Source organism: Pungitius pungitius, chromosome 15 (genome assembly GCF_949316345.1).
Source record: "Pungitius pungitius chromosome 15, fPunPun2.1, whole genome shotgun sequence".
Taxonomy (NCBI): domain Eukaryota; kingdom Metazoa; phylum Chordata; class Actinopteri; order Perciformes; family Gasterosteidae; genus Pungitius; species Pungitius pungitius.
The window spans coordinates 11606525-11743997 of NC_084914.1; the positions used below are offsets into that span (position 1 = coordinate 11606525).

Consider the following 137473-nt stretch of genomic DNA (forward strand, 5'->3'; position numbering starts at 1 on the left):
AACCGCTGCAAGTCCTTCCGCGTGCCCGGGATCGGCCAGTCTGCCACCGCTCGAATCTTATCAGGATCCGGTTCCACCTGCCCCCGCGCAATCACAAACCCGAGGAAACGAACCGACGCCACGTGAAATTCGCACTTCTCGGGTTTAACGTATAGCCTGTTTTCCAAAAGTCGCCGCAGCACCAGTCGCACCTGTTGCTGGTGCTCGGCGAGGGACCGGGAGAAAATCAGGATATCGTCCAGATAAATGAAAGCGAAGCTACTGGTGATATCCCGAAACAGATTATTCATTAATGACTGGAAGACGGCCGGGGCATTTGTCAACCCAAACGGCATGACCCGATACTCGAATTGCCCCATGGGCGTGTTAAAGGCCGTCTTCCATTCATCACCTTCGCGGATACGAACCAAATGATAGGCGTTTCGGAGATCCAGCTTGGTAAAAAACTGCGCCTGAGAGAGAGGTTCGAATGACGGGTCGATTAACGGCAATGGAGTCTTATTCTTTATCGTGATTTGATTCAAGCCCCGATAGTCAATGCACGGACGCAGTGAGTGGTCCTTTTTCTCAACGAAAAAGAACCCCGCGCCTAACGGGGCGGACGAAGGACGGATGAGACCCGCGTCCAGGCACTCCCGAACGTATTTTTCCATTGCTAACCGTTCCGGGCGGGAGATGTTGAAAAGACGGCTAGTGGGCAGCGGAGCCCCCGGGAGCAAGTCTATCGCACAATCGAAAGGTCGGTGCGGTGGCAGAGTACAAGCCTTGTCCTTACTAAACACCTGCGCAAGGTCATGGTAGACTGATGGAACCGTGGATAAGTCTGGAGGAAGTGATGGTACCACTGGCGTCGCTGGTGTTCCCCCCGCAGCCCGCAGACACCAGGCATGACACCCCACGCTCCAGCCCGCGATGGCCATAGTTGTCCAATCCACCATGGGGTTATGAAGTTTTAACCACGGGAGACCCAGCACGATCGGACTCGCCGGAGACGGAATAATTAGCAACTGAATGGTTTCTGAATGGTTTCCCGATATACGGAGCGTGAGGGGGCCTGTGCGATGCGTGACCCGGCTGATCAGTCGACCATCTAGCGCGTTAACTGCCCTGGCGCCCTCGAGCGTCTCTAACGGTACTCGCAACCGGGCGGCTAGTCCCTCGTCCATAAAATTAGCATCAGAACCGGAGTCCACGAGGGCGGTGGTCGAGTGATTATGGGAATGAAACAGTAGAATGGCCGGAATGGAAATACGGGATGGGATAGTAGAGGACGCCGCGTTACTCACCAGGAGGTCCTCTCCGCCTGGTGAGGAGCCCCGTTTGGGGACTCCGGACAGTTCCTAGCATAATGTCCCGCGCGTCCGCAATACAAACACAGTCGACGACTAAACCGCCGTTCGCGTTCGGACGGAGTCAACCGAGCCCGCCCCAACTGCATCGGCTCGCCCGCGCCTCCCGAAAACTCCCCCCCCGACCCAACCGGGCTCGAAACCTCCCCCCCCGTGAACTGCGGACGCGACGGCCGCCTCCCCCCGGCTTCCCCTGCATACGGTTCTGGCAGTGGAACCCGCGGCTCCCGGTCGTTAGCGGCGTTGGTCGGACCCTGGTCCTCCTCTCTCCCTGGAAGATCCGGACCTCCCGATGCCGCAGCCCCCGACGTCCCAGGCCGGTCCATCCGTTGATTCAGCCTCTCCAAGGACTCCATCATCAGCACCAGCATCTGCTCGTGCCTCCCCACCATCGCTCCCTGGGCGCTGAGAGCCTCCTGCACGGATGCCGGGTTTGCTGGATCCATGTTGTCTGGCCGAGGGATTGTGTCACGGCTCGTGAGAGGGATCCAGAAGCAAACGCCGGAAACAGGTAAAGTATAAGCACAAAATGCGTATTTATTGTCTCTCTTTCCAAACGACAACTGAAATACTCTGGCCTTCCGGCAATCCTCCGCACCGAACGTAGAACTGAATGTCTCTCAAAAACAACTCAAATACTCAGGCCTTCCGGCAATGCACCGCCGTCGTCGGCGGCGTCCCGTGTCTCCCTCGTGACGTAGGGATGGAAGCCGCTGAAGTCTCCGGACCCAGGAAAACGCGTGTCTGGAAGGCTGTACCCGGCAATCCCTCGGCGCCGAACCTCTGAAAGATGTCCCTCTTTAACTGCTCCCTGAAGACTTGCAGCAGCTGCCAGCGATGAGTGCACTCCTCCCAGCTGCCCTGCATCAAACTGATTAGACCACAGAAGAGAGAACAAGAGTCCCACCAGCTACCTCCTGAATTACTGTGGCTCCCCCTTGTGACCCTGTCCCGTAACCCCACAAAAGCAGGTTAGATTGGATAGAGATTAGGACTGTGAGAAAATAGAAGTAGGCAGGAAAAGAGAGGTAAAAACTGAATGAGTGTGGGGACGAGAGAGACATTAAAGGAGCAGTGTTGGAGCATAACTGCAGCTTGGCACCTCCCCCCAAACATGAACCATTGCTCATACTGCAGAGATTCTTCAATAAAGTGGAAGTGTGTGAGTGGGGTGTGTGAGCGAGTATCTGTAAGAATGTTCACCTGCAGTATACCTCGCAGTAGTCTACAGCTGCGAATTCATCACTGAGTCAGACAGGCATTTTCCCGGAAGAAAATCTTTTAGAAACCATTATCAAATACTTTTGCCAACTCCGAGCAGTTGATTTGGATGTGAAAAAAAAACAGAACGAACAAAATCAAAGCAGTGTCACAGAGCCTTAAATGAACAGAGACCAATTATTTTTAATGAGAAGAACGGCCTACTTCTGAAGCAGGAGTTCCCTCATTCTTCCTCTGAGCGGATGAGAAAAGTGTAACAAGCAGAGTCCCAGAGGTTCAGGCCCATATCAAAACAACAGGATGAAAACAGGTACCCAGGGAGCGAGGAAAGATGCCTGGGATCAAGAAGAATCTAGAAAAGACAAACAACGTCATGAACAGGTCTGTATAGAAAAAACTGTACGGGCCACAAATAAGACAGAGGAGTTCTCTATTAGCTTTGCCTTATGGATGCCAGTATGGGGTTATACACGGCCCGAAGCAAAAGTGTAAAACATTTACAATTTGACATTCTGGATGAGCTGCAGAGGTCGAATGGCGGCAGCAGGAAGACCTGCCAGGAGAGAGTTACAATAGTCGAGGCGGGAGATGACAAGAGCCTGAATCAGTACCACCGCCTTCTGAGTGCGAAGGGGTCGTATTCTCCTGATGTTGTAGAGCGTGTATCTACAGGATCGTGTTGTCGCTGTGATGTTGGCAGTCAGGGAGAGTTGGCTGTCCAGTGTCACTCCGAGGTGCCCAGCAGTCAGAGTGGGGGTTAACACGGAGTTGCCAAAGTTAACAGTCAGGTCCTGGGTCAGAGTCTTTCCCCGGAAAAATACAGCCCTGATATTTAGAACTAAGGTGTGGGGCGAATGATGATGCAGAATCTGCCTGAGAATGTCATGGGAGCCCTCAGGAGGACTTGTAATGGAGACCCACCACCATCCCATCCAACACCAGGACCAAAATACTGGGCAGAGATGATACCCTGTAAAAGAAACTAGTAAAAGGACTTTCATTGGTCCAGTTTCTCATTGTGAAGTAGCTCACAGTTTGGATAAACAGCACAACGTTAATCACTGTTGTTATGCACCACCGCAGGTGAGGTGCATGCTGGTCCCGGGTCGAGCGAAACTCCTAAACGCTCCAATTCTTCAGCGTTGTCTGTGGCATGTGCGAGTCAGAGATATGTGAGGCATTTGTGCTTTTTGTCACAGTGATCTATCTTGCATTCAGTCAGAAAATCTTATTGGATTTGAGAAGCCAATGAACGAGCAGAGAGGTTCAACCTGGAGCAGAACGAGAAGAAGCACGTCGCTGGAAGACGTTCAGACAGGGGAGAACAACAAAACCATTCACCGAGAGTTGAAGAACTGTGGAGGTTTTCTTCTTCTAAAGCGCTGCAGCTGCTGTTGAGTGTGTGTTGTCTCTATTATTATGTGAAATGCTTTTGCAATGCTTCTTTCTGCAGTTTTCTTTTTCATCTGCCGGGGTATAGGTGCTACTGATCCTACTTTATTTTTCTTATATATTAGAATATAATATATGATAACATATTCCATATCCCATCATCTGCAAAGAAAGGTTTCCATCTAAAATCCGTGTTGGCGGAGGAGAGGGTGATTTGAGAGCATCGGAGTAAAGAGCCACAACTGAAGCCAACACGAGAGTTGGGAGCGTCCTTCAAGCTGTTTGCTTCCCTTGCCCTCCGTATGTGTGTATAAACAGAAGACCCTGTTTAGACTGCCAGCTCCCATGGGCGTCTGAGGAGCTGACCTTGACTCGAATCTGCCTGGTGAACAAGACGGCACATCTATTGCAATAAGACGTGATCTCCTTTTTACTTGTGTTTGGGTGGTTACTCACATTTGAAATATCAAAAACATGCTGTGGGATTTGGTTCAGACGCTCGAGTTGCCTTCCCGATGAATTTGGTCATTTCATGGCACAAAAATACAATTTCCCCAACTTTGGTTGCTTTTAAAACGTAGTGTCAGCTGTGCTTTGTGTTTACTGCTTAGCAAGCTTACACACGGGGGTGGTATTATATGTGCTAACGTCAGCATGTGGATGTTGTTGGCAGGGCGCCATGCTACCGTTAGCATTTAGCTCAAAGCTAAACCCTCCTGTGCCCAGATATGACAAACCTGCTTTCATGGGATTAGAGTTGCACTCAATTATGTGTTATACTTGAAGTGAGGAGAAGACTAGTGTGACATAAATTTGAACCAACCAACACAGCAGATCAATTGCAATCAGGAGAGTGCATGTGAGAAGACATGTTTTTGCTGCAGCCCTCATGCAGGAGAGATGACAAGCCACGTCCTGAAAGTCGGGGGAGCCTTCATCCTCCTCCTCCTCATTCTCCTTGCAGACAGCACGGAGGGTCTGTTTCCATGACAACCGCCAGAATTAAGCACAAAAGAGCGTCATCCCAAAATGACATGTCGGATTTAGGGCTAAGTGACACCCGGTAAAATTATATATTGAGCGGATTGGATTTTCTGAATTTGAATCGCATAATATCAACACGTTGATGGATTTAATCGGAGAGTGACTTATTAGAACAAGAAAAACAGCACACAGCACATAGCTGACTATGGGCAACACAATCAGTCATTGCTTACAGGGGATAGTTTTTGATAACATAGTCTTTATTCTTAAACAGTCACTAACTTCATTCAGATTTTTAATGCATATTTTTTTTATTTAATCTCACAATTCATAATGCATATATGGGTTTGTTCCAATGCAGAGAAATCGTCTTCAAACATGAAAATAATAATTTCTACTTAATATCACAAACAACCAAAGCCTTTGGTTACCCTTTCATAAATCAATAAACCTCTTGAAAAGTGCTTTCGTTTAGCGCTCTCTTACACCAGTTATTTTTACCTCTTTGTCCTTTTTGTCCTACTTAAATCCTCTCATTTTGCTGTCAACAGTTGACGTCAAGTACATTCAATTGCATGCGTTACTTTAGGTCTCCATGTATGTAGGTATCTCATTTGCACCAATATAAACCTCAATAAAAAGATACTTTCATATGCTGGTCTTGCCTGTTGACTTTCAGTTTCCTTTCTATTATGCTGCATGTATAACTGTTAGGTAGGTGCTGTGGAAGTTGAACTAATCTACCGTTACTTGCACCATCTATGGACCCAGGCACATGGTAGAACACCAGATCAATGATATCTCTGCAGTTTGCTCTTTGCAGCTGAATGTGTGCTATTGACTGTACATACAACCAAATTGGCATACAATTTCCAAGAGCAGAGTTGAGAAACTCTTGCATCAAAACGTTGCATAAAAATGTTGGACTTTCTCTCTCCAAATTTGAAACAATGTTTTTTTTATTTTTTTTTATGCTCTCACCTAGAAATCGCCTCTTACAGTCATGCATGTCCATGCTCATCTCGGCTCCTGTAATCCCTTTTCTGACCTTCCTTACCTAGCTAATCTTAACTGTACACTGCTTTTTAATGATAAAAACACCACCGCCCCGGTCCTGACCTCCTTGAACACCACACCGGTGGCCAGGCTTTGTGCAACGGGTGCTGGACAACGAGCGGCCAGGCTTCATGTCTGGCCCCATTCGTGGAACAATTGTAGGGCTTCCTGAGTTAGACAAACTAATTGGGGATTGAGAATGAGCTATGTAGCGTACACGCCAAATGAACCATTCAATTCACCTGTCAGCATGTTGATTTATGAAAGAGAAGCTTCCCACCACAATGGAGCAAATGCCTCATTTCATGGGTCACAAAACCAGGGGGTGTGGGGGGGGGTGGAGACTTTATGGATTACCAGAGAGGAGATAAAATCACCGGCATGGTAGAACATCCTCCCCTAAACCTGGCTTAGTCCAGACCAACTGGTTCCTCAATGAGACATCCTGCTTCCATTGTGATGGTTTTAATGATTGCAACCTAGTCAGGTCAGTCAGGCACCCTGTCCACCACGTTTGAGAAATCTCTAATACTTTCACAATAAAACCGAACAGAAATCGTCTTAGAAACTAGTCAACACATATCCTCCCTGCTGCGCCCGCCAAATCTTTCTCCTGCTCAGAAAGAAACAGCAGGAGTCTTTCATCCATATAGTTCGAAGGCATGAATACTGTTTAATGGTTATATTTTAAGCCGAGCTAACAGCAGAGAAAGGGGTCTGTGTTTCTTGAGGTGTAAATGTAAAGTGACCATTTTTTTTGGCCATGGCTCATTTTGCTGATGCTGGTTGTTACTGTCCCCTTAGCTTTTGGTGAGAATACTTTTACCTACCAAGTTTGGATTTCTCTTTACTTAAATAAAAATCTAACAATCTTTGCAAATGTTAAAGAGGTTATGGAAGTGATATCAAAAGAAGTTTTACTTGACTTTGACCTCCTTTCCAACTTTCTGTGTCACTTTGTTTTGACTATGATCTAAAGACATGCTCGACTGCTCTCTATCACATTGCTTGAGTCAGTCTTGTCCCGCCATATGCAAACAATATAGGGGAGTACTCTGTACTCATTTTGGAGTACTTGAAACAACCCTATCTGTATCTATTAGTCACACTTCCAGTACACACCTGAGTAAATTACATCCCACCCAAAGCACTCTGTTTCCATTGGAGTCCAACGCAGAAAACTATCAAATACATTCAGTCTCACCCTCACATAAGAGCAGTTAGTGCATTCATGGTCAAACGATGAGAGAAAGAAATTACTTATTAAAAAAAAAACAGCGACACTTTCTTTAAAAAATGAAAATAAAGCTAGGATAACGATGATAGTAATTAGAATGATAAGATACAACAGATTGTTAATGATGCGGATGGTATAGTTATTACTGACAACAATAACACAGTTAAGTATATGCAACAGCATTTAGAAAAGAAACCAATAAATTAAAATTAACATGTATTAAAGCTTGTTTTTCACAGCACAATTTAGAAATGATATATATTTGTGTGACGAGAGACCACCATTCCTTGTTAATCACAGCTTTTTCTCTTTTTTTTTGCATAAAAGGTTAGGGTTAGGGTCAAGTCCTGATTGAAAACATTTTTTAAATCCTCTGGTTTGATATTAATTCATCTAAAAGGTTTTCACAGGCAAGAGTTCAGTTCCGTTTTTGTTGTCTTGGGTGTACACTAATAGCTCCTCGTCGTTGCAACACCCTGTTTTCTTTTTTTCTGCAGCAGGGATGGTGGTGCGTATTCTTTTTGGGGGGCTTTCCTATGGCCTCTCCCCCTGAGTTAGGATGAGGTCACTCCCCCTGCCAGAAGACCCTCCCCCGCTGCTATGTCGAGTCGTGATTGACAGCTTTTCCTCCGTTCATGGTGGGAGTCCCTGAGCTCTTCCTGGAGCGGTGCTTGTCCTCTATCTCATGCATTGACGGCTCCCTGTACATACACACTGTAGTGGGGAGGAGGAGAAGACAGGAAAAGAGAGGAGGAGCTCAAAAAGGGGACAATAGAGAGCAGATGGAAAGGATGGATGTGGAGATAGAGACAAAGTCAAGTGTGAAGCTGGGGGGGGGACACTTTCACAAGGCAGGCAATTTGGGCCTTGTAAGCACTATTTTGTCTCATTGTTTGAGAAGTCACATGGGATCAAAAGGAGAAGGTTAGAGGGGATGTTGTAAGAAAAATGAACCAACACCAGCTAAAGAGATGCATGGAAATGAATCAATGAGGGTATTCTTCTTGATCCTGACATAAAAACAATCAAATTTAAAAAGTGGATCAGCATTTTGGGTAATACAATTTGCATAGAGCTATGACAGGATCAATAGCACTGTGTGTGGTCGCCACTAGCAGCCACGCTTAACTGAGCACCTTAAAGGCTGCAGATGGGGAGCCGCCTGTGTGGCTCTTTTAAAAAAAGGGACAATGCGCAACCACTGACTTAAGACTTGAATTGTTTGTAACGGCCGGCAGGGATTGTAAAAAAGAAGTCCAATTTAATAGAGGTCTGTAAGAAAATAATGCTACTGCTCACCTGATTTATTACCTCAGTAAACATTGTAAACGTGGGTTTATGGTCTCAAACGCTTTGAGTGTTCTTCAATACAGCATGATGTTTATTTGTAAATGATGGCACCATTGCGAGTAAAATGCCAAAATCAAATATTAAAAACCATAGTAAACAAATCAATAGGTGACTTCATTATGACTCCATCCACGTCTGTGGTTTTATTATTATTTAGCATACAGACATGAGTACTGACCATATTATTGTGAATTAGCAAATTCCTACGACTATTTAGAAATACCTTTTAGCTTCAAATGTGTACATTTGACATCATGCGCCAACCCTAATCCATAAATCTGTCCTTTATCTTCAGAGCACTCATTTCAATGATGGAACTTTTTGGAGGTTTAAGAAAAAGAAAGACAACAAATCACAGTAAATGCAAAGGACTGTCATATCTATAGACCATTCCTTCCTAGATAGTCGTCTGCTTTTTAGTGTCCTTTGCAGGGCTTGGTCGGATGAAAACAATACTTGATAAAGCAACACTTTGTATCCCCTTTGAAGGCAAGTGAGTTTTAACCACTGAAATACTTAGTTAGCCTGGATTAAATGGTAACTCGTTTTCATCCAAGATGTCATGTAGAATATAAAGTTCTTTGGGTACCTTCTAAAGTAATTACCATCATGGTACACTCGAAGCGCATGCGTAAACCAAAATAAGAACACTTATTGTTGTTTACCGTTCCAAAACATCTCATACCTTCAATGGGCCTCGGCACAAAGTGTGACGAGGGCTTGGTTTTCTTGACCCGGTTTCCTTTCATGACTTGTCCCTCCTTGGTGAGGCCGAGGAACCAGGCCCGGCCCGACTCCTGCTGACGGTACACAGTGGACGAGTAGATCACATAGTAGTTCTCGAAAACAGACTCCTTGAACTTGCACTCAGGTGTGAACATCTCCTGCAGAAAAAGAAAAGAGAGACAAAAGGTTGTATGAATCAATGTATATACAAACAAAATACAAAATATTGTGTTTATATCCGCATGAATGCAGACATAACCAGCAACAAAACAGAAGGATGATTATAATTCATTCTCATTTAAGGGTGGAAAAAAAAAGGAAGGCTGTTGCCGTTTCACTCTGCCAATATTGGCTCTCATCACTAGCACGTGTACACTGCCAAGGTCAGTAAACATACTGTATTCACACACATACAAACACACACACACACACAAAGCTATCCTCGGAATCTAGGAATTGATAGTCTTATTAGACTAAAGTTGGATAACAATGAAATATTGTTATCTCTCTGCTTCACTATCAGAACAGCAAGACAGGGAGAAAGTCACAGGGGACACACAAGAGGTGGAGAGGACGAGGAAGTTGGGAAGAAGCCAGTTGTTTGATACACTGTCACTGACACCCCTAGCAGATTTCAGATGCCTTCATCTGTGAACAACTCCCACTGTGAAGCTTTGAAAAGGCTGTCACTCAAACTAGAAGAAAAAAGTGTCCAAGCATGCAAACATGTTTTTTACTTTTTCTCATGCTTGCACTCCGATACAACTTTCCAAGGTGGTTGAACCACGAAATGCAGTACACTTGCCTCAAGAACTTACAAACATCCACTAGTGACCAGGGCCTTAACTTAAATGAACCAACTATAAAGTCAAAATGAACGGGCCACGGTAGCTCTTTGAAGACAAAGGAGAACTATATTACTGGCGACTATATTACTAAACATAACTAGACATGAACTACATTTAACCTTTAACCTTTGTCTATCAATGTCATTTCACTAATTGTTTATTGTAAAAATGTTGATTTTGGCAGTCCTCGCCCAACAGGAAGGAGCACCCCAGTGTATCCGAGTGGTTCCCAAACTGGCACACACAGGCAGAGGCATTTGACAAATACACACCAGTAAAACAACACAAATGCACTTTTAACAAATACAACTGCAGACAAGGTGTAAAAATAGGGCACAAAATAAGGTGGACAGATTTGTGACTGCTGTAAAGCGCAAATCAGATGACTACTGTTACAGCTGAAAACAGACGACGATGCCCAAGGACATATAAATAAATATAACAGGGCACATCTGTACAAGCACCATGGTCGGCCAAGAGGGGAGACCCCAGCAACAGTGTTTGCACTTGTTGTTTGCACAGAAATAGTGTGAAAGTGAGGCATATGTATGAATATTCAGTTGAGTTTGTATATACTGTATATATTATGCAATTAAGAGAAGAAAAGAAGGAACAATCCCCTTGTAGGTGATCCTATATCCTCGAAGGGGAACTCGACAGAAAAAGTTTGGTTAGCTAAAGGACTCTGTGTTTGACCGCTCGTTTACAGGACACGGCAGTGTAAAGGACTCTGGGAAGGTGAGGGCACATGGTCGGCTGGTCGGGCTGTGTCGGCCCACAGACGTCTCTGGCTCTGTGCGCGGCACTGGGGGTCACAACGGCCCTGTCTGGCTGCCTGTGTGTTTATGTGTGAACGTATGTGTTTGGGTGGGTAGGGGGCAGACAGTGATACATTACACACTAGAGGGCTTCGTCCCGGGCCTCATCTGTTTGGAGCTGAAATCAGGCCCGGTGCTCTAGAATCTAAGCCTTCCCAATCATCCACTTGGCTTTGCTGACACGCAGCAGAATCCCCATCAAGGACAGTACTCTGTCACTGTCCATGGAGCGGCTCGGAGCAGTTTAGGAAGCACCCTGGCTGTGGCTCGGCAATGATTAGGGGTGGAATGTAAGTGACTTTGAAGCATTTGACAGAGTACCTTGTTTGAGGATGACAGAGTGGAAATATGAGGTGAAGAGACACGTTCTGGGTCTGCTGATTAATGGGCTCCTCTCAATGGAAACGCGTGATCCACGGAAACACATGCGCACACGTACACAGAAAAACCTCCCCCAGAAAAGACACAATCAACCAAAGTTTGAGCCGCTGTTGTTGGAAAGACGTGGCGCATTACACTTATTTACATTCTGTGGTGATCTGAAGGAGAGGAGGGGGGTGGAGGTGGAGGGGGAGCGACTTGGTGGTGATCCTGAGCACAGGAGAGTGCCGACTCTCAGGTATGAGGGAGCCAAGGATAAGTACAGTGAACAAACACTGTAGAGCTGGGGACATATTATAAATGTTTTAACCGTTTCAGCCCACAACTATTTCAACAGTGTTTTGCCAAATACTCCCACTCACCGCCAGTGTTACCATTGTGGCAATGACTTGATGAGCAGGTCCCCACTTTATGTCGGAAGATTTAAAAATCAGCTTAAGTCCCGTTACACACACGCACCTGTTGAGCGCTTACAAATGAATCTTTAAGAGCACCGTGACGGACACTTCACGTCACCTTTTGGACAAGCCCAATAAAACAAACGCAATCATATTAATAGCATTGATTATTTGACCTCTACATTTTAAGGAATATAAACAGTGTGTAGTCAATTTTAAGACAAACCTTAAATCAAGGATTCAAGGATATCAAAAGATTGTCTTTACAAAAACTGCTATGTGGATTTGATGCAGTGATGAGCCCTGATCAACCCACACGGGGGATTCATCGGAGAAACACTGTGGGCGGGTGTCATCTCTTTCTCTGGTAGTCTGGAGCTTGTTGCCACACAATGTCGAACGCATCAAGAACCGACAAAATCCAAGACGATGCAGCACGCTCACACACATACGAGTGAGGTGACCCTTGTGTTTGTGCCTCGTGTGCTTTAGGGGTTGTGCAGGATGTAGAATGAAGCACACAGTGAGAGAGCGTGAAAGCTGGCTTGCCAACACATCTGGGTTGAACGGAAAAGCCAATACCTCTGTGGGAGGAGGGAGGCAGCTCTCTGGCTCCACGTGAAGGAGCTCTGCTGCGGGCCGACAGGCATCCATTTGACTTTGGAACATAAGCAGGGGATACGCCTCCACCTGAACATGAGCCGCAGAGCCTGGTGTGTCAGAGAGGTCCGTCCTCAGTGAGAACTCACAGTCTGCCGTTGAACTCCCGGGGAGCTCATTATTATTCTGGGGGGGGGGGGAGGCTCATGTCGGGGCTTGTACTGACGTTACTTGAGCTGAAAAACTGTCTCCCTTTTCTAGACGACCCCCCCCTCCTCGCCGTTCCCCCGTTCATTTGTTTGTCGTACTCTGAAAGTCAATCACTTCCGGTGAAGGTTCTGTTCTGTCCTTCCCTAAACTTCCCCTGGAGAGGACATTCATCACGTATCATTTCCTGATGCTCTTTACTTATTATACTTTGTTTCTCACTTCACCTTGGGAGCTCTGCGTTTAGCAGCACCTCTGCATACACATAGTCTTATAATGTGTATGTACACTACACTAAAATTTCCCCCCCAAAAATAATCAATTAGTTTTCCCTTAATCCAAAATGTCTTATTCGGATTACACTTTTGTCAACTGGTTCTGTGATTACAAGATGTAAAACAGTGAGTGTGTCCATGAAGAATCACACCACCTTCAAATGTTGTGTTTAATATGCTGATCAGCGTTATGATATTATCATACACATTTATGTATTATATATTATCATTCAGCTTTAAAAAGTTATCTAAACTACCATATAAATCTTAAATCTTAATAACTAATCGGGGGAAGCTCTATTATTTATTTCATTTAATAGACCAGACAGTAAGGCGACAAAGTGATAAAAAAATCCACAAAAATACCCCATAATAAAAATGTTAGTTGCAGACAAAAACTCCCACTTCACACAGCCTTAACTCAAGTTTTACTTCAACGCTCCAAACTTCTCCGCGTCGTCTTTGTTCCAGACGGAAGGATGAAGAAGTGCGATTATCATTTGTCACCCAAACAAAATCGTAAATCTCCCATTGACCTTCCGGACTAACTCCCTCTCAGTCGTCCCTCTGTGCCTTAAGTGAAGTTTTTACTGCATCGCATTATTTATTTTTTCCCGTGACACGAATAAGAAGCAGTGAAATTAGTAGCCAATTGACCAGTTGAGCTGTGTGTGTGTGTGTGTGTGTGTGTGTGTGTGTGTGTGTGTGTGTGTGTGTGTGACCATGGACAGAAAAGCCTCGGTGTGTTGAATAGATAAGACAGGTGGGTGGATGCATAGCACAGAGAACAGTAGTTACAACTGTGCAGCAAACTAGGTCATATTGAGAAGTTATAAATAATGGAAGGGAGCTCTTCATTGTAGATGCTCAGCCCCCGCTCACTTCATCGGCCCAACACTCCACACAGGCGTTATCACCCTGCTCACCCATTGGCCGTATCAGCTTCCAACCTGCAACGGCCTCAACGGTGAGCTCTGCCCTCCCAGCTAGGAAAGCCAAGCATCATGTGATACCTGACACCGAGATGAAAGACTGAGAGAAAGGCTTCCCAAAGGTGCGACACTGAAACAGTTCAGAATTATCTCCCATTTTCTCCCCAACAAGTCAATGCAAAGCAGCAGGGAAGAGAAGGATACAACAACAAAAAAAACCAAGGGAGTGTTTGAGGGTTAGGAGGACATCTGCTTGGGGGAACGGCATCAAGACACATCTCGGCTGTCAAATGTGCGACGGACAAAAAAAAAACAAGCAGCGACAAACCTTGAGGGGAAGAAGAGTCTAACAGAGACCTTCAAGGAGAGAGAGGATATGGCATAAGGGAGGGATGAGTAAGGGAGAAGAGATAAATAACAGTAAAAGTAAATGTGTAAGTCATGACGACGATGAAAGTGAAGGACTTTCGAAAGGAGAACATTCCTCATTTCAAGTCCTCTGGCAGCACGCCGTCCATCACAAATATGCTCTCTTATTGGTAAATGAATGCTGCGTTCTGCCCACGGCCCGTGCTTCACATGGGAGGAGCCGGACCTCCTCCACGTGGACCGAGTTCATTCAAAAATGGACTTTCACATCTGACCGCCCACATGTTGTGCCTTCTGACCAACAGTGTATAGAAAGTCAAGTCAGACTGAAGAGGGATGAATAATTATCATAAAAAATGATGCTTTCATCCAAGGGGTGTTTGGGAGGTTATGCAGCATCCCTCACTCAAACTATGTGTAATAAGTTCAGACTTTCCTTTGACGTAGCTGGGTGGGTGGAGGGTTATTATACGCCTCAGTGCAGAGCTGGTGCAAATTGTTTTTGCATTTGTTTATGAGCCCCTAGTCGTGAATGAATCCGTCCTTCTTGGTGAGTCATAACAGCCTGCGCATCTATCGCACGTCCTTCTCTCAACTTTTGAGTTAGCGCACATCAGTGGAGAGCTTGTGCTCAAGTAAATACTGAGCAAGAGACTCTCGCTCTCGTTTGACTTCTTAAAAATGTGCAGCACACTCTCCTCGTCTGCTTCAGAGTGCTGTCTTATCTCTCTCTCTCTCTCTCTCTCTCTCTCTCGGCGGATATGACAGGCTCTGGCTTCACTGTGTGTCCTTCACGGATTCTTTCGCCACCAACCTGCGTCGGCCGAGGTCGGTGGGTAACGCAGCCCTGCCGTTCTTTTCCATTTTCCGGGGCCCATGAGACTGACGGTTATATAACCATGCCAACTAGGGATATATCCTATGCCCCCCCGCCTCCCCCCCATAGCCGTCCCAATATATCTCCCACTCTCTCAGGCACAAACACACACACACACTCTATTGTCTTCACAATATTTGCTCCCCCGCTGAGTCTTGAAATTAGTTTTGCTGCCCGTGTGGTAAGGTAATTCCAATCTTTTATAGCCATGCAGTATATTTGACATATATATAAAATGAGTGGTTACATAACGACTCTCGGTTAGTTGCCGGTAAAAGAAGAAGAGGCCATTTTTGTGCTGAGCACTGAACTTGATGTCAAGTTTAATGTGCAACATGCACGCTGGTGCTTTGACAACAACGAGAGGGGAAGAAGCGCTCTACAGCAACACAAAGGCGCATCCTAAGAGCTCTTGAATAGAGGCGAGATGAAAGCGATAAGAGTCTTTCCTGCAGCGGGATATTAAACGAGACAAGCAACACAACAAAACCCGACACGTATAAATGAACAAACCCACACGCTGGTGACGCACACGGCCGTATCTTACCGATCTGTAGAGCATGCCCTCTCCATTCATGGCAATGTAGAAGCCACTCTTCACTCCCTGGATGGCCACCACTCTCAGACCCACAGGAATAAGATTAAACAGGGCTGCAGGACGGCCAGAGTGGGGTTAAGGGAGGGACGGACACACACAAGAGGGGCAAAAGAGAGACATCAGACGTTAACAAGTACCCACCTACCTGAACAGAAATTCATGCAACGTTTTTCAAAAGAGATGAAATTACATACGAGGTTACCACAGATTCATATGGATTCATAATTTTGCTAAATTAAGTGATTGTTTAATTAATTATACATACCCATGTAACTTTTTATGAAACTGCCGTGGTCTGATTGGACGTGGCATCGAACATGGTAACGAGCTGATCCCTTTCCAGCACTTGTCAAATAATACCATGCACATGACCCACAAGTCAGATTTTATTTGATTCATTTATTATTTGACTCTTCTTTTCTATCGCCGGTGAGGACTGTGACTTCCATCTGCTGAAAGTGTGAGGACACTCTTTAGCCCCTGTAATGGCGGGATGATTGTTCTGCAAGTGGCGATGGGGACTCTCGGATAAAGCTGGCTGGGACGAGGGGGGGACGTTGACAACACGGGTCTGTCCCCCGCGCGGATTCAATTTCACTCGATAAATATCGACTCGCTGCTTTGGCCTGCCAATGGTTTAACTCCGCCATTAGCCCCCGAGTACATGTGATACACACCGGCCACTCTTGCAGTTTTGTATACCCTTGAGGGAACAGATCTTCGGGATAGGCCGACTCGGGCAGAATGTGACTCCATTGGCCCCTTCAATTTTTTTTTCTATCTTTCTTTTCTGTCATAAGTCTCTTCTTACCCTTATTTTCTGAGCGGCCATACTTGCAGTAAGGGCCTGAACGGTGGAAGGGAAAAGAGGCATATATTATGGCATGCTAGTCCACCATTTTGCTATAATTATAATGTACCCTGCTCTCATTTGCCAGGCATAACAACTGATAAAGGGCTGTTGTTAAGCCGCACTCTCTTCTTTTTACAGCTCCCGCGGTTGATGGATTTTATAATTACTACTGTTAGAGTTCCAGATTGCTATTCCTCTTCCTTGTTATCCTCAATCTTATCTCTCGGCGAGAAAAGAGAGCGACTGGCATGGTGCAGAGTCGAGAGAAAGGAAGTGCATTGGATGTGAGGAATACTGCCGCAGCGGGATAATAAATCCTGCAGGAAAGGTTTAGAGAAACACTGAGCCAAACTACATGGGCCAATGGCACGTCTCCAAAACCAGAGGGAAATGAAGATCTGAAGATAGGAAAGCTGGTCTATACACAGATCAGTTGTTTGAGGAATTTGTTCTCATGGAACAGTCCAATTAGTGTCTTTGATCTCCTCCTTCATGCCCGGGTTGATACTTGAAACTAGTCACAAGGTTTTCAACAACCACAAACAGACCTGGAGCATCAGAGCACAAGTGTGAACTCCGGATCCCGCAGGCATTTTATAAAGAGCAATATATTTCTGGAGCTGCAGCGTGCGCAGGTAATTAAGGCCGGCGATCATCTGATGACAGTCAGATTAATACCTATTTAGATTTGAACATGGGTGTTAGTTAATTGAATGGTGTTACACAGGCCCTGCAGTTAGTCAAGCAAAGCACTGCCAGTCATGCTCACCACTAAAGCGGTTTTTGCACAGTGACAAATCGATTTTATTACTCTTCACAGTGCACTGAAACGTTCAGGTCGAAGAAGTTTTAGGATTTAAGCAAGGCAGAATTCCTTTCCCTTTTTGTGCATTTCTCCAGATAAATTGGCTATTGGCTGTGCAGGTGTGACCTTGTTTCATCACTTGGTGTCCTCCAGCGCAAGTACTGTCATGTCTCCTCAATCCCATCAGTTCCCCTAAACCTTAACCTGAAAATAAATGACTGTGTTGCATCTGCAGTTGTGGAAGATGCTGCGGGTCAGAGAGTGGAGTGGTTCAAGGGTGAGGGTGATCTATTATTCAAAAAATCCAGTGGGGCAATCAATAGCTCAGTGCAGGACCTGAATTCTGAATCTTCTCCGACCGTCTCTTGGTCACTGTTTTAGTTACTATTGTCTGCATGTTTCCTCTCAAAACACATTCCTCCTCCTGCACCTCTGGATCCCGCCTGCTCCCTTTCCGTGTCTTGTTTCGGAGCATCTCTGAGCCGTTGGTATCTCACATAGAGAATTATTCATTAGGTAGAAACAGGGAAGGTGGTATTTTTAGTTTCTTCTGGCTGAATTATTCACTGCATTCCTCCATCCCGGGGACCGCGGGACTGCTCGACAAGAGGATTGCCTCCAGGTGAGACAATCCTCACATACAACAAAAAGCCAGAAACCCTTAGAACACAATGGAGGCTCCAAAAAACTACTTTGTGCTAAAGGTGCACGGGGGAAATGCATTACATACATGTTTTTCACTTTTATTTGGTTCTGGAGTACCAGAGATTTATCCCATTGTAAAAAATAAAGACACGATAAAGCCATCAGTGACAAGAGTAGATCTTTCTTTTCACCGCATGACTGCAACGGTCCAGCAGCTTTAGCTCCAGCTTCCTTTAGGATTGGCAGCTTGTTTTGGAGAAGGTCATGAGATGTTGCCTGTCTGGCTGCACTCCAGACTGGAAGTGTTGTCATTATTTGTCGACCGTTCTCCGCCGACACACATCCCTTTCCTAGGAAGCTGTTACAAAAGCCGGTGTGTAATGTTTTAATACATACAATTTGGCTTTTGTTTCTGTGAGAGTGGAAGGTGGTGTTAGATCTTTAGGGGGTCGATTCCTTAGAGACTATTTATCCACGAGAGGTCTAATACGGAAAGTCGATGGGTGGTGAAATATTGCAAAGACGTGAATATGGGGAGGATCTGTGTCACTACGAGTGAAGCTGTGGGGCCACAGTGGGTGTGTTTTTCCCGGAAGGAATTTCTGCTGTGTTAATCGAAGAAGCTTCTGAGCCAAATCAATCCAAACAACGTGCCGCTTAAAATCATGCAACGTTTGGTTTGGAAGCTTTTTACTTAAAGAGACAACACAAATGTAGATTTTTCAAGATTTTTCTATGACAAAATGTATTTACTTACCATGAAAGGCATACTTTTGGCTATAAACTACTCTATACATTATTACATTATGTCATTGCATAACAGAAGAAGCTGCAAGAGAGCATTCTACCTTGTTGTGGAATATAGTAATCTGTAATAATACTCATTTTAAATGGATTTTGGAGTGCTTTGTTGTGTATAAATGTAAAATGATAAGGCCCAGCTTTATTAAAAGAGGTAATAGATTAAATAACCAAGTGACTCATTGTCTTTGAGTGTTTCACTCACTGTTGTCGCTGTTCTCGTCCTTGCTGCCGTCGATGGTTCCATCCGGCTGCATCTGCAGGTAGAAGCCCTGCTGGCTGAACAGTCGGGTCACGATGCCTTTCAGCTGCGGCTCTGGAACAGACACACACGCAAACACACACGCACACACACACACACACGCACACGCACACACACACACACACGCATACACACGTACCGTCGGCCGAGCCACAGCCCCATCCCCACCAAGAATATGTCAGAACAGCATCCTCAACATTGTGACAGAAACACCTCTGCTTTTAGCTAAGTGTTTGCCCTCTCACTGCTCTTCACATCAAGAGGCTCAAAAACGCTGACATGTTTTACCGACACACGTTTCACTGAATCAAAAGGTAGAGTGTTTGATTAACTAAAGATGGAGAGTACCAGCAGAACGATAACAGACATTTCACCCTTTAGATTTCTAAATGCATTTACCTTGGCATATTTCATGTTGGATTATTTAAAGCGTTTAGACAGGTAGGATTCAAACACCGTAATTCAAATAGAAATGTAATAAAAATGTAACAATTACACAAATCGTATTGTTCTTATGGCAGAGTCCAGCCTCAGGAGTTGCCTGCTAACTAAAAACACTTAGAGCAAGATCTGTTGAATACCAATAGGACTCTGATGGACAGTTTGTAATGAATCATCTGTCGTACTACTTAATCCCTAAAAATGGCTGTTTGATGGGAAGGCCTTAAGAATGACAACACCAACAGAAAATCAATGAGATACCTTCTCACAATGTCTTATTGTATCCATTCCAGTAAAAATACGTAATAATATGTGGAAACTATTAATTTCATAACGTGTGTACTAACATGCCAATGGTTTCTTTATTTGGTATGAAGCAACTGTGCATTTTGGAGTTGATATCGCTGGCATTCAATGCAAGTTTTTAAAAAGAACATGTTTACCCACAGGATACTGGCTCTAATTCCTGAACATCAAGAAACTGACCTAAAAGGGTTTTTTTTCATCGCAATAACCCTAAAATGACCTACAGTTTGAGGCTGTGACATCTGGCTGCTGACCAGGGTTCACCTCAAAGCTCTCCCAACTTCAAGGGAATGGGAGTAAACGAGGACTCTCTGCCCCAATGCCAGGAAAAAGGTGTGAAATGACTTCATGATGGGAAATGTACGTGCACTCAGGGAGGTCTTTTGATTCCGTGGAAAGGCAAAAGTCAAAGTCAAAGGACAGCATTAGCAGAACAGGACTTGGGTTGCGGCCTTTGACAGGGGGACTCAGGGTGTAGTAAAAGACGAGCTAGACAGTAGGAATGTGTGACCATGTTCAGGATTTTTCTTACGGTATTGGAATCATGAATCACTGAACTGTTTTCAGTTTCAGTTTTCAAAATCTCTTCAAAAAATTAGTGATCATGCAGTCCAGTTGGGCAAAAAAAAAAAGAAGACATTTTGTTCATTCGTCTTTAACAGTAACAGCAGATCAGGTCTTTACTTGAAAGCGGATCACTGTGGTAATTATCGCGGCATATGCCCTTATTTATATTTCACAGAGGAAAAGTGAGAGCCGGGTTCACCTCAACAGTACATCATCCTGACCATCAGTCCCTGATTCACCTACTCCTGGGATGGGGCCATCAATTCCTGAGACAGGCCCTTCATCATCCATCACAGGCGTGAGGAGTGTGTGCGTGCGTGTGTATTTGTGTGTGTGTGTGTGTGCGCGCAATTACATAGAAGTGTACACATCAGTAAATCACACGTGATAACTACACTTCCATAAATTAGGACTTCGACGTGGGCACGAGCCTTCGCTGACGGCTCATCAGATACAATCATTTAGCAGAGAGCTTGTGTGTGTGTGCAGGTGTAAACAGACGTCAGAATTTACAACATGTGTTTGTGGTAAAATAAATGTTTTTAGAGAAAGTTTTTCAGTGGCAACATACAGCAAATCATGTGTGTGTGTGTGAGTGTGTGTGTAAGCCATTAACATGTCAATAAATTTACTTCATACCAATACAGAAGGACAAAAACATTTATGTATGTCGACAAATGGCGTCATGACCATGAAATGCATAATGATCATCGCCGGATCATCCATGGATCATCACATCCATGGACACCGAAATACACTGTTAAAACCTCTACTACATTTACACAGCTGCACTTAACACACATTTACAGACACAGAACAAGTAGCGAGGATAGAAAGGACAGAAAGACTGACCCGACATTGACTGACGGACAGAATGAGGCAGAAACCAAATGAGAAGTGGCAGAGCCCAAGACAAAGATAGAGAGGAGACAGAGGAGCGACAAACAACTGGAGGAGAGCTTTAGCTACGAGAAAAGCAAACGAGCACGAAATTAAGCTATAAAAATTCCAACAAAGCCACACAGAAGGAAGGGTGAAAGAAGAAAGAACAGATCAGCGAGGGAGAGGGTCCTCGCCTATCACGCAAGAGTTGAAGCCCCCCCCCCCCCCAACAAACCACCCTCTCGCTCTGTCACCCCCACCCCCCCACCCCCAAACCACCCTTTTCCCCACCTCCCCCCGCTCCCTGGCCCGAGGGGAGTCGAACATGGGCGCGAGATGGGGTGGAGACGAGAGGAAACACAGCACACACGGATGGAGGCTGAGCTACTGACCTAGCCTGCAGCCCTTATGGGACACCTGTGGAGGTTTCGAGGGTGCATCTTAAGAAGTAGGGGGGGGGGGTGAAAGCGGGTTGGGGGGTGGGGGGGATAGAAGGAAAAACAACAGTCTTTTAAACAGGCAGAATTCATTAATTCTCTCAGCGTCTCGGCTGTTTAAATGCAAATATACGGCAAGGCATCGGTGTAAAGATAAGGACCATCAGATAGAGTGAACACAGCATCGGCTCGGTTTGGGCCGTATATATGAGTCCGGTGAAAGGAGGCACCTACCTGCACAACACTGTCTGGGGGCCTGACTGCTTATGTTGTTATTCTGACTTTCTATTTTTCTCACTGGGACTGTTTTGTCTGTCTGATAAGACTGTGCGACATGGTTTCAATTGAGTCTGGCTGGCTGGGTGGGTGTCTGTCTCCCTTCCTGCCATAAAGAAATGATGTCGCCCTGTCTGTCCTCCTGCCTCAGTCCCGCCGTTCACCACAGGCAGAATTATCTGGATTCGGGGAGGGCTGGCGGGTGTGTGCAGCAGGATAGAGCCGAGGGAATTAAAAAAAAGGAGAGGGTCTATGCCATGGTAGTAAGCACGGCGCCTATGTCTATCAATACAGCCTTAATCACTGAGGCTGTTCCTCCCGTCACTGCAGTGAAGCTCTTTGGTGGCAAGAAACATTTACCATTAAAACCTTTAATCTCAAAAGAGCCTTGGTGCACTGCGGTGCCATTTACCTCCCCTCTGTACCACAATCTGCAGTCATACGGAATTATGAGATTTTAAGCGGCATTTATACGTGTATTCAAGTTACATGAGTGGTTTCAAGGAGAGGGGGGGGGGGCAGCTAAAAAAGTGTGACAAATCAAAGGCTTAGAATTAGTATAATTAAATACAGCTGTGGCAACCCAGCAGCATTTTTATATTTTATTTTTATTTTATTCTCCAAGGTAACTAACCTTCCAATACACACAGTTTGGGGGGTAGGGGAGGGGGGGGGGGGGGTGCGGTTGGTCTACAGACAACAAGAACACCTAAAGGAACAGGTGGATATTTTGCACCGCGCAGAAAATCCACCTTCTCCTCCCGGTTCAAATGGAAGTCCTTGACTGCAGTATAACTGTCCAAAGGAACGGGAGGGGGGGGTGTGGGTCGATGGGGGGGGGGGGAACCAACTGCCTCGCCGAGTCCTACATCACACCTAAGTAAGAGATAAAAAAAAAGCTAAAGCACTGACCTGGTCGCCGCCGAACGGGTCTCTTCTTGCCGCTGCAGAAACGGACTTTGCTGAAGACCCCCAAGAAATGCCTCTCGCAGATCGAGCGGGGGTCTTTGCTGGGGCTGGGTCGACGTTTCGAAGTAGAGACCCGGTCGCTGTTCGACTCCCTCGCCTGGCGTTTCTGCCGGATCAGGGAGCTGGCGATCGCGGCCATCTCCCCGAACCGAGTCTGACAACCGAGAGCCTATCGTTCGGCGGCGGTCGGATCTTGGTGCAGCTACTTGGCGAGGAAAAAAAAACAAACAAAAAAAACGATTGAGACGATTCTGTGTTTGGCGTCCACGCGCGTTTCAGCCAAATGTCATCCTCCCGAGCGTCAACGCGCCTCCGACGGCCACCTCATGGGAGGACGGTGCAGGGAAGGGGGGCGGGGGGGGGGGGGGGGGTCCACTCAGGGCTTCGAATCAATGAGCGATCGGATATGAGGCATAAATGGCCACATGGGCCAACACGTGAGCCGCGGAGAGATGCAACAGAGTTGTTAAGTGTATTTATAGTTTGTCATTGAGGGCGGGAGGGAGGGGGGGGGGCGTCTTCAGGTATTCCAGGTAAGAAACGCTGCGTGTGACTTGGTAACCTCCATCTGCACAACCAGCCTCTCCTCGGGTTTCACGACGCCTGTTTAAACAATTCACGATAACCCAAATCCATGCACGTGACGCTCATGCGTGATAGGAGAAACGATCCGAACTTTTTTTTTTCTCCCCCCTTTTCTTCAACAAATGAGTTTCCTCCCCTTAATTCATGACTCCGTTCACGTCGATGAATGACACCGTCAGCCGCCGGTCCAGAGACGAGGTGGAGGGGGAGGACGGGGGGCCGGGGGGCCGGTGCATGAAGTCAGATGCGTGAACCCAGTCGCACAGTCGGTTCCGTCGAATCGGCAGCAGAGGCTGCGCTGCGCGGATGCTGCAGAGGTGTGATTTAAGGCTGCGTGGAGGGATTCTCGTCTGCAGCCCAACAATGAGTTGCCGGAGGGATTTTGGATGTATATCGCACAAGAAGAGCCGGAGCAAAGAGGATCAAATTAAAGATTACTCCCAGTGCGTCCTGGTTGCTGTCGGTGTGTTACATCGCCAAGTGAGAGTGGACGGTCGCGGCCAGCTCCCCTCTCTCCCTCTCTTATTCTTTCTCCCCCTCACACTCTCTCTTCCTATCTCTTTCTCTCCCTTTTTCACACACTCTATAGCCCCCCCCGCCCCCTTTCTCAACTCTTTCAAGGTTTGTATTTGGAATTTTGTTGGACAAGATCAAAGATCCATTGAAAATCATTTGAAAATATAGAAAATGGAGGTAAAGCAAATGGGAGTTTTTGTCCTTAGTGTGCACATCCAAAATGGGGCGGATGATCTCACAACTGTCTCACAAAAATCGGAAAATTGGAGCTAATTATTTTATTTTGTGAATGGGACGGCGGGGAGGTCACGTGAAACTGTAATGAATGCAGTTTGCATAATCAGCTTGGGCTTAATCTATACGTAGGGAACGCGAGCACGCAGGAAAGGATTAGCATCGACAGGTCTCAGCACAAACCCCCAAAGCGAATGAAGACCCAGCCAGTGACACAACACATGGATATGATTTATGGTTTATCGACACAACATGGGCTAAAACTAAATACCATTTTCAACCATGGCACAATGGTCTTCATAAACCATATCAATTCTTAGAAAACTACCCAAGAGTCAGGAGAGAGTTCGGGCATGCACGGGCATAAGCATGATGGAGAGTTCTGCTTGTGTTTCTTTCATGAATCAGTTGTTGGAGACAGATACCAACCAATCGATTGTTAAATTCATTAAATGGTTCTGTTTGCATTGGAATGCAGCAAATGGCTATACGTTATGGTTAACAATGAGATAAATGCAAAACTCCTGAAATAATGTCTCTGTGCACTTGAGCATATATGGTTCATGTCTACTATGGGCTCGAGAACACAACACACAAACTCTGAGAGGAAGAACATGTGAGTCTTCGGCAGCAGAGCAAAGCTCTCTCTTCCCTGTGATGAAGCTGCATGAAACATTTAAAGGCCTTATTTCTGGGACTGTGTTTGACATTCTCTCTCCAAACTGAACCCTCAGAGAGAGAGAGAGAGACTTTTCTTTTGACTGCGCTGTCTGACCATCCCTTACATAAGATTTGAATATAATGGATAAAAGTGTTGGATGTGAAGCACTGGAACCTTTGTGTGTTTCTACGTGTGTGTGTGTGTGTGTGTGTGTGTGTGTGTCCTGAGAGAGAGATGGAGGGAGAGAAGAGAGAGATCCATTGTGAGAAGAAAGAAAGCCAGATAAATAGAGATCCATGGCAAAATACAAGTTTATGAATCTAAATCTTATTGAACTGCCAGTGCAGAGTAAAAGCGAAAATGCCACTCCAGCATAAAGAAATATCAATAACAACTTCAATATTTCATTCATCCTTCAAACGTCTGGGACGTGTCTACTTTCTGTTCCCAGAGTCAGAACTAAACACTGAGAAGCAGTGTTCAGTTTTTCTGCTCCTGGAAATTGCCTTGTCGTTGAAATGTGCTATGCCAAAAAATTGCCTTGCCTTTAAACGGACATTCAGTAGCTTGATATACTCCATCATTTGAATTGTCAATTCAATTATTTGACACCATAAAGGTTTGCTAGTTCTTCAAAAGGCAAAGTGTTTTTTGATTTTGTCATTTGAAATGCAAAAAGCCCCAGCATCCCCTGTCGCCCTCCATCAGGGGCCACCACTGGAGTAGCATCATGCTCAGAGTATTTCCTACACAGCTGCTGCCCTCTAGTGGGAAATGAATGAACCACAAGTAGAGTTAGAAAAAGAGAGAGAGAAAGAGAGAGAGAGAGAGACCTGCGGTCATATCCATTCTCTTCAAGATCATCACTCCAGCACGTCCTTGAGCTACCACACAGATCCTGTTTACTCACAATAGCTGGGGCTAGTTTTCATCGTATAATGTGTGGTAAACAGTGTTGCCAAGTCTGCAGGAGGCAAAGAGGAGAGCTGTGAGAGATTAAGTGTGATGCTGTGGCTCACAATGCTAAGTAGCACTTACAGCACCAACACAACCCTCATAGTTAGTGTGATATGTGCTGGAACAATACAGATCAGAGGCAAATATTTCTAATTGTACATCAATGAAGAAGATAAAGAGATCTCATAATCAGTAGCTAATCTTCCTATTTGTGAGCATCAAGCCACAAAACTTGTCAAACACAAGCTGATGACAAAGAACCGGTAATTAAGACTTTAAAGAAAATATTCAATCGATCATACAAAATAAAAAAACGTGTGATTTAACTAAAAAGGTTGCGTGCACATCGCTCTACAAAGACATCTGCATTGATCTAGTTTCAAAGATGTTCACACTATATAAAAAAAGTTCCTCCCAAAGTTGATTTAATAAAACCCCGTTATTATAATCTGAACAAACACACAGAAAGTGACAAACATTACCACTCAGGAGGAGAAGGCTTTGTTTCCCTCCCACCAGACATCCAGAATAATGTATTTAACTTTAACATAAGACAGGCCAGGTGCAGACATGACACTACAGAGGAAAGCAGGTGCAAACATTTAAGCCAGCTGAGAAACATCTTTCGCCTAAAATCCCTATGGGGGATTTGGGCACAGTGCCTGGAGAGCGATAGAACACCTTTCTGCTCTTCCCGCTTTGCATGATCTTTTGGTGACTGATGCAATCAGGTTTCCAGCCGAGATTAAGCCAAGGGTGTCATCATCCATCTTTGTCTGTTGACTGAGTCAATAATCAATAATGTATAACCGATGTATTATAGAAAAAGTCAATTCAATCCTCAGGCACTTTTTAAAAAAAATCTACAAAGGACGCTGGCATCGCGAATGTGGCTCTATTCTGAAATAACGTGTCATAGTTTTGAGCGTACTGCAGCAACACAGTGGAACCCCTCGTTAGGAGCTCTCTCAAAAACCTCAAGTGAAAGCCGAATCAAAATAGAAAACAAAGAAAACTTGTGAATGATTTGGCAAGTTGAAAAACATAGAACAAACCTCAGACGAAGCCTGAATCACAATGTTTGGAATGAGGTCATGAGGTTCATCGCCACGAGCAGATCTGCAAGTTAAGGACTGCTTCATAACTGAGCCCTCCAGACCCCAGTGTGCTTGCTGCTTTTGGTCCAAGTTCCTCAGAGGAGTCAACTGTGCTTAATGGAGTTTCTAATTTTCTAATTGTCTGCCCTGAATGTGCCAGCTGCTCCAGGTGAAGCTACTATAGATTCTACAAACTACACGTGACAACGGGAATGGGAGAAGGTGGTGCATTTGTCTAATATCAGAGGGATGTTTCTTTATATTTAATGACTTTGGAGGTGAAGTGTTTTATGAGTGAACAACAGCAGCATTGCAGTGAATTGCGGAGACATGAATAGAGGACATGGCAGGCCTATTAGGCGTTTTGCCAAAGTGTGTGAGTGCAAATGCGTGCATGTGTGTGTGTGTGTGTGTGTGTGTGTGTGTGTGTGTGTGTGTGTGTGTGTGTGTGTGTGTGTGTGTGTGTGTGTGTGTTATCGACACTCTCTGGATGTGTGGCAAAGTGAGTCACTTTCAAAAGTATAGTCGGACTTCCCTGGTGAGGGTAAATGCAGCTCCTATTACGCCAGGTTTAGTAGCATTGCATTAAAGAAGTTGAAACCTAAGAGTACTGACAGTTGGGTAGAGTTTTAACTTAATATTTAACTCTGTCTTTTCAGAGGAATCCTCAGACAAATCATAAATCATATAAGCTAATTTGCTCTGACATTAAAAGTTTGCCAGCCCCTGCACCCGGAGTACTTCTGGCATCGCGCTATCCATGGTGCTGAACTGTGCCGTTCGTCTTCGGGCTCTAAAACCAAGCTGGCTCTCCAGGGCCCCCTGAAGTTTCATGACTTGATGCTGAAAGCCAGCAGCCATATCCCCCCTAAACACACACACACACACACACACACACACACACACACACAACCGGGGACAGACGCGAGGGCACAATGAGAGGTTCTATCCACTGCAGAGTCGAAAGATAAAACTCCAATTTAGCCCCCACCCATTTCTTTCTTCGTTTCATCACTCAAGAGAGAAAGCATGCAAAGCGAATGTAGCTCGTGAAGCTATGGTGCTAAACGTGTTGTCTCTCACCGTCGGGGATAGTGGTCGACTTCGATCGTTGTCCACAGAAACACTGCAGCATATGCGCTCCTTTCTGAAGGAATGGCCTCAGAATCCTCATTGATTTGGGTTGGTGGGAGCCTTCCTCAATCCAAACAATCGGACAACGCTATGACAACCACGGCAGGGTCAGGCAGCATAGCGTAGCCGGCCGGCCAGCTACAGGCTCACGGTAGCCCTCCAAAAGCCGGAAGGGCACAGTCTGCAGGACAAATTACGCTAAAACCAGGCATCTTGAGTGCTCCCTCCCGCCCCGCCCCCCACCCCTCCTCTCTCTTTTTCTCTCAGGCTCCCCCCCCCCTCTCTCTCTGGCTAGCCTCTTCTCGTCCACCGGCGGTCCTTCGCGCTCTGCACGGAACACTCTTCTTCCGCCACGGAACGCAACGCACGGACGTTACAATGTGCTGTCAAAGGGTACACCCCTCCCCTCCTCCTCGGCCCCTCTCCTCTCCTTGCCGGCAGCGGACGTATTAGGAGGAAAGTAGATAGGAACGGGAGAGAGAGATAGAGGGGGAGAGAGAGTGAACGCATGCCAAAGTTGAACTGCAGAGGTTAAGTGACGTGCCGGCCACGCGCGAGGTAACGCGGAGCGGACAGTTGGAGCGACGAGCTGATGGCTGCACAGATGTTTAAGTCCAGGAGCCAATTTTTTTTTCTTCAGTTTTTTTGTCCTATTTTTAACCCCAGATCCTTAGGGAACACGCGGGTAACGCAGTGCGTTACGTCAGCTACGAATGACGTAGCGAATACTACGCGATGATAGTCAACAGCGTTCACCTCTGTGTCCGACCAGTGCGGCAGATGCGCGTTCACCACGAGGGCATTACCAGCAAAGTGAAACAAAATGTCTCTCCTGATAGGTCTCCTTGGTGCATCAGTAACCGCTATGCACGGGATTTAAAGGGTTAATGTGTGAGATGAAGTGGATCAGAAACGTATCCCAATGAAGTAGGCAAAAAAATAGTTTTCACTTGTTGACATTCAACATAAGTAAAAGTAGCAGTAAGACACGGTAATATGGGGCGCCGTTTGTCAAATGTTACACGTTCGGACGCGGAAGGTCGCGCAACACCCCGATGCCCGATGGTTTCACTGGTCATCAAAGTGGACTGTATGTGGCCCCGTACCTAAAATTAGTTTGATACCCCTGACAAGAGCTAATTGATACGGACTTGCCATCTTGGCTTACTGCATGAATTACCGTAAATATTGTATTGTTCAGTTGTCATGTCTAACATTTGAACTCAACATTTAGATTTAACATTTAGATTCAACATTTACATTTAACATATACATTTAACATTTAGATTTAGATTTAACATTCATACATAACATTTAACATTTATACATAACATTTAACATTTACATTCATATTTAACATTTATATTTATATTTAACATTTACATTCATATTCAACAACTTTGTGTTACTGCCAAACATTGTACTTGGAAAAATTGTTGCATGTATTTACATGATTTTGTCTCTAAATGTTTGAAAAAGCGACATATAAATATTGTCCTGCTTTTTATTTTCATATGATAATGCTAAATGTACCAAAACTGCGCAGGATTTTAGAAACTTTAGATTTTAGAAGGGAAAATGTTATGTAAAAGTGCATTAAAATATCATAAGCACAAAAGAAAACGTTGGATTATTATTACTGATATTTAATAACAAATGCTGCACATATGCCTATAGCATTTCAGTGGAGTATAGTCAAGGTGGAGATCATTTTACTTTTTAAAATAAATTATTAATCATGTATTTAATGTTGGGACATAATCGAAACAACATCATTTTTTAACATATTTCTTTCAATTAAAGAACTTGATCTTTTTTCGATGGTTAAAGCTCAATAAATTAAGCAAAGTATTAATCAAATATTAATGATGAGACAATTTATTTGCACTTTAAACTGTATTCAAAGGAACTTTACACGTGGTAAAAAATGAAATAATAAAATCTGGTATTTGATGTTTGGTACAAACTATACACATCTATAAGTATATAAAGGACGGTAAAATTGCTTTATAATTTCAAAGGGGATAGTATCATGTACAAGAACAATGAAATAGAATGAAAACAAAAATATAAATGCTTTATTTTACCACAGACCATGCACCTTCTAAAATTAAAAATCATTCTACTTTTGAGAAAGAAACAAGTGAATTTGATCTCACAACATTACCCTTTTAAAGCTATTGTTCGATACTTGAGATCGGCAATAAGACTAAATTGTTACGCCATCACATAAAAACAACCCTTTGGAACTAAACTTAGATTAATGCGTTCAGATAAGAAAAACATGACTCTATTTATACTGTGGGCCATCTACACAGAGAAATCCTTAGCGTTCTCCGGTGTTAAAAGTGTGTGAAGTGCAGAGTTAAAATCACACTGCAAAAAGAGTCATTTTCAAGTGTCAAGATCAGATTCATTTGCAACACTTAGTAGAGTTAAATTAACTCTTTGATAGGATTGAAATGTAACTGTATAGTGTCACTGTTCTTGGTATAAGGCTTAACTCCATGTAATATGGCGCATGGATTGGTGAGGGTGCACTAGAAATCACAGGGTTGTTGGTTCAAACCCTGTCTTATCCATGTTCCATGTCAAAGTGTCCCTGAGCAATACACCCAACACTGAATTACTCCCTGGGCTAAAATGTAAACACCATGTGTTAAAAATGCAACATAAGTTGCTTTTGATAAAAGAGTCAATTTAACTCTCTGAAATTTGCTGTGTACAGTTTAAGGTCTTCTAAAGACATGTTTTTGTTTACTAATCAAGATCAACATTTTGGCCCAGCAAACGACACAAAGCAAAACTATGTGCGACTGTACTCTGGGGGGTGCCATTACATAAAGCTCTCAGATTACAATAACAAGCAGAGAAACTGAGATTTGACCATGAGGTAAAGAGAGAGGATGTGAAGAACCACTCGTCCTAAAGTATTCAGAGTCACAAGAGAAAGCACGACTGTCTGGATGTAATGTGTGGAACATTGCTGTGTGTGGGACAAACAAAGATCATCGTGCACAACCTTCTCTGCAGTGTTCATTTAACACATCACTGCACTTAAAGTACAGATGTCTTATGTTTTCTTGCCCTCATGTCACCTTGCACCTAATACCATGGGAACATATACCCTCACTATGTGTTGTATACAGTACAAAGTATACATGAAGGGATATTTCAGGTCAGCAAAATGCTTTGACAACAGCTTTCATGCAAATAAGGAAAGGTCAGAGAGGTGTAAAGAGAGAATAGGTGGAAGGAGGGTTTGAGGAGGGAGGGAGGGAGCTGGCATCCGACCCAGAGTCACAGATATCACTCCCCTTAAAGAGAGAAAGAGGATAAAGAAAAAAAGGTGGCATAGAGGGCACTAAAATGCTTAAAATAAATGCTAAAATGCAATTCATGCACAAATTCTACTTTATTTTACTTAAACTCAGACATGAACTGAAGATGATGAAAATGATATAAATCTTTATATGTAAGAGTTCTATATATAAAATAAAATAAATCAAAATAAATATAGATATAAAGAGTTTAAAGGGACAGCACCCCCTGTTGTTTTTTTGTAAGAAATCAACCGCATCCCCAAAAATACAGCTTTGGAATAGTTTAGATTTCAGTTGTAAATTATCCCCTCATCCAATCACACATATCTCTTAGTTTCAGACCCCATGAGACACCTCGTAAGTGACCTGTCTTCATTCACTCAGCGTGTTTTCATAATGTCTTGCATTTATTTGAGCAAACTCAGATCTGTCTGTGATGACACTGGGGAAAGATGCGAGACAAGCCAGCTCTCATTTCACCTTCCTATGTATTGTCTGTCAACAGAAGCAAGGTTAAAATGTTCACCTTGTAAAGAGATACCGGCTTTGAGTCGTACTGCAGTATGACATGTATTGTGTAGAAATGCATCGCGATTGTGCTGATCAAAGGTTACGAGAAGAAGAACACATAAAATTCCATGTCTGCGGATGTATACATTGTCAATTAAAACCACATTTTAAATTAGATGTTTAACTCAGTTTAATATAACTTATAGAATAAGTTAATTTTTTTTAAAAGAAGCAGAAATACAATCTACATTATGTACAGAACAGTGATGTTGACCAACCTTTTTAAACATCATATAAATACATTTAAAATACAGCGTATTGATAACTACTTGTTAAATAAGTGCATATGTTACATTACTGTGTGGATGACTCAGTTTTTTAAAGTGTTTACAGCAGAGCTGCCCACAGTAGAACTGATCATTACAAAACACGTGAAAAAGGCACTCGATCATTTAAAAGCTGAAGTATAAAGAGTAATGTTATGAAAAAGTATTTTGGTGTACAACACTACACCCAGTGTGTTGTTTACTGTTCACCATTAAATTCTTAAGTACCTTGTGTGTGTTACTGACCTGTTTGTGGGTCTGTTTTGTCAAAAGTACATAATTGTGGTTCTGTGATGTTATGATAGACACTACACTCAGATTTACACAAAAATGCACTAAGAATCTGAAACATCGCCAGGATTTTGGCGGAGTCAGAAGTAAGTTAGATGTTTCGCACATAGGCAGAAGAGATATTGTATATTTATAAGAGCTTTCTAGTTTTTCACATACGGAAAAAGGTTTTATTATTGTTATTGTTTCGTTTTTTTCAGTCCTGAGTGTTAAGGCAAAGAGAAAAGCGGAACTTTGAGAAAGGAGAAACCATAAAATTCATGTAAGAGCCATGAATGTGAAATATGTGGAGATGTGAGAGGTGATGAGGAGACTGTGGGAAGGTAGAAATGAATCAGCAGCGCTGAACAACTGTGTGCGGCAGCTTAAAGTGCGCACGAAGGATGTCACATACGACAGACCACTAACTCTGTGAGAAATGTGCTTTGTCCACTTTATCTTCTGTGCATACAGTGTGATGGGCACTGTGATTGAAACAAGCTTTTGAGACAGGGGAACTCTTCAAGAAGAGGCATCAAGATCAGGACCCATGTTAGGCCCTCGTTAGGCAGTTGCTGTAATGCATGATTCCGTATTCCCAGACCGGTTGGACAAATGCATCAAAACAACAGGAAAGGGGAAATAAATGGTTTAGTATCCTTACAAGATACAAGATACACTGAGAGACAAATACAGAGTGCAGGCTCTTGGTCTAAAGGATACAAGGTCACATGGATGTAATATATCAAGTGATCATTGGCTTTCTTTCGATTGTGAATATCAACCCTGATTTGATTCACCTGAATTGTATTGTCATAATTGGCCTGGAATTATTCATGTTTTCATTTATTTTTCCATTGCTTGAATGCACATCTGGCATGAAAAACGGATTTGCCAAACGAAGGCTAAAAGCCTAATTCTATTCGGATTAGACCAATCTATAGATGCTCCTATATGAAACCAGTATGCAAACACAGGGATCTGGTGGCAGGCGTAAAGAATACAGTGGAATCAATGGACGAGGCCGTAAACTCTGTGTATATAAGAAGGGGTGGTGGGATTTACAGAGACGTGAGCCGCCCCCGACCCCAAGACTTCCAGATCACGCTTGACTGCAGCATTTCTGCTCTTACTTTAAACTCTGGGTAAAATAGATGAGGGTGACTATGAGGGAGGAGGTTACCCTACTTAAAGGAGGGCACTGTGTAAAAAGGGTGACATCCTTGCCAGTGCAACATTATACGATGCTGCCAACACAAACACACACACACACCAACATTTACTATGTGTAAACATGCAGAAAACTACACCCTCTAAATAACAGCCTCTACAGCCTTTTAGTTGGAAAGCTTTGTCAACAACACGCATGCTGATCGCCGAGGCCACGCAGCGTGGAGTAGCACCATTTATACAGCCGACCAAAAAGTGGAGTCAGCTGTTTTTGTCTAAATCAGCTGACAGCACCGATAGCAACCGATAGAAACAGTGAGACGTTTATACCTCGCGCGAGGCTGGGAGCGAGGACCAATGTTTGCGTAAGTTGCATATCATAAGCATTTTTTAATGTCTTTTTTTTTTAATGGGTCAGCATTGTGGACTGATATCTGCCCGGCCGGTACGATTGGCCGAGCGGAGAAACCTCACTACTAAAGCCGGGGTCCAGCAGCATCAGCATCGCGCTGCGGCACCGGAGCATGTGCGGATGCGGTCGGTTTAACGGCATCGGGAACATTTATCGCCACGGCGTGTTGGACATGTGTAACATGCATATAGGGATTTGATAATACGCGGTGTGACGCGCGGCACACGACGGATAACGCCGCGCATCTAAGTGCAGAGCAACTCCGTCCCATATGGTGCGCTGCTGCACACATACTAACAAAGTTGAGGCTGTTTCGCGTTCCGCAGTCTGCCACACAGACAAAAAAAAGCAACGATGACAAGCTCATAACTTATTCATATACAAGTTCCTTACCGGCGTTTTTATCCCCCATGTCCCCTTGCGGTGCAGAAGTTGACGGTGTTGCCGATGCGCTTGGAGGAGGTGCGCGCTCGCTTCTTCAGTCGGGACGGCAGAGCCAGGAGGGAGGCAAGTTCAAGTGAGAGATAACAGGATGAGCTCCTTCTGGGACCCCCTCCTCCCTAAAAAAAAAAAAAGCGACACGGGATGCAGAGCCCTTCGTGTTCGCAAGAGTTTCTGAGTAAGGTGCACTGAGGGCTCAGGTAAATAACGAGGGAGGGCTGGGAGTGTGTGTGCGTGCGTGCGTGCGTGCGCGTGTGCGTTTGCAGGGGTGTTCATTGATGCAGGAGTCCAGTAGATGTTTTTGTCACTGTTGGGCTGAAACATTGCCAGTTTTTCATTTCCACAACCAGCGTTGTGAATTATCATCACGTGTAAAGCCCGATCCATGTTGGGTTTTTCCAAATGTATTCTAATTTTTATTCCAATTTGTAAAATACATTTTTTACATTTTTTTTTTGCATGATGGTCATTCAAGACACACATACATACAATCCTGCGTACACATTTCAGGTTACGATACCTTCATGTCTTAAAAAGAAGCCACACCAATCACTCATTAAACACTTTAAAATGATACAAAAACCACAATAATCGGTAGTCCATCCCACCCTCTTGTCTGAGATTTTGAAACTAAATTGGCAAACTTATAGGTCTAGAAAATTGTACAACTATTGCCATTTTTAGCATTGGGGAGTCCGGTCCATTTCTTGGAAAATATCTATTACAATTAGCACCTGTGCCATGAAAGCTTACTTGGGAATTATCAACAACCAGTTTCCAGTCTTCACACACTGTCGCAAAGTCACTTCACCATCCTGTAAAGGTAGAGGATGTTTTGCTGAGGGACATTAACGCATGAATCACAAATCAATATTTCTGTCCTAAATTCTAGAAACAAGGCAGTGTGCATTCTGAATGAGCTGACTCTCCTTTGTAATACTTTTGGGTAGCTGTGGCAGGGAAGTTGTGTAATCAACTCGGTGTGAACTGCCTGGGCACATATGTTGACAAACGTATTTAGTGCACATAAGAGTGTGCCGCTCTCATGTTTGTTTCAGTGGCCCTCTCTGATTTTGTGATGTATTTTTTTAAACCAGCAATTAAAAAACAACCTTTGCACCGAACAGTGGGAGGCTTGTGTTGTTGTGTGCTGTGTTCTTTTCCTCTCTGGTGTTTGGGTCAAATAAACATCAGGAATTTGAAGTGGGGCAGCTATCTGAAGTCCCACTCAGTGACAACTTCACACAGGTTATATAGTGCAAATCAGCTGCTTCCCAAAGAATAACACAATCACAGACCACTGAGTCTCAACATGCACGCAAGAACACAACACAAAACAAGTCACAGTGTGGTGTCATCCGACCGGGCCCATTGATCAGCATCAGTGGAGAGCTCACCGTCAGCATTCTGATGGGACTCTATGATAACAGCTAGAATTTCCTCTGGGGGTATAAAAAGACTGCTGCTCACATAGGATGCGTCTATCCATTGTGCTGAAATAGAAGCCTCAAGGCCGAATGACGCCCAGCAGTGCGTGCGTCTGCCCGTGGATCCGAATCGGAACAGCAGAGCGTCCTTATTATTCTCTCTTTATAGACATACTGTAATGTTAGAACAATAAATGAGTGTCCTACATGAATGACAAGTCGTTCTCAATCCAAATGCCTCATGTCACATGACCGAGACCCTGTTGCCGACACAGGCGAATCCTGGCTGGCGTCGATTCACAGCGAATCGATGAGGTGACGTGAAAGAAGACACTTCTGGTTGGGGAAAAAAAAATGCACTGCAATGGTAGAAAATAACCTATAGGGAGACACGTGTGTGTGTTTGTGAGAGGGTTGTGTTGTTGCATGGCAGGGCTCTACATCTTTTCCCTGAATTACCTTATGAAGTCATTTAAATGTTTTGTGATTCTCATCCTCTCTTTCTTGTCGTCTTTTTGGCCTCCACACCTGACTCGGCCGTGTGCTCACTTCAATCACTGTCATCCCTCCCTTCACCTCTCTGCTCTCTTCCTGCTCCCCTTCCTGCCTAACCCTAAATCCCCCTGTCCTCCCCTGCCACAGCCTTGCACCCATAGGATATCACGTAACTTGGGCGCGTGTCCTTGGGTTCCTACAGTGAAAAGTGAAAAGGCGTAGTGCTCTTCTCTCTTTATCTTCACCCTGAAAACCCCACACTTTTTGCAGAAGGGATATTTTATTACAGCCTGTCCACTGGATGCATTGTCTGCCTCAGTTAAGATGAATTACCTCCCCCATGGTTGTTTTATTCTTGTCTATCTCTATTAAGGAGTTCTGCAGCTTAAAAGGCCGAGCAGGTCCAGTGCAGATATTGTCCTGGAGGAGAGCCCTGTGGTTGCTCTGCAGATACTGCAGTGCAGCCTTCTTACTGTGAAGTCTACCTTCTTCACCTATTTATGGAATCACTGGCAAGTGAGTTTGTCGAACTTGTACAGATGCCAATAGCAGTACAATCAATACTGTTTGTTTGCATTCCCTCTTGCTTTGAGAACTAATTTTAGTGCGGCCACAAGGTTTTAATACTAATGATAATAATAATAAGAGAAATTTATTTGATTTTAGTATTTTGTTATTTAGTGTTCTCTTTTTGTTTTCCTTATACTTCTATGCTTAAAGCTTTTACATTAATTTTAAAAGCATTATTGGTGCATTAATGTGTCATTTGAGTTGCTCTATACACTGTTTGGAAGTTAAATCTATAACACAAAAAAGGCACTGTTGTTACTTATGAAGGCTCTCGCTCATTTTAGCCAACACAGATCTTTATTTTCACTATTTATTCATGTGTTTGCGGTTGTGTTAACATGTGTACAAAGTTCTGAATGGCCACGAGCTGTTGTATGTAGTAAAAAATACATTATTTCCCTCTGAAATTAAGTCAAATGGAGGTTTAAACCACGTTCAACCGCTTCATTGGCGTCTGAAGAAATCCGTACTTTGATACACCACTAGAGGGAAGTGAAGTGTTTCCAAAGGAAACTTGATATACTTAAATATACAATGCATGCATTACTCGTTCGTTTTCCGTAGCTATAAGTATATGTATATATATTCCATAATTATGAATGTTTATTTTCATAGTGACAAGTATGTCAGATAAAACGATGGAACGCACCACAGCATTGATAGGCTAAGCTAATTTGCACTGCGCATTTTTAAATGGGCCTTTGAAATAGGTTAAGCCCAACGAAAAAGTTAAATACAAAAAACTCAATATTACACCCCAAAAAGAAAATACGCCTATAACTACGGAACCAAAGGAGATACAAACCAGCATAATAAATCACAGTAAAAGAATATGAAAGACACATTTCTAATATCACATTGTTATTATTGTTCATGTACATGAATGTACACTGGGTACAACCTGCTCTTATCATTATATTATTAAGCATACATTGCATTGAGGTCCCCTAAAATGTAGTCCTGCATAATCTTTGCTACACGAAGAACTCTCAAATGGCACTCAGACGTCGGAGGTTTTAGAAGAGTCCTTGAACGCAACATTCGTTCCCCGTGTTTGTGGGAGGGGCTTCGGGCAGGAGGTCATCACAAACATGGCGTGGCGAGGATGCGTAATCAAATGGGCTAAAACAGAGTTCCTCAGGTCCACCAACAGTACTCCACGAGCGACCAGGTGAGAGGTGTTGGCCGCAGGGGGTTGTGTTGATCTAGAATGACGTTAACAGGACGTGCATGTGTGTGTGTCTGTCGTTTAGCAGTGTGTGGTTAGCTAACCGTCCCCACTGTCATCGTGAAGGGATCAACGGGGCGGCACCGTAAAGCAAACGTATTTCATCTGTTTTATTGTGGGAAAACACAAGGCGTCATCTGTGTTTATCTTTAGCAGAACGAGCAGCAGAACTTCTGCCCACGTTGAGCTTCTTCTTGTACGAAGGGATTCTACTTGTGGCCATTAGCTCGACCCGGAACAGCTAAAGTTACATCACACCTCATCCTATTAACCTCAACGCTGTTTAGTGCATAGTACGGAAAATAATTAGTTTAACGTTATATTTTGATTCTTGTCAGTGTTGTTCTTCACAAAAATGCCAAATATCTTAGTTATGGAGGTGTGATTATTTTTCTTATCCTGATGTGAAGTAAAATAAACAAGTTATAGTTCCAGACTGTCCGACTAAAAGCCGCTGTGGGCCACAGGAAACTGTACAATCTGCGTTTGGCACAAATTATAACTTTGGAAATCCAAACATATAGTCAATGTTTTTGATAAGAATAGGTTCCAGCTTTACATATATATATTATCTCGCTTAGACACAGCACAGAAATATTGCAAGTGTTTTTCACAGCGTTTAGTTTGCCTCTGTGGATCTGTACATTCGCTTGTGACGCTGTGTTTACTGGCAGACTGAATCCCCATCACCAACAGAGGTGTGGTTTCCGTCGAGATGCCAAAAGGCCAGATACAAATAAAGGAAATGTCACCAGAGAAACCAAGCCCACCCCCTCTGAGGCTGGCATACCGGGACCCCCACCGCCCCTCAAGGTCCCCAGGCCCCCGCTCTTCAAACCGCTGATGTTCACAGTTGGGGTAGGGCCTCTTAATTATTCCACCAGGATGAGGACGATTCACTCTTTGGGGTCGTTTGGTTTTTGCGATCTGACTCCCATGTCAGTTTACAGGTTTCTCCTTTGGTGCGGCGGCCATTCTGCAGTATGAGACGTTGAAGTCGAGAGTTCAGAACGCGACGGACGCGGAGGAGTCGGAAAAGCTCGTGCAGGTGAGCTGCCAACGACACACGCTCACCGCGGCCGACGCGTTCGCCAGGAACGATTCAACGAACCCTCCGTGTGCCGCAGGGGTCTCAGGACATGGCGTACTGGCACGACTGGTGGAACCAGTTGTCGGGCTTCCAGCAGCAGCTTCTCCTCCTGTTGTCCATGGTGGACGACTTCTGGAGCAGCCTCACAGAGGGGCAGAGGACCGTTACCGGTGACCTATCTTGCACACACACACACACACACACACACATACACATGTTGTCACCGTGTTCCTTAACATTGCACGGCCAGCGTCAACATGGTGGCGCATGGAGGAGTGTGATGTGCTGGGAGCCACAAAGTTGGTGGTTCGAATCCCAGCTGCCCCATGTGCCTCATAGAAGTGTCCCTGAGAAAGCCACTTAACCCCTAATTGCTCCCCTGGCAAAATGTAACGCAAGGGTTATAATGCATTGTAAGTCGCTTTGGATAAAAGCGTCAGCTAAATGACATGTAATAAATGATGTAATAACATGTTTACACGTGTTGTGATACAGTCGCACATTTCTTCATTGTCCCGAGCTTTCCTCATTCATGTTTTCCAGGCATCATCGCTGTGAATGCTGTTGTACTGTGCTGCTGGCGGATCCCGTCCATGCAAAGAACCATGATTAAGTACTTCACGTCCAACCCAGCCTCCAGTGAGTACACGTGGTCTTTTTTATTTTTATATTGCGCAAATATATTAAGGTACTTTGACAAGGACATAAAGGAATAATGATTTTTCTTGCATGGCTAAAAAAAGAAAAGAACATTTTCGGCTGGATCCAGTGACCATGACCCATTTTGTCAGCTTCTGTTTGTTTTTCTCTCGTGCTCCAGAAACACGGTGCCTTCCCATGATCCTGTCCTCCTTCAGCCATTACTCCTTCATCCACATGGTGGCCAACATGTACGTCCTGTGGACGTTCTCATCAGGACTTGTCTCTCTCTTAGGCAGGGAGCAGTTCCTTGCAGTCTACCTGTCTGCTGGTGAGTTGAATAAAGAATAAGGTCTGTACTGTGTATTATTGAATATGAATCCAGTGCTCAAACAGCATCGACTGTATCAAACACACAAACATCCCTTATTAATAATACATATTTAGGTTCAGCTTATGTTTAAAGCAGTACACATTATAAATAATTGAAATGAATTGAATGAACGCATCTATTACTGTAAACATGATGTATTTTCTATTTAGCTAATGACTTCCCGAATAGCATCATTAGTCTTGCTATTAAACACATTTGGGTTTTTTAAAAGTTGGAACCAGTTGGAAGTATTGATTAATCCTATTGTGTGTTTTCAGGTGTGATTTCCACTATGCTCAGCTACATTTGTAAAACCGCATCGGGACGTCTCCATCCATCCTTAGGAGCAGTAAGGCTTCTGGTCACATCCTGCGACCGCTCAACACAGACGTGCAGCAGTCTTGATGTTTTCTCCTGTGCTTTGTCTGATCTTTAGTCGGGTGCCGTCATGGCGGTGCTGGCTGCAGTGTGTGCAAAAATGCCAGAGGCTAAACTGGGCATAATCTTCCTTCCCATGATCACTTTCACTGCAGGAAATGTAAGGGAATGAAAGCGTGTGCCTGCCTGTGCTTTTACAAAAGAAATTAGTTCTCTTGTTATTACTCTATTACTCTAAAGTGTAATGTGAATATAATTGTTTGTTAATTTATTCATTTAATACGTTGAGATTCCCATGTTCCCAAGTCCTGTAAATGTGTGTGTGTGTCTGATTCCGTGCCTCATGGTGATTGGCCGGCACTTTTCGTGTAACTTCAGGTTCCTGTCTTTTTTTCTTCCTTTAGGCTCTTAAAGCTCTTGTTGCCATAGATACAGCCGGGCTCCTACTGGGATGGCGGCTGTTTGACCACGCAGCTCACCTCGGCGGTGCCCTCTTTGGAATGTGAGTGGCCAATGCGCCTTTAACATTGAAAAAAAGAAAATAATTCAACTTTAAATAACGTGTAAATTTTGACCATTGAGATGAAACCATTTTGTTAGCAATTTTTTATATTGAAGAGTGAAATGGCCCTCATTTCAAGTCCAACAGAGGCCGTTAAGTTTGGGTTTGGTCTAAATTGTAAGAAGTATACTTGAAGCTGAGGTTTTGGGATTTTAATTTATTTAATAGCCGATTAAGTCATACAACTCATAAGTTGTCACATGAAAGTTACTGTAAAGATATCTATAGTCTGTTATTCACACTCAACTATTTTATTTTGCTTTTGAACATATTCTTGTAGCTGGAACTTTAGCTTTATGCAACTTAATGGCATGAATCCTCTCAAATTAAGTTATTGCGTAAAAATATTTCACTGTTGTTGTATCCTGTCCTGCGGTCAGTACATTTGAACAGTTTCTGTGAATCTTGTCCTACAGATGGTACGTGTCCTATGGTCACAAGCTGATTTGGAGGAAGAGGGAGCCCCTGGTGAAGCTGTGGCATGAAATGCGTTCTCCAGCTGCCGGTGGATCGAGGCCCGGGGGTTGATGGTAGTGGACCTGGAACCCAATGAGACACTGAGAGGTTTCCTGACTCCTCCGTCAAAGAACTGGAGTACAACGTTACCCCAGAACATGCAGGGACACCAAGAGTGACTCGGGTGTTATTGTTTATTGATAAATATAGCTTTTGGTTCAAGGTGATTGAGACATGTCAGGACATTGTGACAGGTCAGGTCTCTCAATCCAGATGTTTAATGCGAGGACTGAAAACATCTGCTTCCATACAGGTGTATCCGTTACACTACAAAATGAAAAGGATCCCCGCTGTTCTAGCTGTAAACAATCTGACGATGTTTAACCTTCAAGCCTTCATGTTGGATGTCACCTTTCCACATTGTGGAAAACATTTGCAGGAGCCTGAGCAGACAAACCCGAACAGTTCAGTGATTCAACGTAATATACAGTCCTGTGGGCTGGTCTTATGTTGCCATTAAAACTGGAGTTTTTAACAGAGTTCAATTTGGTATTTACCTTTTAACTTAACTCATTTTTATCAAGTAGGAACATATATTTCTATGCTGTTGGAAAGAGGGGGCAATGATGTAATTTCACTTTGGAGCCTTAAACTCAAAATGCCCTCGCACTCACTCCTCAGGATCTTCACTCCGTTCACCTGTTGTCAGGAATTCAACCACAATTTATATTCACAACAAAAAAGTCTTTATTTAACAGTCATGGGATAGTCTTACAAGGTTGATATATTTCCTCACATAAATAACAATTGTCTGTGCATACATAGTAGTGTACATTAAGACTGTCGGAATGTGTACAATAACCCTGAAATAATTTGGTTATTCACCAATTCACACATTTGGTGAGGAAATGACTTAGGAATACCAACATCTTCCAACAATTATCTTAAACTTGTGGCGGCTCGAGCTCAAAGAGGCAACCCTTTCCTTCAACAACTAGAAATGTAACAACAGTTTCAACGCTGTAAATCCTGGTTAAAAAATGAGGCGAACTGTCAAACCACATCTCACGCTAACGCCTACTGGCTAGGGAGGGAGGGGGGGGGGGATGCTAGCAGCTATGATAAGGCAGCTTTGGTAACATACTGATTACCTTCACGTTTCATCAGATTTGGCCATGTGTAGGACATTGTGATTGTCAGTGATACTCCTGTAGATGCAATAGTTTAACTGATCAGTACTAAGAAATACAAAAAAAGAGCAACACAACTCAGCAGGTCAACTTTAGGAAGACAAATTATCCATGTGAAAACCATTTCAATCTGTGCTCAAACGCTGCAATATCAATGCTTTATTGTCATCAAAACATGAGAAGAATTGGCCTGTGAAATTAGGAATTGAGCTCCCTACACATGCTGGGATCAGCTGGCAACCTGAACCTGGACAGTTGTTATTAATCAAACACACTTACCAGAATCTCACTCGAGCCCCTTCTTCTTTCAATCCAAATCGCTTCGCGGCGTCCGTTTCACCTCCTCAAGCTCGACCCTTGTGGTTGGCGTAGCTTGGGAAGCCGAACTGGGAGACCATCAGGTTGGAGAAGCAGAGTGGCATGAAGCCGTAAATCTGCGTGAGCCTGTTCAGGCAGTAGGATCTCTGCAGGAGGTGTTCCGGGCGGTGCCACATCCCCTGGTACCCGCTGCTGGCGTCCTTCTCCAGGTTGCGGAGGTCCACGGGTTTGACGAAGACCCCGGAGGGTTTGGCAACGCTGCCCACGGAGTGCTCCCTCAAATACAGCGCCACGGCGAAGTTAACGGCGATGTCATCGCAATTCTGGGTCTCGTCCACCAGCGCGTGAACGGCCCGAGGTTGGTCCCGGAACAGCTGGAGGTAGCGGCGGTGGAAGAAGGCGGCACCAATCAACACCATGGAGTACCTGCAGCAAGTGGACCAAGATAGGACGTATAAGAATAGGATGTAAGAACAAACCACGCAAGAGAGGCCAATAAGATGCATTTGGTGAGGAGTTTGGGGAATTGTCTTACTTGTCGCCTCCAGATGTTTCTGGGTCCTGCAGTTCAAAGCTGCCATAACTGTAAACTCCTCCTGGCGTCGAGACGTGTTTACGCGGTACGAACCCAACAATTTGGTCGGAAAATTGCTTGTGGGTCCAAAGACAAGAGAGCTCGTGTCAATCACATTGACAAAATGTGAAGCAATTTAAATCACCGTCATGTACCTTCCAGACAGAGAACGCAAAACTGATGTCAGGAACACTGACCAGGGTGTCGTCATCCAGCATCAGCACGGCTAGGGGACCAAAGCGACAAGAAAAACAACAAACGACACTGAAAAAAATGTTAAAACGGAGCCAACATTAAAAGGTCTATCCACATTGAATAGTGCGGACTCAAGCGGAAGGTGAAATACACACTGACCATCAGTATCAATCTCAGGGAACGGTTGTAGTCTGTTGCGCATCAGATTGCTAGTCTGCTCCTTGAAGATCACAGGGACCGGATGAGGCTGCAAAGACTTCCACAGCTTCAGGGGCGTCTGCGCCCCGACGTTGTTCCACACGATGACGATGCGCTGAAGGCGAGGCACCGCCTGGTAATGGTTCAGGAGCTTGAGCAAAATGTCCGTGCGGTTGTACGTTTGGATGACAATGGTGAACCCCTGCTCGCCGTCTGCGCCGTCACGGCGGGGCCCCCCTGCAGGACTGTCCCTCTGCGGCCTCGTCCTGCTCAGCACTCCGAGGACATCGATGCCTCCGTGGTCCTCGGCAGGGGGCAGCAGAGCCGTCAGGGCTGCACCGACCAGGAGCAGCAGGAGGATCGGCCAAACCAGGTAGGCTCGCCTGAGCCCCGTGAAGCATCGGGGGAACCTGCATCATCCCACCACGTCACACGAGACAGGGAGTTAGGAGTCGCGTCCTCGTTGCGCGTGACCGAGTCTTTGACAAGCCGCCAACTCAAATAGTGCAAAAAAACTGAATTGACTTAAAATAAACAGGTTGTTACTTCTGACATTCATTTTTTACGTTTATAGCGCGATATTTGGGAAAGCGACTTAGGGACGGACCGGACTAGACGAGCTGTCGTTGCGGATTGATTCAACTTTTTTGAGCCGATGCTGCTGTCTGGCGTTAGACGTTGTCATTGGAAAAGAGTTGGGAATATGAGATTAAATTGTTGTTTTTTAAGATTACCAACCCTGCGTTTAATCAATAAGTAGGCATACACGCATATCCATACCGTAACCGTTTCTTTGCATTAAACCCAATGTTAGAAGTGATGCTATATTACTATATAGAACTCACCTCATCGTGTTGAAGCTGCACACGGCGCGCTCGCTTTACGTTGCCGCCATCATGGCTGACTTTACACCAAAGAGCCTGAGAGAAAAGATGTCTGGCAAACTAACGTTAGCCCCAGTAACCAAAGTGCGCGTCTGCTAAATTGTTGGGGCGGAAGGGCGAAAATGTCCTTGGCGAAAATAACCTTACCCGAACAACGAGATTTTGTTCTGTATGTCTACATTCGCTCTGTTTTAGTACTATGTTTGACTTTCACTCATTTGAGCATATTTCGTGCCCTTTGGACACCGACGCCATCTTTGTTGAACTAACTGACTGATTACCCACTGGCGTTTGATTTGTTTTCCCGTGGAGACACAGCTCCGCCCACAGAGATGGTAACGCTAGTGGCGAGGAGGAAGAAAGAGAAAAGCCCTTCCAAGGTTACGCGTACAAAGGTTGTTCCGGACTATGATAATCACATTAACTCAAACTTTTAAAGTTTTCATAGCGCTTTCGTAGTTTCATGGTGCACCACGTGTCGTTAGTGGTGCAGCGCTCGGATTGTCAGTATCGCGTTCGTGTCATGTATTATTTTTAGTATAAGTTGATTATTAACGTTGCGCGAGTATTTGTAAAGCAAATGTCTTAGAGCAGAGTTTTTATTCTTGTTGGTCAGCATTGCCCGGAGGAACATGCTTTTGGCACCAAAGCAGAGTCGTCCAACAATCCCACTTTCCAATGGTCTGCAGATTCCAATATTGGGATTAGGTAAGTTTCTCTAAATGCTGGTCGTGTCTCCTGACTCTAATGCAAGAAAAAAGCATTAATAAATGGTCACAGAGTATTGTTTTTAATTGTTATTCCCAGGCCATTATGCCATAGAAGAAAAAAATATATATATGTATTTTTAATAATCCAAAATAGAAAGGGTTTCGCAACATCATTTTTGTGCCAATGGCTAACAGAGAGAGAGCGAAAAGTACCAGTTTAATTTAAAAAGTTTAATTATTTGTGACAGTCAGATATTTAAAATATTACATTGCACTCACGTTTATATAAACCTAATTTATCTTTCTTAACAATGTTCTGAATATACTGTAAAGATATGTCCACATGCCTGGTAATACTGTTTCTGAATATTAAAAAAAACATTGAACTGAACGTTCGCCGGCTCATATTTTGTTGCATACACTACAGGCACCTCGCATGATGGCGGATACTCCCACGACGCCATCGTGTACGCGCTCACAGAGTGTGGCGTGCGCCACATCGACACCGCAACGCGCTACGGCTGTGAGCAGAAACTGGGTGACGCCATCAGAGAGAGTGGGATACCACGAAGGGACCTGTGGGTCACCAATAAACTGTGGCCAGGGGACTACGGATACCAAGCTGCAAAGAAAGCCTGCCTGGACTCCTGCTCCCTGATGGGGTTTAAATACTTTGGTACGAGGTTGGATGAAGTTGTTAAGGAGCTCATGGAGACATGTTCATCTTAAGCCACAGTTATCTGTGCCGTTGCAGTACCAGCTCTCTTCTTCTTTTAACTTCTGACGGGAGATGCAGAAACTACCTGCAACTTGATGCCCTCCTATCTTTTGTGGTCTTCAGTAAAATCAGATTTGTAATTTCAGATTTGTACCTGATGCACTGGCCAGAGGCCACGCGACCTGGATGCTCCAACAGGGAGATGAGAGCGGAGACCTGGAGAGCTTTAGAAGAACTGCACAAAGAAGGTACCTATCATGGAAGATGATGTTGGTTTAATATCAGTTAATTAAGTATAGACTAGGTGACTGCAGCCTCTGGGACATGGTAGCGAGCATGAGCGTTCCTCTTTGTCACGATAGGGCTGTGCTCCGCTATTGGAGTGAGCAACTTTTTGGTCCGCCACCTGGAAGAGTTAAAGGAAGACTGCAGTGTCGTGCCCCATGTTAACCAGGTAGGGTTTTTTTATACAGACAACCTTCAATTTAATTAAATATGCATTTTTGTTGTATGAAATAACTTCAGTAACGTACATGCCATTTCTACATGTATTCTCCACGATGTTTAGGAGAAGTTCCATAGTGAATGCATTCCTCTCTGAGATGCTTCAAAATCTGAATTTCTAGTGTTCAGCAGTGTTGGAGTATACAAGTACATGTTAAACTGAGCTGCCTATATAGAGAAACCTTCCTAGGATGTTCCCTGACAATGATATGACCCACCAGGTGGAGTACCATCCTTTCCAGCAGCCCAAGCTCCTGATGGAGTACTGCCGTCAGGAGGGAATTGTATTTGAAGGGTACAGTCCTCTGGCCAAAGGTCAAGTCCTCGACGACCCGGCCGTTCTTCGAATTGCCCAAAAATACGGACGCACGGCGGCTCAGATCTGCATCCGCTGGAGTATTCAGGTTCAGATATTGGCTGCCATAAGTTTGATTTGGCCTAAAAAAAATGTTCCTGCAATGCCGTGCTTATTCTCTACTTCCCCGTAGAATGGAGTGGTCACAATCCCCAAATCCATCAACAAGAAAAGGATTCAAGAAAACTTGTCAAGTGAGTTAAAAATGAGTTGCAGTTTTGCAGAGTTGCTTGATTGTAAAAAAAAAAAAAAAAAAAAAAAATCTGTTATGAGTAAAGAATGTTTAAAAATTCCTTAACTTTTGATGAACGCATCAAGCATGTACGTCTACACAAATGTAATGTTAGAATGAGAAATACGGCAAAGAGCTAACTTCCAAAATCATTTTAATATTAGTGAGAAACTTCATAAAAAATGTGATTTTTTTAATTTAAGTATTAACTGATTTATAAATTTGTTGGGGTTAAATTAGTGACCATAACATTTGTTGGTCCTTCGCATGCAAACAGTTAGTGAGGTCATCAGAAGCAAACTGTTACTCGCATCGTAGTCTCTATCAAAGCCACTCATTTGCTCACCCGCTCTCCTCCTCTACCTCTTTCCTCTCAAACTCAGGTGTTTGGGTTCCAGCTGGAGGAGTCCGACATGGCTGCTTTAGGGAGCTTGGAGGATGGAAGGCATGTGACTTGGGATCCGACCAATGTGGAGTAACAGACTGATTGTGTTCATCTTGGAAGGAGGTCAGTGACAGAAGGCCTTAAGACTGGACATAGTAATGTGTTCATTAGCAGTGTGTCACCCCTTGGCAGAGGTAGGCTCTGCTGTGATGGGAGAACAGGACTTTTATGAGAGAAATAAAGCACAACTCAATTGTAAAAATATGTGGAATGATTCATCATTTTTTATATATATATATATATATATATTAGGGCCGGGACTTTAGCGTGTTAATTACGATTAATTAATTACAATGTGAATTAAGATTAATTAATTACACAAAAAATAACACATTAAACATTTTCTATGCATTTTTACACTTATTTTTTGCACCGCGGAACGTTTCTCACTGGATGAGTTTCGGAGGACCGATTATACTGGAGCACCAACTAGTGTTCATGACTTCAGACAACAACAAACCACAGTGAACGTGAACGAAGAAGCTGACGAGACCGTGACGGTTGGCCCCGTGAATGGGACATTTTATTATAATAAACACACGGATGGAAGCATCGATAAGAGCATGGTTGTGTGCAAGCTGTGCAACAAGGAATTCACATCGAGCCTCAAGTATCACCTCAACGCAAAACAATTAGCAGCTAGCGTGGATGTAATATTTTTAATTGAGTCCATATTATATATATATATATAAATATATATTGACCTTACATATATTTTTTTATAATATTTTTTTACCTATTGTTTAAAAAACATTTTTTTGACCCTACATATTTTGACTTTTTTCACAATATTTGTTTTCCCATGACATGACTGGAATGATCTTAGATGGAGCAACCTACACGTCCCTGTCACTAATGCCAAAATCCCCAAATTTCTGTACTTTAAACCTTATCTGGGTTCAACCCTCAAGGGACATGGTGGCTCTTCCTAAATCCTTTTTTAGTTTTGGGTAACTGACATTTATAAAAAATCATAATGGGATATTGCCCCAGAGACGGATTGGTGCATCTTGGAGGATCAAACATGCTTTTCATCCTTCCTGCATTGGTAAAGGCACAAGTGAGTTGAATTTGAATGTAACAGAGAATTGGAGGATGGATGCACTAAAAAGGGTAAGCAAATCTACACCCTGTGCCAGACTGTCAGTTTAAGGTTGTCCACAGGATGCCCTGAAGTAGACAAACATGTGATTGTCTTGAAAAATGCCCTCAGAGGCTGTAATAAGTTTCATGTCAGTGTGACCACTGAATGAGACACATCTGCTCATCTTTACTGACTCATCCGGCCTTCTCTCCTGTCAAAAAGGTGGAACCCTATAGGCTACGTAGCATGGCTAATACGTGATAAAAGCTTAATTAGCAATTAACATCAAATTTAGTCAATTCATCATCATTCAAAAGATTCTTCATCATTCTTGACAATGCCATCATAACTCAAGTGAACGCGCCTTGTGTTTCTGCATAACCCCCAGGGTACACTTCTCTGAAACAACCAGTGGGGACAATGCCCCCACAACTACCTCCGCGGTAGTGCGCTCAAGACTTGGCAGGAGCGGGATTTGAACCCACTGGCGGCGCTTACAGAGGCTTTCGGCTCCTTCTTGCACCCCTACACTACCAGTCCTGGTCACATTTCGGCATCTTTGATTCTCCTATTTAACCTTGAGCATGTGAGTTAAACCTCAAAACTATTTTTAAATGCTATTTCCACATCTGGGCTTGAACCCACAACCTTCAAGTGCAGTGCAGGGGCTTATGTCAGCAGCTCTTCCGATGTGCTACTTCACCACACACTAACCAACCCTTTGTTTGTTGTATTTAAGCTTGAGATTGCTACTCAAACCTGAATTAAAGCCAAAGGCTCAAACCCAAGACTGGGCTTGAACCCACAACCTATAGATTGAGGACAGTAGCTCCTCAGCTCTTGTGCTGCACTACCTCACCATGCACCAAATAAAATTTTGTTTCTCGTATTTAACCTTGAGACTGCACCTCAAACCTCTTTCAAAGCAGAAGTGATGTCTGCATGAAGGGCCAAGAACCCACAACCTCAGACACCAGGTTGGAGCCTGCAGCCCTTCAGTTGTTCCCTTGTGCTATTCAAGCACATGCCTCATTGTGTCCGTTTCTCATATTAGACCTTGGGATTGTTTACTAAACCTCAAAACTGTTTCAAAGTTTACGGCTTGAAGCCCTGACTGCAACCAAACCCTCCTTCTGAGAGAGCAGGTTTGAACTGAGGATCCTCCACACTTCAGCCTTCCTGCTATCTCCCTGCACTGTTCCACCACACACCTGTTGATGCTTTTGAATCCAACCTCAATTCTCAGGCTGGAATCCACAACCGTTCCATACTGTTATAATAGAATTGCAGGTCAAGTAAAGTCAATATTTTTAATCGAGTCCCGGCCCTAAAATATATATATATATATATATATATAAAAAATGATGAATCATTCCACATATTTTAGCTTTGTCCTGACATAATACCGATTTAAGGGTTTCTTATAAAATTCCTGGACTATAGTATTCTAAGGCCACATATGGGAGCCTACCATACTTGACACAATAGTTGCTTTATTATATATGACTGTATTAAGTGAAGGCTGAAACCTGTTTTGCTCACACCATGTTAAAGAGATGATTTAACAGTTCTATATCATATCCATCTTCTGTTGATAAAGAGCTTAAGAGGAGCAGCACATGGCTTAAATGGACAATAACTACATTTTAAGGGCCCGATAAATACTATGTCTCATAACCCTTGCTTTCCCGCAGGAAAAGACACCTTGCAGACACAATACAAATGTAACAATGTATTATCTGATTGTAGTGTTTGCCAGGTCCACCTAACCTCACCTTGAGGTCCTCCTCTCCATCCAGTCTGCTGCACCTCCTGCCTTTTACTGCCTAACACATTAGTTTCCTAAATGCTACAATCTTACACTAATGTTGAGAGTTGTTTATCAGCCATCATTTGCCCAGTTAGTTTTCACTTTGACACATGGTCATTGACACATAATGCAAAAGTATATTAAAAGTTATTAAATACAAAGGGAACATGTTTGTGTCCAGCCTCCTATTTACAGAAATGTATTGTGTTGTTCTCCAAGCTGTGCCCCTCCTGCGTGTCTTGGAGCAGGTTTATTGAGGCAGTAGCAAAGGAAATATAAATTTCCTTCAACTGAATTATCACAACTGTGGCTAAACAAAGAATAGACTGTAAACTGTAATTATGGTTTATGAACAGGTTATAGAACATATTTAATTTGTGTCATGAACTTTATCTGACCTCCGAGCCCCAGACTTCATGAGTCTTAATTAGCTGTGTGAAAAAGCAGCCACCCAAAAAAACATGACAAACTATCAGTTAGCAATATCATTTAATCATTTCCCCTCAGCGTAGAATCACTGTTGTACATAAGTTACTTTGTTTTCTCAATTTCACAGGTTCATTTTTTTTCTCTCTTCAAACTTCCAGTTTGACCTCCCTCTCGTATCAAACGAAAAAAAAAGCAGATTGTATTATACAAAAATGCAAACCAATTTTCACACAGTGAATTCTCTTACAAAGTCATAAAATGGCGTAATAATGGCTACATCCACATTGGAGGAAGATATTTCTAGACATTCCTTAATGGAGTATAATATACATATAAAAACGTTTTTCTTGCTGAAATCAAACCTGTACCTTAATTTAAGAGATATTTTACAAGGGAGTAATCATATAAAATAGCCATTTGCGAATTTCCCCAGAAAGTTAGGGAATAAAATGTGAGCCTCAAACAGCAGTAACAGAGTTCAGTGGTCAAGGGGAGGGAGGGAGTGGAGGGCTTAACTTGTTCTGTAAATGTAGGGAGGGGGGGGGGGGGGGGGGGGACAGCAGTTCCACTCAGATACAAAAACACACAGGAGATTGAAATGAACATCTTTGCTGTTTACTCTACAGTAAACCACCCCACTAGTCATGGTGCGTGGACCCTCCCAAGCTAAAGGTGGTTTAGGCTCACTCACACCTGCATCATGTTCCTTTTGGTTGACTTGTACTTGGAGAGGGGGAGGAACGTCATATTCAATCAACACCACTTGTTGTCAATTTGTGGCATTGCAACAGCAGAATTAAAGCTGGTGGGACAATTTCTTGTAAATATACGTGTAAGGAGAACAAAACTATTGTGTGAATGTCACTCAGAAACTCTTAGCTGCTGACTATACATCAGGTCAGATGATGCATTAAAGACTGTAAGACTTGCAGGGTCAGTAAATTCACTCAACTATTGCAGGAACAGAAAAAAAACGAGAGAAAAGGACTACAAACCGAACTAGGTCAACAACAATTCCATTAAAAAAAATAATTACATTTTGCTGTCAGTCTGTCAAATCTTGAGATTTGCAATATTTGCACATTGCTGTTCTGCATTACATTTTCAAAAAGTGAGGGGGCATCTACTAGAGTCCATCTGTAGGACTCTAAATCAGTCCAATTCAGTGTGTTTTACTATTTTAGAAATCACCTTGTGCTCTGAAAGCAGACAAGGTAAAGGGACATTGCAAAGAGGATTTAAGGCCAACCTCTCATCAGAGACTTCCTGAATATCCTCTAAGGGACATACGTGGGGGGGGGGGGGGGGGGAAACCCCAACACTTTTCTAATACCTCAAAACTATCACCCAGTACAGCACACCTTGTGGGAGGAAAAAAAACATAGGGTACGTTTTCTACAATACAATCTAGCACACACAAAACTTCTCCATAAATTTTCCAAAGTTACAGAATTTTGTCGTCTTCTTCGGAAGCATAGTCTATAGAGAACATCTTTGTTTGAACACAAAAGATTAAGTGAACACACATCAATGCGCACAGAAGTCCTTCGTCTGGGAAAGGATAAAGTCTGTGTTGGCAACCAATGGACAGAAAACAAATCAAACAACCAAAAGAAACAAACATTTTGCTGATTCTAAATAGAGATCATTTAATATAAATGCTGAGCGAGTAAAATAAGAGGTGGCACATTAATAGTGCTTTAGTATATTAATGTATGTATACATACTCATATGTATAAGTGAGCTGTGTACCTAAACAATAAATGTAGCAAGGAGCAGCCAGATTGAAGTGGGGGAGGAAAATAAAAATAACAAAACCAAACACCTAGCATCATGGCGCTGACATATTGGAAGAGATGCCTATCAAACCACCCGCGTGAGGGACACAAAACATTAGTGTCGGCTTTGTTTTGACTCACTTGTGAGGGATTTGTCACAACGCTTTCCCGAAGACCAAAAGCGTCAAAGTTAACCCCAAAACAACTTGACCCAGAGGGTCTTCTCTACCCGGCAACCAGCACAGCTGTCACGCTCATTGTTTACAGAAGGCAAAGAGCTCGACACGCGAGCATCGGCAGTAAACAATCTGCTTGGTGGATAAAGAGCTAGAATAGTGGTTATGGTGGTGATGATGACCGAAGTAAATATGCTATTGTAATAACTCGCCAATAAAAATGCTTAAAAGTACTCAATGCGATTCAGGTGGCGGGTTTGGTTATCAACATCTTTGACTGTAAACAGGATTTTTGGATGTACTGCGTAGCCTAAAACGCTACAAGGAACGCAAACGGCGAGTTTAGCTTTTGCTTGGAATTCGACCATTTCCCAACGGACAGGAGGACACTCATTAAATGACCCTCCGTAAAAAGCCTTCACTGGGTAAGCCACACCCCCCCCGAATCGTAACAAAAGCAAAGCATGAAAAAATAAAAAATAAACCGAAGAACACAAGGGAAGGCAACTTCATAGAAGTTAGGAGAACAAATGACAAGATAATCCCAATGGGGAGGCCTTTGGCGTGGCTCGACGAGATGCTCTGAGGAGGGAACTGCTCAATTAGCCTAATTCATAACGACACTGATCCGACAGACTCCTGATGCAGAGAGGTGGACTCTCCATTCGTCCCCCAAAAGAACAATTTCTGGGCACGCTGGGAAGGATCCCGCAGCGTAATTAGCTAGGACTGAATGCACTGCCAAACCACATCAGGGTCACACCGCAGCCGAGAAGCACATAGTAGGTTCCCTTATAGAAAACAAGTGGAAAGCTTATTATCAAAAAGACTTGCTGCACTCTTTAAAACAGAATGCCTCAATTAAATATAGAATATACTTCAAGTACGAAACATACAGGATGTGTTAATAAACCGCATTCATAAAATCATACTTCTGGTGGCAGGTGAAGACGCGCGTGTGCCGCAAAAGTGATTTCTGTAACACAGCGCATCGTCATTTCAGCTGAATACTGGTGGAACATTGTTCTGCTTTTCCCTCCTCAGACCATCTCCATCCGAGCAAACACTTTTTTTTTTTTTTTACGATTCTGGGGTGGAGTACCAAGTGACGCGCTCACGCAGATTCCTACAATACCTTCATAAATGGCCAGATAACTCTTTTCCGAGTGTGTAGAATCTGCTCCTCTGCTTTGTTTGCAGCTTCAGCTGAACACAAATCTTATCTGGGGAGGATCAATTAAATACATGACTATGTTTATTAGGAATGGGATAGGCCTAACCTTTTTTTGAATAAAATTACAATACCACCGTCAACATCACCACCATTTTCTCTTCCTGACATATCTATGATGAGCTTTGTTTATATTTAACTTCGGTAAAAAAAAAAAGAAAGAGGAAAAAAAATGCACACACAAGAAATGTTATCATATGCTCTGGTTTCCAGGCAAGGAAAGTCATTAAAAAAAGCTCATTCACAGAACAAAAAAGAAAGAAAATTCATATCACGGCAGATACTGCTCATCTTCTAAATAGAATGGGTGCCTGTGCATGCTTTTCAATTGAGCATCTTGAGTGTGTGCATGTGTGGTTGTGTGTGTGTGCACTGCGCCTATGAGCAGGAATGGACGCCATTCTTCTGCATTTCTGAACCAGCGGCGCCTGGATCAGAGCACAAGCCCAAAGCAGACGTCTTATTGGTCAGTGACAGCATGGACCCGCCCACTGCACTTTCTTGGAGACTGTTGGATCCGTTCGACACCTCGCTGAATTAAAGACGGAAAAAAGAAACCAGTGTGAACTGGGCATACTGGGCCATGGTACTGAAGAAACACAGGTGTATTTGGGGAATATGAACAGTTTTACAGTGAAGTACGTGTTTACCCACCCAAGAGCCATGGAGATTTCTTCTAGCTGAGTTTTATGCTCTGGTTGTCCATTCTCTGCAGGTTTAATCTTATACTGCTGAACATCGTGGGTGACTTGGTTTTCCTGATTTTGACATGGACAAAACATGCTTAGTTGCTAGAAAGACACCCAATCACCTATTCTGCTTTTAACAGAATGTTGATAAAACTGAACCCTAATCATGTAACATCTTTTAAGACTTCGGCCTAGACACGACTAGGTGGAATCAATTGTTCTGTGCATTTTAGCACTGGTAATGGCGGTAAAAAGAAATCCTTAAAAAGCTGGATGGTGTAAAGTGGACTTCTACAAACAGCAGCTGAAGGGGTTCTTGAAGAAAACTTAGTTTAGTTTTTCAATCAATATCTTCTCTCAGTACACATAGTTTTATACGGTCTCACCCCTTGTTGCTAGTAAACAGGCACCCCGACCCCCCCCCCCCCCCTTACCAAAGCCATCTCGCGGGTCCTCTTGCCGATCTCTCTCTCCACCTGGTGGAGCTCCAGGCTCAGCTGTTCGCTGGAGACAGGGGTGGTGTTGGCTCCCACTGCTGGCCACTTGGGCTGCTGTTGAGCTGCTGCCTGGCCCTGGCCGGCCTGCACAGCCTGGCCTGCCAACGCGCTGCCCTCCCTCTGCAGCAGCAAAGAGTTACTGGAAGCCTAGGAAAGCAAAACAGGAAGTGAATAGAATGAGTGTATGCAATTTGGAAATTTCTGGCAGGAGGAACACAGGTCATGATTACATGACAACAGGAATATAAATACAGAAAATATTAAGTAATGCTCTCTGCAATTTAAAACATTTTTCGGGGCATATCTAAACGTTTCAAAATGGTTTAGTAATTTCCTGTGTCCTCTCGTTGCTGAGAGAGCATACACACCTCCATGCTTCGCATCTGGGTCTGTTGGTTGATCTGCTGGTTGACTTGCTGCAGCTCAATCTTTAACTGCTCTCTGTCTGGAGCTGCCATAGGCATACTGTGACAGGCAAGGCAGTTTTATTTGTACAGCAAGTTCCAACAACAAGTGCTTCAATCAAAAACATCCAAACATGAGGCAAGAAAATGTTAAGAACATTAACTTCTTCCCCTGTCTTATGTCCTGAGTCAGGAAAATAAGACATTTGCTGCTAACTGCTTTACAATCAACAGTCCGATTAGTATCATTATCATCATATGAATAATAAAGAGGTGACAGGAAATCAAACACAGGCCTCACCGCTCACTGAAGTGTCCCTGAGAGGAGGAGGCAGTCTGGTGTGAGGGGTATGAGGCTCCACCCCATCCTCCATGGCTTCCATATGCGTATTCAGCTGTAGGCGAGGTGGAAAACCTTAGCACCACTGTTATGTGAAATGACTATGCGGCAAAAGGTCTATGTATTAATTTGTTGTTTTCTTCATGGTTTCTTACATGACATTGCCATATGTTTAGAGCTTGGGTTCTGTGGCGGGGAGGCCATTGCCTGCCCAGGACCTGTGGTCTGGTAGCCCGTCTTGGAGGTCCGGGAGATGGCACCGAAGCGTGACACAGTGGGCTGGGGGCCAAATGGGATGATGGGGTCATCGTCCTTCACTTCTGCGCCCCTCCGAGGAGCTTCCAGTGATTGTTCCCTCATACTCTTAGCCTCTGCATTCTGGTAAGACACAGAGAGAGTGGTGGTAAATGTGCTTTTTTACCATTTAAAAGTATAAGATATATGTGTATGGAGGAACCGGCTGGGGCCACATGTTCCTTCGTTCCTTCACTTCTTCAAATGATGGTTTCTAATAAGAGTTGTCCATCTGAACTCACCATCATGTCCATGCTGCCAGGTCCCATAACATCTTTGGGTTTGGCATCCTTTGTACCAATGTAGGAGCCAATGGTTTCACAAGACCAGGGAGAGTACTGCCCTGCGTAGTCGGGCTCTCTGCACTTCCCCATGGTTTTGGAGTTCTCCTCGCCGTACTGCAGACACAGAACACACAGAGAGCGTCCCGTCACTTATACAATTCTTGAATCTTTAAATGTATCAAGTCATAAAACGCTTGTATATCATCTGAACCAGTCGCGGAGGCGTATGCTGACCTCTGGAGGATAGTCGCTGGGAAAGGGATGAGGAAGAGTGGGCGAGGCAGCGAATGGTGGAGGGGATATGACCTTCCTTTCCTCCAGCTGTGATAACAGCTCCTGCCGGCGTCTGTGCAGGTAGTCGAGGCTGGGCTGTGAACCACTGTATGAAGGCCCCTAAGACACCCACACACACACAGAAAGATTGTTACATAACTACTAGCATTCATTTATTGTATTTTAAAACTAGGCTGGCACCGTAAAGAGTTACGGGCACCTAGAAGAAGAGCAATCCAAACAAACTCACCCGGACATAACCCCTCATGGGTGGAGGCTGGGCCCCCTGTGTATAGTAGCCATCTGGAGGGTATCTATCACGTGAACTGGGCTCCTGGTGGTAAAGGGAGTTAGCTTGTCCAACTGACTGCGGGGGCATGTCAAGAGGAGCGGGACTCATCCGGACCAGTCCGTCCCTCTGTGACGGGTACGGCTGTGGGGGAGGTGGCGGGCCATTGTAGTTCCCGTGGCGACCTCTGTCATGGTGCGACGGGTGAGGGTAAGAGAAAGGTGGACCGGAGTGAGGGCCCTGGTACGAGCGCTCTGGAGGGCCATAGCCAGGATATGGGTCCTGGTAAGGGGGTCCCGACTCGCTGGGTGGTGGCGGGTTACGCATGTAGTCCCGAGGGACGTACTGCGGTGGCTGTTGGTAAGGGTAGCCTGAGAAAAAATAAGTGGACAATGATTAAAACCAACTTTCACAAAAATGTTGTCAGTCGCGCACACAAGAAGAAGATGCTGATTGTGCATCGTTGTGTTTACTTGACCCCTACCTGTGGGGTATTGAGGGGGGTCATACTGAGAAGCAGAGGGGGGCGGGCGAGAGTCATAGCACATCTCAGGGTGCGGTGCCTGGGGGTAGACGGGCGAACCTCTTGCTACCACGGGCATGTGCTTCACCCCAGAAAGGTGGTCCACTGGCATCCTTGAATGGGCCATGGCATGAGGTGGCATACCAGGCTTGGGCAGCACAGAGTCCATCCTACAAGAAAAAATGTTAAAACATTACAGTCCGACATCCAGTCAAATGTGTGTCAGTTAACAACTACGTGCCGCAATGTTACTGAGTGAACAAAAGATTATATATATCCAATAATATGAGCCCCCTCTATCTATTGAACAAAACTGACATAACACATCAACCGCTTACGCTCAGTAGAATTGTGAACATACACACCAGATTTATCACTTAAAAATAGACAAAATAATGTGAATGCATTTTGCATTCACATTTCTTTAAAAACAAGTACACATTACAGAGACCTGTAATCACAGTTAAGATTTAACGCCACTTACAAAAAAATGTATTTTTACATATATGTTTTTATGAGAGGCTATACTTTCAAATTAAATATTTTTATTTGAATAAAAACTGTATACCTCATTTCAAGTATTCAAATTTTAGTTGGTTTACGGGAATGCTCCGTGGCACGTACAGAGACTGCAACACTCACCCATCCGGTGGGGATCCTGGCGCGCTGGGACTCCCTCCATCCATCTTCATGGGTTTACGCAACAGTTCATACGGGACCGTGTCGGTGCCACGGGCAATAAGCTGGGGCAAGGAGGATCCACCGCTACCGTTGGTGAGCGGCGAGGGCTTCCGGGTCACTCCGACGTCAAGAGGAAGACCCTCATCCGACATGAGACCCCCTGAGCCAGGGAGGCGGGCTGCCAGGCGCTTATTCATTTTACGATACCTGAAGAACGCGAAACGCAGCATGAAATGGATGAGACACACCGGACGGTGTAAGAACTGACATATTTAATGAAGTGCTAAAAGGCAATGTTCATCAGACTCACTTCTCCAGTTCTTCCTGAGAATGCGCAAATGTGCAGCTGGCTCCACGAGGACAGCCTCCCTTCTGCTTCATGTCACGACACATGTACGTCTTGTACTTGCTGTGCTGAGGAGGCTGAGAAGAGAAATCAAGTGTTATGAAAATAAAGATGGCATGCACAACCTTTGTGACATTTAGTATGTTGTCGAGCAAAACAACAAACGGAGCTGAACACTCAATACTGGTAGTGTTTAATTTAAGTCAGAGCTGGGTGATACAGGTTCATTTCTAACAAGACTTTTTAATTTAATACTTTGAGGTGGATGTTTGATTAAATCAATTGAATATAGCTTGTTTACTAATTCATATATCAATAAGGGATGGGAAGCAGCTTGTGTCCTGTTTCAATGGATAGACCAACCTGTTGAGGGTCGGCTCCTTTCTTGCTGTGGTTTTGGATGAAGTCCACCAGCCCATGCACCACTGTTTTCACTGCTACCAGCCCCTTCTCCAGCTGCTCCCATGTGGGAGGGGGAGCATCTGGGGAAACGGAACACGAGAAACGTTTACAACTCAATAACTGAAGGCAATTGTTTGATTCACAACATAAATTCTGGAAGGAACCCCCCCGAATAGATCTAATATTTGCAATAACAATAAATCCGAGCATCAGTGGACAGTTTATGACTAAACACATTACGACTTTGTGTATTGGTATTGAACTGGTATATTTGGTCCGGTATGAGACTTCCTCGCCGTACCACCATATGACGCGGTTTATGACAACTACTTGCAAAAATGGAGATTGAAAATCCCCAGTTGCTTAAAGCTGCATAACACCCAAACGTATTTGTATGCATTTTCTTTGCTTTCCCTATTAAACTATAACAAGTTGTTAATGCAATGCATGCAATTTATTAAATAAAATAAACTGAAATAATACAAAAGGTGTGAAAGAGATGTTTGAGAAGATGCAATGGCCACTGTTTGGATTGCAGCTTGTGAGAGCCTACGTCATTAAATGACTGGTTTCTTACCAGGACTGGGATCAATGTTGGCCAGAAGCTCTAGGTGCGGCCGCAGACGGTTTAGGTTGGCTGGGTCTCCGGTCCTCTGCAATGCAATTGTCAGCTCCTGGACACTCTGAGCAAAAGACGCCGGAGTCTGCAGCTGTGTTCGAAAGCAGAATAAAAAAAAGAGAATTGGTGAGTGAATGCTTTGGCAGGTGTATGGCAGACAGACACATGCTGTGGCATAAAGAGCTTAGAAACTGCATCATTTATACCATTAGGACTGCAGAGAGCCTTTACATCTTCTGCCGCAAACTAAAGACACACCTCTTCAGACTTTACCTCGACTAAAACACTAACAAATTGTAGCAAGTAAATTGTACTTATAACAGCTCTTATCTATAACACGTTGTAAAACGGCTAATTTGATGAAATTGCACTTTCTTGTTCTTCTCTACGGTTAAAATGCACTTATTGTAAGTCGCTTTGGATAAAAGCTAAATGAAATGTAATAATATTAACACACATACAATAACATTACAGCACATAACTAATGAAATCTGCCTTTCATGGAAAAATACAAATCACAACACATTCACTTCGCTCACATACCTTATCTATGATAGACTGCATGTGGGACTTGTGAGATTGATCTCCATATAACAGAGAGGACCACTGGTCGGGTGCGATGCGCAGTCCACCCTCCATGGCTATCTGAACTATCTGAGAGTCATGCTCGCGCCGCAGAGCCTCGTAAGTACGGAATTCCTCTTTCAGCTGCATCAGGGACGAATCTTCATCCCGTTTGGTCACCTAAGGAGCCACAAAGAAAGAAGAAAAGAGTGGTTGGGACTTTTAAAAGGATTTTTCCCTCTGTTCTTCCATTGATCATAGAAGTCATGGATCGGCACAAAAGAAAAAGAACAAATACAGTAGTTCCCTACTTCAAATCTAATTGCTGATCATTGAAGATCAATTTGGGAAGATTAATAACTTCATTTAATTTTACGATAATTCATATATATTCATAAGATAATATGTGAACACATTGTGACAACATTATAGTTACCATTTAGCTTTCGTTTGGGTTTCACAAAATGCTGATGAGAAATGTATTATCTCCACTGTGGAAATGTACCAAACACAAGGTGCTGGATAAGCAAGGATTCAACCTGCTAAACCCCAAAACTTACTAGCAGGATTGAGAAGCATGTTTTTGTTAAACAATCAACAAAACTATACAATCACTCAAACACAGAACCTGCAAAAACTGTCATACTTCATTCAGACTTCATTGATTGATTCCGCTGAGATCAACAGTCACGTGAAAAAATGCTGTGAAACTGACTCAGCTGCAGGCTTAAGGTTTTTGGAGTTTGTCTCTGTAGCTAGCCGTGGGTGTGCTGATTCCATAGAGGTGCAGGACTTATTGTAGTAAAAAAACATAACCTCAGAGAGAAAAATGTGCTAAAAGTTTTTAGAGGGTTAAAAACAAAAAAAAAACAAGTATGTATCTGCATGGCATGGGCTGCTCTACTATGTAGTCAGTAAGTCCTGTAGCGGAGCAGCAACACGTGAATGTATCAAGTATTCTTCTGGTTCTCTGTCAGTGACATACCTTGAAGCAGGAGGCCCTGTAGAGTAGCTGCACCACATGCCCAATACTGGTCTTAGAGGCCTGCGGGAAGCGTGGCTCAAGCCTCTGAACCACAAAGAGAACTAACACCTTCCTGGAAAGTGCGGAGCCGTCCTCCAGAGCAAGAAGAACCAACTTCAGAGCTTCCTCCTGCATGGCTAGGAGAGGTAAAACAAAAATACAGGAGTAAAGGGGAGATTACCAAAAGCAAACAGTTACATAGGATATTTGCTTCCTCTCAAAAAGTGGCTACGTGCTTGTTACCTGGGCCTAGAAACTGACATCCTCGTGCACGCACAGCGGCCCAGAGGTTGGAGGAGAGCTGCTGTGGATTCTGGTGCTGTAAGATGAGTTCAGTGACTGTTCGCTCGCCCAGAGAGCGGGCGGCCCTCATGGCTCTGACCCGGCCCTCCTCTTCCACTAGCTGGCAGTGGACCAGAGTCACCAGTTTCCTCTGCATGGGTCGACTCAGCATGCTCTGGGCCGTGCTGCTCAGGCCCACACCTGATGAGTGATTGGAGAGGGCGGGTGGTAAACCAGGAGAATATGAACTCAGATATCACAAACACTCATAAACCAGTATATCAGGTACGACCATCTTCAAGTAATCCAGCCTACTAAAACAGTGCTGCAATAATTCTTACCATTATTGAATATTTACAGTAATTTTAATGATACAGTTGGACCGTTACATCCAACGGGTTTACTGCAGTAACTTTCCATTTTACAATTCCTCCCTTACAAAAACATCTCTTGCATATCTGATAAGCCAACTTTTATCTAAATGCGATTAGATGAAAGATCTACTTGTGTAACTCACTCATGATGCCTTATATGTGCTCACTGATTTTCTTTACTTGAGTGACACTGTGAAACACACGCTTTTGTAAGGCCAATCATTTCCAATCATTAACATGGCCAATTATTGACAAAGAAAACAGATTAAAATGTTCACAACTAATGTGAACATTACATTTAGTGCAAGTGAACCAATTGGATATAAAGTCACCCATGTGGGTTATTAACATGTAACTGGGATTTCCTGTCATATTACTGTAAGTGATCACAAGAGCTAAGTGTGCCATGTAACAGTAGAAAGGATGTCCTTACATTTAGTTAAATACAAACTTACAATTACAATTTAAACAGCCAATTACATTTTGACACAAGATCAAGTTTAGCAGTCCTTCATATGATCTTATTTAGCCATTTATTGTTGCTATAATGGAAATGACTAAACAACTTCCTGCATTTTTTTAGATGGGTTCATGGCCCCGTTCAAAAACCACTTAAATGCAAGGAATATTTAGGACTGGACATCAGCCTACAGTTTCATTGAAAGGCAACATGAGAGTGTCAACAGATCATTAGAGAAACAAACTTAAAGTAACAAGCAAGTGCTTTTTCTGTACCTCGGGTGTTGCTGAGAGGTTTGAGGTAGAGGGCCAGCTCCTCCACACACTGCCTGGCCTCCTCATAATGCTGCGAGTCCTCTGGACTGGTAATCAAGGCAACTGGTTGAGCCTTAGGAACCTTCAACAGGACACCAAAGGGACACAATTAAAAGAACCCATTGCCAATGTTAAAGCTATTTAGTACAATTGTGTTTTTGAAGAAATGTTTATCAGACTACCTTAATGGTGGTATGTGTAATAGAAAACATAATTATTCTGAAATTGTCAGATGTATTTTAGCCAATACATCAAACATTGTGAATATGTAATCAAAAGCAAAAACAAATTGTACAGACAATGAAACATGTGATGCAACTCCCCCGTGCCTTAAGAGCCGTTTATCTTTTAAAGTGCTTATTATCCTATCCGAGACACGGTTAGGGGCAACTATTAGAATATGCTTCTCTAGTTATTCCCTTTACCGAATCGTGACTTACTCCATGTTCAAACAACAGAATGTGACTGACCGGAAAATGGATATTTCACATTTTAACAATGTCAGCATAAGTAGTGAATGCTCATCTGCCATTCTCTGTATAGCACGAGTTGTTGATCTGCAGCACTCCCAGATGAAAATGCTTATAAACAATTATGTGAGATGTATGTGAGAATACACAAGGCACTCGGGTAAGAGAGAGGACATCCCAGTGATGACTATATCATACTCACAACACACTCATAGTTGATGCACTGACATTATCCTTTGTTAAACAGTTTATATCTGGAAACTTCAAAATCAAAGACTATTCATCTCAAAAGACTAGCTGTGACTCGCCCTTCTGATCAAACTCTGCTTTCAAGAAATGCAGCTTCCCTTATTATTCCAGCGCTCAGTGAACCAACAGTATTAAAGTCATTGCCCATGACTAAAGCGTGACTCATAAAAGGAATCCAAGTTGTGTGCATCATGCAATAGTCTGCGAGTAAAACACAAATTTAATCCTTGAAAGGTAATTAAGGAAACATCATACAGTCACAATAGGATTATTCATCCCAAACCAGCACCAACAAGGGCTCTCCATTAATCAAGTCAATGCAAGATCTTCATGAATGAATTGCTGAAACAAATTTACTAATTAACACATGCATGATTCTTACCTGGCCTCCCACCAGCTGCAACAGGGCAGTGTTGACAGGTAGCTGCTCGATGTCTGTGCTGATGGCTGTCTGGTCAAAAGGACAGGCCTTGCGGTGCAACTTGTTCAAGCACATCTTGCAGACAGTGTGTCCACAGCCCAAGCTGATGGGCCGGCGAACAGTCTCTTCAAATGTCTGTGTGCAGATCGGGCACAGCAGGAACTCTGTCCATTGTGGTGCTTGCACTGGCATGGTTATATGTTGATCGGACGAGTGTGTAAATGTATGTAAGCTTTAACACAGAGAAAAAAATCTAATAATAATATATATATGGAAGATTCCACTGGAATCAAGAATTTGTCTTCCGAACTCAATTGTTCTTAGATGTCCTCACACATTGTGGATTTTGGATTACATCTCGTGATGAATACTGTAAAACAGAAAGATGAAGATGATTAAAATTATGCAAACGTTCAAGAATTAAAACTTTGCATCATTTTCACAATGTAGATTGTTTTTTTGCAAATGTATCAAAGTGCATAAACAAAACATGGTTATGCTGTGATTAAGTTCATCCGTAATTACGAAATGCATTGAAGGCAGCGGGATGACAAAGTAACGTTAGGATCCTCGGTGGACCTCCCATACATTACAACATTAAAAAAATAAATGTCGGTTTTGCTATGATTTCACAACGGTAAGCGATGCTTAGTCGTTTCACAAACAGACAAAAAAACAAAGAGACACGGCACATATTTTTAAAATACCGATGAAACAAGCGACGCAGAAGGATCAAAACAACTGCTGTGTGGCCTACTCAGAAGAGCTGCTAACCACTATGACTATGGACAAAGGGTCCTGGAGAGGCTAACAACCAGGTCCCTCTGCGCTATCTAACTTGTTACGAGGCTAATGTTTGCTAATCCAGTTTGGAAACCGTTTGCTGCAAAATCCTTTTTCGGACGACGATTACGCCGTTGTGACCGTTAACCATGTTTACGTTTGATCGGACACAAACGAGTGTTTGCTCTGAAATGAGGCAGTACGCTAGCGAGCTAATTGTAGGGAACGTTAGCATTAGCACACTGTTAGCGGGCTAGGCTATGGGTGGCTAGTTTGCTGGGTTGGCTAGCTGGCAAACGTCGTCCCTAAAATATAGACATACACATTTATATTGAATATACGATATAGTTGTTCATGGTAGTGTTTATGCAGAACGTAGCATCGGTTATGGATCCATTAACGTTGCACAATCTGACGATAGATAATTAACATCAGCTGCCATGTCGCGTTTTGGTCAAGGAAACGATAGCAAGAGAACAGTGACACTGGAATGAGAAGCCATTTGAATTGCAACAGCGAGATTATGTAACGCTAGCAACCGAAATTACACAGCAACACAACTGTGTTGACCATGTATTTAATTTTTCCAGACACACGTATGTAATGGAGATCCTAATTGCAGTAGGGTTAGGGTTTAATTACATTTTGAGAAGCAGCTATAGCTGACACAAAAACCATCCTCTGTTCTCGACTGAGCACAGGCTAGCAAGCGAGTGAACAAACCGCACTCCTCCCTATCATAGCAGTTAGCTCGTTAGCTAGCTACCAGTCGTGTTAGCAACACCCAACGTTTGACTATAGCTATGCGTCATAAACGTGACTAAAACCGAACATGCGGCTTCTACCTATATATCCTTTCGGGAGAAACGGTTAACGAATATCAATACTACTCACTCATTCCAAAAGACTTGGAAGATTTTCATCTTTCTTTAGGAAATTGTTGCGATATTTTCTTGCCATGTCGACTGTGCAGCTTAGCTGCTGCCGAGGTTTGGGGAGGGTGTCAACTCGACAACAGACTCGCTAGCCGGTTACAGCTAGCTGGGTGTAACGGCTCATGGCGCCCTCTGCTGACGGCGGGCCGCACGTGCAGCCACTACATTTAAATAGAGCAGCGTTGGCCGTTGAATCTTTACCACATCTGGGCATTATGGTAAATGGCATGCAGAACATTGTCCCAATTAGGCGGACTGTGCACGAGCGCGTGTGCGTGCGTGTAACACGCGCCAGTGAGATGAGCGGGGGCGACCCGTCGGTTCTGTGAGAGATGCATCATTAATTACGGTATACCAAACACCAGCTTATATCTTTTAATTTGCACCGTCAAAATATTCAAGCGATGACAATACATTCATTTATCTCATTTAGGCCCATGACGAAATTTTAGTTATATTTTTTGGTTATTTATTTTTTTGCATTGACTTATTACTGTGGAAGGGTGTCAGTGCACTGCACTTACGCAACAGAGAGCTTCACCCCCCACCCCCGGCGGGTTTGTGAGGAAAGGACTACATTTAAAGCACGCAATTTATTCCATTTTTGTTTAATCCTACTGATTTCTGCGGAGATTACAGCACCAATCATGAGCGAGAGGACCGCCTGGACCAGGAGCATGTAGACAGTGAGCGGGAGCGCGTCGCCAGCATCTGCAGAACCACTGAGAGATGGTATTTGGGTTGCTCCTTTTTTATTCTACCCGCAGATGAAAGTTGTTTTGTCGTCTCGCTTGTGTTCGATGGTTTATGGTTTGTGCACAAGAATTTATGGTAACTTTCAACGCTGGATCTATTGTTTTAACGGACACAATCTTTAGGTAATTTCACGGGACAAGATCCCCTGTCTGTCGTAGTTATATAACTACATATGGCTTCAGGGAATGTGTTGCTTTTCCTTACTAAAGCTTACTTTGTCAATAATGTAATATTGGTTGGATTGAGCGGGAGTTATTTCTAAGGTTTGAACAATGAGTACTTATTTTTTGCCTGGCAACAAACCTTCATGATGTTGTCTATTTGTGCACGGGGCTCAGTTGCAGGCAGTTGCTTATTCTCAATCTAAAGGATTATCCTGTGCACTGCAAAGTAATCAGTGGATAAGTCAATGTGACCAAATCCACATTACACATCTCCTCTCCACGCAGATAAGGCGTGGTGGCCGGTGACAGAGATGTAGAACTGCCATATGTTTTGGTCCACATACAAAAACAGTCTCTTCTTCTTCTTTTTTTGAATCATCAACAGGATCTATCTGGACTTTTCTGTGCATGACCGGCCAATGGAGGAAGAAAAGGTAGCTGGTCATATCCAACCAAAATCCGGTTCCCCTGTCCCCACTGGGATTCCCATCAACTGGGGACTCATCACTGGCCCTGTCCCTGAGCCGGTGTTCACAGCTCCTTCTTTGAGCACCCGACTTCCTCCTCCTCCGTGTTCCGCTGTTCACGCCCTGCAAAACAAGGTCAAGTCCCTCACGCCGAGAAGGGCAAGAGGGAAGGAGCGGGAGAAGGAACGAGAGAGGTTGGATGCAGATGTCTTAAGGAGCAGTTCAGCTGGGCAGATTTCAACCGAGGTTCTCCTCCGACAGAGGCCCAGAGGAAAGGGTCAGGTATTTTTGACGTCACCCTCCTGGCGGTCGGGAGTAGCGAAAAACCTGAGCAGCAGTGATGAAGAGGAGGAGGTGAAAGTTCAGGTCAGTTTCGAGATCCACAGCCCTCCAGCCGGCGCACAAGGAGAGCGGCTCTTCCAGGAGGTGGAGGAAACCGAAGACGAGAGGTCGGAGAGAAACGAGGACCAGCTCGGCCTTCTGACAGGCCGGCCCTGTGGGCTCGGGGAGGGCACCAGCCTCGAGAGTCTTCTGTCTGATAACTCAAGCAGCAGCAAGGACGACCCGTCCCCTCCTCCGCCCACTCTTCCTCCTCCTCCTCTGCCTGCGCTCTCGTCATCTCCCGCCACCACCTCTGCAGCTACCACCTCTTCCGCCTCTTCTTCAACGCCAACCAGACACTGGGCCCCACCTAAGGGCTTCTGGAGAGTAGTACGCCCGGAAACATTGCTTCTGAATGGCGTGAGCCCCATCAAGACACCCTCCACTCTACCTCCGAAGGATCGTACGGAGGCTGAAGCGCCGTCAGAGCCTCAAGGGTGTTCTAAAGGCAGCAGGAGCGATGCCGCAAGGGCGGTGGAGGAAAGCGACGCATCCGCAGAGCCCAAAGACTCGGACAGCGTGGAGCGCTACCTGGACCGGTGCGAGCAGAAGGAGTTAAACGCCGGGGACGCAGGGAAAGGACTGTGCAGTTCGGACAGCTCGGAGAGCATGCCGTCGCCTAGCGGGCTTCTCTCTGCTGATGACCAGCTGAAGGTGAAGCGGAGAGCTTATGTAAAGTTGAGGGAAAGATCCCCAAACTGCACAGAGGAGAGCGAGCAGAGCGGAGGGGAATGTGCCGAATACGGTGAGGACACGACACACAGAGGCGATTGCAAAGGTAAGCCAATTAGTTCGAGCTGACGAATAAAAAGAAAAGAAGAGGGAGGGAGAAACATAGACTTTTAAAGCCTCTGAAGGAGACATATTTGTCTGCTGTTGTGTGACTTAAAGAATACAAATAGAAATTAAAACAGGCATCCCAGTATAATAATTTAAACAAGCCACTCATTCATAGTTTCTTGACTTTGTTGTGCACCATAGTTGTGTAACGTGTGCTAACGATTGTCAGAGAGTCTTCTTTCTTGCTACTACGAGCGGAGAGAAAAGAATTCAGCTTAGTGTTTTAGAAAGGGCATTTGCATTCTGAAGCTTTCTTAAAAAGTACTGTCAACATTTGTGCTTAGAAGAACACTCAGCTTCAATTCGTCACACAAGCGTTTGTCTTTCTACCGAGAAACACAGCATGTGACCAGGCTGATTCCCAGAGTTGAACAGATGTCAGATGTGCAGATGTGCAGATGAGTTTGTTGCTATTATTAGCAGTCAGCGCAGTGGGGGGAAGTGTCCCTGCTTTTGTATAATTGTCTGTGTGCTAATGAGTGTGCTTTGTAGTCATGTAAGATGAGAGATGATGTATTTTCCTATACCCTTTATTTGCAATACCATATATTTGTACTCAGTGTGCGGGAGTTTGTCTATACTAAAACAGCCAATGCAATCTGCGAATACATGACGACGAGGGGTTTCCTCCCCCTCGTTGTTGTCTCTCTGTCATCTGCCTTTATCCGTCTTTCTGTGGTTGCATAACCTGTGTTTTTTTTTTTTTTACTGACGTCAAGGATCAGTCAGGTTATAACCTATGACACCGTCATTGAATCTACTGAAGGTTTACAAAAATTGTACAATTAAACCCATTTTTTAAGTCACACCATTGCTGAAGGCTCTTTTGGCAGTAGTATCTTTCCGAAGCAAGCGCATCACGATACACTCCCTCTCTGTTCTCTGCTCATCCCAGGTGGCCATGGGGTTTTGGACAGCTCAGAATCAGCCATCCTCCCTCAGGAACTCGAACCCTATTTGAGGTGAGCGAGGCCAACTTCTTTATGTGTTCGGTGTGGGGTGCAGATATACAACTTCTTTGCAATCTTTGTAGTATTACTTGCTTGAGGGAATTAAGGATCTGTCTTTTGCTGGATTGAAATATTAATCTTTTTTAAACACATACACATTAAATTGAATGTATATTGATGAAGCTGACATTCTATAGTTGATATTTGTAAACTTTGATATTTAGAAAAAACTAAAAAATGAATGAAAGTGTTCAAATATTTTCGATTGACAAAGAAAGAACCTTTAAAAAAAGATTTATTGTTGAAAGGGAAAGAAGATAAACAAACACGAAGACAAACCCACATCATTTCCCCCATTCCCAGGACCTCGTATCAATCAAAAGTGTTTTGTTGATATTGTACACCGCTATTCAGTTACCAATGTTTGGGAGAAGGGGATGCCAAATCGGGTTGAGCTGTGTCAGTGTGTTTGAAAGCCAGAACCACAGAGCTGTACTGCTTCTTCCATCACCTTACTTTAAGAGAAAATAAAAAAGGAAACTATAATAAATAGATACTTACAGTCAACACATTTTTAGAGCTTGCATCCTGGTCATTATTCTTATTAACCGCAGAATAAAACAGCTGAACCCGACCAAACCGACTGCTATTTTTCCTGTGTTGGATTGTTATCTATTAAAACACAACATGTTCTTCTCCTGACACCAGGAAAGAATGAATCATACTCAGCCCATTACAAGGATAATCCACATGGCTGTTGTATCAATGCTATCTTTGTCACTGGGCCAGCGGATAAAGACAAGTACAGATGAAGCACAATGCACAGCAGCTTATCTGCGGGCCATGGGGGTAGATGGAAGGATGACGTTTCTCTCTGATGCTAACTGCCAGGGCCGCGCCCCCGCCTATCTGATATTACATAAAACAGCTTAGGAGGATGCAGCTTGATTCACTAACTCTACATTAGGTCAATCCGCAGGGAATAGGATGTCGCTGGATGTGTCACAACACACAAAAACGACCTTTTTTTCTCCCTTCTCTATCCTCTTCCTCGTTGACTTTCATCCCCTGGACCATTTATTTATGTTCATATTGCCATGTTTCTTCTTATCGTCAGGTCTCTTCTTGTAATCAGTGATGAGCACCCCCTGAGCTCCAGACATGAGCAAGCCAAGCTTCTCCTGGAGAGAGCAAGGCTCAAGGCCCGCTCCAATCACATCAACGGCAATCGCCCCGGCAGACGCTCACATTCTGACCAGAGATCCAGCGTGTACGTCTACTTACATCTACTTACGTGGACAATGACCCCTTTGCCATCTTCACAAGTAGTGCTGCAGACTCTGAATGCACCACTTGTGTTTGTGCTGCGTGTGTGTTTTTTAAAAACCAGTTTAGCTGGTGTGTGCTAACTGAAAATGAGTAATGCGTTGGAACTCGATTGTGCTATGTGTTTTCAAAACACTGAGCCGACAATGCCAAGACAATGTTTGCTGTGCTTCTGCAAAGGAAATAATGTGTACATCACATGGTTTGCTTTAATCACCTTATGTCTATCTGTAGGAGAATTTCCATTGGCTCCTGAATTTGATACTGCAGTGCTATCCTATTTGTAGCCAATAGATGTAATTGATCCCTAATTACAATGTACTGTGCCATTTTTTAAATGAATAACCAAAAACTTCTTATTTTGAAGAAATCTATCTTGGTGTGTAGTTGCTGTGAGATGGCTGACCCCTTCTTACATACAAAACATGTTTCATCAATATGCACTTCTGTCTCATTCTGCAGAAAGAAGCCCCAAATTGATTCCCCAATTCCAACGCGTGTGCAGAAAGCTGTTCCATCCAAAGAAGATCTTGTAGCTCAAACTGTATCTGGTCCCCTTCTTATGCCAAACCAAGACCCTTCCCAGGGTGACCAAGGGGTTCGATCTAGAAGGTACGGTTGTTCACCCACACGGGTGCGCTTTGAGGACGAATCGGAGAAAGAAGCGGAGTCTCGATACTTGGATCGATTGAGACAACGTAGCAGGTCTGGGATGCCCAAGTCCAAAAGTAAAGAAAGTCATACGGATTCTAGCAGCAGCGGTTCAGACAGGAGCAGAGGCAATCAAAGCGTCCCCGTGCCCCCTTCGCAGAAGACAGATGGCGTGGGTGTCAGTGGCCAGCCCACCACAGTGATTAAAGAGATAATAGTGCTGGTGAAGAAATGTGAGGCGTGTGGCTCTGTAGTCAAGGAACCTCAGCCAGTCTCATCCCCGTCAGAGCCAAAGAACACTGAGCCACAGCAGGCTGAGGACCCTCGGGAAAAAGCGGCTAATCCCTCTGTGCCTCACAGCAAGCCGGAGGCAAGTACTCGTCCCAAAGCCCCTCTGACTGTCACGTTTGCAGGGGCGTACGTGCTGGGAGAGAGCAAAGAGAGCCACACGGGATGGAAACGATCCGGGTTTGGGAAACTCAGGAGGAGGAGCAGGAAAGGAGAAAGTCGGATGGAGTCTGACCACGGCCCTTACGGCCCGTCTTGGGCTCAACGCCGCAACTCAAATCCGAGGAACCGGGTCAACCTGAGCAGGGCGGTTTCCTTCGCCCCGGATAGCCCCGTGGCCCTGGAACCCCATTTGCTGGAGGCACCCCACGGTTTGAGAGAATCCCCTCCCCCATCGCTGCCTATAAAGTCCGCCCTGAAGTCAAGTTCAAGGAATCGCTCTGCTGCAGGCCAGTCCACGGTTCAGTTCCAGACCACCTCCAATCAGGGAGGCGAGGGAGGCTCCCAGCATTCTGGCCTCCTGGACTCTCCGGAGGCAAGAAGGGAGGGTGCAGTGGCTTCGACCCAAGGGGGCCTCGCAACAAGCAGCCCAGTGCCCTGTATCCGGCCCTCCACCCTGAGGTACTCCCCAGCCCGGCTCACCGCTGACCTACAAGCTGCTGAACTCTGGGATGCCACACCAGATGGAGCAGGTGAGTGGTCATTGGGGATTAGCAGGGTGTGGTAGAGGGTTCTGTGTCTCTGCCATTTAGATTGTAAGTAGAATGATACCGTTCTTTGGTACGAGAGGGTTTGCTATTCTGTAAGAGCAGTCAGGGAAGAAGTAAATGGTCCTGCTTTAAAGGAATTATTAGCATCAAAATGTGCAGTGTGAAAAAAAGATTAACCGTCATACAAAATAGACATTTCATGAATTTGTATTATAATTTCCAATGAACATACATGCGGTATATGTTATGTTCGTAAAGTGATGTACCAGGACCTTTAAAAATGGCCCGTTGGACTACTTGATTACTTTGGATAACACAAACCTGTTTTGTCTGGCTCACTGTAGCACGGTTTATGGCTGCAGTAAACACGCGGCCATCGCTGGGAAAACACTCTCAACTTTTGAGTTGAGACACGGGTTTTGGACAATCTCCATGTTTGGACCTGAAATAACTGACGGCCTCCTTTCTGCAGCATAGCAGGTGTAACTGCTGCGAAGCATGCACACATGCATGAACGTGCACTAGAACCATGCACAGCCGATAAAGATTGAGCTTAGATATCCACACACCCAGAAGGAGAGTTACTTGGTTCTCTGCTCGGATGGACAATACGCCAGAGTATATTTACATAAATAATGGTTGTTTGCTGCTTCATTAATGCTCTAATCGTCATATACTGCTACTTTAATCCAAGTCATCGCACTCCCTGAATGTATTTGTCGCCCTGGGAATGAGAATGTGCAGGAATTACTGTTGGGTGAAATTCACGTATTCTCATTTCAAATTTTGCATAATAGTATAGAATACAATAGATACATATATATAATAATACATAATACAATATAATGCAGTAGAGCAGAGCAGAAAAAATCAATAGATGACAATCACAGAATACAATAGAATAGAAAAGAAACAGTAGTATTAGAAAGGAACAAAACATAATACGACAGAAGACAAAAATGTCTTTATTGGATTCACACAATCTCATTTAAAATGTTGCATAATAGAACAAAAAAACCCGAACGGACCAGAAAAGAGCACAATAGGAAAATATCTATTTTTCATATCCACCCCGAATGTGCATTTGTATCAGGTCACGGTGAACCTGGTTCTGGTCCTGATTGTCGTCCTGCTCCACGCGGCATCGCTATGTCCCGGGCTGAGGACCTCAGAGCCGAGCTGTTGAGAGCAGAACATTTGAGAGCTGAGGCCATATGGGAGGAAAACTCTGACGGGTCCAGGTAAGCCAAGATAAACACCCTCGTCGTAGCTTAGAAATTAAATCCTTTTCCACCTTCATGCTGTTCCCAAAACAGCTTGAGGGTGCCAGATTGGTAGCAGTTAGAAGATTAAAACTGGCCTACCACAGGATGTTGTTATTAAACCATTGTGTGAACATCAAGACAACACTGCCCTCTACTGGAAAGAAATCACTTTACATGTAACATTTAACATTTAACACTGATCAAAAGAACAAGCTTAATCCCTGGCTTGTTGATAGTTGATTGAGTTGGGGATGTCGTTATATAATATCTGAGTCCACATAACAGTAAACAAAAGACAAACAATGTTTAACTCACCTTTCACAGGAAGCTGGATGGGCGGCCAAAGCTCTTCCTGCGTCGCTTCTTTTCCTCCATCGGTCTGAACAGTGTTGGTAGACTCGTGAAAGGAGGCCGCTCCAGCAGCATGGAGCAGCTCAGTTTACCCACTGCCCCGCGGGTCAGCTCTGCCTCCCCAAGCCCCACGCGCAGACCACATCCCATCATCCGCATGCAGAGGACACCCTCGCTGCAGACCCTCAACACGGTGAGCCAAGAAAACCTCCTCTGTGCAAAGTTGTTACCTTCTTTTCAGGACTGCTGTGCTGTTCCGCCATCATCTTTTATTTGATATCGCCACGTCAGAGTCAATGTGGGTGGAAATATCTTATTTACGCGACAACTTCCAGTTGTACTACTTTTCACCAACCATTTGCCACAGTGGACTAAACCCACGGCTTTTCAGCATTACTGACCTTTGAACCTACATGGAGGATGCATTCCAGGTTTTCCACGTTTCCCGGCACCTTCTGTGGTTTATCCTTTTGGCCGCTGTAAGAATAGAGGAAGCAGACAACTTTCTATTACAGCCAATCACAGCCTTTATTTGCATTTTGTGTGCGAGTTGCCCAACATACACACTTTTTAGTTTTAGAGGGGTGCTAGAGCCAAAAAGTTCCTCTTCCAAAAGCCAATTTGGGGAATTTCGCCAATGTGAGAAACCCAATTTATGACGGTGCCATTCATCCGCCACTAGGTGCTGCCACTGGCCCAACTGCGCAAAGCCTCGTCAGTGCAGAGTCTGGAGAGAAGAACAGAGCGTTCAACGATACTGGGAGAGGTGCAGATACCGTACGGCCTGGCACCGAGGTCAGTGGCAAAGTAACAAGAAAGACAGATGAATAGAAAACAAACTATACATTATTTTTTTCCATGCACGTTCTAATGCGTGGATCTGAATTTCCACGTTTACAGTCCCGATAGCCCTCAGCTGGATCTGCACAGGGCCCTCAGTGTCGAGGATGTACGTACCTCCAGAATTGCGCGTCCAGTGGGTCGGGTCACCCAGGCTTTCCCTGATGGGACCCTCCTCCTGGAGCTCGTCAGACCCCCAAATGGTCCCTTTGGTTTTGTCATCTCAAGGGGCAAAGGTCGACCAGACACAGGTGACTCCATTTAATATTTTCTTTGTCTTAAATGGGGAGCTTTTGTGGTCCGTATATTGAAAACAAAATAGACACAAATAGAATGGAAATGTCATTCCTCAGATATAAACGATCTCCTAATGTTAAATTAAAAACCAAACGTCATCAGAGACAATGAAGCTAGTTCATGTTATTTATTACGATATTGTGTACAGGCTTAGACATTTTGCCCGGTTCAGTAAACACAAAGGCATCCTCTATTTCCTTTTTCCACTTCCACCTTTTTTTTTCTTCTCTATTCAAATCCTATATTTGCCCCTGTGTTCTCCTGCAATCCAACCACTGCTTCGCCTTGAATGTGTCTTTGTGACTAACTGTCTGTGTCCCAGGTGTGTACGTGGAGAAAGTGGGTGACGGCGGTGGGGAAGGCCCCTACATCGGTCTACTCAGCATCGGTGATGAAATCCTGCAGGTGAACGGAGAGGCAGTGGCGGGACTCAGTCTGGACCACGTGACGCGGCTCATGACCCGGGAAAGCACCGCTTCTCTCCGGATCGTTCCGGCCCGACGCAGCCAGCGCTGAGTGGCGCGATTGGCCTGGCACAGAACCCCTTGTCCAGCAGCTGTGGATTATGACCCCAGATTGCAAACCGCACCGGCGTACGGTGGATAACCAGCGTGTGTTTCAGGGCAGTTTTACATGTGAGAAGGGCTCCGTGAGATTACAGGGTTAGAGGTTGATTTCCTGTTTTTAAACAATATGACACAGCAAGGGATTTGGATCAAAAGGAAAAGAACAATCACCTAATGTAGTACTAATTAGTAACTAGATTTCAGAGTATATATTTTGTGAGACAATGGTCAAGACTTTAGATACTGATTCAAATGCAGCCCAATTTGTTTCTGACCATGTTTCTTTTAATCATATTTAGTTGAATTGGGATCCAAAAGTATCTGAATTTGAATCAAATATTAAAACCATTTTCAAAAGATAAAGAGAAATGGGATTACAGCATTTACTTGAGTTTTTGAGACCATTACAAATACAGCATCAACCTCACCTTGGTCCTGTTTAAATTCTTAGTTCCCATGTTTTGCTGCATTTTAAATGTTGCCATTAATCTAATTGATTAATTCAGATGATTGACTTATCCAAAGATGTGCCAGAAATGTAATGCTGGCCCATCAAACCCAAGCTAAAGAGCTATTTATTGACTGAACCGGATCGCAAATTACATTTAGACATAAAAGCAATTAATCCTCCCTCTTTGTTTTTCAATGGATCATATTCTATGTCCCTGGGGGCTGTGCAGGATGCCTACCTCCATTTTCTGTGTGCTCCGTTGCTTCAGGAAACTGATACTTGTTTACTTTGAAATAAAAATGTTTTATTACCTCATGCATTTTTCCCAACACCACAAAAAAAACTCAATGTATCACATTATATTTAGTCATTTTGATGCAAGAGCATATTTGAAACATTTGCATTTAGAGAATCCACATGCAGAGAACTCATGAAGAAGGGAGCTATCTTCTTAATTAAACTTCTATTCTTAAATTATTGTTAATTAACCCAATTAGGCCTGTTGATTTTCCCCCAAATTTCTAAACTAATTCATATAAAAGCAAAGTAGTGCCAGTGCTCACCATCCGTACAAATCTTGGCGCAGGCTGAGTGAGGCTGAGCAGGATGCAGGATGACGGTCGTGACTGCTGCGTCAACAGGTCCGCTTAAAGGTCGTGACTGATTGAGGGCTGCTATTTTTTTTAATTTTTTTTTTAACATTGGGCTTATCCCGATGCGGCTCTGTCTAATGACGCACATTATTTGGCCTCGTTAAGAGTTTAGCGGGACTAAATGTGCGCGATTATTTAAATGCATTTGACAGAAGGAGAGAGAACGAGAAAGGGTGCGGAATATCCGTTATTAGGATGTACCTGCCACCCGTTCGCTTGTCCTGAACGTGGTCTGATATCGCGCTGCTCTTTTATCTGATGCGAGCAGGAGCTGATACACTTTTATCTCTCCCAGCCACGAGTCCCCCACGGGCCCCGGGGAACCGCCGTCCAAGGCCCCCCCCCCCCAACACAAACACTGACACGCAACAGCACATTCCGGCCTATTCATTTTCCCAGTTATTGATAGGTAAATTGATAAAGAATTGTGTCCCGTTACAACGCGGCGTCTTTATCTAATTACTCTCTCTTCATTTGAGAAATCTATTGTATCAGTAGCAAATCCAGCCGCCGGGTGCAGAAATGGATATGGATTAATGGACATACTCGTTTTAGGGAAAATGAGAATAAAAAAAGAAAGACGACCCACTGCTATCATCAGCGTTATCTTATTGCAGAATAAATTAGCTCAGCAAAAAAACCCTTTGTCGAAATTACAAATAGGTCAACAGCTTAACCTGAGCTTTTGTTTCTTTCATCAAAAAAAAAAAATGAAACACCTTCAAATAGTTCCGTCTACAGTGTACCCCACGCTGTTACAGGCCGTTGCGCTATGCCTGTTTGCTTTTTTTTTTTAATGCTTTGCCCTCCACACGCCTATATAGCCCACGACAGCCAAATAATAATGAATCATTTCATAAATAATGGGTTTAGGGGCTTATCGGGAATGAAGAGGCCGCTGCCGTGCGCTTATCTCACTCGGCCACATTGCGGCCTGTGTTCCGCTCCCCGTACTGAGGCACCGCAGTGGATGCAGTGAGGAATAACTCAGCTACACACACACACACACACAGCTCCACAACTGGCAGAAAAAAAAGAAAAAAAAGACCTCAGACATGGATGACCCACTCACAAAATGGCTCCACTTACACAGTAACATCAACAACACGACTAGGACGGTAAGTGCATACAAAAACACACCTCTGCATTTAAAGCAGCGTATTCGTTGTTCCTAAAGGTCGTAATTGGATGGATGCCGTGTACATTTGATCGGTGAAATGTGCATTTGATTCGGCCTATTTGTTCCGCTATTGTCCGATCGGATGGTTCAGTACGGGATGTAATAACGGATGCGAGGCCCATTGTGGAATTCCCACAAATAAAAATGCGGGTCTTTTTTTTTTGTTGTTGATTGGGGGTCTTTCGTTCGTTCATAATAATATTTGTGGGACATTGATCGGGATCAGTGTACTGTGCGGTTCACCGTATTCCTTGAGACAAGCCTTCGATGATCGGCTTCGACGATCCGCTCCGTGGCCTTTACGCCACCTTGGAAACGGGAATCACACCACCTCTGACACGTCGTGCTGCGAAAGGGATCAGGTCCATTTGTTTTCTGTGAGTTGTTTTCCTGTAGAAAGTGAAGATGGAGAGGAATTAGGGATTTTATTACGACGAGGAATGGAGAGGGAGCTTTCTTTGTGAAGCTGCCATGAAAACGATCAATTCGCCTCTAAATGAACAGTAGGCGACATAAGCTTTTTTTTCTCAATTGTCTTCAATGATGTCTTTAGCTAAACGTTTTGCCCAAGCAAGCATTACACACGAATATGTATTAAACATGCAAAGATGCAATTCGGAAACCACAAGACAAAGCTCTCTCTAAATAACAAGCGAAAATTACAAAAAATGTCACTCGATCCAAGTTTAAGAAAATAGGCGTTGAACTGAAAATGGTATAATTAGCTCCTTGGGAATGTATCAGATTCCATCCAGTTTAATTGCATAATCGTCTCTTGTGACAACATTGTCTGCATTCGAGTTTAAAAAAAACTTTAAATATTGTGAAAAATGCTTTAGGAAGAAGGACGAATCTATGATAACAAGCCACTAGTTCACTGCTCTTTTGCTATTTGTTTTGTTCGAAATATTACATTTGTAATTGATACTAATAATTGCACACCTATAATTTAGAAATATTTAACCATACATTAAATAATAAAAGTGAAGTAAAATAATAGCAATGATAATGGGTTGCTAAATTCCATTGGCCCCCGCTAAACAGACGCTTGTTAATTCATCTGTCTGCTATATTGAGACTGTCACACATTTTTCTGAGCAATACATTAATGGAGGAAAATCATGTTTAGGACGTAGTGGGCTCGAGCGAACGGTGACGGTATAAAAATGATGGAAAAACGGCAGCCGGAGTTTCGCCCTGGAAGTCCGGATGAAGAGTCCGGTCCTGGAAAGCGGGAGGACTCTTCCATCGTCTCCCGACTGAACGGATGCAAGAAAGAAGAGGAGCCGAGGAGGGAGGCGGGGGAGAAGGGGAGGGGAGGGAGCTTCAAGGGGGTTGAGGAGACGGATGACGCTCCTCTGCAGAACTCGAGCAACGGGACCAGCATCAGCATCATCATCAACGGCGTTGCCAAGGAAACTGCCTCTCACAACGCCCTTGACCTGAAAAGGGAAGTGCCGGTGATCGAGCTCTCCAGGAGGGACGCTATAAAAGCGCTGGAGCAGAGGACTGAAAGCCATTTGGTGCCGATCACGGAACTTCGCAGACCTCCACCGCTGCCGCTACCGCCGCCGCAACGAGACGACGCTCGAATGGTCCAACTGAGCCCAAACGCGTTTCCTGTCCCGGCCCGGGCCATGCTCTACAACCTGGCGCAGCCTCTCGCCGCCATCAACAGGTAAAGGTGGAGGGAGAACAATAAATATCATGCAATTTAATAAATGCACGTTTTCAGTTGATCTTCTATACGTGTTCACCATATTTTGGGGTGACTGCTCAGTAGCCATAATATAGTCATGGACAGGAAAATGCTTCTGAAGTGAAAAAAACATGCTTAATATGTCGACACTCTTGAGCATGTGCTCGAATAGATCATTATCATATCAATATGTGTGTGTGTGTGTGTGTGTGTGCAAGTGGATTTGTGTCCTAAGGAGTGGGGGTTGCTGAGGGTTAAATTATCTAAAGTTATGTTTTTCTTATTCTTCCATCTATTGTCCACTTTCTGGTGCTGTAGTCTCGGAGGGGAGTCGGAGCAGTACAGCATGTACCCCAGCAACAGGGTAAAGCGCCGCCCGGCGCCTTATGAGGTTGAACTCGACGAGGGTAGGCGCAATTTATATCTTTATAAGTATGGTGAGTCGCACTGCTGTGTCCTCCTTCTGCCAATATAGGCTCCTAAACGTCCCTTCTTCATCTCCATTGTCATTCATCCATCTGTAGTGTACCAATATGAGTATGGCAGAAGATGCCTTCAAATAAATAACACAGAAGAATAAATACCCCATAATTCATGGCATAACTGATTGTCAAATACGCACCTGCATGCCATTAAAGTGAGCTATACTCAGATTTGGGGTTTAAGTCCTCCTTTCCATCGCTGCCTACTCACTGCCATATACTGGGGTGGAGGATGGGGGTGCTGCTGCTTCCATGCCAAGGTTTTACTGCAGAGTGGGCTGAAGGATTAAGATAGACTGGGTGTGTTCCAAGGGCGACAAGACACAGTTATTGAGGGCGGGAGTGAGCTATTTTATCTTACCTAAATAAACAAAAAGTACATCAAATAGAGTCGGGAGCATAAAGTATCCACTACATGCTTTTTCTTTTTTTTACACCTATCTCTTCCATTTTTATGATGGCACTGGCTATACCCTTGAACAGACCCTACCATCAGTTTCAGCTTCAGCACCTTGTGTTGTTTGCGTTATCCCGTCAGTGTCTCTGGTTCTTACTCTGTGTGTTTGTCTCTTCTCCTCCCTTTTGCCTCGCTAGCTGGCCAACCAAAAATTGTACGTCGTATCTTCACTAACAGTCGGGAACGCTGGCGGCAGCAGAACGTAAACGGGGCGTTTGCCGAGCTTCGCAAACTCATCCCGACGCATCCCCCGGACAAGAAGCTGAGCAAGAATGAGATCCTGCGGCTTGCCATGAAGTACATAAGCTTCCTCTCCAATCTCCTGGAGGACCAGGACGGCGGGAGGAATGGTGGCACCACAACGGATGGTGAAACAGCGCTGCTGGTTGGAGTCGGGGCCCACGAGGGCGGCCCTCAGGGTGGTCCACATCAGGACACGGTGGTCGGCTTGGCCAGGGACGATCTTCTGGAGACAATGTCGCCGGGCTCGAGTTGTGGAAGCCTGCCTGATGGTGATGCCGAGGGCAGTCCTGAGAGCTTTATGGAGGACCAGGACTCTCCTCCGGCTCCGAGGACTCTAACAGCTTCACGAGGGCCCGCGCTGCATCTAGCTGCTAGAGATCTGAGGCGCAATGGCCGGCCCTTAGATGGCTCTAGTCGCCGATGATGCCGATGCCAACGGACCACGGACGCAACGCCTGAGACTGAAATGCGAGGGACTGGAAAGGCTGTGTCTATGCTCAGGACCTGTTAGCTTTGAGCTGTAAATGTAGGAAAGAGAGTGCAAGCTGCATCTAATGAGATAGTGGTGTACCCTCCTGTCTCTGCAGTACACCTAAGGGAGCACTGACTATTTGATTGGTGAATGTTTAAGTTCGATCCACAAAAGACTTTTTCTGCATGCGGTTTATGCTGTCCATGTTTTTTTTAAAGTCCAAAGGCAGGATATTATAAACCAACAAAGTGAAAAAGAAAAAGGAAAGAAAGAAGATGCAAACCAACCAAATCAACAAATGATCAATCCAGAGACACTCGGCAAAGGTTTTTTTTTAAATTTAATATAAAGGTTTGGACCAATGCTTCAAATAGAATACTATTGGGTAGAATATAACACGGCCAAACACATGAGATTTATGTCCAACAAATGTTATGAGAATAAAGACACAGACTGGACTCTATTGTACCCATTGAGAAATGTATGTATTGTAAATAGCTTATATTTCCATGGCACTATGTAACAACGGTGACTCGAGTTCAAGTAATGTGGTTTAAGATGTACTATAGTGTGTTTGTCAATTGGTTTACTAGCAAAACGGTCCTTTGGGAGGCATGAAACGAAAAGGAAGAGAGACGGAACGCAGAGAACTTGAACAGTAAAGAAACAACTGAACGCAGTACATCAAATGTGGTACCATTGACTTCTGTTACGCTTTGGTGATTAAAAGACACCGAATACAGCGACAGACAGTTAAACATTTTCACTGCCGGGAATGAATATATCTATTATCAATTTTGCGGAGGTACAAGACATGCAGTGTTTTTTAAAGTGTACAAAATATGGGTCATATGATATTATGGAATGACTCATGCAGTCATTTTGATATGAATGTTTCAGTGTTTTTTAAAACTGTAATGCAGTTGTAGTTTAGTAAGGTACACAAATAAATCCCTTCATTGCCGCATACATATACATGTGCACAGAGACACGCACACATGCAGTGTTAATATCATACCAACACCAGCAGTTTTCTGATTAATACAGTTAAGGTTTGTTCACAGTTGGTTATTCTGCATTTTCAGCGGGACCTAGTAGCCTATATTGGTACCTTTGGTAACTATGGTATTTTATGAATTGCAGTAAAGGGACATTGTATGTTCGGTAATGATATATTTGGTGTATGATAGCTGTATCTATAAATATATCCAATGTTAAATTGCTGAATTTTATACAAAAACCCCTGAATAAAACATGCAGAGGAAAAGCCTTGTGATTGATCTCTCTCAAGCAATTTGTAGATTACTGTAATTCAAGGCCACTCAATCCAGTCCTGTCCTTTGATTTTTTATATTCTGATTAGTTCAATATAATTTGGTTAAATTCAGTTAAAGGCAATTCAATTCCTTCCTTGGATTAACTGAACATATACAACTGGTTGACCACATTTATACTTTCATGGCTATACTTTTTACACACTCCATTATTATCGCATTGCCTAATTGTCAAAACCGTAATGTCACCAATGACATAACATGCCACACAGCTGTTTCACACCTTGTCTGCACAGATTGTAGAGGTGAAACCACAACCTCCTCACAAAAGTCCACACATGAGCGCTGGAATCCTCACTTCCACCCAACAAGTGACAACTTCCCGTGGAGGTTAACATAGCTCGGTGACCTGCAGGATATCCTGCCATTGTGAAAGTGGTTTTGACAGCCCTCGCTGCACTCGTTTGCACGCTGTTGTGTCTGTGCACATTGTGAAACCCCCACAGTGGTCGGCTCTTCGCCTGAAAGTTATTCACTTACGTAATGAAAAAGTTATGCTCGCCAACCGGTGTTCATTAACAAAGAAATTAGCAGAGGGCTTGTTTTTTCGTCAAATAAATTCTAGTTTTCTGAAACGTTTACATGTGCCTCTATTACTCAACTCCTCACAGCAGACTTTGCCAACACTACAACAGCACCAGCTCTTAGACATTTCTAAAAGAAAAACTAAAATTGCTTCCAGGGAGCATCAGAGACATCCAGGTGTTTGGGGACCCTTCCGGTGCTCCGGCTGTGCTGGGACTCCACTGAGAGGCCCTCAGGGTTAATGCCTGCCAAACATTTACCTGCTCCAGTGTTCCTGACTCTCCACAAACACACACCCACAAAAAAGAGAGGGATACAGGGAGTGTATATGTGGGATTGAAAGGAAAGGGATGAGAGGCTTGCGTTTGTGTGTGTGTGCGTGTGCTTGCTCTACATAGATCAGTGTGTATGTGTGTGTGCAACAGAGAGTGAGCGGGCGCATTTGTGTGTGTGTGTGTGTGTGTGTGTGTGTGTGTGTTTATCAGCTCAGTGCAGATGGGTGGCAGAGTGGCTCTTGCAGCCAAATGATTCAGTATGCTAATGAGTTGTTATCTGTGGTGCTGCAGGAACAATATACTGTCTTTCTCACAGTGGGAATCCAGCCTGCTGGGAGCAGATTACACTGCACACACCGCCAAGGTAGTTATTTATATTTTCACACAGAGCAGTAGAAAATACATAAATGCACACACAAATACACATGCACAGATAGGCCTATAAACAAACAAGCACAATAACATTTTAACACACACACACACACAGACAGACAGACAGACAGACAGACAGACACCGCCATAACCAATATCAACATAAATATGATGGAAATTTCAGGTAAATGTATGTCCTTTACCAGAAGATGGAGAATCCAGAGTCTTTCCTCTTTAACAGCTTTAAATGTTTCAGTTACAAAGTGTTTTGTAACATTCTCTTAATTAAAGTAAATCTTTGCCCAGAATGGTTTCCATTATTACATTTGTCCAAGTGAGAGAAATGTTTAGCTTTAGCTGAGAAACAGAGAAAACCTTCCTGTTATATGTGATGCAGAAATTATCACATCAGATGCCAGATCACCTTTAGTCATTGTGGCTCCAAAAGAACACTTTTAATAATGCAAAATTTACCTGTCATATTTTATTACCGTTACAATCTAGGCTGATTTATATTTTTTGGACATTTGACACACAGTCAGTCCTGCTTTTAATCAATCCTTCATAAAGGACATCCTTTTACAAAAATATAGGTATTGTTTGACCAATTATTTGGACCTAATTAAAAAATATAATTCCCTGATGTTTATATTAATACAATACACAATATTTAACGTCAGGGTAATTATTGATCTTCTTTGCCACTGGCTACAATGCACACTCGAGAGTGTGTCTCCTTAAAGAAACAAGTATGCTGTCACGTCATATTTGTATAGAAAATGATTATAAGTGAATTGTATGGATAAATTGAATGTATATGTATATTTCCCTAGACATAGGGTCATGATCTGCGTTATTGTAAATTCAACAATCAATGGTTGAGATGAAGAAAGATTAGGAAGATACATAGTAATTGATTGCAAATAGAAAATTCTACCTAACGAGGTCAGACAGACTGAAGCGTGATGCATTCAAGCTGTAAGTGGACGGAATGCAGGAGTTTTCTCATTGTTTCACGAATGCACTTCCTTTCTGATGCGACTGTTACTCATTAGGATGGGCTGAGATTAGTTTTAAAATACTTTGGACAAAAATTGCAATAAAGGACCTGTCCTATTGACATCAATACAAAACCCACTCAAACATTCTGGGCATGAATGTGACCTAGCATGATAAAATGACTCACTCAGATTATCTGTCATCCCAATCCTGCTTTGAGCGTGTATGTGCAGAAAAAACAGCCTAATATATACCTAACCTGGAAGCAAAACCTGAATATCAAGACACATTTTTGCATTAAAATGAACATTATTCAATTCGAAATACATCCCTTTTCTATGGTTTATTTACTTTATAAAATAATATATAGATTTTCACTGATCATTTTTATTATATTACAGTTACTGAATATTTCTAGCAAAGTTAGACAGATTTTTTTCTGTAATAATTAAATTTTTCTGTTTAATAAATTAAAACACAAAAAAGACAATACTTTAGAACTGGTTAATGCAGTTTTTTAACATTAAACATTAAAATATATCAGTAAGCTCTCAGATAAAAAAGTTTTTTATCATTGTTTGTTTAATGCAATTGGTATGATACATAAAACATTTCTTAAAATAATGTTTTAATGGTAGTGTTTGTTACACTATAGTGTAATTCATTCATCCATCTGCAGAGCCTTATCTTCTGTGTTTGGACAAGGATGTCACTATTTCACTGCAGTGAAAAGCAGATCCACTGAATTCAAAAGAGCTGTGTTGAATGATGAGAGTCTGCATGAATGGAATCTGCTTTAGTAAGTATTGATCTCATGGAAGTAAGTGTGGTGTTTTAATAAAAGCTTTTCTGAATTAAAAATGTTTTTTTCTTTCTTATGGTTTGTGACAATGCATTTTCATTACTTTCTCTATACTCATCTTGGCATATAATGATCCTGGCCAATACCCTCTTTACAGAACTTGGACACCTTACACCCTCTAGTGGGTACTAAATGCAATCATGGATTATTTACTTCAATTGTTACCAAATTTGTATTGGCCTCATTGACACAGAGCTTATCTACTATAATAGCAGAGACTAATGGCCTATGAATTAGCTTCTAGTTCTGGTTCTAAAAAAACAAAAACAAAGGGTTGTTAATTTCAAGCGTAGTCATTTTTAATGCATTGTTAAAAAGAACTGAAGGGTTGCATACAGCATTTAATCAAGCCTCATCCATCTGCAAATACAGCGAGGCAAGCAATGCTTTTTGGTTTGATTAGCAGCAAGCAGAAACTGAAGCAGCAGCATATAGCTGAATCACATTCATTTGACAGAGCAGTGCAATAGGCTGAAGGTTGTGCAGGCTCTAAGAGACGTTACAATCAGGGCTCATTCAAGGTCAAAGGGCGGCAGTCACAGGTTTCACATATCAGTAGGCTTGTCCTTGGGGTCCGGGTAAAGCAGGAAGCCAGAGAAAGTGCTGTCGTCCTCACTGCTGGAGTAGACTCCGTTCCAGTCCCTCAGCGTCTCCAGCCACACCTGGTCGCCTTCATTCAGCTGCATCAGCGCGAGGTTGGACGCCTGATCAATGTCCTGGCCGTAGAGGGAATCCCGGGTTCGCAGCTTCCGTATCCCATTAACCACTAGGGCGGCACGCACTGGCCTGTTGCGCACGGTGATGTGGTAGCTGAATAGGTAGACCCCCGGGTAGGTGGCGTTGAACTTGTTGATGGTTGGGTCCCAGTGACCCTCCCCGTTATAAAACACCTTGTCAAACTTCACAGGCAGGCCGGGCGGAGGGAAGGACCTGCTGGGAAACAGGCCCACACTGAAGGCAGAGCGAATCTGTTCCACACTCTCACCCGGTGGGCCTTTTGGGCCCCGGGGCCCACGCCCGCCCTTAGCTCCCTTCTCCCCCCTCAGGCCTACCAAGCCCCTTCCTCCTGGAAGTCCTGGTGGCCCTCTGGTACCGGTATCGCCCTTTGCGCCCGCAGGCCCTGGCTGGCCTCTCTCTCCCTTTGCACCATCAGTTCCATTCACTCCCGGGGGGCCCATCTCACCTCTCAGGCCTGGGGGCCCACGCTCCGCCACATTACTTTTCTCGCTTGGCGAACACTCGCCACTAAGTCCTTGTTCACCTTTCTGACCCTTTGTCCCAGCTACCCCGGGGGGACCTATAGGCCCCTCTCGCCCAGTGTCGCCCTGAGACCCATTCAGGCCAGGCTCTCCTCTTTCTCCTGGGTCACCTTTCAGACCGCTGAAACCACGTTCACCTTTCTCTCCTCTGGGGCCCTGATCACCTATAAAGTTTATGTTTACATAGGAAGACATGGTTTGATTAGGTTACTCTTATTTTTGAACAGTAATGAGCATTTATAAGTGTGCATATATACATACGTAAATCTTATCCAATGTGTAAGACATTTTTACTGACACTACACACCTCTCTCTCCTGGTTTTCCTGAGATGCCAGGAGCACCAGGAAGACCCATCGGTCCTAGATCACCTTTTTCACCTGTGGTAGTTTTGATAAACAAAGCTTAGAAACTGAAATGTTACTTATTTAACTTATACAGGACATCGTTTTATAAGAAAGGAGTGAGGGATAGAGAGAGAAACAATCAAGGCAATCAAACGCTCTCCTGCTGTTATTGTCCTTAGTACCTGTGTCACCATTAAGCCCGTTGGCACCAGGTAGTCCTGCTGGTCCTGGGACTCCCCGGGGCCCTGTTTCTCCCCTCTCTCCTGGTAACCCTTAAAAAAAAGATGATGGGTTTAAAGAAAAACAATATTTGACCTTTCAAAAATTATTCAGAAAATTATAATCCATTTTACCTAAAGGGCCCCTCTCTCCTTGTGGCCCTGGTGGGCCACTGTCTCCCATGGGCCCTGCGGGGCCCATCCCTGGCGGACAGCACTCACAGACGTTGAAGAAGCACTCATTGAAGTTGAGAGTATAGTTTCCAACGGCGTTCCCGGGAGGCACTATGGCATCGGTGTGGAACTCGGTGGAGAAAGTGTCGCTGTAGGTGGTGCTGTCTGTAGGGGACGCTGAGTAAGTGTCCATTGTAACGTCAGTTGTCTCATCCATCTGCAGGCTGCTAGAAGGAGATGGGGTCGTGGTGGTGGTGGCTCGTCCGAATCCTCCACCCCCACCTGCGCCGCCGCTGCCACCAGCTCGAGGGGGCTTCTTGGTGGTCTGAGGTTTGGGCATTCGTGTGGTTCTGGTGCTGGAGGCCAGCGTGGCCATCTGTACCACAAGGAGCGTGGTCAGGAAGACCAGGCGAACGGAAGGCATACCGAGGGCTTCAAGCAATGAGCTGTAGGAGAGAAGAGTTTTAAAGCAGTTTAAGGAATGTAGATGAAACAGGTGCAGCACTTCTTTGTATTGCTTGGCAGTGTGTAACGATGTGGAGGAATAAGGGATTCTCACCTGCTGATGTGAATGGTGTTGACTCTTCACTCCATCCGTTCCATCTCCGGATTGATGCCGGCTGCCTCCTTCCTTATACTGCCCCGAGACAGAGAACAAGGGACTGAACACCGGGGTTATTAGGAGGTAGGTGGGCTGGCAAGAGCAGATTACATGACTCCTGTGGGATAGGAAATAAAGCAGGTTGTGGAGAAGGCAAGACTTTATTCTTTGTGATGTGGGATATTATTCCAGGGCCTGTGAGTGCACACACTGCTTAAATGTTGTTCGCACACATGCTTGCTTTGTACACAAACAGCAGAAATATAAGGTTACACACAACGACACACATCCAGAGAACATGCGTATGTCTTGCGATACACACACACACACACACACACACACACAATCAAACGTTGTTGGTAATGAATAGCACATCATGTGAGAGTTACTGGGTGCAACACCTTGTAGCAATCCTACCAACTGGCAGCACCTCAAAGCAGAAAATGGATCGCCATGCACCCAGTGGGAGAAGGATCAATGTCCCAAAACCAGACATTGATCCAACCGTTCACCTCCTTGATCAAACCAACCCAGAGAGCCCAGTAAACCTGTTAAACCTCACGGAAAATCTGTGTTGGATGTAGTTTCAGACCTCTTAACATTAACACTGAAGGATTCCTTGTTGGTTGCCATGGCAACAAAACCTGTGTTGGATGACACCGTAAATAGCTAAAATGGTAAATAAACAAAGTTTAACCTGAACGTCTACAATTGTCTACCTGAGGACTGAGAATAATTCCGGGGAAAAAAGTGACAGCATACACTGCTTTGCCTTAATAATCTGCCCTGTAAAAAATCATCAGTTTAGCATCCTCAAGTATGTAATTGTTACCAAAGTACATATCTCAGTGAGTATGTTGGTATATCAGAATAATTCAAAATTGACAGGCTAATGCCTTTTTGTAATTAGAATACTGACTAGTAGAAAATAGAAGAAACACAACTACCTGAATTATACAGACATTCAAGGAATGGCACTTTTATGAATAGTGTATTCCATATAAACTGTGCCTTGTGTAAAGAAATATATGGTTTGCTTATATTTACAAAGTAAAGAAATAACAGCAAATCAGATAAAAACAAGGAAACAAGAGTACGAGGACCACCTGATCCGTCAGCCTGAGAGATTCCCTGCAATTATTTAACATCCATACCATACGTGTTAGAAATATGAGTGAAAGTGATGACATCGAGTTAAGATTTTTTCCCAGATGCACAGTTTAAGAGAGTTTTCATTTGTTCAGAGGGTGAGAACAAACTGAAGTCCAAAGATATTGATGAATCCTGGATTTCTGCAACAACAAAAAAAAACGGAATTGCCCAATGACAACACCGTCTCTGAACTGGAAAAGACCGGTTTTCATCATTATACCATAGTACTGCAAGACCAACGGAAGTTAGATTCCCCTCACTCTTCTGATTAAAAGTCCTAGTGTGCTGATGTTGCATCTTCTATCGGCGAGGTTTCAGGTTGCAACAGACACTCGAGCTGTGTGCCGAGCGAGGAGGAGAATTACGGTTTGTTCCAGAATTTTTTATTCAATGCCTGCTACCGGAGCCCTCTGAATGCTACCGGGTACCTTCAATTAAATGTGTGATACTGGTGACTGTTTCAGTTAGGTTTCCTCCATTTGTGTCTGTGTTTGTGTGTGAGAGTATGGATTGTGATCATTGGTGTGTCAGAGTAATATTACTGCAGAAAGCCACCAGGTGACAGTGCTGGGTAAATGCATGTTGTAACGACATCTGAACAAAAGCCTCGCCTCACACAAGTATTATTATGTTAAATGAACGATTATTGCATCGTAGCCCTTTATATAAAAAATGAAATTGTAAAGCATGTATAGCCACTGTATTTGTGTGCATGGAGTACATGGAGTGCGTGTACGTTGAAACCAAAAGCCAGCGTGGCCGTACAATGTGGACACTTATTTTAATTTGATATCAGTCTGGTATCATATTACAGTGGATCATATCATATTATAGTAGATGATATCACCCTTCCATTCCGCAGTATGAGTTTGCAGCTGCGCAATTTACGTCATAAAGGATGTCAGTGGCAAAAGATCTACTTCCGCCATATACTTTCAAAATAAAACGCCGAATTAAATACGATCCTTTGTGCTCCCCCCAGTTGGCCTCGTTTTATGTTTTGCTTTATTAAGACATCCACGGTAGACCGCCGGTGCTGCACTCGATCGGCGGTGGTTTGACACAACCTCAACAATGGAGATAGGTGTCGGGACAATGCTTAGTTGACGCGGAGATCGGACACGAGAGAAGACGCGGGGGCAGCGGCGGCTAAGGAGGACACCCCCAGTCATATCGTCGAAACCACCGCCCCCCCCCCCCCTCGCTCCCTAGACCCCGGTATTGACATGCCGCTCGGCGGGGTGGGTGTAGCCCGACATACCAGCCACCCTACAATGGGCTGTGTGCCATCGGCTCAACTCGGAGAATCCTCTTGCAGCTGCCGAAGATAGGACCGAGGCATCGGACCGAGTCGGTGACGGTGGCCTGTCCGCTCTTGTCCTGCGCTTCTCGGCCCGGTGTCTGGCAGCGTGCCGCGCGCGGTGCGCATTGGCGGGTGGAGTAGGAAGAAAAAAAGAAAAGAAAAACAGGCCTCCGTGAGACCCCCCCCCCCCCATTTTTTAGATGTCGAAACTGAGTCTTCTTCAAACAGCGTGGTCGCGAGTCGGTTTTTGTTGGATGGAGTGAATCGTGCAGAAAGGGGACAGACAACAGAGCGCAGTTCGGTCGCGTGTGATGATAGGAGACACAATGACGCTCTTGTCTCTTCTGGGTCGGATCATGCGTTATTTTCTCCTCAGGCCGGAGACATTGTTCCTGCTTTGCATAAGTCTGGCGCTGTGGAGCTACTTCTTCCACACGGACGAGGTGAAAACCATCGTCAAGTCCAGCCGGGACGCCGTGAAGATGGTGAAGGGGAAAGTGGCGGAGATGATGCAGAACGACCGGCTGGGAGGCCTCAGCGTCCTGGACGCCGAGTTCTCCAAAACCTGGGAGTTCAAGAACAACAACGTGGCCGTGTACTCCATACAGGGGAGGCGGGATCACATGGAGGACCGCTTCGAGGTGCTCACCGACATCGCCAACAAGAGCCACCCGTCCATATTCGGGATATTTGACGGTCACGGTGGAGAGGTAGGCCGGGTCGGGTCGGGTCGGGGTTAAACGGGCCAGTGTGGTCCCCGTGCGTTGGTTTACATTTGGAGAAAGAATACATATAGTCTAACTTAACATGCTCATAAAACCTATTGAAATGCCATTGTGAAATGTGTGGGCTGTTATATATTATTCTCAGAGAGGGGACATACCCGCACCATGCCGGGTTTCTAGGGGAACACAGTTAATTGTACTGGGGCACAGAGGTCCCTGCACTCTCCCTTTCATTGTGATCTTCTGTGTGAACGCCTCCTCTTTCCCACTGGTTGACTTTGGATGGATTACAACAACTTGGTGTGAGTGTGTGCGCGCGTCTGTGCCTGCGTCCTTGGGGGGTTAGTTCTGTGTGTGTGAAGGTTTTGTCCATATTTTCACCCCCTCCCTGTGTCGTAAAGGGTCAGTGGTTTCTCATGGCTCCCTTCAGCCCACACGCCCTCAGACACCATCTGTCCCAGGGCCAACCCTGTCCCCCAGATGTTCCAGGTCATGTTTCACTAAAAGATACTGATTAGGAGCAAACCCAAACCCAAAGATGTTCATTGGACTGTCATTGGTGGCAAAGAAAACCATTAAAATTGCCTTTTTAAATCTGAGAGGCTGGTAGCAGGGAAGTTTTGGCTGTGGCTCTCTGTTTTTTTACGTTTTTAAAACATTTTTAGGGGATTGATATTTGAACACACACATCAATCAACATCAATACATCATTTCCTTATGTAAAAGCTTTTCCAGCTTTCGAAAGATGAATGTTTTTGTTCTGCAGTAAACAGTCCTGAATGAAAGGGAAAGCTCAAACCAAAAGTTAAATCACACCAGAACATTCATGAATGTGTACATCTATACTTAAGTTTTATTTGATTACGGAAAACAAAGAACTCCCTGTTCTCAAAAGATAAGCAACGCTTGGTTGTATTCAAATAAAGAGTTCAAAAGGTTTTCCTCGGATCCCTCTCCACTCCCGTTAACACGTCTTTCCGGTCTGTCCGGACTTCTTATTCTCCTCCCTAATTTTTTTTTTCTCTTTCAACCTCTGAGTCTCCTTCACTTTTATTTCCTTCAATGTGCAGGTATGTATTCATTTGTTTGTCCAATTCTTTTTTTATTTCCTCTTTCAATTGTCCTGACAATACACACACACACACACACACACACACAGAGTGCTAACTAGGCTCAAACAGTATACGTGCAGCTAGTAATAAAATGAGTCACGGGTAAAGCTGTGTTCATGCCGATGAAGTTGTCTGAAAATCTCACAACGTGTGGGTGTCCTATTTGCTTTGCATTTTTTAAATGTAGTTTGTAAAAACACAACTGTTAAAAACAAACATGCAGTCACACAAAAAAATCAATCAAAGTGATGCTGCCAAAACAAATACAGGCCCTCAGAACAGGCTGATCTCTGGCTGTGCGTCTCTGGCTGTGTGGCTGTGCCGTGTGTTTTGGTTCCAGAGAAATGAAGGAAAATCCTCAAACACTTTTCTCTTCTGTCCCTGTATTTTTATTTTTATTATTATGAGTTATGAGTTATAACGAGCTGGTGCTCCCCATCTTTTAAAAAACACACACAGACCAACTGCGGCTGAAGCAGCATCTTTGAAAATAGTTTAAAACTTTAAAGGCTTTCACTAACCCTTTCACACTACTTTGGTACGTGACATTTAAAAACGTTGGTCCAGTAATGTACATTCGCTCATTATATCCTCAGAGGATGAAATATTTTACTGATTTATGAACTCTGGAGGAATAGAAATGGGTAGTTTTGGTATCTGAATAATCAAGACTCAAAAGCATTATTTTATGTATCCATTTGATTCCATACCATTAAAATAATAAATCTTTGCAAAGTAAATGAAGGAAGAAGCAGATAACTATGGGGAGGAGGAGAAGGGGGGGGGGGATTGCTGGGGTGAAGTTATTTAATTATTAAGCAAAGAGCACCTGCTGTGTGAAACAACAAAAGTACCCAACTAAATAGTATTGCATCATACTACCTGCAAACATCAAAGGGATAAAGTGTATAAAGTGCTTGCAAGTTCTATTAAAAAGAAGACAAACATAAGTTCATTATTATGAATGATCTATATCCTTAGTTATTGTTATTATTTTCTAAATGTGTAAAATCACTTGCATCACACAATGTAATTTATTCCAGCATGAGTGATTAGTGCAGCTTTAAGCGTTACGCAATACATTGGCTGAATTCAGATTGTTGCCTCCAAACCATGATTTAAGGCATGAAGTAAATTTCCCTCAACCCTTTCTCTAACTTAAGATCATCAATGCCAAAACCGCTTTATGCTTCTTCTGTTGTCTAACCTTCCGACGTGTCGCCCCCCCCCCCCCGCCCTTCTCTCCCAGGCTGCGGCTGACTATGTGAAGGCCCACCTGCCAGAATCCCTGAAGCAGCAGCTGCAGGCCTTTGAGAGAGAGAAGAGAGAGAGCGCCCTCTCTTACGGCAGCATCCTCGAGCAGCGCATCCTCACCGTGGATCGGGAGATACTGGACAAGCTCTCTGCCAACCACGATGAAGCAGGTCAGGGTCCGGAGGACAGTTGTTGAGAGTGGACCATTATATGTGTGTGTGTGTGTGTGTGTGTGTGTGTGTGTGTGTGTGTGTGTGTGTGTGTGTGTGTGTGTGTGTGTGTGTGTGACAGTTTAGGGGTCAACAGAGAAAAAAAACAGCAACATATCCTCAAAGGTTTTGGTACTTAAGCTTCATGGTATTTCTTTTCAAGTATTGCAAATGCATCTCATCCTGATAAACTGCTTCATGAGGGGCTCGCCCGCCGCTGTTTTAAATCTGACACGCAGACGCAAGTAGAAATGACACAATATTTTAGTCATGACCATTAGACCACAAAAAACACCATTCACAATATCGACTATCGACTGATTAGGATCAGACCCACGTCCGGTCCTATTCTCTCCCAAAAACCTTTGTGCAAGTGTCAAAGTTCAAGGAGCCGTAGTAGTATGTCCCCATTGAATGCATACTGAATGCAACAATGCATACTTTGTAAAGGCTGTGGCAGGATCTAGTAAAATGAAATATGGCTTTCCTGTAGAGCTCTGGCTGAAATTTTAAACCACATCGATTTTCTACTATCATCCAACCACTTTTATATAAAGTCTGCACACCCCACCACAGTGCTGACTCAGTGTAGTTGATACTCTTTACTCCAGTATTAAATTCATAGCTGCATTGCATATTGATCCGTTGATTTTATTTGATACATCGACTCCAAGGAACTGTTGTTTTTGCCACAACAACTTATCTAACTATTGCATTTCTTTTAATTCATATTTTTCTTTCATTGATTTGGAGATCACACCTTTTTTTAAAGTCAAACATTGGCTCATACCTTTAGGCTATGTAGGGTTGGGAATCAGGTGGTCTAATCTTTACAAAGCACTGTATTTATTTTAGACTGGAATTTCCGAGAAAATAAAGTCATGGCAGATATTATCATACCAGAGCTCTCTTGACATTTACATTGCTGGAGATATATTTAATGAGGTTTTGGAATGTTGTCGGACCAATTATTATCTTTTAATACCACATAAACCAAATATTAACTTTGCTTTACTTGTTTGCTTTGAACAGCAAACAAGAAATAATGAATAATACATGACATATTAATATTTATTTTCACTTGCAAAATGGGTGCAGTGTAATAGCAAAATATGTGTAAAACCATTTAATGCAATGTTTTCACAGGTTACATAAAAAATGCTTTAATTCAATTAACTTCTCACTGTTTGAAATACAAATGCCAGCAGATTTAATTGAGAGTCGTTGGAGCATCGCTTTCTGGACTCTTTCCTCTTATTTTGGCCGCTCTCATCCAATCTCCCATGCAGGAACGACATGCCTAGTAGCCCTGCTGTCAGACAGAGAACTAATAGTGGCAAACGTGGGAGACTCCCGCGGCGTCTTGTGTGACAAAGATGGAAACGCCGTTGCACTGTCACACGACCACAAGCCGTACCAGCTGAAAGAGCGCAAGAGGATCAAGAGGGCAGGTAGAGAAACATCCCTGTCAAATAAAAACACCTACTGACTGCACCTGCACTGCATTCCTCATGTGGAAAGATGTAAGGCCTGTTGATGCCACCTGTTGGGCTATTCAGAAACAGCATTGTGGTTGATAAATGCGCAGACTTTGATGAAATAAACACCTAGGTTGTGTGATCAAAAGATTTTCATGCGCGATCTTGTTTTTCAATGACTGCGCTTCAACCTTCTCATTCTTTTTTTTTTCTTCTTCACTTCCAGGAGGTTTCATCAGTTTTAATGGGTCCTGGAGAGTCCAGGGGATCCTGGCTATGTCCCGCTCTCTAGGGGACTACCCACTTAAAAACCTCAACGTAGTCATCCCCGACCCCGATATCATGAGCTTTGACATGGACAAGCTGCAGCCCGAGTTCATGATCCTGGCCTCAGATGGCCTGTGGGACGCTTTCAGCAACGAGGAGGCCGTCCGGTTCGTCCGCGAGCGCCTGGACGAGCCTCACTTCGGCGCCAAGAGCATCGTCCTGCAGTCTTTCTACCGCGGCTGCCCCGACAACATCACCGTCATGGTGGTGAAGTTCAAAAGTGGCGCTGGGGGGAGCAGTAAGGCGGGGGAGTAGGTCAGAGTAAAGATCGGGGCTCGCATTGTGATCAATTGTTGCTCATCAATGATTTCCCACAACTTGTGAGTGTGAGGTGAGGACTGGAGGAGGTCTAAGTATGGACACTGAATACCAAACATGTGTGCGCACATACAGACGCACATGCAAAACACTCATAACAATAACCAGGTAATGTTTGACTTTGTGTGTAGGTTTTGGATTGACACAAGGGCATTAACACAATGCACACTTCTCATAACCATCTGTTCAATTAATGATAAATGCATCAAATTGGAAGAAAAAAAAAAAGCAGTGAAGATGCATTAACACAGATAGACTGCAGTCTCTTTCTCTCAACCAGCACACGTTAGACTGTGATTGAATGACTTGTTTGCTGTACATTCATATATATGGTGAAGCTCCACTGGAGACTTCTTCAAAGAAGGCTTCAACTAGTGCCTACCTAAGAAACACTAGCTACTAACATGCATTTGCGATTACCCCCTCCCTGCTTGCTGCATTTTGATGATTAATGTATGCGTCTGTCACATGGCCTGGGAAATGTTGTCAAATACAAAAAGACTCCAGTGGATCTATAGCTTTTTTTTTTTGGACTTGAAGTGATGCTGCGCCTAAAATCTAACTCTTGAGGGTCAAATATTCACCATCTGCAGAATTGAGAGGTAGCTCTTAACCATAGTTTTGTCTTCTGGCTGCATTCAGCTTGGAAGAGGCTTTGACCAATCACAGGTCCCACTACTTCTCTTTGGGTTTGATTTTGTTAAACATTTATGGTGCTTGCACATCTATTACAAAGAACTGTCTTTAAGTTAAAACAGACATTGTAAATGTTTAAGAAGGAAACCTGAGTGAATGTCATTCCATTTAGTAATAATGTAAGTAAACGGAATTAGTAATACATTTTTACTTAGCATTTTTAAAGGACTTAAATGTAGATTTGAAAAATCAATTTATACCTGTAACAACTTTCTTAAATGTATTAATTATTTATATTTGAACAAAGACAAAATGAATCCATGTGTGTAAGTGAGGACGTGTTTGTGGTAAACTGCAATAGGAAGTTAAACCAATGAATGAGTTGAGGGTATCGTTGATGCCGCCTTCATCATTGAAGGCTATAAAACTGCAATATTTTACTTCCGCTTTTCACTTGCAGACTGTTAATGATTCTCAGAAGAGAGATTCTTGGTGGAGTATTACTTCAACGCATGCAAACAGACACACCATTATTAGGAATGATGAATTACCAGCCAATGTAAATTCTCTCCATCCTCAGAAATGCAAGAGGGTTGTGTATGTATAACTCATACCTTAGTTTTATGGAGCTAAAGTGTTCCACCAAAGTTGTTTTTAGACCCTCTGTATCAGCATGTTCTTCTGCTTATTCATGTTCACCAACAAAGTACATGTTCACAGCGACAATGGTGCCTGCTTTTTGACCTGGGAAGCGCACGAAACATGAGGTGCATGCCCCCCCCCCCCCCCCGACTCCCTGCAATCACACACACGCCTCAGAAAAGGACTAAAAGCTGACACATTGTGAACTGTACAACCGGAATGCGAGTAGCTTATGATATGCTCCTGCAGCAATACAACAGCAACCTGTGAAACTTTTATTTGATGTGGTTCCATGTTGAAATGCATTGTACCACTGTGTTTGTTTAATGTCCTTTGCATCAGTTGAAAGACATCTTTTTTATTTAGCGGTTTACCGAATGCCTTATTTATTTGAGTTGGATTTCCAAATGAGTATGGTATATAATATATTTTGACTTTCTGTAAATTACCCTTCACTTTTTTTTAAGAGGCAGTTCATACCTGTTGAACTGATGCTGTATGTAAAAAGAAAATTCAGCTGAGAAATATCAGTATGTACACTGTCAGTAATAAACTAACTCTTTGATCTTGAATGTATTTCCATTCATGAAGCGTTAGCATTACATTTATTACATGACCTGCAGAACACTTCCATCTCCTGCAAAACAACTCTTTTCCAAGTGTTTTTTAAATTTGATTTAATCGCTTTTACCACTTACAAATATTTAATGAAATGTCAGTTCAAGCAGCTGTTGTGTCACAGGCACAAGAGAGATAAGTAATGACTAATATATTGTATCATCGCTCCAGGAATTAGAATAAATTGTGTCCTTGTAACACTCACCCTTCCTCCAGAAGCTGTATAATGGAAACACAAAATAATGAGGTGGTGAGAACAGGGAGAAAACACATGACGTCTGCTGCGTGTTTCCTGGATGCGTTTCAGTCGGACCACAAATAGCTTCCCATGCAGACCGTGACTGTGCGCCCTGGCGTGCAACCCGACCCTCGTGCGGCCTTCCGCAGAGGCGCAGACAGCCCGTAAACACTCGATGATGCCAGTTCAGTGATGGTCTCTACCAACTGGAGACACTCAGAATAGCTCGGGCGTGGACTCATCCAAATACCAAATACATTCAGGCGTCTGTCTCATAAAGCCCTGTGCGTCACACTTACGGGAACCAGTTAGCCATATTCTATAAAGATTTAGCACTTGGCAAGGGGCACAGGTGCGCACGGGCAAACGAGTAAGAACCTCACCAGAACAAACACAAGACAGACACAAGCGCGAATTGCACAATTCTGCTTTGATTATATAGAGGGGTGTCAGAAGTCACGACATGGGACAGCAAGGATCCAAACCCGCCATCGACGCGCGGGTGATCTTCCAGCGCGTCGGCGCGTCGGACGTGTGCGAGAGAGACGAACGTTGTTCTCCGGCCTCCGTCGTCCGCATCCAGAAGAAGGTGACCCACCAGTCGGCCTTTCCTCACTCATCCCCGGGGGCGCTGAGCCGGACCCACGGCCGCTGTGACACCGGGGGACTGGTGTACGTGATGGACAACCCAACCGGGGGCGTGTGGGTGAAGCCGGGAGAGAAATGGACCAGAACTTGATACTAAAATCTACACACCACACACACACACACACACCCAACCACCCCCACAGGTGAAACGCAAACGCGTTGTCTGATGGAATTAAGCGAAGCGCACCCAACGCTTTGGGTCCGTATGCGCGGAGTCTTCTGAGCAGCTGGATGCCGCTGATTTGAGTTCCCTCGCTAAAGTGCTCCGTGGAGTCAGAGTGGATTTAAGTCGTCCACGCGACATGGTTTCAGTGGGCTCGACTGATCACCGTAATGTGTTGATTTAGTCTATGGACGTTATATTCGGTGTCAGATCGCACGAGAGGAAGAGCGTTGGTAGGGATGAAGAGTGTCGCGCACACTGAGAAAACGTGTTTGCTTTGGAAACAGTGTCGTTTTTATGATGTGACGTATTAGTTGGTAAGAATACACCGAAGTCTTTAAACAGTAATATGGGGCAGATCGAATTAAAGAAGGGAGTCTGGGTTAAGTCAGTGGATGCGTGTATTGTGATAACAGCCACCATCAACCACTCTGCTATTTAAATGGACTTTTGTCATCACATTGCACTTGTGCCAAGTTGAAAAACCCTTCCAATAACTGACCAAGCTTAATTTATTTGTACATCCTTTGTATTTGACCCCTCATGTTAGAGTCTATATTCCTTTACATGTTGATTGTGGTTTTATTATGATGGACTTCAATATCGCACTGTGAGATTTAGGACTTAATCAGAATATCTCTCTCTCTGCATATTGCCAAATGGGTTCATGTCTGCTTTTGTTTTTGAGAAGCTCTGGAACGTTAAGCTCGTCATGGGTAAAGTGGGAAGGTTGCAACATGGCAATTCCCATGTCAAGGGGATGTCAGGGTTGGAATGTTAAGGACGTATGAAAGATTTGACGACTAAACAAACATTAATGTATTTATTTTACTGTATAAGACTGTCGGTGGTTGTTATAAAAACTGCTTTTTCTTTATTTAGCAGGTGAAGTCTGGATATTGTTGTTTGATTACAGTTTACACCGAGGCAACTGTTTTAATTGTCAAAATGTGATTTCAATAATTTCATCTATATTGTTTAACATGCTATAAACAAACCAACACATGACTCCTTGTTCTCCTAAATTGAGAGTCCCTTCATAGTGTATTTCATTCTCAGTATAAACATAGGATAACCTCTTCTAACCTTCTTTCATAACACGATTAGCGCGTTATCGACGAATTCAACGCAAATGGAAAATATTGATTTAACGGTTGCGACCCGGTCTGTAAACAAGGGACATCCTCTGCTCCGTACACACTTTGCACCCTGGTGCGGCACCTTATCGGAGTGTTAGCCAGCGTGGAGTTAATGGCTCATCCATTACACTCCGGCCAACGCACAGAGCAAACACTGCGTCAAACGGGCACTGCGAGTGGATGACAGGCCGGTCCCACTCGAGTTGACTGTTTATACCTCCACTTCGCCATGGGACTACAGTGGTCTAAACAACCCGGAGCCCAGGTTCTCCTCCTGGGCCTAGACGACGCTGGGAAATCGACGCTCCTGTACAAATTGAAGCACAACGCCTGCGTCGGCACCGTTCCGACCATCGGCTTCAACGTGGAAATGCTCGAGGGGAGGAAGAACGGAAAGAACATCGCCGTAACCCTGTGGGACGTCGGTGGCCAGAGGAAAATGCGCGAGCACTGGCCTAGTTTCTACCAGGACGTGGCGGCTGTCGTGTTCGTCGTGGACAGCTCGGGCAGGCAGCGCTTGGAGGAGGCGCGCAGGGAGCTGGAGAACACCCTGAGGAGTGAGCACCTGCGGGGCCGTCCGCTGGTTGTAGTCGCCAACAAGCAGGACGTGGACGGCGCTCTGACTGTCACTGAGATCAAGGACATGTTTGACCTGAAGAAGATCTGCTCAGATCGGGATTGGTTCATTCAGCCTTGTTCCGCGTCGACGGGATTTGGAGTGGAAGAAGCCTTCAGACGAGTGGTTCAAATGGTCAAATAAAAAAGAAAAATCTGAAATTATTTGTACGAAAGATATTTCCGAAACAACGATAGGAGTCATTTTAAAATAAGTGTGTAAATCCAAACCTACCAGCAACAAAACAATGAATGAGCCTAGATCGTTTAGTTAAATAACGTATTTAATGCAGTCATACACAGAATCCAGATGTAACAGAATCTTGCAAGCTGCTTAAGAGTGAGTGACAACATTGCTACTTCCGGTGACACTGTAATGGATACCACAGGAAACAAAAGACACCACGAGTCTATTAACATGCATTAGAACCCGTCCCACTAACACACAATGAGCTAGAAACTATTTTTACAATTGTGTAGCAATTGTGTATCTTTAAATACCAGGCAGAATTATATTACCCTGCATTTATATTAAACTCTTGAGGCGTCATTGTTACATAAAAATCCATGAAACAAAGATAAATACGTGTATATTCTGTTAACTGCAGCAGTTAAACGTGTCGAATTATCCATTCCAGAGTTTGATTTGTGATAAAATCAAAGACAAAACGACATGGAATCCCCAAAGTTATTGATTGTTATACCGATTGCATTACAATACCTGATTACTTTTCTCAAAGCCATGAATAAAGCGTGCCTTTTTAGAAAACGAACCACTCTTGAACACTCGTCGGTACAATCTTTAGCTGGTACATGGGCATGAACATGTCCACAAGGTCGAAGCTGCTGCAGGGGAAATAGTCGACAACGTCCAGGGCGTTTTGGGGGGGGTGGGGGGGGTTTCAGAATTTTCAGAAATTCCCGTCAGAATAGATTCTCAAATATCGAATAAAAGTGGAAACCGTTGTGTATCAAACGGACGTCCTTGTCATGCATGTAGCCTGTCCCGCGTTGGACCCCGGTCCCCCGCCCGCGTTGCACACAGTTTCTTCATATGTCGGCAGGCGTTTGCATTCCTCGTACGAGGGCAGCTGAGACGCGGGAGCTGGATCCAGCGAGCTGCTCGGTGCACTGCTCTCCACCAGCGGCTCCTGTGATGTGGTGACAGCTGGGTGTCCGCTGTGGGGAGGGCTGAGCTGCCTGGATCTGGAACACAACATTCGCTGGACAAAGTATCCCGCGGCGAAGAGAAGCAGCATAATAAGTACCCCAGAAAGTTTCCGGGTGACCATGGCGATGTTGTAGTAAGTGGCGTCCATGAACTGCTTGCAACAGGTGACGGCATGGGTGTTGTTCCCCTGCGCGCAGCAGACCTGGTGATCGTGACAAATGTCCTGTCCACATCTTCGGATGGCACAAACAACCTTCCGAACAAGAAAGCAAAGCGCCAAAACGGACAGTGCTTGGTATTTGTAGAAAAGCATCCTGCTCAAGCGGGAGGAATATGAGTGAACCTCGACGGTAGAGCTTTTGGGGAAAAGTGCTGCCGAGATGATTCACTTAATGCACTGAAGGATGCGTTGGCTGAAACGCTGACGCAGAGCCGTCATCAACACATCGCATTGCCATCGAGGTCCGAAAACGCTGAAGGAAAAAAATGCCCAAATGTACAACCATTGAATAGTGAGCGCTCACATCTAGTGTAATTTTGGCTAAGCCCTCTCTGCAACATATGAATATGCGAATACGTTTGACATCAACTCCTAAGTGTTCTTCAAGGAGCCCTTTATTTATTATGCACTTAGCGGTTATATCGATGTCGTTCGGCAAATCGTAAACAAATTCTTAGGTAGAAGGGCTTATTCATTGGCTACAAGTAAACAGGCGCCCAGGACATCGACCAGTCAGAAGCTCTAAACAATAAACCGAAGATGAATCTTCTACAGTATATGGATGAGACGGTTCATATTTCAGGACCAGGGACAACGCTCGACACGCCCATAGAGTGAAACAATGGAGGGGCGATGCCCGAGAGGTGCTGACACAGCCAACCCCAATTTAAAGGTTTTGTATGTCCAAAGCACCAATTAAATATTAATAGTGTACATTAAGGGGTCAAGCCAGGTCTTTCCTTAAGGATAAAATGGCTTCTAAAGGCTCCAAGTGCAAAACGCTGCTTCTGTCAAACCGCTTCAGCAAACCAAAGTACACAAGTGACACTCAAGAGAAAAGCCCCCTTGCCATCAGAATATAAGAGTTGGGAGAAGGATTTTTTTTCTAGCTGTGGCAGGCACAGAGCGTTAAACATTGGAGGAACCCTGACAATGAGCAATCAATAATTTGACTACATGAGTGGGCTGCGGGTAGTAATGGAGGAAAGTGCTCCATATTATCATGTCTGCTCGACTCTGAATAGAAGTTCGGTTAAATGGATTTTTGCATTTTATTTCAAAAGGCTGCATGATGTGCATTTGTGTTAAAATACAAAAACGATACAATGCATCCTTTTGACAACGTCTGTTGTTTGAGCCTAATGACTTTGAGTGCATACCAAACAATGCTAATTTAATTGTTTGCTAAAGGCATATCAAGTTCTAGGAAATAATAAGTCTGCCGTTTAGTAAATATCAGATATCAACCAATCATAATGTGTTGCGTAAAGCAGGTGAAAAACCAAAACACAAGTAAATGTAAAATATTTATTGGGAAAATATCATCCTTTAATTTCAGGGAAGGCAGCTTTTCAGATGAGATTAACCTCCACATTCACCTGGGCTCTGATAAATGTTGGTCCCATACACTGTAGCGATGATTAACGTCAGTGTGTAGCTCGAGTACCAGTTCTTTTGTGGAGGTACGGTTTTAGAATCAGGTGGTCTTGTGAAAGTTTGGCAGTACAGTAATGGGTCCAAACTGGACACTGCGCTCTGTAAAACAAATGTTAAAGGGTCTCTATCAGCAATAAAAAGTTAAAAGGAATTTGACGTCAATAAATGGAAATACCCAAATAGTCAAGCACTCTACATTAAACACATCTATAGTTTAGTGCCAATTTCCTGCCGTGTGTGTATGCATGCATACACACACACACACAAAAAATCTTTGTGCTTAAAACGTTTGGGCCTCAAACATAATAAAAATATATAAATCAAGTGAAAGTTACACCTGCTGCACTCACCCCTTCTCTTAGATCCAGTAGAGGATGGCTGGGGTTCGAGTTGTTGGCTATGGAGCATTCCTGGCCGAAAACGGAAATAATTGGCAGAGTGTTGTTCAGATTTTTCCTCCGGGGAAGTCTTGGTGGGCAATGCTTGGGTGCTGATTGTATTTTTGGGGGTTTCTGTGGGCTCATCCACCCAATAAGAAGAGCAGCTTCTACATGCCTGGTCGTTGCCATCAACTGATCGCCATCTGAATAAGGAAGCGAAGGTCAAAATTAAGAGAATCAATTCTGTGAAATCGGCAAGGTCCTTCGTAGCATGTTTTATAGACAGGGAAACGGTTTCAGATACCATGCCATTCAAAAGAGGTACACGTTTAATCACCATTTTGGGACACTATGGCATGACATGAGTGGTAGAATACCTGTTCTCAATTATCGAGCAAGCCCTGTTTTGAGAATCGACTGATGACCCGACAGGAACAGCCTTCAGGTAGCAGGTTATGTAGATCTGGGGGAAGGTTTAATAGGAAACATGAGCAAGCGCACCAATAAGGAAGCAAATAAACCAATGCTAGTCCCACTGTTTTGATAACAAAAAAGCTACATTATCTAGTACGCCTTCAAAAATAAAAAGGTCAATTAACGAACTTGATTGTTTGACTCATGGTAGAATCTGAAGGCCTCAAGCTGGAACCTCAGCTTGTGATCTTCAACCCTTGGTAGGAAACGGGAGCTGGAGTTTGTCAGGCGAGTATCAGCAAGGCATCTGTTGATGAGCAGAAAGGCAGTAAACGTTGAAAATAAGGATAATTGGCACACCAATGTCTGTGGTGGAGTTTAGGATTTGGTTGTGAAGCTCACCCATAATTCTCAATAAAGTCATATCGTAATGTATCCTGTGCATCTGGAGTTGCTGTGGCGACACAGTTGTCAACATAGACTCGCAGGGAAACGTGATTACCAATGAAGACAGAAATCTCAAAATGAATAGGGTCCCCCAGGAAGAAAGAAAAAGATCCCCTCTGAAACTGCCAATCATCTGTAAAGATGAAAAGCAGAAATCCAATCAGTCGCAATATTTTTTTAAACAGTTGAACAACATGAAGCTTCAAAGTATGAAAATAAAAAATAAACCCTTCAAAATAGAAAGTATAATTTGAATCCTTTAAATACCAGTCATGACTAGCAGATTGAAGGCAATATGATCCTCTGCTGAGAGACTTGAGACCAATGGAATCCAGGTAGGATGCATGGAAAGGGCAGCAACAGCATACCGCCTGAGAAGAGACAGAGCTGCTGTTTGGGATGCACTAACTGCATTATGCAAATGGTCAAGAAGGCCAAATTAAACAAAAAAGGTCTACAAATTCAAAAGGCTGGTTCCAACAGTACTAAACAGACTAGGGAGATGCAGGACTTACTTTTCATAATGGCATTGAACAGGAATAGTTGCTGCAGCCAGTCTAAGCAAACCAGCAGCTGAAGGTTCAGGGGAGTAGACCAGAACATTGGAATAGATGATCTTCTCTTTTGTCGACTGAAAGGAACAACCTTAGTCTTTCAGAATGTATCAATCCACACAGCAAAGCCATCATTTTAATCTCAACACCGCAGAAAACTGACTCGATAAGTTCAATGGCAGGTGCATTATTATTTTTATAATAAAAAACTTACAGAGAGTCTAGCGCCACAGGCTCTCAGGGAGGCCTGGATGGTAAATTCCGCCTCGCCCGATGGGACCGCACCGCACGCACTCCCCTCACTCACGGAATCCGACCCGAGGCGCAGATGTCTGCCGTCCACCTGGAGGCCCATACCGAACATGTCGGCCTGCACCACAACCCGCATGGAGTTGGGGTGGCAGTTGACCACGACGGGTCGGGGATGCGCCCCGTGCTGCTGCTGCTGCAGCAGCTGTTGGCTCGCGGGCAGCTGCGGCTGCACGTACCGACCCCCGCTCAAGGTGGCCGGTGAGTTTGTTTGGCCGAACCGGCTTTCTGCGAGTGTAGAAAGTGAGAGAAGGACGGTAAGCCACCAATGGGGGAAGTTGCAGTCCATTCTTGCCCTCGGACACGTCTGGAAACCGTCGTCGTCCTGCAATGTGGGGGAAATTGCCCGCGGCTTTAAGTGGTTAATTAACCTGAGGCACACCTGTCGACGTTCTTATCCCCGTCCGGGCCCACTGCGCATGTCTTTTTGTAATCAACACACGCGTGTCAAAATCGAAGCGTTAAGCATTTTTAGTTCACGTAAGTTATCATAGGTAACGCATTTTAGTAGCCTGATCCTTTAAGTGATACATGCTATGAGCTATTTATTTCACCAGGTGGCACCAAAACAATATATCATTTGTAATTCTGTCGACCGGGTGTGAATGAATGTAACTAAATGAAATGGAGTAAATAATTTTAGCTGTAAAACGTGTTCTCGGATTTTCCTAATGACATGCAAAGGAATGCAAATATGACGATGTAGATTGTTACCATCATCACATGTGTTCAGGTGTTCTTTTCTCACATGTTTTGAACGTCATAGGTCTCTCTCAACCTCAGCGGCCACAAGTCTCAGTTGGGCCAATTCTACTCAACACGGAAGGGATTCAAATTGAAAACGAAGCGCTATATTTCACTTCCAGTAAAGTTATCAAAACATCATTTTTTAAACATTATCTTTTGCTAAACTTACACGTTGAACAGAGGGAGAAAATTCGAAGCAGAAATACAATTTGTGATTGATTTGTTTGACAATAGTAAACATGTTGACTATGTGTTACCAGACTACAACTCTAAACTTGACCTTATTGTAAAGATACATCTTAAATTGCTCCCCAATTAAAATATGATTTTCATTAATAAACCCCAAAACCTGAAATGGACTGTATTTTCACTGACTTTCACATCCTCATCAAAGATCATCATCAAGCATTTTTCCATCAACAATAAGAACTTCAGAATTGGCTGTAAATCATATTCTTGTTTTGCTGCTATAGTATTAGTATTAACAGACACAGTCCAATGACAGACTTTAATCAATATTTATCAGCCTTGACCATGAAGGGTGTTTATTAAACAGTATTTTATCACACGGTATTAGTTTTTTTTAAATCATTTAAGTGAATAAATGAATGACAATAAGGCAGGATTTATGCAGGATAAATATTAATATTTATTTGCTGATTCTTGGAAACAAGTGAATAACTAAACAATACTTGAAAAGAATATCATCACTGATAAATAAATAAATAAATAAAATAAAGATTATTTAGTAAATACACATATTTTAACACATCATCTTACTGTCAAATTTAAGTTACACAATAACAAAATAATAAATATGTGATCCTAAAAATACTAGTTATAATAATAAGGTGGACTGGAGTGTTTTATTTGAAAGTAACATACATTGTTACTAGTTTTGTGTGATCTATATATAAAATGATTCTGTGTAGCTTTCTTAAACTACTCTGTTCAGCCTCAACGTCTCATTTAGTGTGTTCTCCGGAGTTCATATATGCAATGGCTCTGTTGATTGTGATGCAGCGGACCTGGAAGCCCGTCAGCACTTTGCAGAACTTCAGTCTCCTGTCAAATGGGTTTTCATCCAGTGAAGCAGCCTTAAAGAAACACAGAAAATAATCTTTTATAACTAGACCAGGACTGTTCCTCTAAAAGAAGTTTAGTTTGAGTTCTCTTTTCAATCTTCAATAAATACATTGAAATAGGCGATTGCTTACCCCCTTTGAGACGTCTATTGGCAGAGACCACGAGAAGCAGTTCTGTTGAGGACAAATGTCATTCATGAGCAATTCAGAATCTCACAAGAAATGGCTAAGATTTGTCTAAACCGTAGCAGTTGATTATCTAAGAACTTACCTCCATGAGCTCTCTGAGTCTGGACAGAACATTTGAAGCCTGTGATCTCTGATCGTCTGTCCGAGCAGCGAGGAATTCATGGTAGTGGTGCAGATCCTCCCCGATATTTGTCAGACAAGACTCCTGGATGGAAGAAAGAGTTGTATAATTGCATTCAATTATCTAGATGTACCTAATAAAGTGGATGCTGAGTATGAATAAAAACTCATAAAAATACAGTTGTTGTTCTGTAAATGGTTGTTTCTTCCATGTCAACTTTTTAAAGTCTGACAAGTCTTCATAGTGTATTTCAAGATATGTAAAATTAGACAAATAAAACCATAAGAAAATATGAGTTTCTAAGTACATTTCTCAGTGAGTCAGAGCACATCCTACCTGATCAAACTCTGATTTGACTATTCCTGAGCATTTGGATTCCTGTGGGACAAACAGAGTATCCTATTAGTTTAACATACAGGCGCAGCTACAAAAATACATTTGCCGTGCCTGAAATAAACACATTAAAAGAACTCATTCAAAAAGTATTGTCGGCATTATACCTTTGGTGCACACGCAGATGTTGTGTTAGTCGCCATGTTTAGCTCCACATTACAGTCTCTCTCTTTAATCTAGCACATGGGAGGATTATATGTTAAACCTTAACTAAAAGACATATTAAGAATCACAGTGAATAAGTATAATTAGTTTGGTTGACATACCTTTGCGAGTGTGTCATTGATGCTCTGTAGAAGTGTCTTTGCGTATAAAACACAAGATTCTTTTAGTGGTCCTTTACTCATCACTGGCATGGACTGGCTGACCTGAGCACAGGTGAGCACGAGCAGCAGCAGAGCAGGAGTGAAGTCTGATCAATTTAAAAAAAAATTAGAATATAGTTAAGATATACAGTTTCAACTACTGCTAAAAGAAAACAAGTTCATTCAGGTTAAATACTCACGGAGTGTGATGAGCTGCATCTTGGAGAAGACTTTGGATTCTTTAGTGTAGGTGCACGTGTTTTATACCCGGGCTGATACAGGGGGTTTTCCTCAATATACAACAGCATAGATTGGAGGTGTCCTGCCAATGTTGTTTGAGTTTCCCCCTCTAGCACCAAATGTTTGGGTGGAACTGGAATTAACACAGTGATGAGTAATTGTGAAAGCATTATGGTGTATGGCATTTCAAACTGTACTCCTGCTCAATTACGCCCGATGTTTATCCAATATCTGTCATTTCAGTAGTATTAATAGTCATAAACAAAACTTAAAAATATGTTAATAATAATAATAAATAAGAAAGGATGTGCGATGTTCATGGCGTAACCACGCCATCTGCGGACGTCGACGCTCAAGACACGTGAGCAGGAAGTGTGTTTATAATGATCTAGTTTAAGTCTTGGTAAAAAGGTAATAAAACAGAAAGTGACAGTTTTATTTTTGTCAATGCAGTCCAGGGTAGTTCCCCTTTTGCCTGTGGTAAACTTCAGTAATAGTGTCAACACAAGTGTGAAACATGCTTTCCCAAGCATCACGTGACGAAACAATTTCTATTTAGTTTTACAGTGAAAAACACAAATACAAATGAACTGTCATAAAAACCAGCCGCTAAGCTACAAAACATCCAAAGCAGGTTGATTAAAATAAAGTATTGGCCTGACATGCGAGACGCATGAAAATGTCCAGAAGTTCCTTGGCATGGTGTTAGTGCAGATTTCTGTGGACGGCTTCCAACTGGAGTACTTGCTTGTCATCGTGGATGAGTATGCACTCTACCCAGTTGTAGAGAGCAGCGGTCAACATCAGCAAACACAGTCATTCCGGTCATGGACAAAGTTTTCTCCATATTTGGGATTCCCAGAGTTGTGAATACTGGCAATGGCCCCCCGTTCAACAGTGATAACACCGTTGTGGCCTCAAGCTAATGCAATAGCTCAACGATTCATGCGCACACTTGGCAAAGCTATTTGTGATGCTGAAACACGGAGGCTTCCCTGGAAACAACAACTGAACATCTTCCTACATGTCGATCTACACCCCACAGTACAACAGAAGGAAGCCACAATGAAATATCATGCAGACTCTCATCGTCGTGCTACGCCACACTCTCTCACTCCCGGTGCTTCATCGTCAACCCAAGCACAACAAGCTCACACAGTAAGACTGAAGCCAAAGGATCCATGATCACAGCAGCCAGAAATGGACACTCCTTTGTCAGGAATGCGCCATTCTTCAAGAAGATCTCACCAGAAATATTGGACATCCCACCAGACCTGGATGATGATGATGATGATGATGATTGTGGTTACAGTGATGCCTCTACAAGCATAAGTAAAAAATTACCACACACGCACAGGCCCCGTCGCGACAAGGCAAGCAAATCAAGCAATTGCTTGGGGCGCCGAGCTGGCTTCGGGCCCCAAGACAACGACTGGTTAAGAATAAAATCCACTGGTGAAGCTCTGCGTAACCACGCCATCTGCGGACGTAGGCGCTCAAGACACGTAGCAGGAAGTACGTCGACTGTAACCTTGCACGCGAGAGCAATACATTCAGAATGTCAAGTTTTCCATGTATGTTTAAAATGTTCTAGTTTAAGTATTGGTAAAAAGGTAATAAAACAGAAAGTGACTTTTTGATAATAATAATAATAATAATAATGGTAACAAAACAATAGCGGTCCATTTGTATTACGTGAAAATTGTAACAGTTTTATTTTTGTCAATGCAGTCCAGGGTAGTTCCCCTTTTGCCTGTGGTAAATTTCCGTAAAAGTGTCAACACAAGTGTGGATGAGAGTGGAGTCAACATGCTTTCCCAAGCATCACGTGATGAAACAATATCTATTTAGTTTAACCGTGAAAAACTGTCATGAAAACCAGCCAAATATAAACAAAGCTCACACACTTGAAACATTTATTACTGGAGTTTAGATTTTACAATCATTATACGATACATGTATCACTAAAACATATTAGAAAAGAATATTTGCCTTTGTTTTGAATAACATTCTTACCGTGAAAGACTTAAACAAAGCCACACAAAAAGGCATGTTCTTCATCCTTTTAATAAATTATCTTTTAACATTCACAAACAGTATGTCCATTAATTCTCAAAACAAATTATTTATTTGGCTGTGATTTATTTATATATATATATATTTATATTTCTTGTTTACCCTTTTTAGCATCAGCCAATTAAGCATAACAAAAATGACTTTGCATATTTCTTTTTTTTATATTGTCATGTCTCCACTGCTTGAGAAAAATCCTTCAGTTTCATGTCATTTGTATTTTACCTGCTAAGTCAATAAAGTTACAATTGTTCAGTACAGTTCTGTAATGCATTTGTAATGTAGGCGGAAACTGTAGCAGCGATCGAAACAACAAAGAAATACCTTTGTGAAGCTGCTGGAGCAATCCAACACCACTGTGAAGCTAAGCTACAAATCTGCCCAGTCTTTATTGTTTTCTAATGCTCAGAGACTCGTACATAAACAGCAATGACACAGTGCTCATAGTAGAAACAATGATATATAGGTGAAGAGAGTCTCTACAGATCTGCTCATACATTTTTTGATATTGAATATTAGAGAAAAACAAAAGACAAAGTGCAGTCAGGTGTGGCCCCTAGAAGTCATCAGACAACGAAGAAACAAGGCGTGCAGGTGCTCTCTCTCTATCCCAGAATTAACATGAGCGTACCAATAAAAATCATCAAGAGGTAAATCGGGGGGTTCGGGGGGGGGGGGGATGCAATTAAGTCGAGAGGATTCCCTAAACACAGCATGAGGAATGGTGCTTAGTGGAAGTGAAAAACCTGCCATAACTCAAAAGTCTCGAAGACGTCCTCTGACCCTTGACGACATTCTGTGGTGCGTTACATTTGTGTGGTAAGTCTGTGAGTTGACACTGGGGATACGCTCCGTACTCATTTCTCCGGACAACAGCCAGCGCGGTTGGAGTTTCGTTGGCCACACCGGGCACAGTCCACGGAGCGAGACGTAAGACGGCGTGCAGGCGGCGTGCTTATTTGGAGATGGCTTTCTCGGCTTGGTGCCGCTGATGGCTGTGAGCGTGCCTGTCGCGGCAGAGACAGGGAGAACATTAGAGCGGGCACGGGGGGGGGGGACGACGTTTCTCCGTGGAGAATTAGACGGGACGTCTCTGATGGAAAGCCCGCTGGACGGAGGGAGCTGAGAGGAAAGGGGGGATTCACCTGGTGAGGTCCTCTATGTCCACCAGCATGGCGTCCTGCTCCACATGCAGCTCGTCCCTGATCAGCAGCAACTGCACCAGCTCCTCGTTTAGACCTGTGTCAGTTGGTATAAGTGATTATCTTGCAGAAGATATAAAAGAAAAAGACAGCGATGTTTGTGTCACGCAGGACTACGGGTTTGTGCTTCTTGACTCACTCTGAATCTGGGAGTGAAGGTCATTTGTGATGACTTGCAGCTGTCCTAGACTCATGTCCCTCATGTCCCCTCGCCTCAGATTCCTTTTCATCAAGCCCTCGCTGATGTGGGGCATGTGGGGAAGCTGCATGTGTAAACGCACACAATTACTGCCGGTCAAACAGACCCGAATTTGACTAATGACCGCAAAGGTTTTATTGGATGAGTCAACTGGACCTAATTAAACCATCGCTGCTCTTTTGTTTTATTGTATCAGGGTTTCTCCTCCTGGGCGCACGCGTCCAGTTGTAAAAGGACTGACCTTCTATTTAGCAAAAGGAAATCCCTTATGTCATTTCAATTGTGTTTACTTACAAGTTACAGTACGGTATTGTATATTGTATTGTACTTTTCTTTTATTCCCCCCTTCGCATATTTCATTGTCCCAGATTGTCTAAAAAAAAACAGTTTCACCAATGAAATCAAACAACATGTTTGTATTTAAGTTTCTGTTTCATTTTCTCTTTCTCTCAACTAACCAAGTCGGCCACAGGAGAACGCCTGTGCAGTTGGATTTGCCTCTCCACCTCCACCTGCATACGGGCCATGGGTCGAGCCAGAGCCAACGCCACCCGGGCCTCCTCCTGCAGCCTCCGCTGCACCCGCCAGAACCCCCCGCAGTCATCCAGCGGGTCCGAGTCCTCCTCCGCCGTGTCCCGGTCCGATAGAGACGAGCTCTGCTTGCTCTGGCGACAAAGAAGCGTAAGTGACGTCACGAGGCAACGTGCAGCACGTGCACCAAAGCACAGAGACCGTTGAAGCTCTGCATACCAGAGGGGACAGCGGTGTGTCCAGACTGGTCTCTGTCCTGCTGTCCTCAGCATCGCTGTCTTTGTCGCTGCTGCTGTCATTAACAAAACACACCTGGAGGTTCACCCCACTCTGGAGCCTGAGAGAAAAATACAACAAGAGAAAAAAGGCGAAAAACGCGAGAAAGGACAATGAAAAACTGCAGCTCCCTGTACTCATCTGTGCATTGTAGACATCACATAAAATGGATTATTTTGAACCAGCTTGATAAAGACCATGGTGACATCTGGTGATTGTTGTCAATCCAGGCCTTTAAGTAGACTGTATATCATTTTTTTTAAAAGGCCATTGCTTTGTAGGATGCTCAACAAGTGGGAATAAGGATGTAGAGGATCAACAGCAAATATAACTCGCTCAAAAACAAATTCATGTAGAAATGTGCTGTCCAGCTAAAGATTGTAAAAAGGGAATCCCTGTCCATCTACTTTTGGTCTGAGGGTGTCTTTCATGGTTAATTCTAATTTCGGGCGGTATATTATTGTGTGCTTCCAATTTGTCGGCCAACATTTCGGAGAGGGTTGTGTCCTGTTATTAGGTTATTTTAGAAATGCATATTTTAGAGTTTGATAAGGAGAAGCTCACAGCCGGCCCCTTCCGGCATTTAACCGCTTTAGGATGAACTAGAGGCCTTATTGCTACTAGTGTCCAACCTGACATAACTAAAGCCCTTGTGGAAATCCCTGAAGCATCGTTCCAAAATCTTGCTAAAAGCCTTCCCAGAAGACCGGCTGATGTCATAGCAGCTTATCAATGCCAACGATCTGTTTACCAAGTGCACATGTTTATTCGTTTTGGTGTCCAATGAGTTTCGGTCGTGAAGCGCGGTGACGTCAGTAATGCCAGAGGCTGGGAACTGTTATGTTGGACCAAAAGTAATTCATCGCTTTCATGCAGCGGATGAATCCACAAACATAACTTCAGGCTCACCGCAGCAGTTGCATCTCAACCTCAGCCTTTCGGTGAGCTCAAATCACTCAGTTCCAGATTATGATACTCTGACTGAAAGAACAACAACTAAGAGCAGGGATAAGAACAATAACCTACACAGCTTCACAAACCGGACTCGGTGGGGCTGGAATTTCCATTCCGAACTCCAGGAAAGGTATGCCCTCACTCCACTAGAGATCACATGACTCCAATTCCACCTATCACAGCAGCGGATGATTTATATCAGGCATCACTTCTTCTTTCAGGAGCATGTGGGCCGCAGACGGAACTCCACTTCCTTAAAAGCAGGCAGAATTGAGGGGGGGTGGCCCCGTCGTTTTAAGTAAACGTCACTGGAGGTCAATGCCGTCATGAAGAGAAAGCAGAGCTGTTTCTCTGTTGAGTTTGTTAACCGCCTTGTTTGTGATGTAACGGAACTCTTTCCACTGTGTGTGTGTCTCCAAAACCTCAATTACAAATGTGAAATATCAATTTCATGGAAAGATAATTCCATCTTCTTTGTATTCATCCGTCATAAACGGAATGCACATTATTTTCAACCAATGCTTTGTCATAACTGGTCACTACTTGCCTTTTCTCAGTTTGTGTTTTTCAGTTTGAATTGGGGCCCTTCTGGTTTCACCTGTGTTGTGTAAGTGCTTTTGTGTTGTCATCTTCGTGCTGATTGTTTTCTGATGTTTTCTCTTGATTTGATTTGAGGTTGTCAATAAATAAATGCTAATGACTCTTTCAGCTTTTTATACCTATCATCCTTGACATTATATTATATCTTGTTTTAATTTTTTTATAATATATATTGTTTTTTTATTTGTCGTTTTAATGATACATCAGGCCCAAGGACAACTGCTAAAAATGTCACAATGCTGTGCTGGCAATTAGAAATATAATGTAAACGGTAAATAAATAGATGAAGGCACACAAATTTGCAGAATTGTCATAAATTATAAATAAAATAATAGTAATAACACATCTACAATAACATACCCAACAGCGAATACAAAAACCATTAGATGTAAAAAAAAAAATAACTTTTTCACTTGCATATATAAATAGATATATCTACCTCCATGTCTATCTATATATAAATAGCTATACATGTGTATATATGTCTATAATGGTGAGAGACCTCTCATTTTTGAACACAGTAAGAATTTTGTCTGAAATGAAGGAAAAAGTGAATCAAATTATTACTGAACCTTCTGGTATTGATGCATTGTCTATTTCATGGCTCACTGTTACTAGCTGGACTTGAACCAAAGACCTGCTGTCATATACTGCCATTTATATTTGAGACCATTTGAACCAAAAAGCCAATCAAATCAGTTATATGTTGGTCATTTATTTGTTTTGGGGCTATTAGTTCTAAGTTGATAGATAAAGCTGAATAACTGAATAGCTTTCTCTGGATGTTCAATAAGCAGTCATATCTGCCCAATAGACACTTCGAGCTGTAAGATTAAATAAAGCTGTCCTCTCAAAAAGCCAGTCAACTTTTCAAACATCCCAGGTCTCCTTGTGATATGCTTCTGTTTCTTTGATAACCAAAAGAGTTTTTTTCAGATTAAGAAGTAAGATAATAGCCTCAACCCATTAGGAGCTCAATCAAATTTGTTGTAAAAAGTGATATTCATTGGACAGGGAAGTTTCTACAAAGACAATGTGTGTGTGCGTGTGTTTCTGTGTGCACTAACAGGCACTAATATGCACTCTAAAGAGGGTCTGACTGATATTGGTTGGATATTGCCTCGTCGTAATGTCTGTAAAAAGTTTATTCTCTAGGCACATTAAGTCTACAAAACATGATTTATTTTAAGTTTTATATTCAGTGTCATCCAAATTGATTAATCATGTTGTCTCTGTATCAATAGTGAATTCAAAGTATTCAACGAATCTCACTGTTTCGCAGCCAACCATCAAAGAATAAATTCTGGAAGTGTCACCTGAGAGAAGTTAAGACACAAAAAATATTGGTGCCAAACTTCAAACGCCTTCATTGATCAAACCCTGATACACACACACACACACACACACACACACACACAATCTAAACCCACCGGGAGGATAGGCCGTTCTTGCTGCAGCTGGTGTAGATGACTGGCTCGTCGTCATAGAAACTGCCAAGGGCAAGTTTCTGCCTGATGGACTCTCTCTCATTCCGCTGGGCCTGCAAGAGAAAGGAAAATGTATAAACATAAAGAACATTAAAAACAGTGCTGCTAATGATTTCGCTCCATCAAAGTGGGACACACTCGGAAGAAGGGATATTAAGCTGTGTATAGTATGCTATTTAAATTAGGACTATAAATACTTTGTTGTACCACATGCTAATGCACTTTCTGTTTGAGAGGATGAGGACGGACCAAAAGGGATTAAAGGGGGGAAAGGTAGATGGTGAAGGTAGAAAAATCATGTAATCCAATTTCATGCCTTTCACACATTAGGGTAGCTCACATTTGACATTGTATGAATACCTCACTGACGAAGCTTTAGCAAACACAATTATTATAATCAGTTTCTTCTCTTCTCTCTTTAGATGGTACAGGCATGCCTCCTTATACAACACTCTGTTTCTGTCTCTAAATAAAAAGCTACACTTAAAAATATCATACATGCGTTGAATCATCGACCCAAAACTGTTTCAATCCTGCATACACAGAAAACAGAATATGTGTTTCCTCTGTTACACAGGCATTACAACAAATGTTGCACTGTAATTGCGACTAAAAAGGCACATCTGGCACATTCAGACTGTCATATTTTCTCCCACAATGCAGAGACATGCAGATGGTGTAAAATGGAAACTGCCGGCTGTGTGTGCGCCAGTATGATTGCATCTGTCTCTCTCTGCATCAGCTCTGTTATAGGACGACAACCTTTTCATTCTTGGGTGAGATGCAGCCCTCATGGGGATGAACAAATGCATTCATTAGGTAGCGTCTATGCTCATTAACAGCACCCAATTAAAAAACAAAAACCTAAATCTTTTTTTTTTCTAGGACACCAGACCAAAATAAGAAAACATTATCCATCAAACAAATTCTTACCAAATCTTTACTGTCTTTGGTAAATAATTGCCCCACAGGACTATGATTTAAATCAGTAACTTTAGCAATATCTTTTGGCAAGGTATAAACGTCTGTGCCATTTTGCTTCTCTGCCTCTAGAAGTTTCATTGTCCTGATTTTCATTTGGTCCTCTTCCTCCCCTTCCTCCTCCTTCTTCTTGACGTACCGTGATTGGTTTAACACTTTAAATGTAAATAATCTACCAGTATGGAGCTTCCCCTCATTCGTTTTAGTCAACTACACAAATATGTGGAGCTCATTTAAACTCTGTTGGTTTCCACCAATCTGAAATCTTGAAGTCCAAGTTTTTCAGTTAAAATACTGAACAAAATGGAGCAGCATGTCATGATTTTCTTTTTTTAGCCACATGAGGACAGTGGTTTTATATTGTGGGTTAGTGCTCACATGTCCCAATACTGCACGTAGTGTGTGTGTTTGTGCCTCTGTTACAAACTGCCATTGAACAACACTCATATGTTAACATCCTCTCTCTGTCTATTAACAACCTATGAACCAGACCGACACATTTTGATTTTCTGACGCATTAGATGATGCTGAGCTTTAATGAACACTACATCACAGTTGACTGCCCCCTCTCACCCAAACAACGCTGTGCCTCCTGCTTTTCTGCTTCACACAGCCAGCTCAAATGTCCTCCTTAACAGCAGACCGTCTACACACACGCACAAACACACAAACGTATTTTTTTTTTTTTTTACCCTCCCAGAAAAGAGAATGTGGCAGAGGACAAAAAACACATCATGGTCACTGTCAATGGTGTACAACCATTTAATTTGTAGCACGGAACAAATCCACCCGCCGAATGAGAGGCGCAAGGATTTCTGATGACTGAGGACACGTAAATACACAATGATCACAAATCCCCACGACACCTCCCCATCACCCTCATGCATTATGTCTGACTCATCCACAGCAGCTCTCCCGGGATGGATACCTATGTGTAAATGGTAAGCTTCGCCCTCAGAATCACTAACACACACAAACACAAATCCACACACCTGGTAAACGCGTTTCTCCTGGTGCACCATCCTTCAGAGCATCGTACTGAAACTGACGCCCTGCCCTTCTCTACACTGCAGTGAAGCTAGACCCGGGAGACCCTCTCATATGCTGCAGCCCCGTGCAGGAGACTGTGGGAGGGAGGGTGGAGGGCGCAGTGAGGGGAAGGTGGGGAGGCAGAGAGAGGAGGGGGCGTGGAGAGAGGAGAGTGGGTGCGGGGGGGGTGGGGGGGAGAGCATTAGGAGAGGAAAGAGTGGGATGAGGCGGAAGCAGAAGAGGAGACAGAAATGGAAGGCAGAGGGAGGGGAGAGATAGAGCTGCTCGGTGCTGCCATGCTCTCCTGGTCTGTAATCTGGTCCTCCATCTTCCTCTCTTGCTTTCCTTCTCCGCGCGCCTCCTCTTCATCTTTCTACTAACTAATCGAAGCTGCTAGAAATCTGTGTCCCGATACGAGGAGACAGGGCAAAAAATACTAGAGAAATAAGGCCACAGGATTTGTTGTGCTACTGTGGGCTAAATGTCTCGGCTAAACATAGCATGATAGATGAGACTGCAACATGGGGAAAACAAAACCATCACAAATGCTGATTAATAGCAGCTCCTTTAAAAACTGTCAGCCCTTTAGAGCAGCACCCACACTGCATGTCTATCTGTTCGTTGACCCAAAGCAGAGCAACAAATTTCAAATTGCACATTATCCGTTGGTTTTGTCTCCTGAAGGAGTCTCCTCCAGGCCTAATCCACATCACAGATTCAAGTGTGCTGAGCCGTAAGAGAGACAAGAAGCCCCAAGGGAGCGGATGCCCACACGTGCAAAAAGAGAATAAACACGAGTTTGTTCCCACAGTGTCACTATGCAGCAATGGTCTGATTCAACAATGCAAGATATTGAGTCATCTTTCATCCTTCATAAGGATCCGAGGCCAAATATCTCTTACTGTTCTACTTATTTCTCTAATGCATACACATTATAATCATATGTTTGCATAGAAACAAGATATTCATAAACTCAGGTTATAATTATTTTGATAAACAGTGTTTCATATTTTACATAGAAGTATATGTAAAAGTACTTCACTTTCAAAAGAAACCAATACTTTTGCTGAATCGCATGGTTACAGAACAAATGGAGTAATTCAATACCTGTGTGTCTCAGATAGAAAAGGAGAATGACAATCACTCACACAGATGCTGGATAGTCTGGTTTGCCCTCCACTGTAACAGTCTTCTGCCTGTGGTGTGAAGATATCCTGGAGCTCCTCGGCCCAACTGCGGCTGTTCACCATGCAGCCCCTTCCTCCTCTGTGCTGCTGTGGGTCACAGTTGCCATCATCTCCACAGTCTTCCCACCAATGGCCCATTGTCGTCTCTCTCAAAAAACCCTTGGCCTCCTCTTCCTCATCCATGTCCACATCGTAATCCTCCATAAATACAAACTGTATGGAGAGGTTGGACCAAATTCAAGGGTTGGTGGGAAGCGCTAAGTGCCCTGGCCCAGAAATATGAGAATATGAGGCTGAAGGTACTTAGAGGCAGGACAGAGATCTCAGACTGATATCAAACAATGTAGTTGTGACTGTGTTTTTCTCTTTAATCTCCATGGTACCTTTATGTTTACTGTAATGAAATAAACAAAAGAAATCAATATAATTAGAGCATGGGGTTCAACATGAGTTTAGAACAATATGCATAATACTTCCTTGTGTAGAAGATATTCCTACTCTGATCATACATTTTTCATTTAGACTGTACAAACATTAGTCAAAATGATTCTATCAAACTCAGTCTTCCAAATACTGGTAAAATATCAGATCATAGGTCACACATGTTGTACGTATTGGACTCACCTGCATCGTAGAGGGCAAACCAATCCTTAAGAAATCCTTGAAATAAAAACTCAAAAGTAGATATCATTACATAATAGATAGCGGCGCAGTGATTCATTAAAGCACAACTGCCTCTCCCAAGCTGGACAAAGACTGTTTGTTGACCGCCAAAGGAAGAATGGCAGGATCTCATAATCCTCTACAGATACAGTACGGGGTTATTCCTGATCCCAGTGCTCCATGGTACATCCCAGAACTGTAGAAAATGTACAGATATGCATCCATGATCTTAAAGTCCAGTCAGCCACAGTGTTCTGTTGTTTGTGTGGTGCATGTAGATGTGTTAGTGTGTGTGTGTGTGTGTCCATCGTCACATGGTGCCAAGAGGAGAAAGCACCATGTGGAAATATATACGAACAGACAGAATGGGGTTTGAGTGTGCTCGCTGTATGAATGCAGAGGAATAATTTATTATTTCCAAGTTCATACTTCATAAGACCATGGAACTATTTTGTCGTACAATTAGGTACAGACACAGGTCATGTCAAGAGGCTAAAGCACAACGCCACAAAATGGGAATAATATTTGTACTACAGATGAATCGTGAATGAAAAAGTGCCAAGAAAAATGTATTTAATGAATGCTGAGTATCACATGGCACCAGCCCTTGAAAGAAAGCAGGACAGACAAGATAGAGATACTTGAATTCAAAAGAAATTGATTTCAAACATCTCTTGCTATACTGAGTTATATGAGTTTTGGAAGTTATTCTAGTTCTGGTGACTTGCGAGTTTACCAGCCTGGTTGTATAAAAAGCATTAAACAAATGGCAACTGGTTCTAAGGAACATATGGACACATCAGCCTGGAAAGCTGTTACTGCTATAGGTTTTTTGCTTTAGTAGCTACCAACTGCACTTAACAAAAATCCTTTAACTAATTAATACTAATTGAAACAACCTGATTGGAAGTTCTGGGATTTGCCGACTTCATCGGACCCGGCGGGAGTTCCATGGCCTTGGTCCTCCCCCCACCACGCCCAACAAGCACTCACCAATCAAAATATGCTGCTGTTAGTTGCACGGTTCCGCACATCTCTCCACCCAGGATAAATGCAATGGATTCATTTGATATATAGAGACCATGTCCTGGCAAGAATTGGGAAAAAGCTGTGGGCTTGGACAAAACATTTTGAAACGGGTCGTTTTCGCAACCTAGGCCAATATAACGCTTGACTCAGGTTAAGTTTGGTCTGGTTTGGTAGGGGGCGCCTTAAAGAGACGGGCGCCAGTGTGCAACGTTTCAGACAGGAGGTGAATAGAGGAATATTCATGCTTTTTTTTAATCACCAAAGCATGTGAACATGTTCAGGAGGAAACCCTAAATAGTAGGAGTCTTAAAAAGAGCATACGTCTCCTGTAACAGGTACTATTTTCATTGGTTGCCTTGGATTTTGTGGGTATGTTTTCAATAGAGAATCCTGGGATCTGTTGGTCAAAAGGGTAGTGTGGATATGCAGGAGGTTTCCTAGTTAGTGGGAGAGTCATCCCATGCATGTAATACTAATGCACTTAAACACATAATTCCCATACAGAAAGAATATAGACAGCTTGGTTAAATAGCTCAGCCGTGCGTATATACAGCATTAGCACATAGCTAACTAGCTAGCTAAACCCGTCTGCTCATCTCTACAGAAGCGTTGGCTTCTGTCACTGCAGGAAAAAAAAGAGCATATTTTGCGCAGATATTTACAATACTGGGTATATTCCAGCTTTCATTTTTTGGCTCAAGGTGGGGCCACACCTCATTGCTCTTGATGGACCAGCCGCCACTGGACAATAAACCATTTGCACCATGTGCTTTGAGCTTCAGTATGAACGGATACACAGGTTTAAATGTGGTACCAATGTCCAGCTCCAAGGAAACCACTTTGTGCACCATGGCTTTCAACTGTCACTTCGCCCAGAGAACAATTCAAGCTCCTCCAGCAATGTTTTCCCCAAAGTTGGTAAGTCGACTCCATACACATAACATTTTCCCTTTCCAGGGCAAGGTCAATAAGCAATTATAGGCTAAAGCACTGCAGACAAGACCCATAACTCCTTACATCACCCAGTATATTGTAGTTGCAATCATGGAGCATGTTAAACACTGTATTGCGATAAAGCACAGCAACTGTGTGCACTTTAGTGCCTGGTAATACTACTTGGGGTAGTAGCAGGGTTAACAGTACAATGAACTTCACACAATCATGTAATTCAAAGCATTTATTTGAAGTTTTAAAGTTTGAGCAAGCTAGGCCCCATGAACGGGGGGGGTTAAAAGGCATAAAGGGATATGCTGTGGGGAATCAGTTCTTTATCATTGTTGCAGGATGGGGGGGCACCATTCTAGGGGGGAAAGATTGGTATGGGGATGGAAAAGGCATATATGCAAACTGCGGTTTGGTCGTCGTCATTTCTGGCTTCGGAGCTGAATATTCATAGGGATGCGGAAAAGGAAAATACTGTGGCTGAGGTCTAGTTGCAGGAAGAGTGGGTTTTTCAGTTGGTTGCGGAGGCAAACCAGACCAGGGAAAGGAAGGGTGCATGGGAAAAGGAAATATTTGTGGAACTCTGGGTGCTGGCTTTGCTGTGGCAGTTGGTGCCGATGTGACTGGAACAGGGTGAGGAAAATTAGAATAATAAGGATGGTAGAAAGGGGGGTATAGGGGACGTTTAGGCATTTCTGGTTTCTCTGCAGTTGTTGCAATGGGGGCCTTTGAAGGTTCTGGTACTGATGGATAATTAGCATATGGTAGAAAGTAGTAAGACTGAGGGACTTTGGGAGGCGATCCATTTTGGTCACTATGCATTCGGGGCATTAGGGGCATCTCCAAGGGCACATCTTCCTGTGTCAGCGGTGGCATCCCCTCTGGCAGCATCTGGGGGTATATTAAATGGGGAAGGACCATTTGGGGGTGCCTCACATGGGGTGGTGGCATCTGGGGGTACATTACATCTGGTGCTGGAATTTGGGGGTATAAATGGGGGTACATTACATTGGGTGGTGGTATTTGGGGGTATAACTGGGGGTACATTACATGTGGTGCTGGTATTTGGGGGTATAACTGGGGGTACATCACATGGGGCTGTGGCTTCTCGGGGCGAGGGACCACATTCGGCTGCAGCATCTCGGGGCGAGGGACCACATTCGGCTGCGGCATCTCGGGGCGAGAAACCACATTCGGCTGCGGCATCTCGGGGCGAGGGACCACAGTCGGCTGCGGCATCTCGGGGCGAGGGACCACAGTCGGCTGCGGCACTGCAGGATATGATGGAGAGTACCAGGGTGTATGAGGTTGTGGTTTTTCAGAGCCAGCAGTTGTGGAGGCAGATGCCACCGGTTTATGACACAAGAGAGAGACTGGAATTCCATGCCAACGCAACGGGAGCACATAACGTCCATCCTATAAAAAGAAAAAAAAAAAATCTGAACACAAAGAATCACACCAATAAAATGTAGATTTCTCATTTCTCTCCATTTCTACCTAAACTACTTTTAAATTTGACCAATTAAAAACTAGCCACTAATCTGTAAATACCTCAACCACCATGTTGCAGCCGTCGTAAGGAACCAACAGGATGAGCCCGAGGGAGTTCTTCTGCATGCCGTAGCCACATGATTGAGGGACTTGTGACAGAGGGATTGGGGGTTCATTTCCTGTGGGAACAAGGTCTCCATGTATTTGCAATATGGAAAGATACATTTCATAGCCCAAACAGAAAATTGATTTCACTAGTTTACCCTTTTCCACTGCAAACTGCGACGCCCCTAGACCCTCTGCACGGAATTTCAACTGGTCCCCCCCACACAGCAGAGAGGGAGACATGCGCTTCCACGCCGCTTCTCTGGAACTCCGATGCTGAACGTCACCTCCAGACCAGCCTGAATGAAATTATTGGGTTTAAAGTTGAAGGAAAAGTAAACTCAGTACTTTCACAATGTTTTGTAGCACAATCAAGAATTTGCCACAGTTTCAAGAGGTTTACCTGGAGAGTCTGCTTGATAAGAAGCGTCATCTTCTGATGAAACGTTTGAGGGCTTCTTGGTTTCACCACTTACTGGAGCATTAACGCCAGTAGCTTTCTTAAAGACGCTCCCAAAAATAATTCTTCCCTCTTGGACATCAGACACTTTGGTTAAGTCAGATTCTTCTCGTCTTTCTTTTTTCCTCAGTCGATAGCAGTCGATTGTTTGTGTCAAACAACACGTCATAAGAACAGCTGCAGCCAAGTAAAGCGCAGCGCTTTTCCTTTGTCCTTTACGCATCATCCTGTCACACATTACTGCTGGAACTGCTCAGAGTGACTGATTGGTTCTCTGCAGCGGCTATTTGTTCGGTGATGTTCTCTGCAACGACAAATCAAACTCTGCTAAATGGATTCTCCCTAATCACCTGCAATTGGTTGCACCTGGGAAAGGTCCATCTGCCAGGTCACGATAAAGGGTGGTGAGAGGTGTGACCTGGTTATAAGATTTAATCATCATTTCACATAACTGAGGTATAAAAGAGGCACAACCACTCTTACATCTCTTGGATAAATTGTGTAAAGGCATGTATCACTGCACAAAGATGCAGATGAGTTTGTAAAAGACTCAAAGCTTTTAAGCAGTGAGCGAGCAAACCAGTTTATATACTTAAAAAATGTAATACCTATCTGACTTGGTGAACCTTCAAAGATATTTGTTGATACAAAACCAAACAAAAAATGGAAAGTTAAGCCTACAAGTATTAGGGTAACGCTTCCAAGGCAGTTCTTGATGTATACAAATACGAAACAAGAAAAACCCCATCCTCAGAGGGAGCTCTCGAACAGCTCTTATTTTCTTTCGGTATTTTACCAAATAAAAACATATTTCAAACGCAAAAGGAATAGCACTGGATAATTAAAGTCAAACCAAAAGATTTAGATATACCCCAAATCTAAATTTAGTCCCAACATCTAAAAATATCTAATTGATCCTTGCCATCTCTACAATCTCATTGACGGGATCAGGTCAGAACTTTGACAGTATTATGTAATGCATTTTAGAATACCTCTGGGATTTAAAGAGTGAAAAAATTAAAAGATCATTTGTCAATGCAACAGTGAAGAACATCATGCAGTTGTAGACCATTTGTAACACAAGTACATCACTGGGGCAATTTACACTTTGCATCATGGGAAATGTAAACTGCAACAAAGAAAAAAATAATATTCAAGAAGATAAAATGGCCATAATTGGCAGGATAACTTTATTTAAAGCATTTATTTGAACAGTTTGCGCAGCCTAGTCATCAATGGGAGAGATTATGCATAACAGGATACAGAGGTTGTGGATGAGAAGATTTGGGCAGTGGGGAATCAGTTCTTTATCATTGTTGCAGGATGGGGGCGCACCATTCTAGGGGGGAAAGATTGGTATGGAAAAGGCATATATGCAAACTGCGGTTTGGTCGTTGTCGTTTCTGGCTTCGGAGCTGAATATTCATAGGAATGCGGAAAAGGAAAATACTGTGGCTGAGGTTTAGTTGCAGGAAGAGTGGGTTTTTCAGTTGGTTGCGGAGGCAAACCAGACCAAGGAAAGGAAGGGTGCATGGGAAAAGGAAACATTTGTGGAACTCTGGGTGCTGGCTTTGCTGTGGCAGTTGGTGCCAATGTGACTGGAACAGGGCGAGGAAAATTAGAATAATAAGGATGGTAGAAAGGGGGGTATAGAGGACGTTTAGGCATTTCTGGTTTCTCTGCAGTTGTTGCAATGGGGGCTCTTGAAGGTTCTGGTACTGATGGGTAATTAGCATACGGTAGAAAGAAGTAAGACTGAGGGATTTTGGGGGGCAATCCATTTTGGTCACTATGCATTCGGGGCATCCGGGGAATCAGGGGCATCTCCAAGGGCACCAGAGGTACATCGTCCTCCATCAGGGGCATATCCAGGCCAAACTTCAGGGGCGTCTGAGGTATATCTTCCTGTGTCAGAGGTGGCATCCCCTCTGGCAGCATCTGGGAGTATATTAAATGGGGCAGGACCATTTGGGGGTGCCTCACATGGGGTGGTTGCATCTGAGGGTACATTACATCTGGTGTTGGTATTTGGGGGTATATCACAGGGGGCTGTGGCTTCTGCCCATTGGGCGGTGGCATCTGGGGATTCTGCCCATTGGGCATTGGCACTAAAGGATATGATGGAGAGTTCCAGGGTGTAGGAGGTTGTGGTTTTTCAGGGGCAGCAGTTGAGGCAGACGCAAGTTTATGACACAAGAGAGAGACTGGAATTCCATGCCAACGCAACGGGAGCACATAACGTCCATCCTATAAAAAGAACAATCAGAAAACAAGGCATCACACCAATAAAATGTACTCCTTTATATTAAACAATTTTCTCATGGATTGTTCTACAGGAGATTTACAAAAGTACTTAAATTTGACCAATTAAGCCACTAATCTGTAAATACCTCAACAACCATGTTGCAGCCGTCGTAAGGAACCAACAGGATGAGCCCGAGGGAGTTCTTCTGCATGCCGTAGCCACATGATTGAGGGACTTGTGACAGAGGGATTGGGGGTTCATTTCCTGTGGGAACAAGGTCTCCATGTATTTGCAATATGGAAAAATACATTTCATAGCCCAAACAGAAAATTGATATCACTAGTTTACCCTTTTCCACTGCAAACTGAGAGGCCCCTAGTCCCTCTGCACTGAATTTCAACTGGTCCCCCCCACACAGCAGAGAGGGAGACATGCGCTTCCACGCAGCTTCTCTGGAACTCCGATGCTGAACGTCACCTCCAGACCAGCCTGAATGAAATTATTGGGTTTAAAGTTGAAGGAAAAGTAAACTCCGTACTTTCACAATGTTTTGTAGCACAATCAAGAGTTTGCCACAGTTTCAAGAGGTTTACCTGGAGAGTCCGCTTGATAAGAAGCGTCATCTTCTGATGAAGCGTTTGAGGGCTTCTTGGTTTCACCACTTACTGGAACATTAACGCCAGTAGCTTTCTTAAAGACGCTCCCAAAAATAATTCTTCCCTCTTGAACATCAGTCACTTTGGTTAAGTCAGATTCTTCTCGCCCTTCTCGTCTTTCTTTTTTCCTCAGTCGATAGCAGTCGATCGTTTGTGTCAAACAACACGTCATAAGAACAGCTGCAGCTAAGTAAAGCGCAGCGCTTTTCCTTTGTCCTTTACGCATCATCCTGTCACACATGACTGCTGGAACTGCTCAGAGTGACTGATTGGTTCTCTGCAGCGGCTATTTGTTCGTGATGTTCTTTGCAACGACAAATCAAACTCTGCTAAATGGATTCTCCCTAATCACATGCAATTGGTTGCACCTGGGAAAGGTCCATGTGCCAGGTCACAATAAAGGGTGGTGGGAGGTGTGACCTGGTTATTAGATTTAATCATCAATCCACATAACTGAGGTATAAAAGAGGCACAACCACTCTTACATCTCTTGGATAAATTGTGTAAAGGCATGTATCACTGCACAAAGATGCAGATGAGTTTGTAAAAGACTCAAAGCTTTTAAGCAGTGAGCGAGCAACCCAGTTAATATACTTAAAAAATGTAATACCTATCTAACTGACTTGGTGAACCGTCAAAGATATTTGTTGATACAAAACCAAACTAGAAATGGAAAGTTAAACCTACAAGTAGTAGGGTGACGCTTCCAAGGAAGTTCTTGATGTGTACAAATACGAAACAAGGAAAACCCCATCCTCAGAGGGAGCTCTCGAACAGCTCTCATTTTCTTTCGGTATTTTACCAAATAAACACATTTCAAACGGAAAAGGAATAGCACTGGATAACTAAAGTCAAACCAAAAGATTTAGATTAGCCCCAAATCTAAATTTAGTCCCAACATCTCAAAATATCTAACTGATCCTTGGCATCTCTACAAACTCATTGACGGGATCTGGTCAGAACTTTGACAGAATTATGTAATGCATTTTAGAATACCTCTGGGATTTAAAGAGTCTGACAAAATTAAGAGATAATTTGTCAATGCAACAAGAACATGCAGTTGAAGACCATTTGTAACACAAGTACACCACTAGGGCAATTTAAACTTTTCATCATGGGAAATGTAAACTGCAAAAGAAAAGAATATTTTTCAAGCAGATAAAATGGCCATAATTGGCAGGATAACTTTATTTAAAGCATTTATTTGAACAGTTTGCGCAGCCTAGTCATCAATGGGAGAGATTATGCATAACAGGATATAGAGGTTGTGGATGAGAAGATTTGGGCAGTGGGGAATCAGTTCTTTATCATTGTTGCAGGATGGGGGCGCACCATTCTAGGGGGGAAAGATTGGTATGGGGATGGAAAAGGCATATATGCAAACTGCGGTTTGGTCGTTGTCGTTTCTGGCTTCGGAGCTGAATATTCATAGGAATGCGGAAAAGGAAAATACTGCGGCTGAGGTCTAGTAGCAGGAAGAGTGGGATTTGTAGTTGGTTGAAGAGGCAAACCAGACCAAGGAAAGGAAGGGTGCATGGGAAAAGGAAATATTTGTGGAGCTTTGGGTGCTGGCTTTGCTGTGGCAGTTGGTGCCGATGTGACTGAAACAGGATGAGGAAAATTAGAATAATAAGGATGGTAGAAAGGGGGGTATAGAGGAAGTTTAGGCATTTCTGGTTTCTCTGCAGTTGTTGCAATGGGGGCCTTTGAAGGTTCTGGTACTGATGGGTAATTAGCATACGGTAGAAAGAAGTAAGACTGAGGGATTTTGGGAGGCAATCCATATTGGTCACTATGCATTCGGGGAATCTCCAAGGGCACCAGAGGTACATCGTCCTCCATCAGGGGCATATCCAGGCCCAACTTCAGGGGCGTCTGAGGTACATCTTCCTGTGTCAGAGGTGGCATCCCCTCTGGCAGCATCTGGGGGTATATTAAATGGGGCAGGACCATTTGGGGGTGCCTCACATGGGGTGGTTGCATCTGGGGGTACATTACATCTGGTGTTGGTATTTGGGGGTAGAACTGGGGGTATATCACATGGGGCTGTGGCTTTTGCCCATTGGGCGGTGGCATCTGGGGATTCTGCCTATTGGGCAGTGGCACTAAAGGATATGATGGAGAGTTCCAGGGTGTAGGAGGTTGTGGTTTTTCGGGGGCAGCAGTTGAGGGAGACGCAAGTTTATGACACAAGAGAGAGACTGGAATTCCATGCCAACGCAACGGGAGCACATAATGTCCATCCTATAAAAAGAAAAAGAATTCAGATAAAACGCATCACGCCAATAAAATGTACTTTTATATTAAACGATTTTCTCCTGGATTGTTCTACAAAAGTACTTAAATTTGACCAATTAAGACTAGCCACTAATCTGTAAATACCTCAACAACCATGTTGCAGCCGTCGTAAGGAACCAACAGGATGAGCCCGAGGGAGTTCTTCTGCATGCCGTAGCCACATGATTGAGGGACTTGTGACAGAGGGATTGCGGGTTCATTTCCTGTGGGAACAAGGTCTCCATGTATTTGCAATATGGAAAAATACATTTCATAGCCCAAACAGAAAATTGATATCACTAGTTTACCCTTTTCCACTGCAAACTGAGAGGCCCCTAGTCCCTCTGCATTGAATTTCAATTGGTCCCCCCCACACAGCAGAGACGGAGACATGCGCTTCCACGCCGCTTCTCTGGAACTCCGATGCTGAACGTCACCGCCAGACCAGCCTGAATGAAATTATTGGGTTTCAAGTTGAAGGAAAAGTCAACTCAGTACTTTCACAATGATTTGTAGCACAATCAAGAATTTGCCACAGTTTCAAGAAGTTTACCTGGAGAGTCCGCTTGATAAGAAGCGTCATCTTCTGATGATGCGTTTGAGGGCTTCTTGGTTTCACCACTTACTGGAGCATTAACGCCAGTAGCTTTCTTAAAGACGCTCCCAAAAATAATTCTTCCCTCTTGAACATCAGGCACTTTGGTTAAGTCAGATTCTTCTCGCCCTTCTCGTCTTTCTTTTTTCCTCAGTCGATAGCAGTCGATCGTTTGTGTCAAACAACACGTCATAAGAACAGCTGCAGCTAAGTAAAGCGCAGCGCTTTTCCTTTGTCCTTTACGCATCATCCTGTCACACATGTCTGCTGGAACTGCTCAGAGTGACTGATTGGTTTTCTGCAGCGGCTATTTGTTTGCTGATGTTCTCTGCAACGACAAATCAAACTCTGCTAAATGGATTCTCCCTAATCACATGCAATTGGTTGCACCTGGGAAAGGTCCATGTGGGAGGTGACCTGGTTTAATAAGATGTATTTACAACAACTAACTGTGGTATTAAAGAGGCAGAACAACTCTGCCATCTCTTGGATAAATTGTGTTAATGCATGTGTTATTGTAGTCTGAAAGATTGAAGAAATAAGTGAAGTCGACAACCCAATTACAGCACAAACGTTGTTTTCTAAATCTTTTTTAAACATGTATTTTGGTGATGCTTCAAAGGCAGTTCTTACGTACACAAATAGGAAATAATTTGTTTTGTAAACCAAGAATGGAAAGTTGAGAGAAAAGGGATGAATAGCGTCATGAGAACAATAAATACCCCATCCTCATTTTGGCAGTAGTCCATTTTTTGTTTTGTTTTTAGGTATTTTGCTCAATATAGACATACATCTCAAACTTAAACTGTAAATTTACCAATAAAAAGAGCATCATTACACCAAATCCAGAGTAAGTTTGACATCTAAAAATGTATCTCTCTTCTCTCTCTTTTAGCTTTGACATACAAATAATGTCTTCTCTACAAACACATTGATAGAGTACAGTCAAATCTTTGACAATATTATGTAGAATATTTTATAGTATTTTATAATATGTTTGGGTTTTAGAACCAGTCAGCCAATATGAAGTATTTAAGGATTCAGTGATCATTTATTGTTATTATGCAACACGGTGATGTACAACATGCAGTTAAAGCGCGTTTGTAACTTAACAAACACACAAGAACAGAAGTACATCCCTGTAGTGAAACTATTTAAAATTTGTACCATTAGGAAAGTAAACAGCAGCACCAAAATGATTATCCGAGCAGATAAAATGGGCAACATCTTCACATTAAAGTTATTGTGTTTGAACAACAAGCATCATGGTGTAAACCCATTGATTCAGGATGAACCAAGCAGTCAGGTGACTGTGAACAGTCTACAACCTCTGTTAATGCTGGTATGTTTACACCTTGGTATTTCATCTCCAAGGTTACTAACACCAGCAACTGTTAGACACTGAGGTCAGTGCACAACCCTGTCCGTGCTTGTTATATTGATTTTAGTGCAATTTTTCATTATGATATACGACAGCCAAGCTTAGATCTATATTCAACATTTTGGAACTCTAAAGTTGATTTAGTAGGTAGATTGTTATACATTTAGTGTTTGCCTCAGGTGGAATGTTAACAGCAGAAACGAAAATAAGTGTAGGTAATGTTGTTTAGAGACTTATTTGAGATGTGATTGCTTCCTTGTCCATTGTGTGTATTCATCTTATACCCCTGCAGGAAAAACCTTAAAGCAGGGAATGCTCAACGCAGAAACGTTGCCCCGGTCAGGAGGATGGACGAAAATGAGGTCCAGCTCTTTGTGTGAGTCTGCTTCAAGCACAATTAACAGGGAATTATTAGAGAATGACTTCAAAAGACTGTTTAGAAAGATCTTTATGGGCCCTATCCTATTCAACCGAGTGTTTGTTTCTCTCAGTGTGACGATCTGTGGATACAAGAATAACTTTTGTTCCACCATTAGATGCTGCTGCTACATTTAGACGGGATGTCAGTGAGCCACCATCCGCACTGGACCACGTAAGACTGATCAAGTAGTGGACAATCTGCAAATCTATTTTTTTTTTTAGCTCAGGTCATTTCGTATCAATATATATTCAGGTAGCCTATAGGTAAGAAGACCTTCTGTAAACTAAGCCGTTTTGAGTCTTCTAATTACAATAACGTAGCTCCGCCAGTCATGCTGGTATAATTAGGATGAGCAGATGGCTACAACATGTGCGTCAACCAACCAGGCCACCTGTAATCAACGTCTCCATAGTGTCAGATCCCCTACTGTTGTCAAATCAAACCCCAGGTTCCAGTCACATTATCCACCATCTCTTGAAGGTTAAAGATTGTGCTCAGCACCACATCAATCAGTAAACCTCGACACCACAGCCTCACTGTTAAATAGTTACATTACGGTTTATTAATCTTTCCAGCTTCCTTCAAGTTTTGCAAATATAAAAACAGTCTTTCAGAAATCATATCAAAACACAATCACCAATATCATTTTCACAACAGTGATGACAGATTGGAAGTATTGAATTTTTCTACATGACTGACCTATGTTTAGAACAATTAACTTAAAATTCTACATATGGCTCAGTGTTATAAGTTAGTTTTTTTCTTTAGGTTCACATAGACCAATTAAAGTTAAAGACTATAAGTATCAATTTGAAAGCTCTCTCTCTCTCTCTCTAAGTGGACCATTGATGGCTGGATGAAATCTGCAGTAGTATGAATAGCACAAGAAAAGGACAAAAGAATGGCCGGCACGGTTGCCATGGATCCCACTCTGGCGTCAGGGGCGGGATGTCTCCAAACGGCATAGCGAAGATTGATGGGGGCATCCAGTCTGAGCTGGCAGTCTTCCTGCCTTCAGCACAGACCTTCATAAACATCACTTCACAGCCCAGTGAGATACCCACCTCCAACCTGCACGACAGGGATCAAATAGAAAATAAAGTATGTATGTAAGTAAAGGATTAGCAGAAGGCTGGTGGTGAACAGAGCGATGCTTTGAACAATGCTAGACTCACATGGAGGGGCTTTTGGCGCTAGCCAGGATGAGACGGGTAGGGTTAGGAGATGTGGTGTGATCCTGTGTTCATGTGAACATTCATCTTCATCTCGTTGTCCAGGATTTGCACAAGCTGCTGCATGGAGGGAAGGTGACCCGACTCTAGTTTTGACCACACTGGCACGTCTATAAAAACAAAACATAATACACTGCATTTCACAACCATCCATATTCTAATGTTAAAGAATCATCTTAAGCCAACAGCAGTGGGGCAGTCAACAAGTTCGTCCTGGGATGCAAACTCACCATTTAATGTGATCTCAAAGGCTCCTGTAGACATTAACTGGTTTTCTATCATATTACTGAAGAAGAACACCATCATGCAAGCATATATCTGAAAGACAGATGAAAAGTTTAATTTAAAAAAGCTCTGCAGTCTGCACAAAAAGTATTTGTTTCAAGTCCCTCTTTATCTTATGTTTTGCTTACTCCGTGGCTCACAAGGGTGGTGCCATAAAAATATACAACGTAATGCAAAGGTTTTTAGGACCCAGATCTCGATAGTGCAAGTGTGTACAACTGCAATAGCACAGTATAACTAGACCATTTTCTTTTTTCCCCCCTCCCTCGTGCTCGTGGTTGATATCTGTGACGTTTCACTGCAAAAACAAGCGCTCAACGGCATCATCCGCCCCAGAGCTCTCTGAGCAACTCTTTCATAGCATCTGACCTTTCATGACTCTTAATAGTTCCAGTGACCCTTACCTTATTTCCCTGGCCCCACTCCCAAATGCCTGGGGCTTGCATACCAATGAGGGCGAATGGGTCCCTGCCGATAATAATCAGACCAATCACCAGCAGTTTGAAGACAGACAGGAAGGAAGAAAAGTGTCTGAGGAAATAAAAGAAATCATCTTTTAGTATAATTATTAGACAACGTTAATGAATAAGACAAATTATAGGCTCACATCTGTCCAGGTAATTGTAACGCATCTATGAAGCAGGTTGGTTATGTTGAATGAACAAATACTTCAGATATATCAAAGTCAGAGTATTTACTTGAGGTTCAAATATAAAAATGTAAATCTAACAATAATTAATAACCATTTCAACTGGGATTTAGATTCTGCAAGTGTATATTAAACTTTAAACACTGAATTAGGATACAACTCCAATACCATCACAAGTAACCTACAAAACAGAGGCTGCACCCTGCCTTTAAACTTGAACTACAGGACACCAGATTTATCCAGGGTGTGATACTGTCTGCTTGCGTCAATGGAGTTAATCTCTGGTGTATTCATTAAGAGTTCAGCTGATGAGGACCCTGAGGGCTTCAGTGACACCTGGGAAAGGTGCACAACGAAGTCTCACCCGGGGATTTGATGTCTGATCCAAATGCAGCCATTGATGCTTTATTACCAAACTACATAAATACTGCTATGGTTAAAATTAGATTTTGCATCAGAAACGTTATGTTGTCGTTTAGGGAGAACACCCAGCTAAAACAAAACGCAGTCTAATTAAACAGTCTTGCCATATTTTGCCTCACTTCATTGATCAAATAGGGGTTAACAAAGGAAAATAAGATTCAATAACACTGAATATAATAGTCATCATTGACAGAAAAGACGTATTGCAGGGCTGTTGATTTAGACACAATGACTTCTAGCAAAGTGTACTAATAAAATAAAAACCTAATGCATTTTCATTGTACCGACTTCACAAATGTATCCGACCGCTAAATTGTCACAAAAAATAATCACATTGTAAATTGATAAATCAGTATTACTAAATTAGTCCTAAGAAACACCGTCTATCAAGTGACCAATTATTATCATGATCATCTACTCTAATATACATATTATGCACATCAGAGTTATGTTTATTCATTTTAAGGGCCAACAGCGTTGCCCATGTCTGGAAATGACGGTCAGATCATATCCTCAGGTAAATCCCAGCTAATCCCAACCCGCTTTCAGGCTGCTTTAATAGAGCTGGATGAAGATCGACTTGTAACAAGGTGGCCAAACGCTCTTACCGATAGAGGGGCACAGGAAGATAGTTCTCCCCTTCAATGCGGATGTCCGGGTACCGCTGGTACAAGGCCTGCATGTACTCCTCAAACACCCGCTTGTACCCTCAGGAAATGCTGCGAGCAGACCAACACAGTGAGAAAGACACACAAACACACACGGTGTACAGTTGCAACATCACAACAGCCAAATGCAGCAAAACAATAGGGTGATTCATCTGTAAATGATTTAGTGATTGAACCTTGAGGGTCAAGCACACGTGAATCGCTCTGTTAGTCTGTTAGATAGTCAACGTTAGTGGGACACTCTAAGAAAGAGCAATTAAAAAAGTAGTTTTATTCCACTGCCACATGGGCCCGTTTGTGGCATACGATTGTTCTGCAGGGGTTTGTTGCTGGTTCATGTTTAACTTAACACCTCCCCAGTCTTCTCAAAGTCACGTGACATCGTTACTTGCATAACGTCAGAGGATTATTAACATAGGTAATGTTTGATCTAACGTCATGTTGGCTTTTAGGTCACGTGTCACCGCGAGCACGGACAGTTGCAAAACACTATCGGAAAGTGCTTTTTTTGTTTGTTTGTTGCAAAAACACGTGAAACTGACGGGCGGGTTTGACGGCGGCAGCGGTGCTTTCGACGAAATGTTCACGAGCAGAAATCATGAACTTCAATTTAATCCCCCGTGTGTTCGAGCGGCGTTTGCGTAATTTCTAAAGCCGAATAACTAGCGAGACGTGACCGCTTGTCTCATAAACGTGCCGGAATAAACCAGCGGTGCTTCGCTAGCTTCCGGCCTACGCTGTTGCTAGCAGAGATTAGCTAACGTTAGTTAGCACGCAATGACTCGCCAGAAATAAAATCATTTACTTACCAAATTTGAAACTTGAGAAGGGGACCCGACGCGAATTGCAACTTCATCTTCTTCACGCCACTGTGGTCGCCGGACGTGGCGCAACACAGCGAGAAAACCCCCAGAACGAGGAGCGAACAACGTAGCCACTTCATCGCCTTCCGTTCCTAGAATCTGTATCCTCACTTGTCAGATGGAGGAGCAACTTAATCTGTTGCGTTCGCTGGCGGGTCCCTCCTCTTCCTCTTCCACCTCCTCTTCCTCTTCCTCTTCCTCTGGCTCTGATCGCTCTCCCTCCAGCGCCATCTGCTGCTCCGGCAGGAATCATCCACGCTGACCACCTTCAACACCGTCTACGGCAGATATCGGTTCAAGAGGCTGCCGTTCGGGATTGTTTCTGCAGAAACAGGATGAGTTCCAGAGGAGAGTCGATGAGGCCTACGAGGGGCTTCAGGGTGTCGCAGCCATCGTGGATGACATTTTGGTGTATGGCCGCACAAAAGATGAGCACGATGCCAACCTGCGCGGCATGCTGGAGAGAACCAGGGAGAGATGAATAAAGCTCAACAAAGACAAAAGCATCATATGCGTCTCTGAGGTGAGCTACTTTGGACACAAATTGACACGAGAAGGCATTAAGCCTGACCCGAACAAAGTCAAGGAAATTAAAGAAATGGCTCCCCCACGCAGCAAAGCAGAGCTGGAGACCATACTGGGCATGGTCACCTACCTTTCCAAGTTTGCACCCAGACTTTCAGAGACAATTGCCCGGACAACTGCTGAAAGAAAACAGTGAATTCAGGTGGGACTCAAATCAAGATGTTGCATTCCAGCAAATGAAAGAACTGATAATACCGGAGCCTGGACCAGTGCTCACATACTTCGACCACACAAAAGAGGTGAAACTGCAAGTTCATGCATCAAAATGCGGCTTAGGAGCAGTCTTGCTTCAGGGAGAGAAACCAGTCGCATACGTCTCTGAGTATTGGAACCATCGGGATGAGATATCCAAGACAAATCCTGCTCAAAGGTGAAAAGATCATTGTGCCACACTCACTCAGAGCTGAAATGTTGGCACGCATACACACTGGGCATTTGGGGATGGAAAAATGCAGCGAGCAAGAGATGTACTGTTCTGGCCCGGAATGTGCAAATAGATAGGGGCGCTAGTAGGATCTTGCAGCATCTGCCTTGAGCGACGCAGCTCCAACACGAAGGAACCAATGCTCTCGCATCCTATCCCGGAACGACCTTTGCAAACAGTAGCCACAGATTTGTTTGCCTGGCACAGTACTGACTATATCGTTGTTGTGGACTATTATAGCAGGTACTTTGAGGTAGAAAAAAAATCAGCAGCCTCACATCCGCAACAGTCATCAAAAAGCTGAAATCAATGTTTGCATGGACAAAGCACACGCACAACAGAGACCCGTACCTCAGCTTGCTGGAATATAGAAACACACCAGTTGATGGACTGAAGTCGCCAGCACAGCTGCTATTGAGCAGGCGTCTGCGCTCAATCCTGCCAATCACAGGA

At 43.6% G+C, this 137473-nt stretch overlaps 17 protein-coding genes across 25 annotated transcripts; 6 read left to right on the forward strand and 11 right to left on the reverse strand.

The window, feature by feature from the left end:
• Window positions 1-6958: 6958 nt before the first annotated feature.
• fgf12a (fibroblast growth factor 12a) lies at window positions 6959-34626 on the reverse strand. 4 transcript variants are annotated; one of them, XM_037457194.2, is made up of 6 exons: window positions 22806-23193; window positions 21573-21620; window positions 18928-19038; window positions 15568-15671; window positions 9275-9473; window positions 6959-7953 (listed from the first exon to the last, which is right to left on the reverse strand). In XM_037457194.2, exons 1-6 carry the CDS (start codon window positions 22999-23001, stop codon window positions 7838-7840), a joined length of 774 nt encoding a protein of 257 aa, XP_037313091.1. In that variant the 5' UTR covers window positions 23002-23193; the 3' UTR covers window positions 6959-7837. The 4 variants fall into 4 exon arrangements, with proteins under 4 accessions (XP_037313091.1, XP_037313094.1, XP_037313093.1 ...); XM_037457197.2 differs by lacking the exons at window positions 21573-21620; window positions 22806-23193 and adding an exon at window positions 34451-34626; XM_037457196.2 differs by lacking the exons at window positions 21573-21620; window positions 22806-23193 and adding an exon at window positions 27996-28287.
• Window positions 34627-37999: 3373 nt separating this feature from the next.
• On the forward strand, window positions 38000-42255 carry LOC119203598 (presenilin-associated rhomboid-like protein A, mitochondrial). The gene is made up of 10 exons (XM_037457187.2): window positions 38000-38161; window positions 38893-39076; window positions 39162-39266; window positions 39346-39478; window positions 39852-39947; window positions 40129-40278; window positions 40599-40669; window positions 40757-40858; window positions 41103-41200; window positions 41677-42255. The coding sequence occupies exons 1-10, from the start codon at window positions 38082-38084 to the stop codon at window positions 41786-41788; spliced, it is 1131 nt and encodes a 376-aa protein (XP_037313084.2). The 5' UTR covers window positions 38000-38081; the 3' UTR covers window positions 41789-42255.
• On the reverse strand, window positions 41080-45381 carry extl2 (exostosin-like glycosyltransferase 2). 4 transcript variants are annotated; one of them, XR_009942481.1, is made up of 6 exons: window positions 45037-45354; window positions 44153-44601; window positions 43954-44024; window positions 43760-43875; window positions 43186-43650; window positions 41080-41217 (listed from the first exon to the last, which is right to left on the reverse strand). XR_009942481.1 is itself a non-coding variant. In XM_062557900.1 (5 exons), exons 1-5 carry the CDS (start codon window positions 45039-45041, stop codon window positions 43251-43253), a joined length of 999 nt encoding a protein of 332 aa, XP_062413884.1. In that variant the 5' UTR covers window positions 45042-45381; the 3' UTR covers window positions 42396-43250. The 4 variants fall into 4 exon arrangements, 2 of the variants coding, with proteins under 2 accessions (XP_062413884.1, XP_037313087.2); XR_005116543.2 differs by lacking the exon at window positions 41080-41217 and adding an exon at window positions 42396-42924; XM_062557900.1 differs by lacking the exon at window positions 41080-41217 and having other exon boundaries at window positions 42396-43650; window positions 43996-44024; window positions 45037-45381.
• A 35-nt stretch (window positions 45382-45416) lies between these two features.
• Window positions 45417-49505, forward strand: zgc:110366 (uncharacterized protein LOC550476 homolog). The gene is made up of 7 exons (XM_062557901.1): window positions 45417-45783; window positions 46213-46461; window positions 46650-46751; window positions 46866-46957; window positions 47229-47411; window positions 47496-47556; window positions 47978-49505. The coding sequence occupies exons 1-7, from the start codon at window positions 45708-45710 to the stop codon at window positions 48079-48081; spliced, it is 867 nt and encodes a 288-aa protein (XP_062413885.1). The 5' UTR covers window positions 45417-45707; the 3' UTR covers window positions 48082-49505.
• Window positions 49506-51405: 1900 nt separating this feature from the next.
• On the reverse strand, window positions 51406-66177 carry rc3h1b (ring finger and CCCH-type domains 1b). The gene is made up of 20 exons (XM_037457181.2): window positions 66024-66177; window positions 64308-64716; window positions 63168-63288; window positions 62020-62259; window positions 61738-61913; window positions 60732-60932; window positions 60147-60279; window positions 59531-59649; window positions 59132-59244; window positions 58783-59028; window positions 58102-58310; window positions 57579-57988; window positions 57290-57448; window positions 57014-57169; window positions 56633-56855; window positions 56439-56532; window positions 56102-56198; window positions 55671-55880; window positions 55202-55305; window positions 51406-55079 (listed from the first exon to the last, which is right to left on the reverse strand). Exons 2-20 carry the CDS (start codon window positions 64536-64538, stop codon window positions 54926-54928), a joined length of 3396 nt encoding a protein of 1131 aa, XP_037313078.2. The 5' UTR covers window positions 64539-64716; window positions 66024-66177; the 3' UTR covers window positions 51406-54925.
• Window positions 66178-66729: 552 nt separating this feature from the next.
• si:ch211-13f8.1 (uncharacterized) lies at window positions 66730-77358 on the forward strand. Its single transcript, XM_062557861.1, has 11 exons — window positions 66730-66796; window positions 67370-68610; window positions 69568-69634; window positions 70740-70892; window positions 71411-72579; window positions 72942-72945; window positions 73548-73838; window positions 74187-74406; window positions 74896-75008; window positions 75114-75304; window positions 75673-77358. The coding sequence occupies exons 2-11, from the start codon at window positions 67404-67406 to the stop codon at window positions 75864-75866; spliced, it is 3609 nt and encodes a 1202-aa protein (XP_062413845.1). The 5' UTR covers window positions 66730-66796; window positions 67370-67403; the 3' UTR covers window positions 75867-77358.
• Window positions 77359-77430: 72 nt separating this feature from the next.
• On the forward strand, window positions 77431-83403 carry tal1 (T-cell acute lymphocytic leukemia 1). Of its 2 annotated transcripts, none has more exons than XM_037457185.2 (4): window positions 77431-78138; window positions 79330-79878; window positions 80218-80336; window positions 80976-83403. In XM_037457185.2, the coding sequence occupies exons 2-4, from the start codon at window positions 79367-79369 to the stop codon at window positions 81503-81505; spliced, it is 1161 nt and encodes a 386-aa protein (XP_037313082.1). In that variant the 5' UTR covers window positions 77431-78138; window positions 79330-79366; the 3' UTR covers window positions 81506-83403. The 2 variants fall into 2 exon arrangements, with proteins under 2 accessions (XP_037313082.1, XP_037313083.1); XM_037457186.2 differs by lacking the exon at window positions 77431-78138 and adding an exon at window positions 78145-78577.
• A 2799-nt stretch (window positions 83404-86202) lies between these two features.
• LOC119203556 (inner ear-specific collagen) lies at window positions 86203-91055 on the reverse strand. The gene is made up of 6 exons (XM_037457184.2): window positions 90932-91055; window positions 88477-88636; window positions 87879-88363; window positions 87708-87797; window positions 87487-87558; window positions 86203-87343 (listed from the first exon to the last, which is right to left on the reverse strand). The coding sequence occupies exons 3-6, from the start codon at window positions 88339-88341 to the stop codon at window positions 86466-86468; spliced, it is 1503 nt and encodes a 500-aa protein (XP_037313081.1). The 5' UTR covers window positions 88342-88363; window positions 88477-88636; window positions 90932-91055; the 3' UTR covers window positions 86203-86465.
• Window positions 89890-98246, forward strand: LOC119203614 (protein phosphatase 1L). 2 transcript variants are annotated; one of them, XM_037457189.2, is made up of 5 exons: window positions 89890-90036; window positions 91350-91683; window positions 94060-94234; window positions 95563-95724; window positions 95978-98246. In XM_037457189.2, exons 2-5 carry the CDS (start codon window positions 91456-91458, stop codon window positions 96331-96333), a joined length of 921 nt encoding a protein of 306 aa, XP_037313086.1. In that variant the 5' UTR covers window positions 89890-90036; window positions 91350-91455; the 3' UTR covers window positions 96334-98246. The 2 variants fall into 2 exon arrangements, with proteins under 2 accessions (XP_037313086.1, XP_037313085.1); XM_037457188.2 differs by lacking the exon at window positions 89890-90036 and having other exon boundaries at window positions 90061-91683.
• A 2435-nt stretch (window positions 98247-100681) lies between these two features.
• Window positions 100682-101962, forward strand: LOC119209785 (ADP-ribosylation factor-like protein 14). The gene has a single exon (XM_037459353.2). It carries the CDS (start codon window positions 100710-100712, stop codon window positions 101238-101240), a length of 531 nt encoding a protein of 176 aa, XP_037315250.2. The 5' UTR covers window positions 100682-100709; the 3' UTR covers window positions 101241-101962.
• Window positions 101963-101985: 23 nt separating this feature from the next.
• LOC134105302 (uncharacterized membrane protein C3orf80) lies at window positions 101986-103836 on the reverse strand. The gene has a single exon (XM_062557893.1). It carries the CDS (start codon window positions 102577-102579, stop codon window positions 102067-102069), a length of 513 nt encoding a protein of 170 aa, XP_062413877.1. The 5' UTR covers window positions 102580-103836; the 3' UTR covers window positions 101986-102066.
• LOC119209784 (zona pellucida sperm-binding protein 3-like) lies at window positions 103832-106419 on the reverse strand. The gene is made up of 8 exons (XM_037459352.2): window positions 105933-106419; window positions 105680-105795; window positions 105432-105535; window positions 105120-105297; window positions 104907-105024; window positions 104681-104766; window positions 104274-104506; window positions 103832-104022 (listed from the first exon to the last, which is right to left on the reverse strand). Exons 1-8 carry the CDS (start codon window positions 106314-106316, stop codon window positions 103964-103966), a joined length of 1278 nt encoding a protein of 425 aa, XP_037315249.2. The 5' UTR covers window positions 106317-106419; the 3' UTR covers window positions 103832-103963.
• Window positions 106420-111009: 4590 nt separating this feature from the next.
• On the reverse strand, window positions 111010-118553 carry LOC119209689 (schwannomin-interacting protein 1-like). The gene is made up of 7 exons (XM_037459176.2): window positions 118403-118553; window positions 116373-116482; window positions 113332-113449; window positions 113040-113246; window positions 112522-112645; window positions 112326-112419; window positions 111010-112187 (listed from the first exon to the last, which is right to left on the reverse strand). Exons 1-7 carry the CDS (start codon window positions 118430-118432, stop codon window positions 112136-112138), a joined length of 735 nt encoding a protein of 244 aa, XP_037315073.1. The 5' UTR covers window positions 118433-118553; the 3' UTR covers window positions 111010-112135.
• A 4218-nt stretch (window positions 118554-122771) lies between these two features.
• Window positions 122772-124602, reverse strand: LOC119203208 (uncharacterized). The gene is made up of 5 exons (XM_062557862.1): window positions 124260-124602; window positions 124015-124155; window positions 123812-123930; window positions 123042-123676; window positions 122772-122883 (listed from the first exon to the last, which is right to left on the reverse strand). Exons 1-5 carry the CDS (start codon window positions 124552-124554, stop codon window positions 122772-122774), a joined length of 1302 nt encoding a protein of 433 aa, XP_062413846.1. The 5' UTR covers window positions 124555-124602.
• An 819-nt stretch (window positions 124603-125421) lies between these two features.
• LOC119203052 (uncharacterized) lies at window positions 125422-127506 on the reverse strand. The gene is made up of 4 exons (XM_037457135.2): window positions 127155-127506; window positions 126910-127050; window positions 126707-126825; window positions 125422-126563 (listed from the first exon to the last, which is right to left on the reverse strand). The coding sequence occupies exons 1-4, from the start codon at window positions 127456-127458 to the stop codon at window positions 125616-125618; spliced, it is 1512 nt and encodes a 503-aa protein (XP_037313032.2). The 5' UTR covers window positions 127459-127506; the 3' UTR covers window positions 125422-125615.
• Window positions 127507-128402: 896 nt separating this feature from the next.
• Window positions 128403-130466, reverse strand: LOC134105260 (uncharacterized). Its single transcript, XM_062557829.1, has 4 exons — window positions 130048-130466; window positions 129803-129943; window positions 129600-129718; window positions 128403-129461 (listed from the first exon to the last, which is right to left on the reverse strand). The coding sequence occupies exons 1-4, from the start codon at window positions 130349-130351 to the stop codon at window positions 128514-128516; spliced, it is 1512 nt and encodes a 503-aa protein (XP_062413813.1). The 5' UTR covers window positions 130352-130466; the 3' UTR covers window positions 128403-128513.
• A 1958-nt stretch (window positions 130467-132424) lies between these two features.
• On the reverse strand, window positions 132425-136182 carry selenot1a (selenoprotein T, 1a). Its single transcript, XM_037459194.2, has 6 exons — window positions 135958-136182; window positions 135089-135199; window positions 133813-133939; window positions 133354-133441; window positions 133067-133233; window positions 132425-132962 (listed from the first exon to the last, which is right to left on the reverse strand). Exons 1-5 carry the CDS (start codon window positions 136089-136091, stop codon window positions 133109-133111), a joined length of 585 nt encoding a protein of 194 aa, XP_037315091.1. The 5' UTR covers window positions 136092-136182; the 3' UTR covers window positions 132425-132962; window positions 133067-133108.
• Between the last annotated feature and the right edge of the window lie 1291 nt (window positions 136183-137473).

Bases quoted from the DNA above. Each gene is read 5' to 3' on its own strand.
- fgf12a (XM_037457194.2), bottom strand. From the start codon at position 23,001: ATGGCCGCGATCGCCAGCTCCCTGATCCGGCAGAAACGCCAGGCGAGG. The intron at 15,672-18,927 runs GTGAGTGAAACA...GCCGTCCTGCAG, and splicing joins GGACGAGAACAGCGACAACA to CCCTGTTTAATCTTATTCCT. The intron at 9,474-15,567 runs GTAAGATACGGC...CTTTTTCTGCAG, and splicing joins AGGGCATGCTCTACAGATCG to GAGATGTTCACACCTGAGTG.
- LOC119203598 (XM_037457187.2), top strand. From the start codon at position 38,082: ATGGCGTGGCGAGGATGCGTAATCAAATGGGCTAAAACAGAGTTCCTC. The intron at 39,077-39,161 runs GTAGGGCCTCTT...CTCCCATGTCAG, and splicing joins CGCTGATGTTCACAGTTGGG to TTTACAGGTTTCTCCTTTGG. The intron at 40,670-40,756 runs GTAAGGCTTCTG...TCTGATCTTTAG, and splicing joins TCCATCCATCCTTAGGAGCA to TCGGGTGCCGTCATGGCGGT.
- extl2 (XM_037457190.2), bottom strand. The intron at 43,876-43,953 runs GTACATGACGGT...TGGACCCACAAG, and splicing joins TTGCGTTCTCTGTCTGGAAG to CAATTTTCCGACCAAATTGT. The intron at 43,651-43,759 runs GTAAGACAATTC...CACTTGCTGCAG, and splicing joins GAAACATCTGGAGGCGACAA to GTACTCCATGGTGTTGATTG.
- zgc:110366 (XM_062557901.1), top strand. From the start codon at position 45,708: ATGCTTTTGGCACCAAAGCAGAGTCGTCCAACAATCCCACTTTCCAAT. The intron at 46,462-46,649 runs GTACGAGGTTGG...TTGTAATTTCAG, and splicing joins GATGGGGTTTAAATACTTTG to ATTTGTACCTGATGCACTGG. The intron at 46,752-46,865 runs GTACCTATCATG...TTGTCACGATAG, and splicing joins AGAAGAACTGCACAAAGAAG to GGCTGTGCTCCGCTATTGGA.
- rc3h1b (XM_037457181.2), bottom strand. From the start codon at position 64,538: ATGCCAGTGCAAGCACCACAATGGACAGAGTTCCTGCTGTGCCCGATC. The intron at 57,449-57,578 runs GTGAGTTTGTTT...TGGGTGTCTTAG, and splicing joins CCATGAGGGGTTATGTCCGG to GGGCCTTCATACAGTGGTTC. The intron at 56,533-56,632 runs GTAAGAAACCAT...CCTCGCCTACAG, and splicing joins TAAACATATGGCAATGTCAT to CTGAATACGCATATGGAAGC.
- si:ch211-13f8.1 (XM_062557861.1), top strand. From the start codon at position 67,404: ATGGAGGAAGAAAAGGTAGCTGGTCATATCCAACCAAAATCCGGTTCC. The intron at 68,611-69,567 runs GTAAGCCAATTA...TGCTCATCCCAG, and splicing joins ACACAGAGGCGATTGCAAAG to GTGGCCATGGGGTTTTGGAC. The intron at 75,305-75,672 runs GTGACTCCATTT...TCTGTGTCCCAG, and splicing joins CAAAGGTCGACCAGACACAG to GTGTGTACGTGGAGAAAGTG.
- tal1 (XM_037457185.2), top strand. From the start codon at position 79,367: ATGATGGAAAAACGGCAGCCGGAGTTTCGCCCTGGAAGTCCGGATGAA. The intron at 79,879-80,217 runs GTAAAGGTGGAG...CTGGTGCTGTAG, and splicing joins CCTCTCGCCGCCATCAACAG to TCTCGGAGGGGAGTCGGAGC. The intron at 80,337-80,975 runs GTGAGTCGCACT...TTGCCTCGCTAG, and splicing joins TTTATATCTTTATAAGTATG to CTGGCCAACCAAAAATTGTA.
- LOC119203556 (XM_037457184.2), bottom strand. From the start codon at position 88,341: ATGCCTTCCGTTCGCCTGGTCTTCCTGACCACGCTCCTTGTGGTACAG. The intron at 87,798-87,878 runs GTAAAATGGATT...CTTTTTTTTAAG, and splicing joins AGGAGAGAGGGGCCCTTTAG to GGTTACCAGGAGAGAGGGGA. The intron at 87,559-87,707 runs GTACTAAGGACA...AAACTACCACAG, and splicing joins CGGGCTTAATGGTGACACAG to GTGAAAAAGGTGATCTAGGA.
- LOC119203614 (XM_037457188.2), top strand. From the start codon at position 91,285: ATGATAGGAGACACAATGACGCTCTTGTCTCTTCTGGGTCGGATCATG. The intron at 91,684-94,059 runs GTAGGCCGGGTC...CTTCTCTCCCAG, and splicing joins TTGACGGTCACGGTGGAGAG to GCTGCGGCTGACTATGTGAA. The intron at 94,235-95,562 runs GTCAGGGTCCGG...TCTCCCATGCAG, and splicing joins TGCCAACCACGATGAAGCAG to GAACGACATGCCTAGTAGCC.
- LOC119209785 (XM_037459353.2), top strand. From the start codon at position 100,710: ATGGGACTACAGTGGTCTAAACAACCCGGAGCCCAGGTTCTCCTCCTG.
- LOC134105302 (XM_062557893.1), bottom strand. From the start codon at position 102,579: ATGCTTTTCTACAAATACCAAGCACTGTCCGTTTTGGCGCTTTGCTTT.
- LOC119209784 (XM_037459352.2), bottom strand. From the start codon at position 106,316: ATGGACTGCAACTTCCCCCATTGGTGGCTTACCGTCCTTCTCTCACTT. The intron at 105,796-105,932 runs GTAAGTTTTTTA...TGTTCCTTTCAG, and splicing joins CCTGTGGCGCTAGACTCTCT to TCGACAAAAGAGAAGATCAT. The intron at 104,507-104,680 runs GTATTCTACCAC...TTCCTTATTCAG, and splicing joins TGCTCGATAATTGAGAACAG to ATGGCGATCAGTTGATGGCA.
- LOC119209689 (XM_037459176.2), bottom strand. From the start codon at position 118,432: ATGGTGCACCAGGAGAAACGCGTTTACCAG. The intron at 112,646-113,039 runs GTTAGTTGAGAG...TTACACATGCAG, and splicing joins GTTCTCCTGTGGCCGACTTG to CTTCCCCACATGCCCCACAT. The intron at 112,420-112,521 runs GTGAGTCAAGAA...CAACTGACACAG, and splicing joins CCTTCACTCCCAGATTCAGA to GTCTAAACGAGGAGCTGGTG.
- LOC119203208 (XM_062557862.1), bottom strand. From the start codon at position 124,554: ATGTGTGACAGGATGATGCGTAAAGGACAAAGGAAAAGCGCTGCGCTT. The intron at 123,677-123,811 runs GTATTTACAGAT...TTCTTTTTATAG, and splicing joins GCTGCAACATGGTGGTTGAG to GATGGACGTTATGTGCTCCC. The intron at 122,884-123,041 runs GTCTTACTACTT...ACCCTGTTCCAG, and splicing joins TCGCCTCCCAAAGTCCCTCA to TCACATCGGCACCAACTGCC.
- LOC119203052 (XM_037457135.2), bottom strand. From the start codon at position 127,458: ATGTGTGACAGGATGATGCGTAAAGGACAAAGGAAAAGCGCTGCGCTT. The intron at 127,051-127,154 runs GTAAACCTCTTG...AATTTCATTCAG, and splicing joins TTATCAAGCGGACTCTCCAG to GCTGGTCTGGAGGTGACGTT. The intron at 126,826-126,909 runs GTAAACTAGTGA...TTGTTCCCACAG, and splicing joins TCAGTTTGCAGTGGAAAAGG to GAAATGAACCCCCAATCCCT.
- LOC134105260 (XM_062557829.1), bottom strand. From the start codon at position 130,351: ATGTGTGACAGGATGATGCGTAAAGGACAAAGGAAAAGCGCTGCGCTT. The intron at 129,944-130,047 runs GTAAACTTCTTG...AATTTCATTCAG, and splicing joins TTATCAAGCGGACTCTCCAG to GCTGGTCTGGCGGTGACGTT. The intron at 129,462-129,599 runs GTATTTACAGAT...TTCTTTTTATAG, and splicing joins GCTGCAACATGGTTGTTGAG to GATGGACATTATGTGCTCCC.